Source organism: Puma concolor, chromosome C2, assembly GCF_028749965.1.
Source record: "Puma concolor isolate L17-30 chromosome C2, mPumCon1.1.hap2, whole genome shotgun sequence".
Classification (NCBI taxonomy): domain Eukaryota; kingdom Metazoa; phylum Chordata; class Mammalia; order Carnivora; family Felidae; genus Puma; species Puma concolor.
The window spans coordinates 59,817,988-59,962,166 of record NC_141675.1 but is presented as its reverse complement, the minus strand read 5'-3'; positions in this window follow the sequence as shown (position 1 = coordinate 59,962,166).

The window sequence follows — 144,179 nt, the reverse complement described above, 5'->3', positions numbered from 1 at the left end:
ATAAAATTATGAAAAAAGAAGAAGCTGAGAGAAAGAGAGATTAAAAAAATCCAGGAGTATGAGGGGAAAATTAGAGAACTAAGTGATGCACTAAAGAGAAATAATCTACGCCTAATTGGTATTCCAGAGGAGGAAGAGAGAGGGAAAGGTGCTGAAGGTGTACTTGAAGAAATCATAGCTAAGAACTTCCCGGATCTGGGGAAGGAAAAAGGCATTGAAATCCAAGAGGCACAGAGAACTCCCTTCACACGTAACTTGAATCGATCTTCTGCACGATATATCATAGTGAAACCGGCAAAATAAAGGATAAAGAGAAAATTCTGAAACCAGCTAGGGATAAACACGCTCTAACATATAAAGGGAGACCTATAAGACTCGTGAGCGATCTCTCTACTGAAACTTGGCAGGCCAGAAAGGAATGGCACGAGATCTTCCATGTGATGAACAGAAAAAATACGCAGCTGAGAATCCTTTATCCAGCAAGTCTGTCATTTAGAATAGAAGGAGAGATAAAGGTCTTCCCAACAAACAAACACTGAAGGAATTCGTCACCACTCAACCAGCCCTACAAGAGATCCTAAGGGGTATCCTGTGAGACAAAGTACCAGAGACATCACTACAAGCATGAAACCTACGGACATCACAATGACTCTAAACCCATATCTTTCTATAATAACACTGAATGTAAATGGACTAAATGTGCCAACCAGAAGACATAGGGTATCAGAATGGATAAAGAAACAAGACCCATCTATTTGCTGTCTACAAGAGACTCATTTTAGACCTGAGGACACCTTCAGATTGAAAGTGAGGGGATGGAGAACTATTTATCATGCCACTGGAAGTCAAAAGAAAGCTGGAATAGCCATACTTATATCAGACAAACTAGACTTTAAATTAAAGGCTGTAACAAGAGATGAAGAAGGGCATTATATAATAATTACAGGGTCTATCCATCAGGAAGAGCTAACAATTATAAATGTCTATGCGCCGAATACAGGAGCCCCCAAATATATAAAACAATTACTCACAAACATAAGCAACCTTACTGAAAAGAATGTGGTAATTGCAGGGGACTTTAACACCCCACTTACAGAAATGGATAGATCATCTAGACACACGGTCAATAAAGAAACAAGGGCCCTGAATGAGACATTGGATCAGATGGACTTGACAGATATATTTAGAACTCTGCATCCCAAAGCAACAGAAAATACTTTCTTCTCGAGTGCACATGGAACATTCTCCAAGATAGATCACATACTGGGTCACAAAATAGCCCTTCATAAGTATACAAGAATTGAAATCATACCATGCATACTTTCACACCACAATGCTATGAAGCTTGAAATCAACCACAGGAAAAGTCTGGAAAACATCCAAAAACATGGAGGTTAAAGAACACCCTACCAAAGAATGAATGGGTCAACCAGGCAATTAGAGAAGAACTTTAAAAATATATGGAAACAAACGAAAATGAAAATACAACAATCCAAACGCTTTGGGATGCAGCGAAGGCAGTCCTGAGAGGAAAATACATTGCAATCCAGGCCTATCTCAAGAAACAAGAAAAATCCCAAATACAAAATCTAACAGCACACCTAGAGGAAATAGAAGCAGAACAGCAAAGACAGCCTAAACCCAGCAGAAGAAGAGAAATAATAAAGATCAGAGCAGAAATAAACAATATAGAATCTAAAAAAACTGTAGAGCAGATCAACGAAACCAAGAGTTGGTTTTTTGAAAAAATAAACAAAATTGACAAACCTCTAGCCAGACTTCTCAAAAAGAAAAGGGAGATGACCCAAATAGATAAAATCATGAATGAAAATGGAATTATTACAACCAATCGCTCAGAGATACAAGCAATTATCAGGGAATACTATGAAAAATTATATGCCAACAAACTGGACAACCTGGAAGAAATGGACAAATTCCTAAACACCCACACCCTTCCAAAACTCAATCAGGAAGAAATAGAAAGCTTGAACAGACCCATAACCAGCGAAGAAACTGAATCAGTCATCAAAAATCTCCCAACAAATAAGAGTCCAGGACCAGATGCCTTCCCAGGGGAGTTCTACCAGACGTTTAAAGCAGAGATAACACCTATCCTTCTCAGGCTATTCCAAAAAACAGAAAGGGAAGGAAAACTTACAGACTCATTCTACGAACCCACTATTACTTTCATTCCTAAACCAGACAGAGACCCAGTAAAAAAAAGAGAACTACAGGCCAATATCCCTGATGAATACGGACGCAAAAATTCTCAATAAGATACTAGCAAATCGAATTCAACAGCATATAAAGAGAATTATTCACCATGATCAAGTGGGATTCATTCCTGGGATGCAGGGCTGGTTCAACATTCGCAAATCAATCAATGTGATACATCACATTAATAAAAGAAAAGATAAGAACGATATGATCCTGTCAATTGATGCAGAAAAGGCCTTTGACAAAATTCAGCAACGTTTCTTAATAAAAACCCTCGAGAAAGTCGGGATAGAAGGAACATACTTAAAGATCACAAAAGCCATTTATGAAAAGCCCACAGCTAACATCATCCTCAATGGGGAAAAACTGAGACCTTTTTCCCTGAGATCAGGAACACGACAGGGATGTCCACTCTCACCACCATTGTTTAACATAGTGTTGGAAGGTCTAGCATCAGCAGTCAGATAACAAAAGGAAATCAAAGGCATCAAAATTGGCAAAGATGAAGTTAAGCTTTCACTTTTTACAGATGACATGATATTATACATGGAAAATCCGATAGACTCCACCAGAAGTCTGCTAGAACTGATACATGAATTTAGCAAAGTTACAGGATACAAAATCAATGTACAGAAATCAGTTGCATTCTTATATACTAACAATGAAGCAACAGAAAGACAAATACAGACACTGATCCCATTCACAATTGCACCAAGAAGCATAAAATACCTGGGTATAAATCTAACCAAAGATGTAAAAGATCTGTATGCTGAAAAATATAGAAAACTTATGAAGGTAATTGAAGAAGATATAAAGAATTGGGAAAACATTCCATGCTCATGGATTGGAAGAATAAATATTGTCAAAATGTCAATACTACCCAAAACAATCTACACATTCAATGCAATCCCAATCAAAATTGCACCAGCATTCTTCTTGAAACTAGAACAAGCAATCCTAAAATCCATATGGAACCACAAAAGGCCCCAAATAGCCAAAGTAATTTTGAAGAAGACCAAAGCAGGAGGCATCAAAATCCCAGACTTCAGCCTCTACTACAAAGCTGTCATCAAGACAGCATGGTATTGGCACAAAAACAGACACATAGACCAATGGAATAGAATAGAAACCCCAGAACTAGACCCACAAACGTATGGCCAACTCATGTTTGACAAAGCAGGAAAGAACATCCAATAGACAAAAGACAGTGTCTTTAACAAATGGTGCTGGGAGAATTGGACAGCAACATGCAGAAGATTGAAACTAGACCACTTTCTCACACCATTCACAAAAATAAACTCAAAATGGATAAAGGACCTGAATGTGAGACAGGAAACCATCAAAACCTTAGAGGAGAAAGCAGGAAAAGACCTCTCTGACCTCAGCCGTAGCAATCTCTTACTCGACACATCCCCAAAGGCAAGGAATTAAAAGCAAAAATGAACTACTGGGACTTTTTGAAGATAAAAAGCTCCTGAACAGCAAAGGAAACAACCAACAAAACTAAAAGGCAACCAACGGAATGGGAAAAGATATTTGCAAATGACATATCGGACAAAGGGCTAGTATCCAAAATCTATAAAGAGCTCACCAAACTCCACACCTGAAAAACAAATAACCCAGTGAAGAAATGGGCAGAAAACATGAATAGACACTTCTCTAAAGAAGACATCCGGATGGCCAACAGGCACATAAAAAGATGCTCAACGTCGCTCCTCATCAGGGAAATACAAATCAAAACCACACTCAGATATCACCTCACACCAGTCAGAGTGGCCAAAATGAACAAATTAGGAGACTATAGATGCTGGAGAGGATGTGGAGAAACAGGAACCCTCTTGCACTGTTGGTGGGAATGCAAATTGGTGCATCCACTCTGGAAAACAGTGTGGAGGTTCCTCAAAAAATTAAAAATAGATCTACCCTATGACCCAGCAATAGCACTGCTAGGAATTTACCCAAGGGATACAGGAGTACTGATGCATAGGGGCACTTGTACCCCAATGTTCATAGCAGCACTCTCAACAATAGCCAAATTATGGAAAGAGCCTAAATGTCCATCAACTGATGAATGGATAAAGAAATTGTGGTTTATATACACAATGGAGTACTACATGGCAATGAGAAAGAACGAAATATGGCCCTTTGTAGCAACGTGGATGGAACTGGAGAGTGTGATGCTAAGTGAAATAAGCCATACAGAGAAAGACAGATACCATATGTTTTCACTCTTATGTGGATCCTGAGAAACTTAACAGAAACCCATAGGGGAGGGGAAGGAAAAAAAAAAGGAGGTTAGAGTGGGAGAGAGCCAAAGCATAAGACACTCTTAAAAACAGAAAAAACTGAGGGTTGATGGGGAGTGGGAGGGAGGAGATGGTGCGTGATGGTTATTGAGGAGGGCACCTTTTGGGATGAGCACTGGGTGTTGTATGGAAACCAATTTGAAAATAAACTTCATATATTGAAAAAAAATATTCACCACAACCAAGCAGAAGTTATCCCTGGGATGCAGGGCTGGTTCAATATCTGCAAAAACAATTAACGTGATTTGTCACATCAATAAAAGAAAAGACAATAACCATATGATCCTCTCAATAGATGCAGAGAAAGCATATGACAAAACACAGCATCCTTTCTTGATAAAAACCCTCAAGAAAGTAGGGATAGAAGGAGCATACTTCGAGATCATAAAAGCCATATATGAATGACCCAACGCTGTCATACCTCAATGGGGAAAAACTGAGAGCTTTCCCCCTAAAGTCAGGAACAAGACAGGCATGTCCACTCTCAACCACTGTTATTCAACATAGTATTGGGAGTCTTAGCCTCTGCAATCAGACAACACAAAGTAATAAAAGGCATCCAAATTCGCCAGAAGAAGGTCAAACTTTCACTCTCACAGATGACATGATACTCTATATGGAAAACCCAAAAGATTCCACCAAAAAACTGGTAGAACTGATCCATGAATACAACAAAAGTGTAGGATATAAAATCAATGCACAGAAATCGGTTGCATTCCTATACAGTTGCAACAATGAAGCGAATGAAAGAGAAATCAAGGAATTGATTCCCATTTACAGTTGCACAAAAACCATAAAATACCTAGAAATAAATCTAACCAAAGAGGTGAAAAATCTATACACTGAAAAGTATAGAAAGCTTATGAAAGAAATTGAAGAAGACACAAAACAATGGAAAAAGATTCCATGCTCCTGGATAGGAAGAACAAATATTGTTAAAATGTCGATACTACCCAAAGCAATCTACATATTCAATGAAATCCCTATCAAAGTAACACCAGCATTCTTCACAGAGCTAGAACAAATAATCCTAAAATTTGTATGGAACCAAAAAAACCCTGAATAGCCAAAGCGATCTTGAAAAAGAAAACCAAAGCAGGAGGCATCACAATCCCAGACTTCAAGCTATACTACAAAGCTGTAATTATCAAGACAGAGTGATACTGGCACAAGAACAGACACTCAGATAAATGGAACAGAAAGAGAACCCAGAAATGGACCCACAAACGTATGGCCAACTAATCTTGGACAAAGCAGGAATGAATATCCAATGAAATAAAGACAGTCTCTTCAGCAAGTGGTGCTGGGAAACATGCAGAAGAATGAAGCTGGACCACTTTCTTACACCATACAGAAAAATAAACTCAAAATGGATTAAAGACCTAAACATAAGACAGGAAGCCATCAAAATCCTTGAGGAGAAAGCAGGCAAAAACCTCTTTGATCTTGGCCGCAGCAACTTCTTACTCAACACGTCTCCGGAGATAAGGGAAACAAAAGCAAAATTGAACTACTGGGACCTTATCAAAATAAAAAGCTTCTGCACAGTGAAGGAAACAATCAACAAAACTAAAAGGCAACCTATAGAATGGGAGAAGATGCAAATGACATATCAGATAAAGGTTTAGTATCAAAAATCTATAAAGAACTTACCAAACTCAACACCCAAAAACAAATAATCCAGTGAAGAAATGGGCAAAAGACATGAATAGACACTTCTCCAAAGGGGACATCCAGATGGCCAACCGACACATGAAAAAATGCTAAACATCACTCATTATCAGGGAAATACAAATCAAAACCGCAATGAGATACCACCTCACACCTGTCAGAATGGCTAATATTAACAGTTCAGGCAACAATAGATGTTGGCTAGGATGCAGAGAAAGAGGATCTCTTATGCACTGTTGGTGGAAATGCAAGCTGGTGCAGTCTGGCAAACAGTATGGAGGTTCCTGAAAAAAGTAAAAATAGAACTACCCTATGACCCAGCAATTGCATTACTAGGCATTTATCCAAGGGGTACAGGTGTGCTGTTTTGAGGGGACACATGCACCCCCATGTTTATAGCAGCTCTATCAACAATAGCCAAAATATGGAAAAGAGCCCAAATGTCCATTGATAGATGAATGGATAAAGAAGATGTGGTATATATATACAATGAAGTATTACTCGGTGATCAAAAAGAATGAAATCTTGCCATTTGCAACTACGTGGATAGAACTGGAGGGTATTATGCTAAGTGAAATTAGTCAGTCAGAGAAAGACAAAAATCATATGACTTCACTCATATGAGGACCTTAAGAGACAAAACAGATGAACCTAAGGGAAGGGAAACAAAAATAATATAAAAACAGGGAGAAGAACAAAACAGAAGAGACTCTTAAATATGAAGAACAAGCAAAGGGTTACTGGAGGGGTTGTGGGAGGGGGGATGAGCTAAATGGGTAAGGGGCACTAAGGAATCTACTCCTGAAATCATTGCTGCACTATATGCCAAGTAATTTGGATGTAAATAAAAATAAAATAAAATAAAATAAAATAAAATAAAATAAAATAAAATAAAATAAAATAAAATAAAATAAAATTAATTAAAAGAAATACTATGACACCCTTACTTTACCAATTTAAGTCCTTATCTAAGACATTGTTATTCTACTTTTAGCCACATTCTACTTCATTTTTAATAGAGATAAGTAGGTCGTAAAAACTAGAACTTACCATTTTTATTTTATTTACTTGAGCTATAGGAAATGAGGTATTCAATATGTGTAAATAATATGTATTATATTTCCATACTTCAAATATGTAGCCAAATCTGTTCTTTCCTCCTCTGATCCATCCAGGAAATTCAAATCAACCTATTAATCTTTGAATATCTTTTGATTGCAAGCTATTAACATGTCAAAGCTATACCAGTGGACTTAAATTCAGTGAAAACCAGAAAGATCCACTCATTGTGATCAAATTGGTTGGTTGAAGTTTTATATCAATGGGAATCAGTGAAACTAAATTGAATCATAATTCCTCCTCTCCATGACCTCTGTCCTTGTCACCCATAAAAACTTTATATTTTAAATCTACATGGAAACTCTGAGGCAAAGTTCAGACAATAGAATTGTTCACATCACAGTCATTACAGTGACAGTTTTTCAGCTTCTGCCCACCTGCTCCCCCCCAAAAAAGTAAAAAAAAACAAACAGAGCACAGAGAAAATGCAATATTTCCGCATGACCCAAAGAAGACCCAGAAAGTCTTATAAAGGCAAAGCAATTTATCCTGCTGTCCTAATTATTCGGGAGCTATAAACACCAGTCAAGCTACTCTGTTGAGTTATAAAAGGTTGATATTAAGTTGTGAAAAACTGTTGCAGGGATATGATTTACAAAATGTTTTCTGAAGCTTTAGTTCAAAGAGTAAGTGAAAGGTTGAGGTGGCTATTTTCTCTTTTAACCTGAATATATTGATCTCTCTTAGCTCAGAAATCAGATTATGGAATTTAAGGCGGGAAAATCTCTATATAGAGTAAGAAATTAGCCCAAAATGTCTTCATAGAAGACTTTTTTCTTACACATAACAAATCTCAACAGTAAGATCTAATATACATCATAAGAATGAAGCATGGACAAAGTCTTAAGCAATGGCTCATAATCTTCATCATAACTTTAGACCAAAATTCATCTCCTCTAATACTTTGGAGTCTGTGATTGGTTTTGAACCCCTTGATGGCAATGCATTTATTTATAGAAAAACCTTACAGCTCACCTTTCAAGGATTGGACTCTTTTAAAAAGGTTTGTAACCAGAAGATTTGGGAATTATATAGTTCTGCACTTCAGGTCACCCTGATTCTGCAAAGTCCTAAAGTGTGATTTCTCATTATAATTTCATCTTTGAGGGCAAAATAACTGTAACACTGTGTCTTACTATCCATTGGGCATTTTATATTTGCAGATTTTCTGAATTGCTGAAAATGCTGGAGAAAAAATAAGTAAAAGGTTTCATTTCTATCTTTCCAACTATGTCTGTGGGTCATATTTTATTCCCTGTCATCTCTCATCTAATTAACTCTGCATAGTTTAGTACTCTTTTGGATTAGGAAAATATTTTGGTTGATTTTGCATAACTTTGAAACACTAAAAATACATATTCCTAAACATAGATCACCATTAAGCTTCATATTAATATAGTACTGAATTGAAGTTAACACTTTAGAGGATGTGAGTAGAATTCAAAATGATTTTTAAAAATGGTCTGAAAGTATCAAAATTAATCAATAGATTTAAAAAGTAAGATAGTACTAAAATTTCTGAATACATTGCCTTGTATAAAAGCTACAACACAAGCGTGTAATTGTTCTTGTACTAACAACTCCCAAAGGGGAAAGGAAAAATTAAGTGATTGCTGCGACACACTATTTCAGTTAAGTATCCATTATATCAGTTAAGAGGGAAAAAACAATATGGCATTCCATTGGAAGCCTTAAAAATTTATCTCTACTTTCTCTGTTTTCCCATCTCACCCCAAGAATATGACTGTGGGCTTCTTGTCATAGGTAGAATAATGGCCACCCAAAGATGTTCACATTCTAATCCATTGGATCAGTTGAGAATATGTTATATTATATTGCAAAGATCGATTAAACTGGAGATGGAATTAAAGCTTTTAATCAGATGACCTTAAAATTGGGAAGTTATCCTGGATAATCCAAGTGAACCAAATGTAATCATAAGGGTTGTAAAACGTGTAAAGGGAGGCCAGATAGAGTCAGAGGGTGATGTAACTGTGGAAAAATAATCAAGGATACAGATTTATTGGTTTTGGAATGGAGAAAGGGGGCTCAGGGTGAAGCAAGAAATGTGGGTAATCACTAGAAGCCGGAAAAAGCAAGGAAATGGACCTTCCCTAGATCCTCCAGAAAGGAACACAGCTCTGCTGACACCGAAAATGTAGCCAACTGAGCCCCATATTATATTTCTAATTTACAGGAGTATAATGTAACATAAATTTATTGTTTTAAAGTTACTAGGTTTGTAGTAATTTGTTTTCACAGCACTGGGAAATGAATACACTTCTCAAAGTGAAGTTTTGTTTCCTTTGCTTCTCTCCATGATAGTAGCTAGTCCGTTGGCTACCACATTCCACTGACACTAATGTTAGTAGATTCTTACTGTAAATACCACAATTACAGTTCCTTAAAGCAATAAATAGTTATTTAATACATATTTAGTCATTCAAGAAATTCTGTTACATTCTGGGGGACATCAGATATCTGATGTCTGGGGGACATCTGATATCAGTCAGACACAAATACTTCTATCAATGATAATCAACAGGAATAGGCTACCACGCCTATGGATTTGAACCTTCAGTATCTCACTTTTTGAATTTAAAAGTTAAAAAAAAATCTTAGAAAATTGCATAATTAGACTTTTGGCACATTATGATAAATACTGGCATATATCTAAGAATGGTCATTTAGAATTTCTGTGTAATGGAACATTATTGGTTTTGCCTTCTGTACTAGTTTGCAAAGACTGCTGTAACAAAGAATGGCCAACTGGATGGCTTAAACAACAGAAATTTATTGCCTCAAATTTAAAGTCATGGAAACCAGAAGTCCAAGATAAAGTTGTAAGCAGGATTGGTTCCTTTTGAGGATTATTAACGATAATCTGTTCCATGCCTCTCACCTAGCTTTTGGTGGTTTTCTAGGAATCCTTGGCATTCCTTGGCTTAGCTTGTAGAAGAATCAGCCTACTCTGTGAGTTTATCTTCACATGGCACTCTCCTTGTATGAGTATCTTCATGTCATAAGTTTCCCTTTTTAAAGGACTCCAATCATAATGTATTAATGCCCAACCTAATTCTCTCATCTTAACTTTATTCACATCTGCAATGATTCTATTGCCAAATAAGGACACATTCTCAGGACCTCAAAATATGAATTATGGAAGGGACAAAATTCAACCTGCAACACCTTTCCACAATCCATTCTTCCTAGTTCTAGCAACATTAGCTCTCTTTCTTTTTAGTAACCTGCTTAAGATGCTTGAATGTGAATGAATCTTTCCCACCTCTGCAGAAATGGACACATGAATTAAGTCAGGCCAATCATTGCTGTATCCCCGGTCACATTGATTGTTCTAGAGACTGGAATATGGCTAAGCTACCTTAGCTAATGAGCACCACCTCTTGAATTTTTGTTTCAGCTATGGGAAAGAGATACTCTCAGGTGGTGGATGTTAGAATGAAACATTCAAAGAGCTCTTGACCAGTTTTGTTATTTACCGTATGAATAGAGGTTGGCTATTAATGAAGCCAACACAGAAAATTGGAACACTGAGAGAGAAAGCATCCTGATACATTTAGGTACTTCCATCCATCTGTACCTGAAGGCTTCCTTTTGAACTCTTCATTTTATAAACAAATAACCCCCTTTGTATTTAAACAAGTATGATATGTATTTCTGATATCTAAGACTAAGATGTGCTCTGAGTATAATGATTTTTTGAATGAGTAGTCAGAGGGAAATCTCAGATGCATTGATAATTCCAAAGTGTCAATAACACAAAAACTTACTTTAGATGTTCAGCAGTGAAATCTCAATAATGTAATGAAATATATAAATATTATGTGAACCATTTTTATGTAAACATGAAGTAACAGCCAGTTTACTGGAAGGTTATCATAGCCAGATATGATGATAGACCCACAGAGTACCTGACAGGTCACACTGTTTCGTGTTTTCCAATCATTGTCTTTCCAACTGTTGAGTCTGTTGTACAACATTGTCCCCAAGCTCATCACTGGGTGCTTGCATGCAGATCCAATGAAGCAGTACGTATACAAAGGCAACAGATTTCCATAGATCTTTCTACAAGTTCCCTTTTGTAAATTCATTGCAGGGGCAAGAAGCAATGGCTGTCTCAGAATTCCTTGAGAGTCTTATTTGTCTATTCACACCAGTGTTTCAGTCAGGTAATTGTTGACTTTTTTCCTGTCCTCCTGCATTTCCTTCACCAGCTCTTCCCACATATGTGTTAGGTGCACCTGTCATAATACATCACCAGTACTCATCTTACTCAGAGTAACTCTGCTTTTCTGACTGAAAAATGACTGGTAAATGTACTAAAATTACTGTACATTGAGAAGCCATGTTAAATCTCAACCCTCACACTTTCCCTTATTCTCAATGCTTGGGGTATTTGCCTGTTCTTTTTCCTAATGCTCAGAGCACAGATATTTAATAGGGCAAATTTGTTTTATTTTTTATACTTTTAAATTTTTATTTATTTATTTTGAGGGAGAGAGAGTGTGTGAATTAGCAGGGGAGAGGCAGTGAGAGCAAGAGTGAGAGAGAATCCCAAGCAGGCTCAACAGAGCCCCACTTGAGGCTCAAACTCATGAACTGTGAGTTCATGACCAGAGCTGAAACCAAGAGCCAGATGCTTAACTGACTGAGCCACCCAGGTGCCCCACAAATTTGCTTTAGTTTACTTAATAACCTTATTTAAATATTAGTTACCTAAGGCCTATTTTCAGCCCCATGGGAACTGACAGTATCTTGATTATTCTTTTTTTCTTGGTATTTAATGCCAAAGGAAAATTAAGGGCAAGAATTTAGAATATAAACATAATGAGGGCATAGACCTTATTTGTTTTGTGTATTACATTATGCTCAATACCCACAACAGTATCTGGCATCTAGTAGAAGTTCCATAAATATTTTTAGAATGAACAAACCATATGAATTTGATTTTGCTAATTTTTAAATTATTTATTGAATTACATACATTTTAAAAATACCAACTGCTGCTACTCCTAGAAATAATAATAATTTTTTTTTCTTGGAAAAGCTCTACCTTATCACTTCAAACAAGAGATTCAAATGTGAACCATCATAATCTACATATCTGCCATAATTTTCTTATCAAAGTTTCATTTTGTGACTCAAATTGAGCTCCACTCAATTGGCGCTCAAATTGATTTGAGCATGCTCAACTGAACAAAAGTAACCAAAATAGTGTGTTATTTGGAATATTCCCATTTTTTTTTCCCTAAGGAAAAGGGAACCTTTCAGTGACAGACATTGAAAGCTTAGTTTAGGGTTTTGGAGGTCCCAGAGCCATATTTATTTCCATGTGAAGAAAATCTGTTGGCCATGAAATGAATAATGTCACTATACAGAGAAGCAGAGATTAGAGATCAAACTCTTCCTTGAGGTGTCCAAAACACTGTTTCCAGTTCTCTTTAAAGTCTGTCTGTATCCTTACATTTTCTATTTGAGATGATACACCATGGTAACTCAGTATCATTGCAGTACTTTCCATGTCCATGTATTTTGCTTGATTCGTCAACTCTAATTGGGATTTTTCATCTTGTGATTAAAGCAATTTGGACCATATTTGCTGCAGTGACAAGCAAATCACAACTCTCTCAGTGGCTTAAGGCAAGGCTGGAAGTCACTTCAAGGCACTTCCCTTTCAGGTAGTGATTCAAGTTTTCAGACCATTTCAATCTTATGACTCAATACCATCTTAATACATGATCCTGCTGTCACTCTGATAGCGGAAGTCACCGCACACAGAATTGACAAGAACTGGTAAGTAATTGAATTAAAAATGGTCCATATCACTTATACTCAAGGCTCATTGGATAAAATTAATCATATCGTCCCCAGCCTAACTACTTAGAGATACTCAGAAAAATAGATAAATGGAAAATTTGGTGATCCCTATTCTCTCTTAAACAAAAAGAAAGGGCTACTGTCTTGTTTATGTTATTATCTCTAGTAGCTTGTGAAATATTTAAACTTTACTAAATGTTGATGTTAATTAAATAATTTCACTGAAATATCTGCAATATAAGGAAAGAACTTCTCCTTCAAAAATTATAACACATTTTAAACATAACATATTTTAAAAATGTATTCCTTTTTATCTTACACTAAAACTTATATTTTTGTATATTCACACATATAAATACATATGTTTCATAGACCAGTGATTTCCTGTGAATAATGAGGGCAGGCAGTATGGAACTTCTTTAGAAAACATATATCCATTCACTCAGTGAAGGAGAAAAATATGGCCTGGCAGCCCACATTGTTGGTTTGATTGGCATTGCTTAGGAAGCCATTGTTAATGAAAACAGTATGTATTAGGATATAAAATAGCAGAGAAATGATAAAGAATACTCTATCAGGCTATATATAACTTTATTCCTATAAGAAAATAGAAGGGAAATGAGTGACAGATAAAATGAACATGTAAACTGAGTAAAATTTTTAAATATTTTACCATAGAAAACAGTAATATTAATATTCCTAAAATGCAAACTTTGAATGAATAATGCTACAACTTTTATGTAGTCATTAATTGAGTCTTATGCATTTATGGGATAGTGGAAATTTGTTTACTTCAAGAAATCAAACATACATTACCCTATTCAACGCAGAGAAGAAAAAACTATTCCCATGAGACTGTCACTTCCTGAGACCCTGTTCTCCTTCTTAAGTACCTATAAAATACAAATTTGAAAAATTGGTCATTGAAATGCTATATTTTTTTCAATAAAAATTTTATCACTCATTTCTCCATAGAATTTATTGGCATTTAATAAGTTTTAATATCTGTCAGAAAAATATATTTCTACATTATTGAAAGTTTGTTAAACTTTAATTGACAGGACTCTACTCTGTGAATGGATTCTTAATGTTACATATATATTTACATCTCACATCTCCCAAGTAAATTGAAAATAATTCATTTTCAAATCATTTTATACACAACAATTGACCACTTATATATTAGATAAATATTATTTCTTTTCCACAACTATTTATACAATCTGATAAGGAAACCCATTACATTATGTGACTTTATTATAACCATTAAAATGTATTTATATGTGCTCTTTTATATACACAAACATGAATAGATCCAGAGATGACTCTTTTTTTTTTTTTTTTTTTTTTATTTTTATTTTTATTTTTATTTTTATTTTATTTTTGGGACAGAGAGAGACAGAGCATGAACGGGGGAGGGGCAGAGAGAGAGGGAGACACAGAATCGGAAACAGGCTCCAGGCTCTGAGCCATCAGCCCAGAGCCCGACGCGGGGCTCGAACTCACGGACCGCGAGATCGTGACCTGGCTGAAGTCGGACGCTCAACCGACTGCGCCACCCAGGCGCCCCCAGAGATGACTCTTTTTAAACATAAAATTGTGATCATATATTGCTTACAAATAGACACACATTAAACACTTAATACAAGAGAAATGCTACTCATTGACATCTGCTTCAGGATAAAAAAGCAGAGAAAAGAATATTGAAGGGAAAAGCTCATTTCTTTCATCTGTTGGCGAGATTTAATGATTAAGCTGTTAATGCAATCCCATGGGCTAGTTAGGTCATATCTAATATTTGGGAAGAAGTAATAGCATTTCTGAGACTCCTGCTGTGAGCATCCTCAGGCTTGATGATATTTACTCATTTACATTTAAGATAATCCAATAGAAATTCCAATTTAATACGCAACCTTTGATATTCTACCATCTTGGTCCAGTGGGTTTATCATTATTTTTCATATTTGAATTCATCTATGCCTACATGTCTCTTGATAATGTGCTATCATTGAAACCTGTCTGCTTAAATGAGATAAGTTGGAGAGAACTGATATGCTAGCCTTCAAATCGAGCCTAGAGATGTGGAAAAATAAAGCTTTCAGTGACTCATATATTCCCTTAACTAAGAGAGATATCAAGCTCTTCTGAACTATCAGGAAATACAGTGAGTGATTTTCTGATCCATAATGCTTGCCTACAAATAATAGAGAACAGATCACATTGTTCAAATTCATCGTTTCAAAGCCTTAAAATTCCAGCTGAACGCAACTATAAGTGGGGGAAAAACAGGTGCTTTGTTCACAAAGTCGTCAGGATCTAAGACACTGATTTTTATCAGCATTCTTATCCTAAGGAATCTCCTTGAGGGAGAAAGAAAGAGAATGCAGAGCTTCATAGCAGAGCTATAAAGCAGAATCTGAAGTATATTTATGGTTATAATTTGCACAGATCACTTGGTGCTCTAACACCATGCTCTTGATCACAGCATAAATCACACTTTAATTTTAACCTTTGCAGTTCATCAATAGAATCAATATCAAAAATAATTCAGGACTGACACTATTGGTTTACAGGTAAGTTTAACAAGAATAGGGAGGCTTAGTGATATATTGGTTGCCTTGTCAACTAAGGCATAAAGATTCATGACTCTTAACCTATGTTTCCATCACAAACTTCGAGCTATAAATAATGTAAGCAGCTAATCAGGCATAGAAAAGATATATGACATCATTGAAAATCAGTTATTTGTACTGTTCAAGCTTTAAAAAATGTATCCTATGTAAGGTAATCTACTGACATAATTCACAAAGGAGTTATGTGCTGACTCACAACCATATTCAGTATTTATTTTAAAAGTTTTATTAGTTCCATAGGACGGCATTATTTCTTAAAACAGTAACAATCTTTTTAAAATGGAATACTTTAGCTTAAAGTTATATTATGATTTACACATAACATTAATTGCTAAGATTTAAAGTGAATTCCAAGGTAATGATTTGTAACTTCTTCTCTTTTTTCATACTTAGAAGTTAGTAAAATAATTTTCAACAGATAGCAAAATAAAATAGAAGCTAACTCAAACTTAAGAGATTGAAAATTATGCAAACAAGTGTGTTGAGGATATTTTCTCTGAGCATGAATTACTTTCCAAGGGCGGCAGTAACAAAGCAGCACAGACTGGGAGTCTCAAACAACAGAAATTAATTGTCTCAACAGTTCTGGAGCCTCAAAATCCTAGATTAAGATGTCTGCATGGTTTGTCCCCTCTGAGGGCTGTGAGGAACAACTTGTTGCCTATCCCTCCCCCAGCTTCTGGTAGCATTGCATTCTGTGGCTTGTAGGAGGCATCCATTTTGTGTCTTCACATTGTATTTCCTCTGTAGATGTCTATCTCTGTGTTCAAATTTCCCCTTATAATAAGGATAGCCATCATATTGGCTAGCTCCCAATGACCTCATATTAACTTTATTACCTCTGTAAAGACCTTATTTCCAAATAAGGTCACATTACGAGGTACTAGGTTTTAAGCCTCCAACATAGCTTTTGTGGGAGACACAATTTGAGCCATAACAGACCCCAGCAGACCACCACAGTCTTGAAATAGTGTGTTCCACGAAAACGTACCAAGTATGATTATAAGTTATAGTCTGTCTTAGGAGAGCAAGCAAGACAATAATTGTGGAACAAAGGGGGTATGATTCACATGGAAAGGAGAATGGGAGATTCCCCACATTTTATTTCAGTCCTTCAACAATAATCACCTATGGGAAGGTTGTGAGATTGCATCACTCAGTCACAATTATTAAAAGTTCACTGTAATATAATTTGTATAAGGCATACCTATCGATGCAATAATGAAAAAAAAAAATAGAAAGGAATGAAGAGAGAAGGAAACCATGTGAATCAGCCATAATAAGGTAGTTTATGCAGAAGAATCTATCAACTCTCAAAGTTCTGTGGCTGAAAAGACAAAAGTTTATATCTTGTTTCTACGACATATGAACAGTGGGTTGATGGAGGTTTATTTCCACTTGCACACACCTAAGGATCCAGGTTAACTAAAGGTCCACTCTCTTTTGTCTCTACTGAAGAAGCATGAGTTTCCTCATTTGTAACTGTAGGAGAATAGATCATAGAGAATCACACTCCAGCTTTCAAATGTTTTCAATGCTTTATTCCAAACATGACACATTTCTTTTCACATTTCTTTGGTTAAATAAAGATGTGTATTTATACCCAACTTATGGGAGAAATGAGAAGTATAACTATTCCATGTGTCTAGAAAAAGTATAATACACATATTGGTGTGAGTGCTAAGATTATCTACCATACCATGTTAACAAAAATTCTACTTTTGGGGTTAAAAGATACATATTGCAGGGCACCTGGGTGGCTCAGTTGGTTAAGCGTCCAAATTGGGCTCAGATCATGATCTCACAGTTCATGGGTTCAAGCCCCACATTGGGCTCTGTGCTGACAGCTCAGAGCCTGCAGCCTGCTTCAGATTCTGTGTCTCCATCTCTTTCTGTTCCTCCCCCACTTGTGCACATATTCTCTCTCTCTGTCTCTCAAAAATAAACATTAAAAAAAGATACTTATTGCATTTGTGATAGTAGTTTACCATAGTTTTCAAAATTATTTTTTCAATGATATGTTAATTTTTAGTCTTAGTGCTAGAAATGTATTCTTTTACATTAACACTTGCTTTATTCCCAATGTTCCTCTTTTAAAAAGAACACTCTTGAAGTCTGAACTATTGACAACTCAAAAATCTTTTGGAGACAAAAAGATTATATATTATTGTGAAAATCTGTACTAAGCCCTGATTAAATTTCAGGCATCATATTTCCCTGTATCCATAGCTGAAAATACTTGAATCTTATGTTAGCTTAAGTTCAGTTTTGTCCTTAAAGCCAAAACTTCTCTGAGACAGAGTTTCCTAAATAACTGTAATCCAACATTCAATTATTAGAATTGAGTCACATGATGCTCTTTCATTGTCCTCTTTGCATCCCGGAAATGGTGACTGGATTTCCTTATTATGAGTTATTTTCAACTGTGGATTACTTTCATATAAACAAAAGTTTAAGTACCATGTGGGAGACCTGAAAGCAAACAAATTGCTTCACTGAAAAAAGATATAGTGTATGTCATTTGTTATAATTGTGTATATTTGTGTATAATTGTGTATATTTGTGTATAATTGTGTATAATGCACTGTATTGCATACTAATTACTCTAAGGATAGAAAGGCTTATTCACGGCCTTTAAGGAGTTTAGAGTCTACGGGAGAGACTGTCTTGAAGAGTAAAATAATACCTGGCACTAAGAATAACGTAAGTTTTAGAGGACCTCAGGATACCTAATAACCAAATCTTGATTGTTGGAATAGTCAGGAAAGGGTTCTTACAGGAGGTGATTTGAACCTGGATCTTTTGTGAATACATACTAACATACATACATTTATTTATTTATTTATTTATTTATTTATTTATTTATTTATTTTTAATGTTTATTTATTTTTGAGAGAGAGAGAGAGCATGAGCAGGGGAGGGTCAGAGACACAGGGAGGCACAGAATTTGAAGCAGGCTCCAGACTCTGAGCTGTCAGCACAGAGCCTGACTTGGGGCTCTAACTATGAGCCGGGAGATATTGACTGAGCTGAAGTTGGATGCTTAACCGACTAAGCCACCCAGGTGCCCCCTTACTCATACTTTTAGAAGTACACGCTGTGTCCTTAATAACAATGTTGTTACATGGTATTTAAACTTTTGCTTACATGAATTTAATTTGCAAAATGATAAAATGGACATAATAATGATACACACACATGTGTGTGTATTAAACAAAATAATGCATGTTACATATTTAGTCCAGTGAAGGTTGTACCATGTTGGTAGTGACTTTTTTTTCCCCCAGTGTCACTTTCCTAGGCCTCAGCTCTAGCCTTATTGATTACAAGCTCCATCAGACTCTCCAGGTTAAGGTTTATCCTTATCTACTTTTATTCCCAATGAAGAACTAAATTTGCCTTAACTTTAAGTCTAATAGATAAAATGCTGTTACATTTTGGCCTGGCCATTATAAATTTCCTGGATGAAGGTTTTCCTATCTCTAGGTTCTCCCCACCTCATAGAAAATTCTCTATGGTCCTTTAATTTGAGCCTGACGACCTATGGCCTGCTTTAAGGAAAGTATCTCTTTCCATATCCTTTCATGTACAACTGGACTTATCTGACAAAAAATAAATTTGACGTTTTTCTGCATGACTGGAAATAGTTTTGGGGTTCTGTTCTCAGGTTTTCCTAATTATCACTGTCCACTGGAATTTTATGCAACCGAATGTTGTCACTTTCCAAGAAAGAGTCTACCAAAAGTTAACTTTAAAATTGCACCTAGGAGTCCTGGGTGGCTCAGTCGGTTGAGCGGCTGACCAGCTCAGGTCATGATCTCCCAGTCCATGGGTTTGAGCCCCGTGTGGGGCTCTGTGCTGACAGCTCAGAGCCTGGAGCCTGTTTCAGATTCTGTGTCTCCCTCTCTCTGACCCTCCCCTGTTCATGCTCTGTCTCTCCCTGTCTCAAAAATAAATAAAACGTTAAAAAAAAATTAAAATTGCACCTAGGACTCACCATTATTCTTTATCTTTGACTAGATGGAGAAGCATATGAGAAGTGCACTGGTGTTTGAAGTGACTTTGAAGAAAAGGTAAAGAGCATGTGATTAATGAAGTGTCTAGTATTTCATTCAGGAAAGGACTGGAAACAGAAACAGGTAAGGACTAATTTCCTGGAATATACTAGCTCATGGAGCACTCGAGTGTGTCTGAATCATTGTATTAATGATTAATTAATCATTGTATTAAATGAATGACTTGGCTGAATAATTCATATCTATTAATGAAAGACAGCTAATTTTGATATACTATTCATATGAACTTTAAAAGAATTGGAACCAACATACCGAGAACCTAACTAGATTACTTCCTAGACTAGGAGTTTTGAAATGAAGGAAAGGACTGTATAAGAAGATGCCTATGAGAATAGATACCTAACTTTCTCCACCCAGCAAGGAGAAACAACTATCAAATAAATATTTCCAGGACAACCCTCAGTTTCTTTTCCTGGGTAAATAAGAAAGACAGAATTGTTCATAAGTAAACATAGCATCATTTCAGGGAAGTAACTCAATAAAAAAAAAAAAAGGAAAAGACAAGAAAAAGAAAAGAAAACAAAAGAAGCTCTCCCCATGCTAGTTAAATTCATATTAATTCACTTTAGAAAGAGAGAAGCCTTTTACATCACAAAGAAAAATGAGTTTTAAAAGAAAACACCAGTTAAAGTTAGCTTTACCCTAATGTAACCTGACATTCAACCAACAAAACAAACGATCTGAGAGCAAAATACTTCCTGTTTGATGGACTCGTGATGGTGGAAAAGAAAGGAAATGGAATAACTTTTAATGGCATTGATTCTTTCATAGAGTACATAAAGCTCAGTAAAAGGTATAATGAGTCAAAGGATTTGGAACTTTAGGAAATTAGGTCATGTTAAATTATTTTGAGAGCATATCTCAGTAACTAAAAAAAAACTCAACAAGAAAAATAATAATAGTAAGATATGATATTCATATGAAATTCAAACTAAAAAATAATTCTATCTAATTTAATCCTCAAAGCATCACTAAAATGTGTGGTGTAATTATATTGACTATAAACATGGGAAAACTTATAATCTAAGACTACTGATGCTTCTATAAGGATTGATTCTACACCCTAGTTTGCTCAGAAAGGTAGTGGTTTATGCTTATTTTTGTGAAATTATACAATAGGTATAAAATACTTGGGAAATGGATGTTGGGCATCCCAACTGTAGAAAGATATATGAATGGCCTTGCCAAACTGGTTACCATTTTCTGTAATTCAAATGAGGGCATGGATCTAGGATTTATGATCTGAAATCTATAAAAATGATAGAGACTCTTTTAGAAATATACAACATTATGAAAACAAAATAAGTACAAAATAAGTAAATATAACATTTTCCCAAATCTAGAAAAATTATGTAATACATTTATTAATTTACTGTGTGATATACTTTTAATGACTCATTTTGGATGCTAATGTAATCAGCAATTCTGAACAAAACATGCAAATGAACATACAAAGTTAATCTCAAATTATAGCATATACCAGAATAATTCAAATACATTTTTAAATTGCTACTATGTTGTTCAGAGCTGCATAACTGTTTATTCAATTAATCTTATGCTACCTACATTTACTTGTTGACAAACACATGTAGGAGACTTCTCATTGGAGTACTTCTTTCTTCAAACCATAGTATCATACATGGTAGCATTTTGGCAGGTTGTTTGTCTGAAATAGACAGTCTTCATCACAAAGGATGCATTAGATGTACTAAGGCATGATCTGATGTGTTGAGATGAAAAATTCATGAAACTCAATGCACAGACAGGCTTGCTGTTTATAAACACCTTCTGTTTTTTTCTTTAAAACACAATTCTGATAAGCTTTATTTTTTTCTAAGTGTGTATGTACGTGTTTGTTTGTGACATTTATTGCTGCGTATTTTATATTAAGTGTATATTCCTATATTCCTCCCTGGAAAGAATTTCCATTATGACTAATGTCAATAAAAACTGAATCCTCCACTTACAGCTTTCCACATCTGAGGATTGGAAGAATTTTTCATAAATTAGTTTCTCGTTCCTTACTTGTCAAATCTCATTTCTCCACTCCTCACATTATACTGATGCTTGGCTCGGCAGGTCCTGCTCAGGAATGTGGCCTTTGGTGCTTCACTTTTATGACGTGACATCAGGTATGTCTGCATAGTACACAGCAGAGTTTCTATGATTTTATTCCTACACCATGAAAACACATAATAACTAAAATGTACACAAAAGGGACTCCAAATCATATGAATATAGCTCGGTACACCTTAACTAAATGTGCTTGCAATGAAAATTCTGCTAGTTTCCAGAAAAGCATGTAAGTTTTCTAACATCACCCAACAAGAGGAAAAAACTGGTAGAAGTGGGAATCAAAAAGAGAGTGATTCTAACATAGGGTGGTTAAAATACCCTACTTTTGCAACTTAAAAAAATTGTGAATACATCGCTAGAACTACTTCTAGGGCATACAAATTGAAGAAATTTGAAGTTTACGCTTCATTTGCGTCATGGGGTTTTGCCACTGAAATAAATCTGCAATTCTTATTTCATTCTATATGCTGATAGCATTTTTAAATCTTTTTATGTTACTTTCTTTTTTCAATGCTTCAAGTTTTTATTTAAATTCTAGATAATGTATAGTATAATATTGATTTCAGGGGTAGAATTTAGTGATTCATCACTGATATATAATACCCAGTGTTCACACTCTTTTGGAAGCAATGAATTAAAAAAAAAAAGAGTAAGTTTAATACTCAATTATGCACTAAATGTATTTTTCTTTACAAAAAAGAATGACCTATTCTGAAATATCAGTTGTACTGGGGTTGAGAAAACCTGATAAATCTAGAAACTGTAAGAGAATTGAGTAAAATTTGAGGACCATGATTTTTGAACCATCTAGTGAACATTCAAAAGAATCATACATAGATAACTTATTTCACAAATGTTACCCTATGAAAACATTTGTCAAAGACAAGTTTTCCAAATGGATAAAGGTAGTAGCTCTGAAAATACTTAACACTGAAATATTTACACATTCATATATAAAAATTAGAATTGATAACCCTGCCCACTTCTGTAGTAATTTCTTGAGTTTCATATGTTAGATTATCTCATTAGGAAATACACAGAATCTCAGAAGCATAGAGTATGAATATCTGTAGGGCTCAATTTCACTTATATCCAGAGGTTTCTCTCAAGGGAAATAGGGTACTTAAGCTGACATATTTTCCAAAGTAGCTTAGAGTCTGTCAAACAACTTTCTCTGTTTTATGACCACTCAGGAGTGTGCCTGGTTTACTCCTCCAAATTTAAGTTTCTGAAACAAGACAGGGTTTCTAAACTCTAGTTTAACTCATTTTACTGACTCAGCATTTCTGCATCTGCTGCTGTGGAAATAAATTTAAAAAGTTAATTCCACTTAATTACTGGCTGCTTTGTTTTCATGACTATGTAAGAAAGCATTTTTTATGATACATGTTTATTCTACTGAAGAGTCTCTCCACCATAAACTAGTTTTAAAATCTTCCTTACAATATACCATTAGCATTCCTCAAAATAACTGCTTCAAAGTACATTTTATATCATTTACATATATCTTTATTGACCCATTGAACCTGAAACATAGAATACAGTAGCCACTAATTACATATTACTTTTGAGCACTTGAAATGTAGATAGTACAAATTGAGATATGAAGAAAAGAATATGAAATATCTCAGTAATTTTTATATTCATTATCTTTTGAAATAATATTTTGCCTATAGTAATAAATAATTCAAGTTGATTTACCTGTTTTATTTTACTTTTTGAAAGTTACCACTGGGAAACCTAAAATTACCTATGTGAAAAAAATAATAAAATAAAATATCTATGTTATTTTAATATATTTCTACTGAATAGTGATGCACTAAACTATGAAGTCTACAAAGTAGGGCCTAATTGTCTCAATAATCTTTGTGTTTCTCATACCTAGCACAGTAATCATCTAATTAATTTATATGTTAAATGAATTACATAGAGAATAATACCGATAGTAAAAGAATATTGATATAAAATATGTCATTCTACAGTGAAACACAAGTAAAGTTCCATGGGTTTGTTGAAATATGTGAATACTAAAAATAAGAAACTGGAGTGTAGATTCTTGAAAAAATAGTTTTGGAATTGTAAGGATAAAAATGGCTTAAAAAGAGAATGCAACATGCACAGAAGGAAAAGAAAAGCATTACATTATATACTTTAAGATTCTTGGGATCAGACATTTTAGACCACATTCAGAACAAAAACAAATACTGCAACCCTTTAAAAATTAACTAAAAGTTACCTACTGTCTTGCAACCTTTTGACCATATTTACAATTTATAATATCAAGATGGGTAGCTTTCTATTTTTCGGATTATTTAACTGATAATATAGGTCATCTCTATTCCAAATGATGGCCTTGATGAGGGTCATGAAGTTTCTTAGCTAGTGGGTTATCTCTGTAGTCTACATCCACTCATTTGCAGCCAACTTCGAATCAAGAAATAGAGAAGAAAATAAGATTCCCCATTGTCTTCCTCCCCAGTCTCCTTGGCTTCAGCTCAGGCATTTCATTTGTGGGAATGGATCCCAGTTGCCTCAAGGTAAGGACTATCTGTGGGCAACACAATAAATTGAACCGTATTGGATAAAGTCAGCATGCCATTAGCTTGCTTACTGCCTACAGAAATTGCAAGTTTTACTGAAAAGGAGATTTACATTTTAATTTAGAGTCTCTTGGTCCCAGAGCACACACATACTTCCTGTCAGGAATCGTGGCTCTGCAAAGAGATATTAGGAAAAGCAGTAGATCACAAAAGACAAGAATGCTTAAAATTGTGGTTCAACTTGATGTTCCTTGAGGGAAACCTGATACAGCTAACTTAATCCATAAGTGGAGGCTTTTATTTTGTTTCTGTGTAGAGGGGTTTGAGAAAGGAGAACAAAATAAAATTGCAGTTTGTATTATATGTTATGTCTATCCTACATGTAATCGAAATTAGTCTTTAGGACAATCCTGTGATGAATATATTATTTTAGGAAAGGCCATTAAGAAGACTTGACAGCCAGTTGACTGCTGAGCTGGACCCTGGCAATCAGAGATTTGTGACCTGTCCCAGGAATATGCATTCCACTTGCTTTTCCCGTTCGCAGGAGCTTCCCAAGAATACAGCCTTAAAATAGTGATGTGTTCTTGGGGCGCCTGGGTGGCGCAGTCGGTTAAGCGTCCGACTTCAGCCAGGTCACTATCTCGCGGTCCGTGAGTTCAAGCCCCGCGTCAGGCTCTGGGCTGATGGCTTGGAGCCTGGAGCCTGTTTCCGATTCTGTGTCTCCCTCTCTTTCTGCCCCTCCCCCGTTCATGCTCTGTCTCTCTCTGTCCCAAAAATAAATAAAAAACGTTGAAAAAAAATTAAAAAAAAAATAGTGATGTGTTCTTAAGAACATCTGGAAGGCATTCATGACTTAACTCAGTTAAGTCCTCTATATAAAGTTTTAAGATTTGGTGGGAAGGTGTGGAGATCTTCTTTTTGCAGCCGTCCAAGACAAGCTTCCTGTGTTTAGTTCCCTTGCTTCTTAAACCTGCCACTTACCAATCTTGTTCAGCCTCTTTCGTTTCCCCCTGCCTTTGCCCTGATTTCAGATTTCACCCAGGAAGCTCCAAAGGAGGTTATAAATCAATGATAGTGTTATCCCTATTTTAGATAAAATAAATGAGATCAACTTCATGCCTTGATTACCCTCCTATCTAATCTGAAACTTATTTTTCCTTTTACATCCCCATTTCTTTTAATAATAGTTTGTCTTCAGGATAAAATAGGCAGTGTGTCCCAAAACTGAAGGAATGTATTTAACAGAATAAACACCTTTTTTCTACAGTCCTGTGCTTGATTTATTTCATCTTTCAACCAGAGCAAATTGGACTGGCTTTCAATGGAGACTCTCAGGGAAGGCTAACTGACCCATACATTTCTGCTGAATAACTTTTCCACTGAGGAGTTGGAGACAATGCTCCTATAACTCCAAACTCCTTAATAATATTATCATGCTTCATATATGGGGTTTATCTAGCACAAATATATCTACTTGGCCTGATTCCATTATTTAGTAACTTTGACAAAGACCAGCTTTTACTAATTCTATCTGAGTAGTTTTCATCTCCTCTTTAGGAATTTATTAACTAAGCCCCCAAATAGATCAAGTTAACCAAATGGAATAAATTTGGCTTAAAAACACAATCAAAATGTGATAAATACGAAAGGATTGAACAGTAAAATAAGGGAAATGCATACTGAATCAAAGAACTGCATCACTAAGTGATATTGGGAAAACAGCTTATCGCTGGTTTGGTGCTAGGAATGGCATTAGCCAAAATCATCAAACAATGCACCTCGAAGGTGTTTATTTAAAACTGTCACCAGATGTTAGAATACAATTCTAGATGGCCTTCAAGTTTAATTGCAACAGGCATTCATATTTCTAACTAAAGTTCTCTTTCTTTCTTAGTTGATATTAATCTTTTACTCTGATAGTGAGCAAGATACCCAACATTGATGAGTATCAGTTGTATTCTAAAATGGGAATAATAGTGACTTATGGGATTATTTGATAATTAATGTAAGAATGAACATGTAGAACCACAGTACTCTATCAGTAATTATTAGCTCTATTTCTCCATCAATATTAATTGTCATGTTTCCTCCAACCCTCAATTTGCAAGTGCTAATTTATATTCATTCTTCAATTTATACACAGGAGTACATGCATCTGTTTATAAGGTTGTTATAAGGTTTCTCTCCAACATGAAATATTTAGTATGTGCTAGCAAAGGGACATTTCTCAAAATATGAAGATCACACCTTCTTATTTACATATAATTCTGATTAATATTTACTATACCCAAGATAGAGTATCAACCCCCCCCCCCATCTTCAGTCATATTCAGTAAATCACTCACTCTCTTTATATGGAGAATTTGAGTTTCTACATGGAAAAATGATTAAAATATTAAAAATAATTGATAAAATTATATTAGATGTAAATATACCTATATGTATTGGATATTTGACAGTACAGCCATAGTATTTGGAAATGTGGTTCTGATTTCAGAAAGAAGACCTGGATCCAAATCCTTTATAATCTTTTTAGTAGCTATAGGATATTGACAAATTGCTATACATTTAAGCCTCAGTTTTCTGAACTATAAAATGGAGATAATTAACAACTATAATTTACAAATTGCTTATCATATGCAAATAACTCATTTAATCCGCACAACAGTCTTAATAGTACATATTATTACTTTCATGTTATTGATAACTAACACATAAAGTGGTAAATAAGATCACAAAGCTCATTATTGATTGGTAGAGCAGAAAATAGAGCATGTGCATCTGACTCTAAAGCCAATCCAATTAACTACTCTATTGATACCTATTGCATTAGCTTGGTTTGACTATAAAGTGAAATCATATATGTAAAGAAATTAGCATACTCTCTGGTACACAGTAAAAAACTGCAAGTACAATAATATAGATAACGGGGCACCTAGGTGGCTCAGTCAGTTAAGTGTCTGACTCTAGATTTCAGCTCAGGTCTCACAAACTGTGAGATCAAATCAGCACAGATTCTGCTTGGCATTCTCTCTCCATCTTTCTCTGCCTTTCCCCTGCTCGTTCTCTCTCCCTCTCTCTCTCAAAATAAATAGAGAAACATTAAAAAATAATAAGAGCAATAACGATTGTAGTTATTATCAATATAGGATTGTGTTAAGAGCAAAATAAATCAAAATAAGTACAATGCTACATGTTTGTCACATCGGGGACACATCACAACAAGGCAAAGATGAATTTAGAATGGCATTTTACTAGATTATGTACGAATCATCTCTGATTCTTTCTATTGAACTATATTGGGTTGCAAATTACAGACTATTTTGTAAGAATAATCACTCCTCTTCACACCCAGTCCTGAAAAATGCGCCTTATACTTTTCCCCATATTATAGTTACTTAAGCAAGATTAGTCACAAAATATTTAATTATATTTCCAAAGTCTGAGAATAATTTAAGAAACTGTAATATTCCCTTGTTTTTTTAGTGTCAATAATATTATCTTCATGTTAGAATTTTTCCTGCCAAACTAACATTGAAATATGCAATTTACCTGAAAAAGAATTCTCAGAATGACAATTAAGTTATCCTGCAGATGCAAGAAATCCCCTTCTTCATTAACACACCAAAGAGAACACATAATCAGCTTCTGAGTGAACAACTCCAATAATATTAAATAATTCCCTGGCTCATAATTCAGTGGAAGTACAATAGAACTATAATTCACATTTTAAAATCCCAAGTAGCCTTCTGCTTCTACATAAAAGTGTCATGTAAACCAGCATCATTGTTAATAAACGGCAAAGCCAGAGGTCCCTGACTGTGTGAGTGCTAGTCGGAGGCTCAGCCTCCCTGTATCATATTTCAAAATCAGTTCTTTTCATTTTTTCTTCTCTCAAGAAGCTTAACAATATAGAATGTGTGAAAATCATTCTCAGCTTCCACATGATGTTCTTTATTAATGTATTGTACACACACAATGGTTGGGCTCTGTTATCAAGCTGATGTCCAGGGACTAGCAAACTTCTGGTATACAGACATTCTCAAAAATATGGCAAGAAATTTTTTATTACTTTAAACCCCATGCACAGAATTTCTACATCATCTGTCTTTACCTAAACTACCATCAAACCCTGGAAAGTAACGACATAATGGAGGTTTGCTACAATGAATGTTATTTGTGCAATTCTCCACACTCTTCCAGTTTGCAAGAAACAGAATCATTCAGTTTATATCTAGAAATGCAGGTTAATAATATGGATACATTTGAATATGAGAATAGCAGAAAACTTGACCCTGTGGCTAAGTTTCACAGTCTGCAATATCATTATAACACACAGGAGTAGTTCTAGAATGTTGATAACAATTCTACTGATTAACTTCTGGAGAACAATAGTTCCCACAGAAGATTGAAATTTTTATTGAAAACAGTACTCAACCATTTCCCAACCTGCAAGACAATATGATTACCTAAATTTGGTTATTACCATCTTTTTGGGACAGTTTTATTTAACCAGACCATTTCTTAGGCTAAGGCTAATGGCAAGTGTACACATGGATGCATACAAACATATACACCCACATTGTATATATACATGTATTCACTGCCCAGTTTTGGTGAAAACTAGCTGTGACCTGATAATAAGGTCATTCTAGAACCTAGTTACATGTATGTAAATACAAAAAAACTACCACCTCTTGAGGATATTGTATAAACAGTTATTCTCAGAAAGAATGTGAAACCAAAGCACACAAATAAAACAAAATAGACCCTTTTTTTAGACCATTGTCAGTTTCTGAAACCTAACTCTAAAATACTTTTTAAAATCTGTAATGTTCTAATATGATGTATGTGTCCATTCCAGTTCATTATTTTGTCTGTTCATACACAGTAATTCTAGCAAATGAGAATTTTTAACTGTCTTTTGGTATAAAAATTAATGACCTCAAGGATTATCCCTCATTCATGAACAACAAGGCTGTTAAAGTATAAAAGTGCCTTGTCAAAAGTTATGGAAATGCAGAAACAGTCTTCTTGGTGGTATGAAAATGTTCGTTATTCCAATTCATATTTGTTTTCCTCCACTATGAATCTTGCAGTTTTTATTTCCTTCTGCTTACTCTTTCCCTTTTCAACGTTTATTTATTTTTGGGACAGAGAGAGACAGAGCATGAATTACTCTTTCCCTTTTCAATAAGCTAAGAAAATATAATTGAAAAAAGCTGTAGCACTAAGTCTGAAAAGGTCTTCTATTTTATAGGTTCTTATGAAAAAATAAATTGAAGATACTTTAAATTGCTTCATTTAAGGAAAAGAAATATTTGCTTTGTCACCCACCATAGTTTTTACAGATCATATTAAATAAAATTGTTCATTGATTCATTTTTATATTAAACACAATGAAATTACTCAGTTAATTAGAGGGAGAATTTAGATAATTACTGCTATATTGCATCTAAACTTTAGTAAAGAATGTGTCAGGTTTTATTTTGTAATTCAGGGAAAATGTTGTAGGTAAATGTATAACCAAAAATATGTTGTATTTTTCAAGGTATTATGTTTTTTCTTGAACAAGAACTGTAAATTATCCCTTATAAGTATATTTATATACATCAATTTATAAGAAATAAAAGTGATAGAAATTAATGGTCTGCAAAACATCATCTCTCTCAGTAACGGTGTGTAAATCATTTTAAGCTGATATGTCTCCTAAAAGACTGAGTTTTTCATTCAAGTTTTTCTTTGTTTAAAAGAGTCATCATCTCATTTTGAGTAATGTGGGGTTACCTGTTTTGACCCTGTGTCTCTTAGATCTTGTAGGTCTCATTTATTAGATATTTCTCACCTTTAGTTGGTGGCTAACCAGAAATGTAGAAAATAGAGTAAAAAACACCTCAGTTTAATTTTCTCTTGGACAATATTTGTATGCAAATTAGAGACCTATATGTTGGGTATATGGCTCATTGTTCACTATGTGTATAGTGATGCATATAGTGTGATAGTTCTCAAATGTTAGGAGATGGGGAAGAAAAGGTAGGGAATTTCTCTCCAGAATATCTATGTTTATGTCCTTATGCCCACAGTGTATCTCATAATGTCATAATCATAATAGAAGCTTGGGTCATGGGTATTTTGATGACACTTCCAAGGTGATTCAAAAATGCCGCCCACAGAACCTTTCTTGAGGACCACCAGCCTTGATTATGAATCGTATGATGAAACAATTATATAAGAACACTGTTAATAAACTCTGACAGACATTGGTAGTGGCCTAGTCAAAATCTCATCTCCTACTTGGAGAAAGTAGTATGCCTACTTACTTCCAAGGCTATGCGATTGGCATAGCCATGTCACAGAGTCTTGCAAATGCATTGTAAAAGAGTTGTGGGTATAAGCTTCAGGGAAAATCTTTGTGTTCCTGATAAAAAGGGGCAAATGCAACCAACACAGGATTACACTTTTGTTACTTTCTTTCTTTCTGATCTCTGAAATGCAGATAAGCTATCTGAAGGTGGAAAGCACCTTGTGATATACCTATGTATGGCAGAGGAGATAGAAGGAGCTATCAAGCCAACACCGAAGTTCCTACTTCCAGATTGCTTTTTAAGTAAGGAAACTAAGACTGTTGTTTGTTTAAGACCTCATCAGGTTTCTGTTACATGCACCTAAATACATTCCTGAGTAGTACATCAACAAAATATTTTTTGTTCTTTAAAGGATCACACCACAATTCTGCTTCATATCAAAATATGGGGAAAAAAATCTGTTCCTTCTATATCTCCCTACTTGTCCTATTTTTAATATCCATTCCTCAAACCAGCTACATTTGTCTTATTTTATTTCACTTAAGTCTTCCTTTGATATTTCTCTACAACTAATAATTTGTACAATATTTTTAGGGGGCCAACTAAAGTGCACAGTGGTATTTAAGTCCTGTCTACACCTAAAATTAATATGAAAGAGTCAAGTTAGCCTGGGAAATCCCAGATTTCTGAAAATCTTTCTTTGATTGAAGCAGAAAAGTATTTATCAATTATTTTTATTTGATTATCCTTGAATTCACTACCCATGATTTATCCATCATTTTAAATATAAATATATTTAATTATCCATGATCTAGCATTCTGGAAACACATGTATTTTGAGTATTTTTTGGTGGGGGAAGCAATATGCTGGATAACAGCTCCTCAAAGATGCTCACATTCTAATATCTGGAAACTGAATGAGTTGGCTCACTTATTAAAGGGGTGCTATACGTGTGATTAATTTAAGGATTTTGAGATAAGTAGGCTGGATTATCCAGGTGGCTCAGTGTACTTGTAAGGTCTTTGTAAGTGGGAAGGAGAAAGGAAATTGGAGTGGTGTGGCCAGGAGCCAAGGAATGCCAGCAACTTCTAGAAGCTAGAAGTAAGTAGTGGATTCTCTTGTAGAGCCCCCAGAAGGAATCAACTGTGCTGATACCTTGAGTTTAGCTCTTTAAGACTCAGTTTGGACTTCTGGCCTCCAGAACTGAAAGGTAATACTTTGTGTTGTTTAAGTCACTAAATTTATGGTGATTTGTTACAGCAGCTGTTGTAAACTAATATGGTGTGGGGTGGGGCAGGATGGAACACAGGAAGAACATTTTGTACCCCCAAACAGCGGATATTTTTCTATAGATGTAATTTTGTTCACAGGTGTTAATAGGTAACAAGAAAAACTATTTCCGAGCTATACAATATTTATTTACTTATCCATACATCCATTTATTTGTTCAAACAGTGTTTGTTTTAAAACTTGTCTCCCAAAGAAGTCACTGAAATAAATATGTTTGGAAGGCAAACTGGGAAAATCACTTTTGAGCCTTAATCTCATTTACCCATTTTTTCTTTTCTTTTTTTCTTAATGTTTATTTTTGAGAGACAGAGAGAGGGAGTAGGGGAGGGTCAGAGAGAGAGAGAGGGAGACAGAGAATCCCAAGCAGACTCTGCGCTGTCAACACAGAGCCTGATGCTGGGCTTGAAGCCGCATATCACGAGACCTGAGCCAAAATCAAGAGTCAGATGTTTAACCAACTGAACCCCTCATTTATCTTTTTTACATATTTATCAGACTTTTGTCTAAATTTCTAAAATATCAGTGTTACAATATAACACATTTGTTACACTATTCTAAGATTTTGTTTGACCATTGGCTACTTGCAATTGATTGATTAATATGAAGTGTGGCTATGAATCAACTGAGTCCATTTACTGGTACCTAACAAGAACCACTGTTATATACATAGAATTCTCAAGGCACATTGTTGTGATTTTATACTCTGATCAGAAAACTGAAAAGTTTTTCTGTAGGCAGATGACAGAAAAGTTGTATTTCTGCTGACTGGAGGAAAAGAAAAATTCTGAGAGAAGCCTAGAGCAGTAAAATGAGCACCACTTTCCTTTTCTCTCTGTTACCACATCCCAGCTATTGTTAAATTAGACTGTGGAGCACACCCCTTCCCTGGGTCCTTACACTCAGTGCCTGCCCTCCAACACTCTTAACTAAACAGCTGAGTTGACATACAGGCATTCACACAAATTCACTTAAAGAGTCAAGTCAATCAACACGTACATGATAAAAGTATGGAAGAGACAAGAAAGAACACCTAATAAAGAAATGACTGGAACTACTCAGGAAATACGGCTTAAGAAAAGGTGATTATAGGTAGATTTTAACGGAGATAATGACATAGATCAGCAAGTACTGATCAGAAAGGTAATTGGTTATTTGGTGTTAACCAGAAGTAGAAAAATCATACATAAAGATAGAGAGAACAAAAATACAAGTCTCAAAAAATTTACTGCTTAAGAACTTTGCTTGTTTATTCTTTAAAAAGTTAATTTTATTTTTTGCTGTTAATTTTAATATCACCTCAATATTTGGGGGGGTGGATAATTGAGACAACAGAGATTAATAGTAAAGAATGAAGACTCTGGAAGCAGATTGCCTGGATTTGTATCCTAGCTCTACCCCTAACTAGCTGTGTGTCCTTTGGCAATACCTTAATCTCTCTATGCCTCAATTTCCTCACCTATAATATAGGGATTCTAATAGTGTCTACCTCAAAAGATTGTTATGAAGATAACCTAAGTTAATATTTATAAAATACTTTAAATGTTACTGGCACAGTGACTACTATTTCTCAAATAAATTTGTCAAATTTTTTGAACAATGATTTGAATGGGAAAAATTACCTGACTTTTTTCTGATTAATATTGTATTGCTACTGGATTTATTAAGGTTTTCTCCAAATTAGATTTCTGTTTAAAAAGAGAAAATAAGAACCAATAAATGTATGTTATCCCTAAGCAAAATTCTAAATATCATTCATAACAAACTTTCATTATAAATTTAGCTAACCCGTAAAATTATTAAGGGTTGTTCTATGATCTGTTATTAGAAAGAACTGGAGATAATACACTATAATCATATCCAAAGCCAATCAATATCCATGGGTCCTTTCACTTAATGATGCATTTACATCAGTTTCTGATGCACACTTCTGTTCTGCAAACCCTGCCAGTGTAGATTTTACTTAAAGGAACAAAGAACTCACAGGTTTATGGAGAAGCAGCAGCTGAGCATATTATTGCCTGTGAATTTCTTGAACTTGGTAAAAGTTTGTGCTCATTAACTGGAATGTGCTCTTCTACTTTGACTTTAAAAAGTATGACAGGTGGGAAATCCAAACTATTTAATTTATACCACAGTTTGAGATGCTGAAATGAGAAGTGACATTTGGAGTAAGTTAGGTGTCATGACCCCTTTCGGGATACAACTTATGGTTCTGCGAATGAACATGTGAATAATATTAAACAAGCTAAAACTATGCCTACATCCATATGTCTTATCCAGAAAATGAGGAGCAGTGGATAAAACTAGCATATCCTAATTCTTTATCTAGCTTATGTATGTATCTCAAAGGAATACTGGCTGTACAGAAAAGTTGAATGAGCCAAAGTCAAATGAAGAAAAGCAATACGTTTGCCAAACTGAATAAAGCCAAGCATAATACATTAATACCAACTCTGTTTCAAATGTTTTGTCAAGAATACTATTGTTCAAGAATATATGTTTTGTAGGAAAAGCTTGCAAAGATATCAAAGTATAGTTACCTTAATAAGCAAATTGTGGAACAGGATGTAGAGATGACCCCATTTAGCTTAGATGAAAAGACCTATACGCTTTTATGTGAACAAATAGGATTTTCAAATGGATAAAATAGTTAAAACTTGCTAAGCCTATTAAAATGAAGGGACTGATGAATAAAAAAAAAAAAAAAAAAACTTTATACCTGGGGCCAGGGGAATGGGCATAGGCTTATGTGCTTCTTGGATTGGGTAGCGAATTGATAGGTGTTGATTTATATTAACATACTTTAAATATTGCAGAGCTGTTACAGTATTATTTTGCATTTTTAAAATATTCTATGCTGTAGGTAAAAGAATGAACTTTTACATCTGAAAATATGGAGTAGATGAACTTTTCCCTTTTTGTCCTACTAAGTAGAGTTAACTCTCTGGGCATTATACATAAAAGAGATAGCTTAAGACTCTGAAAGCTTAAAAAGAAGAAAGCATACCAGCTACGGACCTTGGGATCTGAGGAACAACACAATGGTTTGTCCCCTGGGTTTTCACTTTTCTTCATATATCCTGGCCTTGATATTAAGGAAACCAGCAACCTGGGAATTCCAATGAGCTAAGAAAGTCCCCCAAAAGACTGGTCTGTTTATCCAAAGGAAAAACAAGAGCAGGTTTGACAAGACACAAAACTTCTAGACAATAATCATTCTACTACAGGCAAACACCATCTCAGTAAAATCTATGCCCCCAGTTCTGTCAGCAAAGGTTGAGTAAAGAGCCTACACTTTATATCTTGCAAGATTGTAAAAGGCTTATCTCTCTTGCGCACGCGCGTGCACACACACACACACACACACACACACCACCTATGATGTCAGAGATGGACAAGTGTGGAGCTGGGACTCTTATCCCTGGTTTTTGGCAACAAACTTCTTCTACTTTAAGTGTCCATGGATACCATGTGGGCATCCTGGAGCTCCACTCTCAACTGGAAGTAACAGTACTTGCTGGGTGTTACCAGAAGAGGCCTATGGTGAGTCAGAGCTTTCCCCAAGGAGAGTAGCCCTCACCGTGTCAATGGAAATAGCAAAGGGAGCACTGAAAGGCACTCCTACCCTTCTCAGTCAAGATGATATCAACGGAAGCCAAGTTGAGACTCTCAATCAGCAGTAATGAGTTTAAGGAAGAAACTGGGACTTCAACCCTATCTATCAGTAATGGGATACATTTTGTGTACCAGAAAACTAAAATAACTGAAAATTTAAAAAAAAATCAACAAATGTGCTGAACTTCTGAAGGAAGAAGAATCTGTGAACATGAATAGTGCACAATAGAAATTATATAACATGAACAACTGAGAGAAAACAGAATGAAAAAATTATGAACAGAGCTTCAGGGAAAAGTGGTACTATAACAGAAGGTCTTATGTCATCATAGTTCAGAAAGAAATGAAAAAGATGGTGGGGTTATAAAATAAATATAAGGACATCATGATCAAACCTCAAATCATGAAATATACAAAATGACAGACTCATGAAGCTGATTGAACCACAAAACAGAATAATCTCAAAGAAATTTACATTAAGACCCATCATAATCTAAAACTAAAAACAGAAACAAGTATCTTGAAAGTGAAAGAGAAATGACATCTTATAGAGAGAAATAATTTATGTGTCAGTAAAATTTTCATCAAAAACATGGAGGCCAATGAGAAGTGACATATTTTTCCAGTCATGAAGGATAATTGTCAATCCCGAACCGTATAACCAGCAAAAATATATTTCAGGAGTGAAGGGAAAATCAAAACCTCAGATGAAAGGAAAACTGAATCTGTTGCTAGCAGACTGACCATCAAATACTTGCTAGAGGAAGTTCCCCAAACAAAGAAAATGATTTTTTAAAAAAAGAAAAGTTACAAGGTCAGGAAAACAGTACCATTTACAGAGTAGAAATACAGATAAGTATAGTAGATTTTCCTCCTCTTCTAGAGTTTTCTAAGTTATGTTTTCTTGTCAAAACAAAAATTATAATGTTGTATTATGTAATTGTAAATTATGAAAAGGAAATATTTAGGGCATTATAAAGAGGAAAGGTCAAAGAAGACAAAAAGACATAAGGTTTCTACACTTCACTCAAATTGATAAATGCACACAGGTAGATTGTTTCTGTTATGAGCATGTAATATACACATATAATAATTATTTAAAAACTTTTACAAAAGGATACACTAAAAACACACTATAGATAATTCAAAATGAAATTCTAAAAATGTCAATCCATAGAAAGGCAAGAAAAAAAAACAGAAGAAACAAAAAATGAGACTCTAAAAAAATCAGTTAAAAACATTGGCAAAGTAATTAAAAACTAAAAATGTAACTCAACTACATGCAGCAATAAAAAGAAACTATCAGTACACCAGTTTGGATGGACCTTAAGAGCATTATGCTGAGTGAAAAAAAAAAAAAAGCCAAAATCAAAAGGTTATAACATTCTAAAAGTGACAAAATTTTAGAGCTAGAGAATAGATGAGTGGTTGCAGAGGTTAGGGAAGCGGGTGTAATAAAATATTTCTGAATCTTGACTGTGGTGATGGTCATATACATCTATACATGTGATAAAATGCCATTGAACTACATATACACATTGTATCAGTGACAGTTTCCTGGTTTTTATATTATACTGCAGTTATATAAAACATCATAACTGGGGAGACTGAGCAAAGTTACATGGGACCCCTCTGTACTATCTTTGCAACAACTTCTGTGAATCTATCAGTGTCTCAAAAAAAAGTTGATAAAAAGAGAAAAGATTGTTTGAAAGCTACATAAGAAGTAGTAATAGAATGAAAAATGATAAATGTGTCAACAACATAAGAGCAGATACTGAGGGGCGCCTGGGTGGCTCAGTTGGTTAAACATCTGACTTGTTTTCAGTTCAGGTCATGATCTCAGGGTTGTCATGAGATTGACAAATCCATGTTGTGTTGCAAATGCTTGACTAATTCACATTAAAGTCTAATGTGAATGTGGCAGAGAATAAATGAATGTGTTCAAACTACTTAGCTTAATATTCACTATAGACTAATCTAGCATAACATTATAGAATATATAGTTAAATAAGTTACTAATTTTAAAGAGTACCTTTGATTTTTCTCTTAATCATTTCTTTCCCTTTTTAACATCTATACACTTGCCTTCCAAAGATCAGGAAAGTGCTTTTTTTAGTCGTGTGCTAAAAAGTGTGAAAACTCTGTGGCTATAAATTCAGCTATATTAGTTTTGAAAGTCATTTTAAGTGACTTTGGTGATGATAATGCCACACTAAGGAAGAAGCCTGAGTTGTTAGTCAACTTTGTGCAGTGTATTAAAATGTCACACTCCTAGGATGTAGACAATCAGATCAGAAAGAAAAAGTCTGCGTTGTTTACAATGATGTTCTTCGAGATCACTGTTTCAGGAAGTTACATCTGTGTGCTAAATAATGTATTTGTAAAGAGCTTCTTTAACCTCTACTCTAAAATGTTTTAATCTTTTCTCCATAACAAGGATGCAAAATATCACTTCACTGACATAAGTAGAGATTTCAGTAATGATACTAATATTATTTTTCTTTACATTTCCACCCTAAATCATGCAAAAGCAATCTCTATTTTACTTTGATGTTATTTTTGAGCATCATTGATTAAAGCCTGAAACCTTGAATTTGGATAGAGGTGAAACACAAAGATTGTGCATTTATTTGCTTTTTTTTCTTATACCAACAAAGTGTAACAGGAAAATAAAATCCTTTTTGCTCTATTTCTCCATTAGTGAAAAATCCTTAAACTATTTGCTATATTTTTTATTGTACCAAGTCATTAACACACAATTTTCTGAATCTTTTACACATGAATTGTTCAATAGTTTTAAAAGAAAAAATTGAAATAAAATAGTTTCTTTATTTTTCTAATTTTATATTCTCACATCTTTTCACTTCTAGTTAAATTTGTTAGTAGGCTTTATTTGAGATAAATTATTCCAGGTAACCTATAATCAGTATAATGACCACAGGAATTTTTCGTTAAACAAGTATAAATTGCTTTATGATTTTCGAGTTGCAAGATTTATGGCATGTATTCATTTAAATCAAACTTGGCTTTGAGATTTTACTTGAAAAAGTTAGTGTAAAGTCTCCAATATGTACCCTTTTGGTATATTTTTACCCATTCGCCTAGGTTTATGCAAGGACCCTGGGGCTTATCCCATAAAAAATAAAATGGAGGAGGAACGACTGGTGTGTAGTTACCATTAGTCACTGTTGAAACAGTTATTGTACAGGATCAGATAGACTTTTCCATAAGAAAGACTCTGTTGGTGGCATCCACTTCTCATACAGATTAGATTCACTGACCTTTACTATAGCCCATATAACAAAATAAAAAAGAATAATAACAAATGATGTTTAATTTAGTATTACTGGGATTTTGAATTAAAGACACCTACATACGTTTAACCATTTTTTTCCTTCCACGCAGTTGACTAATAATATAGATGAATGCTGCCGTAAACTCTTTGCTTACGTCATTCCTTAAAGTTCACAGCTATTTTGGAAGTTTGGAAGGAGTGTCAAATGACAAAAACTAATATTGGAATTAGAGTGGTCATTGTCTGTTTTTCCGCCTGTTGTCAAACATTTAACTTTGTTATATTTTCACATGCCTAGAATATACCAGGGGCAGGGTGGGAGAATCACAAATTGTGAAATTCAGGGCATGAACAAACAGGTGGAGTGCTCACTTCTGTTTCAAAATCAATTGGTCATCTTTACTTAGGTTTTCTTATTTGGGAATGTAGGCTTCTGCTGCATGTCCCATTTTTCATTGGCACAGCACTAAAGTAATATCAAAGTGATCTTACAGGATAATGAGAACCATCTTCTCTTGCCAATCTAATGGATTGTTTGTGAAATGTGTTCAATAAAGTCATCCTTGACTTCCCTCACTAATTCTAATGCTTATAACCAGCTTTATGGTGAGGAGATATTGTAGATGAAATATATGTAGCAAATAATGCCACTTTTTCACAGTTGAATGAAGTTCTTAAGTAACAGAATTGCATTTAAGGATTTGCCAAGGAGATACCATACTTGTGTCCTCTCGTCTATGAACAAAATATCTGATCAATAGATTACCAGTTATACATATTCATATATATGCACTTATGTACTACACATATAATTGAAAACATACTTGCCTCTTAAAAAATTTACTGTCTCTCTCAAGGTATCACTATTATTTCCCATAACCATTCTACCTCTTGCAATAAAGTCAATTTCTTGCTGCCTCTACTTCATTTACTATTACCTTACTTACGCCAGTAATGCCTGCTACCACTAGTTTGCCCATTGGGTGAGGTTAATGTAACATAATAAACATTCTTGGGAGATTCTGGCTTCAATTATTGTTATTGTCCACATATCGAAAGGATTTCTAGATAAGAAAAACCCATTAGTCAACTGACAAGAAAACAGATCTCATCAAAATTAAGATCTTGGGAAATAACCTGTGAGCAGTGTTAAACAGGCCATTCCCCTTGGGTATTGTAGGTTTCTCATTTTAACACACATGAAAATCAGGCATCTGTCATGACCACACTAATGAAACTTTGTTATCAAAGGTATACATGATTTCCTAGATGCCAAACTAAATGAACTCTGTAAGCCACTGCTTCCAATATCTACTTCCCTACAGTATTAACACCCCATTCAGTGCTCCTATTCTTTGACCTTTCTGTTAAACATTTCTATTTTCTAAGGGTTTCCTTTTCAGTCTCATTTCTGTCTTCTCTAATTGAAATTAAACCAATTATATCAATCTCCTGTCTTCAGCTTCCACTGATGCCCTCATTATAACTAAGTTTATTTATAAAGCCTTCTACTCTTCCTCTGACCTAGTTCTTATGTCTCCTCCTCTCATTTTTCTTTTCCTCTACTTTTCTCTTCCGTATTTCTATGTTAAAATTTCTAATTCTGTTTATTTCATACTCATGTGATTCAAACTGTCCTTGTTATACATGGTATGAATAACTTTTTATGATTTTACCTTGCTTACTTCATCCCATGTTTCTGCCCTTCCCTGTCCCTCTGCAAACACATGTTTTTAAGTTCTATTGACTTTGCATTATTGTATGTCCTCTAAATGCTGTATTAGATTAAAGTTTTGTCTTCTGTTCTTGTTTGTTCATTCATTCAAAAAACATTTTATAAGCACCAATTATATGTTGGGCATTTTTATTGTTGCTAAAGATACAGAAATAATTAAAATGAGGGAAAATACTCCCCTTAAAAGAGCATCCATTCCAGTGTTTGTCCATAAACAAAATGTATGCAATATTTTTATGGTAGAAGATATGAAATTCGACAAATAAAACAGGGAAGGGGAGCAAGACGGCTGAAGGGAGGGTTGCAATTTGTTTTTCAAAAAATTTTTAATGTTTATTTTTGAGAAAGAGACAGAGTGTGAGCAGGGAAGGGGCAGAGAGGGAGGGAGGCACAGAACCTGAAGCAGGCTCCAGGCTCTGAGCTGCCAGCACAGAGCCCGATGCTGGGCTTGGGCTCATGAACCACGGGATCATGACCTAAGCCAAAGTTGGATGCCCAACCGACTGAGCCACACAGGAGCCCCAGAAGGTTACAATTTAAATACAGTTATCAGGGAGAGTCTAATAGAGAAAGATGTGAGTAAAGGCATATGAGATATTATAAAGGCCATGTGGCTATCTATGTGAAGGAAGTTCAAGGTAGAAATAACAATGTGTTCCAGGGCCTTAATACAGTGTCGTGTTTGGTTTCTTCAAATAACAGCATGAGATCATGCATGGCTGGATGAGTAGAAGTAAGTGGAAGAATAGTAACAAAAGTAATTACCCAGATCCATATTGTGGGGTGGTAGGTTACTACCAAGACTCTGACTGATTCTTAATGAGATGTGGTACCATTATAAACATTTTATCAGAAGATTACACAATCTAAATAACATTAAAAATTTTTTTGTACCTACTTTTGTTAAAAATATGTTGAGATGGAACAAATGAACCAGAGAGACCAATTAAAAAGTTATTTCAATAATCCAAAAGAAGAATGATGAGCTGGAATTAAAGTGATACCATAAAAGATCAAAATCAGTCATTAATTTCTGGGTACATTTGACTACCTCTACTCCCACCCCACTTAAGTATTGTTCTCATCTTTTAGATCCCCTTAAATTGTAATGCCACAAAAGAAGCCTACCAGAAGTTTACACTTTATATCTGAGTCACTGATGTTTTTCACATAGTTTATTATAGCTACAGTTACTTCATATCCAAAGTACAATATGGAAAATCATATCACACAATGTCTTGGTTCATATTAGGTGTTCAACAAATATTAGTCTCTTTCCCATCACTGTCCATAATTAAAATAATCTTTACTTATCAAAGATTTTGAATTATATTTAATTTTAGAAATTGGGATTAATTGTAAATATAATATATCATATTAAATTTGAAGCCAGTCTCAAGCTTTCTAATCTCAAGAACACTTATGCTCTGAAAAATTGCCAAGGAATCCAAAGAGCTTTTGTCTATGTGGTATGTGGGTTATGTCAGTGGTGGCTGATAAGCCAGATATCCGAAAAAAGTCCCACTTTCTAACCTCTGTGATTTGTCTGGAGTAAATCTTTGTATCATCTCAGATTTCTAGATGCCAATAGTTTAAGAACTACCTCTTGGGGCGCCTGGGTGGCGCAGTCGGTTAAGCGTCCGACTTCAGCCAGGTCACGATCTCGCGGTCCGTGAGTTCGAGCCCCGCGTCAGGCTCGCGTCAGGCTCTGGGCTGATGGCTCAGAGCCTGGAGCCTGTTTCTGATTCTGTGTCTCCCTCTCTCTCTGCCCCTCCCCCGTTCATGCTCTGTCTCTCTCTGTCCCAAAAATAAATAAACGTTGAAAAAAAAAAAATAAAAAAAAAAAAAAGAACTACCTCTTAAAATTTTGGAATATTAAGCAATTGGCTCTCATGTGTCAGTATGAGCCAACTCCAGTACATCATCGGCTATATCTATTGATATTTATATATTAAAGATAAAGACTGTGTTTAATTTATTAATTTATATGAAAATAACAGTAATACATCTATCATAAGTTGGTAAAAATGACATTAAAAAAACTACAGTTTTGAAAGCAAAACATTTTTTAAGAGTGGCATTATTTTCCTTATTTGCAAACTTTTGAATGTCTGGCTTAAGAAGACATGAACAGACACTTTTCCAAAGAAGACATCCAGATGGCTTACGGACACATTAAAAGATGCTCAACATCACTCGTCATCAAGGAAATACAAATCAAAACCATGATGAGATATCACCTCACACCTGTCAAAATGATGAAATTAACAATACCAGAAACAAAAGGTGTTGGTGAAAGGGGAACACCATTGCACTATTGGTGGGAATGCAAACTGGTGCAGCCACTCAAGAACAGTATGGAGGTTCTGCAAAAAAAACAAAAAATAGAACTACCCTATGATCCAACAATTGCACTATTAGGTATTAACCCAAAGGATACAGAAATACAGATTTGAAAGGGTACATGCACTCCAGTGTTTATATCAGCATTATCAACAATAGTCAAATTATAGAAGCAACCCAGATGTCCATTGACTGAATGGATAAAGATGTGGTATCTATATACAATGGAATGTTACTCAGCCATCAAAAAGAATGAAATCTTGTCATTTGCAACAATGTGGATGGGGTTAGAACGTATTATGCTAAGCAAAAGAAGTCAAACAGAGAAAGACAAATACCACATGATTTTACTCATATGTGGAATTTAAGAAACAGAACAGATGAACAGATGGGAAAGGGGGAAAATAGAAGAGAGGGAAACAAACCACAAGAGACTGTTAACAATAGAAAACAAACTGAAGGTTGATGGAGGGAGGTGAGTGAGAATATGGGTTAGATGGGTGTTAATGAGTACACTTGTGATGAGCAATGGGTGTTGTATGTAAGTGATGAATAACTGAACTCTACCCCTGAAACCAATACTGCACTGCATGTTAACTAAAATTTATATTAAAAAAAAACATATTCAGACAAAACAAACAAACAAAATGTCTGGCTTAATAAAGGAAAATTATGTTTTCATAACTTCATTCAATCTATATAGCATGTGCTCTTTTGTTGTTGTTCTTGTTGTTGTTGATGATGCATATGAAGAAAATAACTCAGACATGTTACTTGAAATAGAAGTATTTTATTTTATTTTATTTTTTTTTAATTTTTTTTTTTCAACGTTTATTTATTTTTGGGACAGAGAGAGACAGAGCATGAACGGGGGAGGGGCAGAGAGAGAGGGAGACACAGAATTGGAAACAGGCTCCAGGCTCTGAGCCATCAGCCCAGAGCCCGACGCGGGGCTCGAACTCACGGACCGCGAGATCGTGACCTGGCTGAAGTCGGACGCTTAACCGACTGCGCCACCCAGGCGCCCCAGAAATAGAAGTATTTTAGATAATGGTGGATATTGTTTTTGATGCTGTACCCCAACTTGGCAACTGCTAGCTTCTTAAAACCTAGTTGCAATGTGGATTATGAGTAAACTTTTGTTGTTGTTGTTCAGTTGTTAGGTTACATTAAAATCCATCGGCCTATCCTGCATTTGGAATGACTCATTTAGTATATGATTTTGTAGCATTAATCACGAGTGATTTTGAAAATACTGTTCATTGAGTTATTCATATCTTCTAAATGCTGACATATTTTGCTATAGAATACCAAAAATACCATATGGTGGTATCACTAGCAAGCTCATTAAAAAGGCATTTACATATTAGACAGTTCTCAAACTCAAGGTGCTAGATACATAGAAAATTTTAATTTTCACTTGAAGGCTCAAAGTTTATCACTGGCAACAAATACTGCCAGGATTTTCGCTTGAAGTGACAAACTTTGTTTACTTTCAAAAACTTTTCAAATACCCAATTATGAATAATACAATTGGTCTGATAGCCATTCTTATGAATATTGTATTTCAACAGAATAACACAGCTAGTTTAGCATGCAACTCAAACAACTGCACAAAATACTTTCTGTCAAATCAATCATCCTACTTTAATATACAACAGAAGTACTTTATGTACATTTCCATTTCAAAATACATATACCCAATGGTCACAGTTTAACATCATTAATAAATGTACTGCTTCATCAATGCATTCTTAAGTGAAACTGATTTTCTTTTTTCTTAGTGTGTATGGTAAAGAAGTATGAATGACTACCAGTTTTGTGCCCTTGCCTTTATTTGGACTAAGAGACCAAAATGTTTGTCTGCTATTGCCTTTTCACCATCAATGAAAATATTAAAATACTGAAAAATAAAAATATCATTCAGTATGATAATGACAATGGTATTAACATGCTGATCCCCTCAAAGTACATTGATGACCCTGGGAGCTAAATGGGCCACAGTTTGAGACCCACTGTTCTAAGTGATAATCCCTATTACTCATTGAAGATGACTCATTTTATGACAATAAACACAGTACATTTCCTTCCATAAACTAAATGGTTTAATCCTCAGTTTTTATTAGGTAGATAGTATGCTTATTTTCTCAGTGAGGAAACTCAGGCACAAAATATAAGGTAAACTGCTTAGTAAAAAAGATATAGTGGTAGGTCCAGGATTTGAACTTACGAAGTTTGATTTAAAAGTCCCCTCTAAACCACTGTGTTATACCATCCCTCTAAATGTTTGTATGTCTGTTTCATAGTATTTCTTTGTAAATTAGGACCACATATTTCCTGCACCAACCTATTCAGTATATGCTGGTGAATTACTTTTGAAGAAGTGCCTGAGATACTCTATGTTCATAATCCTTCTATTACTTTAAATGCACTTACCAAAATCATATAACTAAAAAAAAATCTGAGTCTTCCCAAGAAAACAGGAAAAAGGAAAGTGTGAAGCTCTGGACTAGAAAGATAATCCCACTGGAAAAAATATTACACATATAGTTGAAAATCTTGCTGCTATTTTAGCATTTATGACTTACTCTATCATCAAATGCTTTACTGTATTCTTCAGAAGGACATGGATCTATAGTGTTTTGTTTTGTTTTGCCTGACCACCTCTCAAAGCTTCTGAGAATAAAATTTTAGGAAGAATGAAATGTTTTAAAGGTAGCCTTGTCTTTTCACACACTTCTATACCAGTTTCTATAAAGATATGCTATGTAACAAGCCCCAAAAGATGAAAAACTAAGTAGTTCACATCAAAATTTACCATTTAGGGTCTAATATTCAATATTAAATTTTAATTGCATCCGTTCTCTACCTGTTACCTTTTAATTTATATGTAATATCTGTTCCATTTCCATGTAGTATCAAAAAGGTTAATGAGTGTTATAAAAAGGTTTCTTTCTATGAAACCTCCCAAACTTGTAAGCAATTGAATTCAGGTAATCAGGTAAAGAGAAATATTTTAAGAGTGGAGATGATCAAGATGTGTCACAGCAATGAATATAATGTAATGTACACCATAGATACAATGCAAATATTTTTTAAGTTTTTTTTAAACATTTTTTTTAACATTTATTTATTTTTGAGACAGAGAGAGACAGAGCATGAATGGGGGAGGGTCAGAGAGAGGGAGGCACAGAATCTGAAACAGGCTCCAGGCTCTGAGCTGTCAGCACAGAGCCCGACGCGGGGCTCAAACTCACGGACCGCGAGATCATGACCTGAGCGAAGTCGACCGCTCAACGGACTGAGCCACCCAGGCGCCCCGATACAATGCAAATATTTACCAAAAAAAAAAAAAAAGACAATAAGGAAAGCAAAACGAAAGCATAGATACACAGTGGCAAAGGTATGAGAAGACAGCAGCTGTCATCAGTTTCATTAGCATTTCAATTATGCCCCATTATTTTAGGTAAAAGGTGGTAAGTTGTTCCCAATTATCCAACACATTTTACTTTATCCATTACCCTTGTATTTGCCTAAGGAAATTCATGTTCTGAGTTACTAAATTTTAGTTGAGAATTTAGTGTTGCTAAGTAAATTAGTGAAATGAAGACAAATAGAAAGCGATAAACCATAAATACTTGTATGCAGAAGCTGCCATTAGAGCTTGTTCAACTATGCTCACATTAACTTCATATTTTATAGCAGTGCATGTTGGTGTACAACTGAGTGGCAATGCTGGGATTTATTCACTTTGAATGGCATAAACAAAAAAGCAGAGATGTTTGAATAATAAGCAAGTCACCCTGAAATTAACTATCATATGCCAATTCTTCATGAGTTTAATTATCCATGCAGAAATCATTGTTTAAAACAGAAGATTTTGGAATCTGGAAGAACCTTGTGATTTATTTTTTACTATCCAAAGTTATTATATTTTGTGTATTAAATTACTCACAATAGGGGCACCTGGGTGGCTCAGTTGGTTAAGCATCTGACCCCCACTCAGGTCCTGATCTCACAGTTTGTTAGTTCAAGCCCCATGTCGGGCTCTGTGCTGACAGCTCAGAGCCTGGAGCCTGTTTCAGTTTCTGAGTCTCCCTCTCTCTCTCTGCCCCTCCTCGCTCATCCTCTGTCTGTCCTTCAAAAATAAATAAACAATAAAAAAATTTTAAAAATTACCCACAATAGGTTATACATCTCTAAATTAGTAGAAGAAAACATAAAAGTAAACAATGTTAGGCTAAAACAATAACGTGAGCCTACTTATTTGGGAGGCTATGGCACCTACCATAAATTAATAAGAAACTAGTTGTGCATGCTACCAAATGTCTTTACCTCAAGAAAAATTATCTCTATACTCTCTGATGCAGACATACATGCATTATTAAATCTAAAATGGAAAAGAATCAAAAGTTTACAAATATCATTTACCACTCTACAACAATCAATTTAGGTATTTCAGTTACATAAGAGGAGGAATAAAAGAAGACATGTAGGAAAAGAGGTTATGTTTTCAGCAAACTGTATCATCAACTATGAAAGAATTAGAATAAATAAAACCTCAGACAAATGGAGTAATAAAGCCCTGAGTGGCACATTCCACCCCTGCACTGGGGAACCGAACAGGAATGAACTTGAAAGCATGAGAGCAGAAGTGGCAGCCTTGAGAAAGCACAAATTTAGAGATTACAGAAGCAAGTTGAAAAAGACTATCTCTTGGAGGCTTACTCTTGACAAAAAAGGAGAGAAGAAGATGTGACGAAATTTGTGGATTCAACAGAAACAGTATCATCACACAAAAAGAACCTCCAATCCCTCCCCTCCTCTTCAATAAAGACATTATCTATTTAAGAAATTACACATCTCGGGGCGCCTGGGTGGCGCAGTCGGTTAAGCGTCCGACCTCAGCCAGGTCACGATCTCGCGGTCCGTGAGTTCGAGCCCCGCATCAGGCTCTGGGCTGATGGCTCAGAGCCTGGAGCCTGTTTCCGATTCTGTGTCTCCCTCTCTCTCTGCTCCTCCCCCATTCATGCTCTGTCTCTCTCTGTCCCAAAAATAAAAATAAAAACGTTGAAAAAAAAATTAAAAAAAAAGAAATTACACATCTCTATACCAACAGAAAAGTCTGCTAGGGGCGCCTGGGTTAAGCATCTGATTCTTGATTTTGGTTCAGGTGCATGATCTCATGGTTCATTAGTTAATGAACAAAAAGAAGAAGAAGAAGAGGAAGAAGAAGAAGAAGAAGAAGAAGAAGAAGAAGAAGAAGAAGAAGAGGAGGAGAAGGTGGAGAAAAAGAAGAAGGAGAAAGAGAAGGAGGAGGAGGAGGAGGAGGAGAAGGAGAAGGAGGAGAAGGAAAGGAGAAGATGGAGAAAAAGAAGAAGGAGAAAAAGAAGGAGGAGGAGGAGGAGAAGGAGAAGGAGGAGAAGGAGAAGGAGAAGATGGAGAAAAAGAAGACGGAGAAAAAGAAGGAGGAGGAGGAGGAGGAGGAGGAGGAGGAGGAGGAGGAGGAAGAGGAGAAGGAGGAGGAGAAGAAAGACAAGTCTGCTAAGAAGTAAAAACAACCTAGTAAACCACCCAAAATCATTACTGCTGTCTGCTTCAAAACACCTGCTCTTACTGATACAGGGAGATTTTTCAACATTTACAAAGATAGCAGGTAACTTCTAAAGGAAAAAATCTAGGGGCGCCTGGGTCGCTCAGTTGATTGAGTGACCAACTTTGGCTCAGGTCATGATCTCAGGGTTTGTGAGTTGGAGCTCCGCATTGGGTTCTGTGCTGACAGCTCAGAGTCTGGAGCCTGCTTCTGATTCTGTGTCTCCCTCTCTCTCTGCCCCTCCCCCACTCATGCTCTGTCTCTGTCTCAGAAATAAATAAACATAAATAAATAAATAAATAAATAAATAAATAAATAAATAAATAAATGAAAAAAATCTATTTTAGAGGCACCGGGGTGGCTCAATTGGTTAAGCCTCTGACTTGGGCTTAGGTCATGATTTCATGGTTCATGGGTTCAAGCCCTGCATCGGGGTCTGTGTGGACAGCTCAGAGCCTGGAGCCTGCTTCGGATTCTGTCTCTCTCTCTCTCTCTCTGCCCCTCCCCGGCTTATGCTCTGTCTCTGTCTTTCTCTCAAAAAATGAATAAACGTTAAAATAAAATAAGAAAAGGTAACAAAACTATTTTAAAAAGAAAGGAAAAATCAGAAGCAAATAAATTCTCCAACTGAAAATATTCCTCAAAAATGCCACCAAACTAAAGAAACTATAATACAATACTCTATGTAAACTAAATATTCTTACATAATTGGATATAGGCAAATACACAAGATCATAAAGCTACACAATAATAGGAAAAAACCATAAAGTATCCAAACAGAATGAAAGAAATGAAAGTTGACAGATCTCAGAAATAAAATTTTTAAAGATTAAGATGAATTTATCTAAAAACTGAAAATTAATTTAAAATTTCCTCTAATGAGGAGAGGAGGACAATGGCCAGGAGAAAAAACAAAAATGATGGAAACAGTCATAAAGATCTATCAATAAGTGGACCAAGACCCAACTATTGCATTATAGGAAGAAGAAGTAAAGGAAGAGGAGGGAGGGGGGCGAAGGTAAGGGAAGAGAAGGAGGAAAGTGAAACAATGAGCCATAATCCCAAAAAGCTTCAAGGAATAGAAGAAAATCTGCATCTCCATATGTAAAGACTTAGTCATTTGCATGGAAATAAAAATAAGCCAGTCAATTTTGAGTATATTCTAATAGAATCATTAAATTTTTAAGGCACAAAACCAAAAAAGATCCTTGCACTGACAATGAACAAAGGAAAATCATGAACGAAGGAATAAGTTTGACATGAAACTTCTTGATAGCAATAGAGAAATCATCAACAATGGAGCATCCTTTCAAAGAAAGTCAAGAATGTTTGAGTCAAGGGTTTTATTCCAGCTAAACTGTCTTTCAAGTATAATGGCTGCTGGAAAGTTTAAATGTGTAAGAATTTAGGGAATAGCGTAATAATTAGCTCTTTTTGAGAAATCTACTGGAATATAAACTTTATTCAATTAAGAAATGACCAAGGAAACTGGCACATAGACTGACTGTGAGTATTTATATACTTAATTGGATTATACCATGGATTAATACCATGATGGGTATGGGTGAGAGAGAGAATGACATGTGAGCATTATGTTCTCTAATAAAATAGAAAGTATATAGTTTAAACACGGGAGAAAAAGTAGAAAAATTCTAGTGAAGTAGCTGTATTGATTGCTGCATTGGGGATAGTAGGATTCAAAGCCGTTTTTTAAAGCTGGCAAAACAGCAATTAGAAATCTAGGTGGGTATTTAAGAGGGCACTTGTGTTGAGTACTGAGTATTAGATGTAAGTGATGAATCACTAAATTCTACTCCTGAAACCAATATTATACTATATGTTAACTAACTAGAATTTGAATAAACAATTGGAAAAAAAAAAAAAAAACCCTGGATGATGAAAGGACAAAGACATTACAAAAGATACTGATACAAAGATAACCACAGGAAAAAAAACAAAATCTTCCTTAAAAAACAAAGGAATTCAGGGAAGAACAAAGAAAACAAAATTCATAGAGAAATACAGTAAATAACAATATATACCTAGTAAATATAAGACAAAATAATGTGACAAATTTGAAACATTTAAACATATCAGTGCTATCATAAATGTAAAAAAAAATTGTGTGTATGTACACATATTCTTATTACAGTATGAAAGTGTATTAATATATATCACAAATGAAAGATCTTATAATATAAAACATTAATTGTGATTCTAAAATACCTAACATTGTTACACTGTACATGTTACATGTAAGGGTCAAAATGTGGTATAATATTTCCATCCTCTCTACAACAGGGACATAGAAATCTAATTAAACAGGGGGAGAAATAAAAACTCTGTTGTCTGAAAGCTGTCTTTTGGTATAAACAGAATCAGAATATTCTGTTTTTTTTCTACATTAATACCATTTATTTTTATAAAAGGAAAAAAATTAAGCAAAGTAACATATCTATCTACAGAAGTGAATACAGGATGCTACTTTAAATCCAGACTTGTGAAACTGGCAGGATATGTGTCAGGATGAGTACTGTGACTGCTTTAGAATAAATGGCACTCGCCTTTGTGTGGAGCAGGGTCCTGGGGTCTCTCCTAACAACTGCAGAAGTTTCCAAAGTAGACAGGTGGATAAACACATAGACCATACCTCTTATTATTTAAAAAGAATGTTCCCTAGCTATGAGTAGATAGTCATGTATGAGGGTACTCAGGGAGAATATATCCACTATATTCTCAGGTAACCCACAGAACAGAAAATAACACCCCCTTATCAAAGTTAGGTCAATAAAAACATTTTAAAAGACAATAAACATAAGAGACCAATGAGAAGAATCCATGTTGTTAAAAAAAATAGAACATGCTCAAGATACTAAAAAGCAAAATATATTAGAAAAATGTACCAATAGTACTTACAGAAGGGACCTAATCTTTTTTCCCAGTGTGTATCCACAGAGCTTAGTGTTTCCCTAGAAGCTCAATAAGTATGTATTAAAGAAACAGCAAGGTGGATTTATCACTCTTTACTTTGTTATACTAGTTCTGCTTTAATATATTTGGGCCAGTAAAATACTGCCTTAATTTACTGTAGCATATAAAACATTTTAGTATCTGGTAGATCATTTCCCTCCAATTATTTTTCTTTTAAAATTTTCCTTAGCTATCATTCTTCTAGATGATGTCAGAATAATTTTGTAAAGTTCCATTTTTTTATCAAAGTTTTAAATGGAATGAATTTAAATTTGTATGGAGTTTTATAGAAAATTAACGTCTTTACAATATTATGTCATCTAATTCAGGAACACAATATTCTATCAATTTCATAATGTCTTCTCATATGCGCTTAACTTGCTAGTCACCTATCAAGTGATAGAGGACACAAGAAAGGTCACACCCTTAGGACTTGGCTATGCAAGACATAAGAGGGAAACTATTTTTAAATGTTTCTTACCTGATGTTTCTAAAAATTTTTCCCCCTCCATATGAGTATTTCATAAATCTACTTATAATTGTATTTATATAGTCTTATTAATTTTATGAATTGTATCTTTTATTATTTAATTTTAAAATATTTGTCAAGGACATTTATAAAAAAAACTAATGATTTTAATAAAATATTTTTTTTTATTTTTTAAGCTTACATATTTATATTTGAGAGAGAGAGAGAGAGCGTGTGTGTGTGTGTGTGTGTGTGTGTGTGTGTGTGAGCGCAGAGGAGGGGCAGAGAGAGAGAGAAAAAAAATTCCAAGCATGCTCTGCACTCTCAGTGCAGACCTTAAATGGGGCTCAAACTCTGAGATCATGACCTGAGCCTAAATCAAGAGTTGGATGCTTAACCAACTGAGCCACCCAGACACCCCTATTTACTTTGAATTAAGGCATTTATCTGAAACACGTTCCTTAGGGAAAACACCATTAGCTAGTGTTATGTGACATGAGTATTAATATCAGTATTAATGTTGACTAGAATTGGATCAAAATCTCCTGCCTGCTACTAACTATATAACCTTTGGCAAATAAATTAACTGGGACATAGCAGGAGAAATAGTTGAAGGACCAACTTGACTACCTCTTAGTAAACCCAATAGGATGATAACAGCAACTTAGCTCCATTTAGATGTGTATGTAACACCTATTGTCAACAGCATATTAGGGTGAAATTCTTGAATAAGGAAAGAATACTCTCTTTAAATATTAAATTTAACTGTTTATAAACCATGCATTCCTTGATATACCTAGCTTCATCAAGTTCTATTATTCTTTTCTTAATCTATGTTGCTGGATTACATGTGATAACATTTTGATGAAGACTTTTCTGTAATCTTTCCTTTTTTGTGCTATACTTGTTAAATTTTTGTTAACAATTTATGCTTCTTTCATATAATATATATGAAATGTGTAGAGGAATTTCAAAGCTATATAATTATATACTTTAAAGCTTAAAAAAAGCCAGACAGTCCTCAAGTTTATATAAAGTACTCACATATCATCTGTATTTGGTACTTCCTTTTTAAATTTTTTTTAACATTTATTGTGGAGAGACAGAGTGTAAGCAGGGGAGGGGTAGAGAGAGAGGGAGACACAGAATCCGAAGCAGGTTCCAGACTGTGAGCTGTCAGCACAGAGCCCAATGTGGGGCTCCAACTCACAAACTGTGAGATCATGACCTGTGCCAAAGTCAGACGTTCAACCAAATGAGACACCAGGCGCCCCTGGTACCTCCATTTTAAAAGAAATATATTTGTGACTTTCATGGCTACACACTTGTCTAACTTGTTTAAGTCCATTTAATTTTAATATCTGAGTTCAAACATTGATCTGGGTTCCAGCAACGTAGTAATTCTTCATCTTCACCTCACATAGTTTCCCTTTCCTCCCTCCTATATTAACTGTTTGCCTTATGGTTATGGAGATGTTCATGAATATTAGTGACTCCAATCTTTGGCCATCATGATAAGGTTGCATATCCTCTCTCTTTTGATGTTAAATGAAGCCATGTTGTTTGTTTTCACCAGTAAAGTATGAATGAAATTGATGCATGGAATCCAGGCACAAGGTAAGAAAAGCCAACATGTGACTCTATGTTTCCAATCCTCTCTGTGTTCACCCTGCTGCGCCTTACTGATGATAATTTAGATAATTTTAAATGTTTCTTTCACTCTGGGTCCTTGCGTAAAAATAACATGGAAAAGAACCTCCTCCTGTTATAAAATAGATATGTAGTGTGAATAAGAAATAAATTCTGACTGATAAGTTTATGTAGTTCTGATTTAAGAGAGGAATAACATAAAAAAGGTAGCACTCCTTCCAGAATCCTAATCCTCGATTCCCAAAACATCATTGAAAATATAAATCTACAGTTTTTAAATATTCAGTTAAATATTCATTTATACATAACGAATAGTATACTGATAGCGTACTATCAGGAGATAGTACTCTGCTATCTGTTTTCTAATAGGAATTATGTCAAAATACTATGGAATTACATCAGAGGAGATGTCCATTGTATGCACATTACAATGTTAACAGGTCAATAATAACTTCCAAGGTGTATCTGAAGTAAATCTAAATGTCTAATATGTAATCAGGTAAAAGAGGTAAGGGAGAATTATTTCAAAGTGGGTTTGTGCAGTAGAGTAGTAATAACGGTTTTACCAAAGTAATTATGATAATTGGTTAACTATATTTGATGGATGGATAGATGGATAGATAGATGGATGGATAGATAGATAGAGAGATAGATGTCATTAGTATAATTTCTAAATATATATTAATATTTATATATTACATGAAGCTATAAAAGAACTAGATATAATACTTAAATATTTAGTTGAGTCAATCTTGCAAAAATCTTGGTGAGCATAAATGCTAAGAAAAAACATAAACGTAAATGGGAAAGACTTTTATACTTATAAGTTAACAGATTCTACATTCCTTAAAATAACACAAACAGAATTAAAAGTAAAATAACTAATTCAGAAAGTATATTTGTAATATATTATAGAGGATTAAAATCTATAAAATAGTGTATAAATTGCTTTTTTAAAACTGACAAAGGACATGAGTAGAAAATTTGCAAACTATATATACAAATATATATGTAGACATAGTTTAACTTTGCTAAAAATCAAAGAAATTAATTTTTTTTTAAATTTTTTTTTCAACGTTTATTTATTTTTGGGACAGAGAGAGACAGAGCATGAACGGGGGAGGAGCAGAGAGAGAGGGAGACACAGAATCGGAAACAGGCTCCAGGCTCTGAGCCATCAGCCCAGAGCCTGATGCGGGGCTCGAACTCACGGACCGCGAGATCGTGACCTGGCTGAAGTCGGACGCTTAACCGACTGCACCACCCAGGCGCCCCAGAAATTAATTTTTAAAGAGTAATTTGCCTGTGAATTTGACAAAGAGGAAAATATGTCATTTATGATGTTGAAGAAATGTGCCAAAATGGATATGTGGATCTTTTATGGGAGGGTATGTATGCAATCGTTTAGAGAGAAGTATTGTAGTTCATAACAAAAATCTGAAACATATCCATATTATTTCACTCAATGATACCACTCCTTAGGATTCTACCCTTAAATAATTTGAGGGTGTTCTCATAAATACCATTTTATTATTTTTATCTTGTCTTTTATTATCATCATCATTATTATTATTATTATTATTATTATTAATGGAATACATTTGGAAATAAATTACACATAAAAATAAGAGGTATCAAAATTAATTTTGAAATATTCTAACCACAAAATGTTCTATAGCAAAGAAATACCATACACTGTAATTAATTTCAAAAAACTGACAGATTTCCATGATGTAGAGCTTGGTGGAAAGTAAAAAAAAAAAAAAAAAAATAAGAATCTAAGCTGCCCATACTGTAGTTTGCTTATATTTTAAAAAATGGTGTAATGTATAGGATATATGCATAAATAAATTCCTATATATATCAATACAATTTTAGAATATTTTTGATAAAGTTTATGTATTTATTTTGAGAAAGAGGGAGTATGAGAGCCAGGTAGAGGCAGAGAGTGTGTGGGGGGGAGACAAAGGGAGGGAGGGGGGGAGAGGGGAGAGAGAGAGAGAGAGAGAGAGAGAGAGAGAGAGAGAGAGAGAGAGAATCCCAAGCAGGCTCCAAACTGTCACTGCAGAGCCCAACGCAGGGCTAGAAACCAGGAACCGCAAGATCATGACCTAAGCTGAAATCAAGAGTCTGATGCTTAATCCACTGAGCCACCCAGGTGTCCCAAAATTTTAGAATATTAAACAAGATTCTATTCTATTACCTTTCACACATTTTCTTAGAACATTGTGACTTTTATCTATGAAGTCAAAGGCACGTATTTCCTCGGGAGAAGAAATACTCAGAACTCAGACATCAAAGATCTGATTTCTTTGTGTTTTACATACGAAATGGACTCTTGAAACTCATGATGATTTTGAGAAATTTCCCCCAATTTTTTATTAAAAATCTCATACATATAGAAATGTTGAGGGACACCTGGGTGGCTCAGTCAGTTAAGCGTTCGACTTCAGCTCAGGTAATTATCTCATAGGTCATGGGTTTGAACCTGCTTCAGATTCTGTGTCTCCTTCTCTGTCTCTGCCCCTCCCCCACTTGCACTCTATCTCTCTCTCAAAAATGAATAAACATTAAAAAAATTTTTAAAAAGAAATGTTGAAAAGTTTATTGGGAACACCTGAATCTACTCCTAGATTTTTACCACTAGTATTTCAATATATTTGCTTTATCACATATTTATCCATTTATATGTAACTCTATTCATTTTGCTTCTGGATGCTTTTGCAGGTAATTTGCAAACACCAACATACTTTATTATAGATACTTCAGCATGTGTATCACTAAGAAAAAACGTTTTGAGTTTAAGGTCTAAGCTGTGGAAGATGCAGAGCCAGCTAAGCCATATCAGTACCATTGGTAAGAGAACAGATGGGAGACTATAGTACTTAACCCTCCTTGATTATGTAAATGTTAGGTAGGCAGATGAAGCAGATCCCTAAAGAGAGCAACAGAAGAAACATTGGTTTATTCTCAGTCCTTGTAAAGGTACCAAGCACTGATGCAGAAGAAAGCACGTGCAGTAGGAGCCCTGGATACAGGAAAGGATTTTAGGTCAAGCAGACTGCTTTGCTTTATTTCCTGTTGAAGCTTAGAGGAACTACAAACATCTGTACGAAGTTTGTTGTGCCAAGGTGATCACAGAGTCTTCTCTTTGCAGAGAAAAGTATGAGGGACCATCTGAATGTTTCTAGTAGGGTGAGTAACAAATGTAACAAGATAAGGAAAAGGAAGAGTTCATGGCTCAATGACCAAGGATGATGAGAAAACCAAGGATGGTTTTGGATCAGACACTCCTTCGCCACTGATGTATGGAATTCACATAGCTCTAATGTGCATGCCATCTTGGGAAGATAAGATAGTATGCAGAAATCTGGAATTGAATTCAATTAAACATGAAATGACTTAGAAAATACTGAATTGATCAAGTCCCTAAAGAACTGACTCATTTGTGTTTTCTATTATCAGTGGGGACATAAATGTTGAAAATGCAGAATAAGCCATAGAGAAAAAAGTGTATATGTATTTCATGCCTGAGGTTTCTTTTTTGTCAGAAAATATTCTGAATAAGACCAGATTCTTAGATACATTGTAAAAACGTATTCCATAAAAGTATAAAAAAATAAATATTAAGCTTGGGAATACATAGTTTTGCTCTTATTGATTCTTTATTTGTTGTTATTCTTATTGATTCTTTAGAAAAGAACCTCTTGGGGTCCAGCATATAGAAAATTGTTTATATTTGGGTATTTAGTTATGCAAAATTAAAGCCACTGTTGATTGAAGAGCAACAGGTGTTAAAATTCTTTGATAATAATAGTATCAGTGGAATGCTTTAAATTGTCGTTGTTTAGGGGCTCCTGGGTGGCTCAGTTTGAACATCTGACTTTGGCTCAGGTCATGGTTCCAGGGTTCGTGAGTTTGAGCCCCGCATCAGGCTCTGTGCTGACAGCTCAGAGCCTGGAGCCTGCTTCAGATTCTGTCTTCAACTCTCTCTGCACCTCCCCTGCTTACCATCTGTCTGTCTGTCTCTCTTTCAAAAATAAATATACATTAAAAAAAGAAACCTTTAAGTTGTCTTTGTTTAAAGTTTCTCTTTTATCCTCAAAGCCTTCAGGAACTTTGTTTCTTCAAGCGAAATAGTCTTGTGTTTGCTGTGTAATAAAGTATTAGGGGATAGTCCTGTATTCATGCTTGATATAAAAATCACAGGGGAGCAGCAGCTAGTTGAGTGGGCTAGATTAATGATTTAAGGAGGGAAGAATCGAGTGCATGGCAAGGACTAATTTGTAGAATATCTAAGCATAAGCATTCTTTGACATTTCTCAAGGTTAAAGGAATAAAATAATCTTCTATAGTCAAGCAGGGTGCAAGCCTGCATAATACAAATGTTTGTATCCAAAGAAAGAAACGTGGTATTATTTTTGGTTTCAGAATAATACAAGCTGTCTTCAAAAGATATTCTCCACAATAGCATTCTCAGATAATTTAATAGTGGGGGACACAGGTGATGTTTATTTCTTGTTTTTGTTTCTTTGTTTTCAGATGATCTACAGTTAAATTGTGCTAATTTGCCATCCTCCAACATTAAGGTAGAAGAATACCTTAAATAGTCTTTGGTAAGTTAATAACTTTACCTTTTTAATTATTTTGACCATAAGAGTTCCTGATAAGCATTATTTTAAGATAAAAAGATCCTATCAGTAAGGATTTGTAGTTATATGACTACAAATAACCTCAAACTCTTAGTAACTTATATCAAAAAATATTTATTTTTTTTACTCAATCAACATGTCTATCCATATTAGCCTCACCCAGCTCCACTGAATCTTTATTTCATTCCCCAACCTCTGAGTACATTCAAAGTCACTGTGAATGAGTGAAAAAAGACATGGGAAATCACACAATGGCTTTAAAGCTTCTGCCAAAAAGTGACATATAGCACTTATATTCACATTTCATTGGCCAAGCCAAGTCAATCCTGAGGTCTCTAGGGCAAGCATATATATATTTCTGATTCAGAGAAGGGCACAACAGGAATAAAATTTAATATTTAGGAAACATTAATAAAATCTATCTCAACATATATTATAATTTAACATATAATAAATATGTTAACTTCACACTTAGGTAATTTTGCATTCTGTTAATATATATCATGCATATCCTTTTTTTTTTCTAATTATGGAAATAGTTGTGAAATTTGGTTTCTGGTCAATTACCTCCATATCTTATTAAAGTGAACATATGCTGATTTTGCTCATCCAATAAGCATTCCATTTTCTACTAGTAAGAGTGCTTGAAATGTCTTTTAGGAATTACATCTTGCCCACTTAGGGTACATGTATTTTATTTACTATCTATAACTCTAAGTTTGGGATGTGTGACCCCACCTTGGGTCAAAGAGCACAACACTCCATAGTCACTGTGTGACACATGCCTGTCCAAACAGTGCAGTTTGATCACTCTGACCACATTGATTCATATCAGTTGAAACATTACCATTAAAATGTTTCAATCAGAATGGATCCTGGACATGTGTAAAAGCCTGTCAGAAGAAAATAAAGTAAAACAAAACAAAAATTCTCCCCCTCCTTTTTTTTTTTTTCTTTTTTCTTTTTTTTTGTTGTTGTTGTTGTTGTTGTTTTTGGACCTTGGGTCTTGGTCTACCAGCTAGCAGCCATTTTCGTCATGCTCATGTAAGTGAATTAAGTCAAAAGATATAGACATGGTGAGACCTGATGATATGTAGAATTTTGAAGAAAAAGCTGTATCTGAAGATGGAAAGAGGAAAAGGAGAAAGGAATAGGAAAATAGCAAGGACCTATTGTGGAATATGGAACCTATAAAATAAATTTGCTTTCCTTTTAATGTCGGAAGTAAGTTTTCTGGTTACCTGCAAACAAATGTCCCAACTGATTCAAATACTATTCCAAATAGCACATATGCTTACTAAGTGAGGTTTTACTGTTTCTGCAGCTGCTAATTTGCCATAATTGTCAAGCTCAGGCTTTTTTCATCTTGGAAAAGGCACAATAGACCTGGCTTCCATGAAATGAGACAAAAATTTTATTCATGTTGATGCTGGAGGTAGGACAACATAAATAGGCTTTCAAAGCTTTGTGAAGGGCCAACACCAATCTAATAGGATTCTAGAAGTCATGAGTAGAGAAAATTGAAGAGAATTATTATTTGAAGAGATAGCGCGTGTGGTTTTCCAAGTTAGGCTAAAGACATGAATCCTCAGATGTGAGAAACGCAGTGGATTCAAGCAAGAATAATTAAGTTTTAAATGGAAAACTCTATCAATAAGAACCTATATTTTAATCAGGAGGATATCACTTTTTCTTTCCATAGAATGTGATAATGAAGAATGATGACCTCATGTCTAGACTTAAGCTTTTAACTCTGCTTCCGCTCAAGGGGTTCTAATGTGTTTCAAAAGCAATCAATCATATGCCAAAAGCTGACTGAATAATTACCTGTGAGATTTTCTGAAAATTTTTAATCTTTTTTGATAAGAATACAATTTCCATAAAATCATCTCATCCAGGCATACATCAGGTTTTGGGTAGCTGCCTTCTGTTCAATAATCTATAAAACCTTGTTGAGAGGGCAGTCTTTTTATTGTGATTTTCAAAAAAATTAATCAAATATATATTCTTAATCTTTAAACTCACATGTTCTTAAAAATCAATTGGGGACATGGTCACATCCTAAATCCAGTGAAATAAGATGTTAAACCAGTTTTAACACCTAAAATGCAACCAAGATTAACTAAAGTTTTTAAACTAATGCATTGCCCACAAAGTATTTCCTCACAGTTGGTGCATAATTAAAAAAAATATTCAAAATAAATCTGAGGACTATTATATTATCAATGTGCCAGAAAACTAGTCAAAGCAGAATAGAATTCATATATAAAGTAAGTTTGCCTATAATGTAATGCAGTGTTACTCTGTGTAAACAAAATTAGTGGAAATCAACTTGGGAGTGAAGTAAACCTCTGCCTACTTCATAAGCATGTGGGAATGTTGAACATAGCTCACCATTAAGTGATATAGTGTATGATTTGCTGTTTTGATGATCTGGAGTAAAGGGAGGGATAGGAAAAAGGGAATGAAAGAAATAACAGGTCAAGGATTGTCATCCTGGCTTGAGAATTGTTAAAGCTAACCTTTAGTAAAATGTTTACGGATAATCTAAAATACTGAATTATAAAAGTAAGAGAGAGTTTGATCTGTGCCACCAGAGATACTGAGTTATAACTAGTAATACCGTATTTATAGTGAAAGACTGAGTACAGACTTAATCACACTTGTTAATGAATGGAATAAATGATAGACCTCACAAGTCCAAATTGATTTAACTTAGTTACTATCAAAGTGTGATAATAAAATTGGTGCAATAGTTGTATTATATCAGGAACCACAGACTAAGAATGGCTTATGTATGCCAGAATTTTAGCTATGTATTCTGCCGCTAAATCACACATTTAAAATTGGCGTCAGATCTTTGATGATAGATAAGAAGATATGCCATAGGTTTTTGCACTTCCTTATACTTAATTTCCACTTTACCACAGTTAGTGCTAAGAAAAAATGGTTCTAAGTAGTGTTAATAGGTAAGGTTTACAAATGTTATTCCCAAAGTAGAAAAATATTTCTTTTTCAAATGATTGCCACTGAAACGTAAGCCATATTTTATTACAGGGTATCTCAGTTCTTTTAATGACCTACTATTTGTTATGAATCTGCAAGATGAAAAATATAGAAGGAAAACACATATCAGCAATACTTTTACTTTGACCCTCAATTGTCAAACCCTCTGATAATATTGCTTAAAACTACCATCACTTAACTATGCCTTGAGCGCCCTAGTTTATATCAATAACTTATCCCTAAATCATTTTGTGAGTTTTATAGTAATGTGTACATTTTAGCCTCTTATTTATTAATCATTACTCAGTCCAGAATCATATAGCATAATCTCATTGAAAATACAAATACAATGTGAAAATATCACAAATAAATCACCGTAGTGATAATAAGATGATTATACAGAGTTTTTCTATTTCATCTTTCACAAATGTGTAACTTTACATATCACTGGAACAGAGCATATCACACTTAAATTTAAAGAATATGCAGAGTGATTATATGGTAGATTATGTTTTTGAATTGCTAAATCTTGGTGAGAGGGAGGGGGTGCATGAAACTATATTTGGACCTTTTTAAAAAAATTACTTTACTTACTAAATACTTTATCATGTCCAAGAAGTTATCTTCTATTTCTTCCTGGATCCAAGCTTTCTCATTGGTACAATGAAAGCTGCACTCAAGTATCAGTTCAGATTATTTGAGGAATAGTCAAGTGCATAGCAAGAATAATCAAAGGAGGCAAAGCAAAACAGGACAGAGGCTCTGGATTTCACAACCCAAGAGTTAGATACCTAATGCCCTTTTACTTGATCCTAAAAGGGCAGTTAACCTTTCATGCAGCCGTGTAAATTCTGATATCATGCCATTATATTCTCTGTATGAATATTTATCAAAAAATTTAAAGAAAATGTAGGGTTCTGAACTCATCATTTTAAGGTAAACTGCAAATACATCTTCAGTATTCTTTGAACATGAACAAAATCAGCAAATGATTACAACTGGCACTTGTAATAAGCACTAGTTATGGTTGATGTATGAGATAATTACAATGCTTTGCTGGAAAATCTAATAAATCCCAGAATTGTTATTTTCTAAAATCTATTTTTATGGAAATTAGAACCCAAATATTCCATTTATTATAGCAAGAGAACTAAACAAGTTTTTCTGACAGACTCAATCAAAAACTGCGTCAACTCATAAAAAGTAATTGTTTTTGAACACTGGGAAAAATACTTCATTTTCTAAAAGTGAATGGTTTAATATTAAAATGTAGTAAACTTTATAATTTTCAAAAAAAATGAATTTAATAAGTTTCAGACACCGTTGTGCCCTAGAACTGAGGGAAATAGTAAATATAACAACAATTTAAAATATATTTGACAAATTTTCAAAACATGATTCACTTACAGTATAATGTTTCTTGAAATACAATCTTATATTCAAGTCAGATGGCTTATTGTTTTTTTCCCCCAACATATCTAAATGCTTTGTGATTTTTTTCTAATTCCCTTTTACTGTTACTGAGTGGGTTATTCAAGCCTCTATAAAAGTTATTCAAGGTAAGATATTTTAGAAGTTTTCAGTGCCACATTAAGTCAATCTTTTTGTCTCAACCAAGTTGACAACCATGTAGCTACTTTATCATTAACTCAATTGAGCCATTTTTTTCTCAGAATCACAATATTAGCTCAAATGAGGCCAAATTTTTAAGTTAAATAACAAAAACTATATGCAAATAATATAGGTAAATGAAAATGTATTTATATGTCAAGCAAGTTGGGATTTTTTAGCTACACTGGATCTTGAAACAGTTTTAATAAATGTTAAATGTGTTTAAATTTTAAGTAATACATGGATTAAAACAAAAAAAAGGAGAAGCTTTCATTTTTTGTCTATTTGTTGAAGCATAGCTGACATACAACATTATATTAGCTTCAGTGTACAACCGAATGATCTATGTATATATTGCAACATTATTCTTCTTAAACTCTTTTAATTATAACAATGAATTTTATAAATCCCTAAAATATTATCTTCTATCACTCCATAATAAGTGTTTAAGATAATGCCATGTCTTTTCATGAGTTAATAGCTCATTTGTTTTTAGCATTGACTAGTATTCCATTGTCTGGATGTGCCACAGATTATTTATTCAGTCACTTACTGAAGACATCTTGGTTACTTCCAATTTTTGGTTGTAAACATCCATGTGCAGATTTTTGTGTGGGCATATGTTCAACTCCTTTGTGTAAATATGAACTTGTGCCTTTGCTTGGTCATATGGTTATAGTATGTTTTGTTTTTTAAGAAACCACCAACCTATCTTCCAAAGTGGCTATATCATTTTGCATTCCCATTAGCAACGAATGAGAGTTTCTATTGTTCCACATCCTCTCCAGCATTTGGTGTGGTGTCAGTGTCCTAGATTTTGGGCATGCTAATAAATTTGTACTGGTATCTAAGCATTGTTTTAATTATCATTTCCCTGTTGACATATGATATGGAGCATCTTTTCATCTGCTTATTTTCAATCTATGTTTTTTCCTGTGATAAGGTGTGCCTGTAATGTCTTTGTCTCATTTTTTAATCAGGTTGTTTTCTTATTGAGTTTAAGATGTTTTTGTATATTTTATTTTGTTTTATTTTATTTTTATTTTAATGTTTATTTATTTATTTTGAGAAAGAGAGAGGAAACATGAGCAGGGGGTGCAGAGAGAGAGAGAGAGAGAGAGAGGGACAGAGAGAAAAAATCCCAACAAGGCTCCCCAGTACCAGTGAAGAGCCTGATGCTGGGCTTGAGCTCATGACCCATGAGATCATGACCTGATCCGAAATCAAGAGTCAGACACTTAACCAACTGAGCCACTCGTGTGCCCCAAGAGTTCTTTGTATATTTTAAATAACAGTCCCGCATTAGATGTATTTTTTTAACTGAGATATAATTGACATATAACATTGTATACATTTAAGGTGTACAATATGTTAATTTGATACATTTATATATTGCAGCATGATTACAGCTGTAGCATTAGACAACACCTCTGTCACATTACAGAATGATCATGTCTTTTTTTGTGGTGAAAACAATTAGTATTTAGTCTCTTAGCAAATTTGGAGTTTAAAATACAGTATTGCTGATGATAATCCCTCGGTTGTGCATTACATCTCCACAACTTATTTATGCACTAGTTATAAGTTTTGACCTTTTAACATTTCCTCAATATCTCCACCCTGCCAAGCCCATCATTCTACTATCTGTTTCCATGAGTTCAGCTTTTTCAGATCCCACATATAAGTGGTGTCATGCAGTATGTCTTTCTCTGTCTACTACTCTCACTTAGCATAATGCCCTCAATGTCCATCCATATTGTTGCAAAATAGCAACAATTTCCTCTTTTACTTTATCATAGCTGACTAATATTCTTTTGTGTGTGTGTGTGTGCGTGCGTGCGTGCGTGTGTGTGTTTGGATCACATATTCTTTATCCATTCATCCACTGAAGGACACTTAATTCCCATTCTTGGCTATTTTATATGATACTGCAAAAAACATGAGGGTGCAGATGTCTTTTTGATATATTGTTTTAATTTCCTTTGGATGTATACCCAGATGTGGGACTATTGGATCATGTGGTAGTTGTATTTTTAATTGTTTGAGGAACCTTTATACTGTTTTCCATAGCAGTGGAACCAATTTACATTCTGACCAATAGTTCACAAGAGTTCCCCTTTTTCCACATCTTCACCAACACTTAGCTCTTGTCTCTTTGATGGTAGCCATTCTAACAGGTGTGAAATGATATATCCCTTTTGTTTAGATTTGCATTTTCCGGGGCGCCTGGGTGGCGCAGTCGGTTAAGCGTCCGACTTCACCCAGGTCACGATCTTGCGGTCCGTGAGTTCGAGCCCCGCGTCGGGCTCTGGGCTGATGGCTCAGAGCCTGGAGCCTGTTTCCGATTCTGTGTCTCCCTCTCTCTCTGCCCCTCCCCCGTTCATGCTCTGTCTCTCTCTGTCCCAAAAATAAATAAACGTTGAAAAAAAAAAATTAAAAAAAAAAAAAAAGATTTGCATTTTCCTTATGATTAGTGATATTGAGCATCTTTTCATGTACTTATTGGTCATTTGGGTGTCTTCTTTGGCAAAATATCTATTCAGTTCCTCAGCCTGTGTTTTAATTGGAATCTTTCAATTTTTTTATTGAGTTGTATGAGTTTTTTATTTCTGTGTGTGTATAATATATTTTAAAATATTTTCTCCCATTACGTAGTTTGCCTTTCCATTTTTCTTTGCTGTGCAGAAGCTCTTTAGTCTGATATAGTTCCATTTATTGATTTTTCCTTTTGTCGCATGTGCTTAAGGTGCCATATTAAAAAAAAAAAAAAAACAAAGACAAAAAAAAAAAAAAAAAAAACAAACATTGCCAAGACCACTGTCAAGCATCTCATCTCTTTTCCCTCTAAAAGTGTTATGGTATCAGGTCTTATGCTTAAGTTTTTGGTCCATTTCAAGTTAATTTTTGTGGGTGGTGTGAAGTAAGGCTCCAACTTCATTTTTCTGCACATGATTATTCAATTTTCCCAACATTTGTTGACAAGACTGTCCTTTCCCCATTGAGTGTTCTTGATAACTTTGACAAATATTAGTTGACCATACATGTGGGGAGTTATTTCTGGGCTCTCTATTCTCTCCCATTGGTCTATGTGTCTTTTCATGCCATTGCAATACTTTTAAAATTAATGTAGCCTTGTAGTATAGTTTGAAATAGGAAGGGTGGTGCCCCAGCTTTGTTTATTCTCAGGATTGGTTTGGCTATATGGGGTCTTTTGTAGCTCCATACAATTTTTAGAATTTCTTTATCTCTGTGAGAAAGAAACTATAGACTAATATTCTTGATGAATTTGGATGCAAAATTTCTCAAAAAATTAGCAGTTAATTCAACAATAAATTAATAAAATCATACAACGTGAGCAAGTGGGATTTATCACTGGGAGACAAGGGTGGTTCAACATATGTAAATCAATAAATGTAGTATACCACATTAATAGAATGAAAGATAAAAATCATATGATCATCTCAATAGATGCATAAAAAGTATTTGAGAAGATATAACATTTAACACTTTTTCTGACAAAAACTCAACAAATTGGGTATAGAAGGAACATACCTCAACATAATAAAGGCCATATATGACAAACACACAGCTCACATCATTCACAACAGTGAAAGTTTGAAAGCTTTTCCTCTAAGATCAGGAACAAGACAAGTTACCCACTCTCACCACTCTGATGAAGCATTGTGCTGAAAGTCCTAGCTAGAGCAATTAGGCAAGACAAAGAAATAAAAACATCCAAATTGGAAAGAAAGAAGTAACATTGTCATTATTTGCAAATGATATGTTCCAATGTATAGAAAATCCTAAAAACTCAACCAAGAAATTATTGGAACTAATCAATGAATTCAGTAAAGCTGCAAGATATAACATCAACATAGAGAAATCAGTTGCATTTCTATACACAATAATAAAATATCTGAAAAATAAATGAAGAAAACTATCCCATTTTCAGTGGTATCAAAATAATAAATTACTTGGGAATAAATCAAACCAAAGAATTGAAAGATCCTTGCAATGAAAACTATATGACTTTAATGAAAGGAATTGAAGAAGACACAAACAAATGGAAAATTATCCCATGTTTATGGACTGTAAAAATGACTATTGTTAAAATGCCCATACTATCCAAAGTCATGCAATGATTTAATGCATGCATTGATTTAACTGATTTAATTTAATCCCTATCAAATTTCCAAAGGTATTTTTCACAGATGTATCTCATATAAATATTTTCTCCTACTCTGTGGCTTGTCTTCTAATTCTCTGAATATTGTCACAGAGCAGAAGTTTTTACTTTTAATGAAGTCCAGCTTAATAATTATTTCTGTCATGGATTGTGTCTTTAGTGTTGTATTGAAAATTTTGTTGCCATATTCAAGGTCATCTAGATTTTCTTTTGTTATTTTCTAGGCTTTTACCATTTACATTTTACATTTAGGCCTGTGGTCCACTTTGAGTTCAGTTTTCAGTTTTGTGAGGAGTATAAGACCTTTATCCAGATTTTTTTTTTTTTTTTGCACATAAATATCCAATTGCCCCAGTACCATTTGTTGAAATCATTTTTATTTTAAATTACCTTTATTGTGCTGGAAATTCTTTCTCCTAGAAACTTACATAATGGATGTAATATCAAAACAAACTAACAAAAAATCTGAGGTGATAACCAGAGATTTTTTGCATTAGTTTATTATTCTCCCATGTTCTTTAAATTATTTATATTTCCAAGGGAGTAATTTACTCTGTTTATTTTGCTTTATTCCTCTTCCTGTTGCAAGCTTTACTCAGATGACTTGTGATTCTTGGTTTTCTTATTGTAATTTAATATGAAATTAGTACAGTTCATTATAACTCAACATCTGATATATTTTTTAATAAATTAGAGAAGCAATTATTTGGCATACTGCCCATAAATAAGTAAATTGGAAGATCTGTGCCCTTAATAATACCCACATTACCTGTACATTTTTTTTTCCTCAGAGAGTTTATTCTACTTCTGTAGAAATGAACCTCAGTGAATGGGCACCATCTCATGATGCTGTTATGTGCGTATGATTGTAGTGACTGAGGTGATGCTCCATTTGTAGATCTTTAATTGCTATTTCAGAAGTATTTCATTCCTGCCACACTTTTAACCTTAGTTTTTTTAATATCTAGGCTTCTTAAGATTCTTCAGGGCAAATGATCTGCTTTTGACATAGATTTTGACCTCCTTACCAATGCTTCAAAGTTTACTCATCATGGTCTTCCATGTGCCTTTCATCTTACAAAATGGCTTTTGAAATATTTCATTCTATAATGGGCTTTTCAGTTCTTCTCATTCTTGAAACCTTTGTTAAAAGATTTATTTCTTTGAGAGAGAGAGAAAGAGAGAGTGGGAGGAGCAGAGAGAGAGGGAGAGAGAATCCCAAGCAGGCTCCACACTGTCAGCACAGAGCCCAGATGCGGGGCTTGGACTCATGAACCCTGAGATCGTGACCTGAGCTGAAACCAAGAGTCAGACGCTTAACCAACTGAGCAGCCCAGGTGCTCCCATTCTTGCAACTTTTTATGATGTTTTCATCATTTTAATGTTATGTTTGTAAGGGAATGTGGATGAACACATGTCCATCATCCTAAACAAGAACACCATATGGTATTTATATCTTAGTTATCTTTTAGATACCACTGTTACTGCTTATTTTCATGTCTACATTTAGTTTATTAGTTGCCTAATTTCATTCAGTCACACTTTAAATTCAGTAAATCCCTAATAGAATTCCTTTTATCCAAGTAGGTTCTTTGTTTTTAGTCACAATGTATGTATGTGAAGCTACTCAATTTTAATCCTCTGCTTACCTCAATCTCTCTCTCATAAATATTTTTGTATCTTATTTATTCTCTCTCTTTAGTTTTGAATCTACAATCTCTTCATTAGAAACATATCTACAAATGCAGTAAATTGATCAATGGCACGGTTATCCTCTCATACAAAGGTAAAAAACAATTAAATATAAATGATTATGATGTAAATCACCAAATTACTGAGCCATCTTCATAAATACTCATAGATGTTGTGATGATAGAAATTGAATAGTTGTATAATCAGTGGGGGGATGTCAGGATCATAGAAATTATAATAAGTCTTCTGGTTTGTTTAGACTTCAATGTGCAGTGTTTTCATATTTATTCAATTTCACGTACTTAATACTCTAAGGTTTAGTTTTTTAAAAAAGATATATTTTCCCCTAGAATGTTAATTAGTTGTTAAAAACTTCAAGTAGTTTTCAAAAACAATTCTCTTTTCTATTACTTACCAACTAAGACAGAAGAGGATCACAATGACAGATGTTTCATACTCCAGTGAGCACTCAACAAGAGTTTGAGTCTTTTAGTCCCATATTGATGGTTATTTATCCATTAACACTCTACTATAAGAGAATGTTAATGCTCTTGGCCATTTTAACTCAAACTTCAATATTTTATTTTACTGAATTTCTCAATTCAATTTACAAAGTTTAATTCCTCAGTTTCTCATAATGTGGTTTCAACGTTTTTACTGATGCTGCCCCCCAGATCACTCCTGTCTTTATATTCACTTGAATATCATCTCAGAGAAGCCTTCCTAGTTGTCTATATGAAAAAAAATGTTCTCACTACTCTAAATATATGTTATTTTTTCTTATAGTAATTATTGCTGTGTGACATTATAGTATATATATTTTCCCTCCCTCCCTCTCACACTGAAAAGAAATGGTTTAACTCTGAGATTAGTTTTATAATAGTGCTTAAGTCAAAAAAAATCATATATTGTATGACTCTAATTTAAGAATATGTTACAGTGAAGTGTGTGGAGAGGTGTGGGATGTAATCAGTTCAATTTGTTTGAATTTTTGTGTTTACTTGTGCAAAAATTTGACATGATTATAGCCATTTTAAAATGCAGCCTATATGGTCACAGCAGAAAGACTGTCTTACCTGACTTGTTTGACTCAGGTCAAAACCTTTGGACTTAGCAAAACAGCAATTGTTTTGAGCAATTGCTTGAGAAATCAATGGGAAACCAGATATCCTGATAATAAGATTGATGGTTGTGGACTTTCTGAAGACAGAATCAGTAGTTAATGAATGTAAAATCGTTGTTGTTAACATCCATAGAAAAATTTGTTATTTCCTTCAACCCATGTAATTGCTCCCTTCTTTTGCCCCATAAAATACCAATGGTTTCACCCTACAAGCAAGACACTACTTTGGTATATGCCTGGATTTGTTCTCCTTGGATTATAATTTTTTGATTCCAAATAAACACTCCATTGTCTCTCATTACACTTCTTACTTTCAGGTTGACACTTGTATAGAAGGAAATAATAGCACACAGTTGCATCTACTATACTTAATTTGCTTGGATAATAGTTACAGATAAACAGATATACTAAATATAATTACTTATACTTTTTCATATAGTTCATATTTCAGTATACCAACACTGATGTGTTTTATTAACACTTGTGTGAACATTAACATCTTTCTAAAGTCAGTGCATTTTCAACAAGTTTTATATAGTAATTTCTAAGGTAGGTATAGTTAACATCTAATAAATGTTCTGCTAATACATGAATTAAAACATTAATTACATCCAATATAACAAACACAGATCAAATATTGATTGATTTTACTACCTGCTTAAATAAAGCATGAGAAAGGACATTTTTTAAGAGCTTCCACTTTTTCATGGAACTACTTCAGGTAGAAATGGATAGATTATGTATACTAAAAAGGGTTGATAGACTATTCATTCTATAAATATGTGCCAGGCAGTATATTTCATCCGGTGATGTTGTGTTGAAAAGGAAAGGTCATTTCCTTATGTACCCATTAGCTTACCAGGGAAGGAAAGTCCCTGTACAAATAATTTCATGATGGTTGATCATTTCTTATAAAAAGTACAAGGTAAAACTAAAATAAGATCGTAAAAAACATTAATCTAAAGCCAAGTAGTACTCAAAAAATGATTACAAAATAGTCAAAAGCAAGTGTAGATAACACTCCAACAGAATAAAAGAGTATACATGTAAAGGGAAAATGTATAAAGTATATGAAGACTAAAAAGAAGTCCAATATGATTAGTGAATGAGGCTGAGTCTATCCAAATGAAAAAATATATAAATTTGTATCATGAAATGTCTTTCAGGATATATTAATTATTTTGGAATTTTTTATTCAGGTGAAAATAGAAAGCATTGAAAGGTTTTGGTCAGAGTAGTGACATGGCAAGATAGATTTCTTCACATTTATGTAAAATTTAAAAATCATTAATTTTCTTCAAAGTAAATTATGGACAAGTATGATAAATTTAATTTATTGGTCCTGATTCTTTACTTCTCTAAATAAGAATTACATGTACCCACACTTGCCAAAATCTCATAGTGAAGTGTATTTTCCAGTCTCTTGACTTAGACCTGGATCATTTATCTTGTTTGGGATGATGGAATGTTAGTGGGCATTATATTTGTAGAGGTTTTCTCTGTGCTTGTATGATTGGCATTGCTCTCTTGAGCCTCTGCCATCTCAATAAGAAGGACACCATGGGTAGCAACTGGCTGCAATTTGCCCTCAGGAATAAAACGTGTATCCCAGAGCCCAGGGTAAAGTGGCACTAGCTGAACTACAGCTATGTTAGCAAGAAATAAGTGCTTATTGTGTTTATGTCACTGATTTTGCAGGTATTTGTATACAGTATTATTGAAGTAACGAAGTGATATAACATGGTGAAAAAAAAAGTTCTACTTGGACGAACTTAAAGTTAAAATAGAGATCCCGCCCCCCACAGTCCCAGATTCACTCTTCTGTTCCCAATGAGGCTCCTAGGATAGCTCCAAGTAACGTGTTTATGACTCTTTCATTATTTTGTCAACTCTAGATATTATTATTAATTCAGCAGTAAGATAGATATAAGTTTATCTTGAATAACTTATACTCTCTCCATATTTTTCATAGTTATATTGTCTTGTTATTTTTAACTTTTTTGACACTTTATAATATATTGCAATTTCCATATTTTATTAGCTTCAGACACTATCTCTTACTCCCTTATCTATGATATATGGTTATTAGCATTTTAGATTTCCCTTCCCACTTTTACTTCATGGTTTTAGTTAACTATATTATTGTTTTCAGATTGATAATATTAACTATATATGCATTCAGTTCTGAAGACTGTTCCTACCATAAAGGTAGGGATGTCTGGGAATGAATGTTCAATTCACTTGGACTCAATCTAGGTATTCATGAATATGCTGAGTTTAGTTTGTATTAATTATCTGACATTTAAGCAGACAGGTTGAGAATCTGCAAAACAGTCAGGATGGGCCAGGCAGATAGAAAAGGAAAACCTGAAAATGGCAAACCAGAGGTTTTCAAAGTATTTGAATGGTAATATTGTAATGTGAGGTCCCTTAATAGGTTTCAAGAACCATGGTACTTTGTACCTTCAACTGAGAGTATGCACATTGTCTGGCTTTGTGTAATTGCTTCTATACATATAGATGTTCATATCCTTTTGACTCTCATATTTTAATAAAAATACTTTCATAGACATCAATAACTTTGTTCTTTAAGTTCCTGTCATTGCTCTGTAACTGAATGCTTGCACAGTAATCATAATTAAATACATAATGATGTTTTCCTGTAGATTCTTTATAAAAATCAAAATAATTATATGATTTTTATGATGTAAATACTGCACCCAAACCCAAGGCCATTATTCTGATTCAAAGCAAAAGAGAATGTGCAATGTTATCTGGATTAGCCTCTTTTATGTTCTGCCAATTGTGCAAAATCATGGCACATTCTATTTTTTTTTTCCTATTTGGCCATGATGCTTTTGTACATCTTTTAGTCTTATTTCTAAGTCATTTTATTTGTAAATTATATTGTTACTCATTTTTATTGCTGTTCGCAAAAGATTGTCTTGGTCATAGCCTCAAGTTTATCAACATCATTAGTCTTATTCTCTGAATCAAAAGATCCATATTCTCACTGGAGTGTTCTTCCTTTTGGATACCTCTTGCTTTCTACTCCAATCTGGATCAGATATTAAAAAAGACTTCTTTCAGAATTCTACTTAATCTTGCCATTGCATTTTCCTACACTATAATACTGCATTAGATCTACTGTTTTCTAGATCTCATATTTCCCTTTTTCTTGATTGCGTCTTCCATTTGATCCTTTCTTTATGAATTTCCAACTATTTGTATAGATAATCATAACTTTGAGAGATAATTTATATTTTAGAATTCTAGACAGAAAATAATTTCTATATGAGAAGGCCCATGTCAGTCTGAATCTTATTGTTTTATAGTAAATCCTTTTTTTCTTTGTTAACTTCATTTTTTTATCTTTTAAAAACTTTTAGAATTGTCTTCTTTATCCTTCAACTTTTGCAATTCCACCATAGTTTTATTTTTGTTAATTCACCCTACTCAATGAATTGTTTTAATTTTAAAATTTGTTTCTTTCTTAAAAAAAATGTTTATTTATCTTGAGAGAGAGATAGCATGCAGGCAGGGGAGGGACAGAGAAAGAGGGAGAGAGAATCCCAAGCAGTGCAGAGCTTATTATATTCGGGGCTCGATCTTACCAACTGTGAGATCATTTAATGAGCGGAAGTCAAGAGTCTGGCACTTAACCAGGCCACCTAACGGCCTCCTGAAATTTTTTTCCTTCTTTAGGTCAAAAGGACTTGTTTTTAACCGTTTCATTAATAACCTCCCTTTCTCAAATTAATTGTTTCATTTTTCTTTGTTGAACTAATGGGAAATTTCTCTGTAACACTTATTTTTCTCTTAAGTTTACCATTTCTTTCCTCGTTTGCTATATTCTAGACTTGTGAAGTCATTCTTCTAACCATTCTACCCAGTGTTTTATACTAAATACAAAATTACTCTGGGGCACCTGGATGGCTCAGTCAGTTGAGTGTTCAACCCTTGATTTCAGCTTAGGTCATGACCCCAGGGCCATGGGATTAGTTGAGCCCCATGCTGGACTCTGCACTGAGCATGGAGCCTGCTTAAGATTCTCTGTCTCGTTCTCTCTGCCACTCCCCTACTCATGCTCGCTCTGTCTGTCTAAATACACACACACACACACACACACACATATTATAATTTTTAAATACATAAATATTACTAATGTCAGATAGATCTGTCAGATAGATAATTTTAAAAAATTATGTTGGGATACTACTTCCTTTTGAAAAATTCTCAATTATTTCCCTGTTCATGTTGGTGTTTTCTTTTTAATGGATATTCCATGTATCTGTTCATGCTTATTTCATCATTTATTCTTGAAATGGAAAGAATAAGCTGGTTGGGATACTGGAAAGCAGGAGTTCCCTTTGCTATTATATTTCCCAATGGTTTTTGAATGGGTAAATAGCTAGAAGTTTAATACCCATTTATAGTATTTTCCCCAGTAGGTTTTTCCTTATGACCTATGGGAATGTGGCCAAGGAACAAACTGTACTCTCTAGAATGTAAAAACAGGGAGAACTTTACTCTGTAATACTCACACTAAAGTCCTTGCATCCCTGAAGTAGTTTGTTCAGTTTCCTCAGAGACTTGCCTAGAGATGAAGGAAGGTGGTAGTGCTGAGGGAGGAATGGGGTAAAATAAAGATAAGGTTGATTCTGTACAGATCTTCAATTAATCACCCAATCTGCTGCCTTACTTTCAACTGTCTTTGTATCTCCTGACCCCATGCTTCTCCAGGATTATGAACAGACAGACTCCCAACTTTTGCCCTAACAAGTCCATCTTCTTTTTAGTTGTATGCCTTCAGTAAACATTGTTGATTGTTTGGACCATACTCTTCTTGAGTGTCACTTGCTTGATTTTTCTATTTGAACTATTAACAAATCACTTCTCTTTGGAATTCCAATACACAGATCAGTTTTTCCAGACTCCATTCTATTTACTTTTGCAATAGATATGGTAGCAAATGGTTATAAAATGGTATGATTACCCATTCTAGTTTGAAGTCAGTAGGAGTGGAGAAAAATGGGCAGATTCAAAAGGTATTAAAGTATAAAATAAAAAAAAAAGAATGTAAACGTAAACACATAGGATTGTTTTTCTAGGTAATAAAATTAAATGAATGGAACTATCATTTAACAACCTACAGAACATGATGAGTAGATTTGAGAGAGATATCGTAAATCATTTTTGACCTTTTGTAGTTTGAATCCCTTGCAAGATATACATGAGGATGCAAATATAGATAGTTTTACTTGTATGATGAGAATTTAGGACCTATGTATAGTGATTATAGTAAAATAAGGAATGTGTCATCTAGGAATAAAATATAGAAGGAGAAGAAAAGGTGGCTCAAGACAGGGATGGTATTGATAAAGTTCATCATCCATCATGTAATAGCCTACACAGAACCTAAGAACTCGGTAAAGGAGAATATTGGAGTATCAAAAGAAGAGGAAAAATAAAGCAAAATGTGTTTAGGGAGTTGCAGAAAGAATTCTAAGAAGCCTAAGAGTCTTAAGATCCATATCCTGGCCAACAAAGAAAAGCATAGGCGATTTACTTAATCTATGAACATTGTTGGTCCCTACTATATTCTAGGCTTTGAATGCTAGACCCTGATAATACAGTGGAAAGAGAATAGTCCATGGTCTCAAAAACTTTAAAATGTGGCATGAAAAATGGCCATTGTGCAATTAAATGAAAGTGTGATACATACCAAAATGGACAAAAATAGTATGCTATTTATACAATGTATGAATGAGCATCGTTTGGGGTTCATATAAGCTATTTAAGAAAAAGTAATGCTTACGTTGTGACTAAAAGGTGAATGATACATATTAGTCTAACAAAATTGGAATTTTAACAATACAATAGTGTAGAGAAGTGGAAGATAAAAAGGAAAGTGGATGTGACCCCACAGAGAAAATCAGTTTTAGTGTGTCTATAGTTTATTAAATAAATGAAAAATGCATATTTCAAATGTCCTAGCAATCTGCATGCATAGGTGAACCTGTTTTTAATATGCTAAGGAGAAGAACAGAGCTGGAGAGGTATCGGACCAGTTTCTATAAAACTTATTGATTTGGGAACACATGCACTTATGCGCTGCATGAAGAGAATCAGATGGATCACAGTCTGAAGCTTTTCGGTAGTTTAAAATTATTCATGGATCACAATTTTGAAGATTTGATCATTAGATTTAAACTCTTACACTTTGGCACAGTATACAAATTTAAAACCCTGACAGTAAATAAAGGAGTGATTTGTTTTTCAACTTTCCACTCCAATTTTAATGATAATTTTATTATTCTTGCAGAAACACAGAGAATATTCAAATAACTCTGAAAAAGTCTCATTTTCTGTAAATTGAGGAATATGTATCATCTTAGATAGGTCATGTTCTTAATAACAGCTCTTTAAATTAAGTATCTAACCTATACAATTTCTTAAGTGATCTCCATAGTTTTCTTGACCTTTTAGTAGACAAAATTTGGGGGGAAAAGATCATCTTGGTAAGTTCTTAAAAGTCAAAAGGAAGTCTAAAGGCTATTTTTTAAGAATTGGAAAAGGCCAAAACACTTAAAATCTTACAACATTGTGCTTTTTTTTTTTTTCACACACAGAAATTATGTTCAAATGGCAGTTCAGAATGAAGTCATTTTAAATTTGTCACTATGTGGCAAGTTGCTTTCTTAAATTCTTAAATAACTGCTTCTCTGTTAGTATGCTAGAGATTTGAAAGAAATAATTTATTTCCGAGTCACCTAGCATATAGCTGACCACAAAGGGGTTAAATATTTTATGTATATAAAATACACATTATAAACTATGTCACATTAATCACTTATATAAATGTATGCAATATATACACACATATATGTATATGTGCACACATATATGTATACATTCTCATACACACATACACACACATTCAGAATACTAGCAAATAGCTTCAGATATTTTTGCTATGGCAATTTGAATACCCAATTTAAAATTTTAAGAAAAGTTTTAAAAACTTAAGAGAAATTTCATATTTTATATTACAAAAAATAACATTATAAACAAAAATGAATTTTAACGAGAAGCCAAAAGGCTTTCTTTTGATACTTCTATAGGTCTTTTAAAGTTAAAAAAACTCGATTAGATTAGAACTTCAAGTCGCTTTCACCAAAGACTAGGATTTAATGGAGATACCATAGGGACTGCTTTAAAGGAGTGAAGGAAAAAAATAATAAATAAAAGAAAGATCAGGAGTTCTGAACATTTGTTTCTACTTTATCCAAAATAAATAAGCTTCTTTTTATTAACATAATATACTGAGGTCCTGAGTTTCTTTTTTATCAAAAAGAAGCAGCAGCAAACAAATTCATGGACAAAAAAGGAAAAAAGAAAACAAAATGACATATCTATTCCAAATGTAGTCTAACATCACTACAAAATAAAAGCAAAAGCAAAAATTCCAAGAGGGTGGGACTTGAGCACCCAGAATCTTCTTGGTTATTTCACCTCTACACCTATTGCTCTATGTATTTTGATTTCCTTTTTAAGGGCAGAAAAGATGAGATGGAGGCAGGAAAGGTACATACATATGAGTACTTTTCTCTTATTAATCTTTTTAATCTGAGGGATAGAATAACCACCCGGTCAAATACCTTTGAGTTGTCCTACCTTGGTGAGGTAAATGGCTATTGATCTGATGGAAGAACAATAACTTCAATGAGGGACTCTTTCACACCTCAACCAACTGATATCTAAGACCATTTAAAACTCTGAAGTTCTGAAGGATGGGTTATCTAGATTTAGTTCAAACATTTACAAAGTTTTAAATGTAAGGGATTTAAAATGTGCAAAAGCAATAGGCATATTTACAATGAGATTAATTCAAATTGGAATTTGCTTGAGAGAATTGTAAATTAAATATTAGGACAACATAGAAGTGAGTTTTCTTCTATCTAGGAAAACGAAGATGAGAGAGAACATCATGGAGCAATCTTTTTTAAAGGCCAGTAAGTGTCCTTGACTTTTGCCCTGAAGAGACATTATCTTTATTATGATGCACCATAAACAAACATGCTCTTTGATCTGGAAGGACATACTGGGTCTATATTCCAAGGCTGTTTGTTATACAAACATCCTTGAAAAGATAGTCTGGAACCAAGTTAGTCAGTATCTGTTCACAAGATGGGCAGAAATGTGAGGGACTGACAAGAGAGAATCGAGAATCATCTCCCAACAGAGGCATTGAAGCTACTGTAATAAGCCAGAGGAGAGATGCCTGGAATGAGGAAGCAACCATGGGAATTAAAGAAGAGGTGTAAAGCCCAAAACACCATATAAGTGGGTTAAAAGAACTGAATAGAGATAGTTTGGAAAAGGAAAAAGATGAATGTCTAAGGATTGGGATATGGAGAATGGATACATATACTTAATAGCAAAAATAATTACACTTGGGTAGATGCCATATATATATATATATATATATATATATATATATATATATAGTTTTATATATATATATATATATAGTTTTTTTTAATTTTATTCAGGTAGAGTACATGCAACCTTTGTTATTATAACCAATGTATTTTATTTTTACTTTTTTAAGCAATCTCTATATACAACATGGGGCTTGAACTCATGACCCCGAGATGAAGAGTCACATGCTCTACCAACTGAGCCAGCAAGGTGCTCCAAGTGGAGATGCTATCTTGATAATTAGTTGACAAATAAAAAATGGCCCAGAAATTCACAGATAAATGATTCACAAAAATATTGTGTTTATAATCATTATTGGTTAAAATTTAAAGTTTTCTCTTGGAAACCAGATGCAGAAAATACTGTAACTGTGTACAGAATATTATCTCTGTTATTGCATCTTATATGTAGTAATTCATTTGCTTGAGAATCAGTACCTTTGATGCTAAGTATATTTCAGTTGTTAGAAAAAAAGATGTTTAAAAAAATTTTTTTAATGTTTATTAATTTTTGAGAGAAAGACCGAGTGCAAGTGGTGGTGGGGGGAGGGAGTGCGGTGCAGAGAGAGAGAGAGAGAGATACAGAATCTGAAGCAGCAGGCTCCATGCTCCAAGCTGTCAGCACAGAGCCCCATGTGGGACTCAAATTCATGAACTGCGAGATCATGACCTGAGGTGAAGTATGACGCTTAACCCACTTAGCCACCCAGGCACCCCCCAAAAAAGATCTTTTCAGAGCTAAATGATAGTCAAGTGCATTTAAATAATAAATAACATGTAATTTAGTATACATTCTAAGATATCTGGAAATAATGGTGAAAACTAATCACAATTATAAATATATTTCACTATGAGAAACTTACAGTTTTTATTTACTTGTTATATATAGTGATAGATACATGATTTATTTTAGCTGCTGCAGTTGACAATTTAGTTATCAACAAGCGAATGAAATCCATTATTTTGTATATTAGTAATCTGAACTGTAAAAGCATGCTGAAGTTAACATAAAACTTTATTTGTACTTACAGAAACCCCAAACTGTGTGTCAAAGAAAAAAGGTCGATACTAAGAGTGAAAATTTGGAGTGTGGTTTTGGACTGATAATTAAAATCAGTTTGAAAATATGCAATAGCAAATAAAACTTACCTATACTTTTTAAAGAATATTTACATGGCAAGTGCTTTATAGAGTAAGTCCCAGAACAAGCAGTGCTACAATAATTTTCACCTTTCCATGAAAGGTGGAGTAGTTGTAGCTCTACCTTGTAACTCAAAGTGATATTGAAATATTTTACTTTAAATTATCAATTGTTCCTCAATTTTTCCTTAATTTTGTGATGTGCTACATTTTATTTTTCCCAATTCATAATCAATAGCATTATTCCAAAATTCAGGCAAAATAACTGACATGAAAATACTGTAATGGAGCTTTATCACACAAAATTCACTGAATAGGATCAAATGAACTTTCATCACCTTTAAGATGAAAGAAGCTGCCTGGTGGTACAGAGAGCTGTGCTCTATAAAATCAAGATTTCTGATGTCATGTCCAGTTTTATTACTTTTTGCTTTTGTATCTTTATCCCCTTTCCTACAGTCCGTTAGAAAATTTCATTTAGAGGGGTAGAGAGAACATTAGGGCAGGAAAAGAGTTAAAAGAAGGAAGAACAAGAGGCAAGAAAGAAAACAAACCACTCTGTGCTGGTTTGCAAAAAGCTGCAGGCAACCTTAGAGCTGCCAGAGAGAGAATGAATGGGTAGGCTATGCCCTTCCCTCCTACCTTAGGACATGAAAATTCAAAATCCCAATCCTAAATAAACCTCAGAATTAAAAAAACAAAAACAAAAACAAAAAAACAGTGAAAGTTGGGGTGCCTGGGTGGTTCAGTCGGTTAAGCATCTGACTTCCGCTCAGGTCACGATCTTGTGGTCCATGAATTCCAGCCCCATGTTGGACTCTGTGCTGACAGCGCAGAGCCTGGAGCCTGCTTGGGGAATCTGTGATTGATTCCCTCTCTCTCTGCCCCTCTGCTCTTGCTCTGTCTGTCTCTCAAAAAATAAATAACTGTCAAAAACAATTTTTTTACAGTTATGATGAAACAAAGCTTCAGATGAAAAAACCTTAATGAGTATGATTGCCTAAGGATTACCACAACTATTTGCATTTTAGACCAATTCTCTGAATCAAATGATCAGAAAAGACATTTAAAACAAAGAAACAAAGGTCTGAATGAGTCCATTGATAGTGTGTGACCAAAAAGGCCTTAAGTCATTAAAAAGGAATGAAAAAAAAAATCTTTTTTAAGGGACAAGGATAATCCTAGTGGATAATTTACTTAAAGCAAGTTTGCAAAAATACTTTTCTGTTTCGTTTCACTGTGCAGACACAGCCTCTGAGAAAGCTGAGCTTCTTTACTTCTTAAACTTTGTGGCTAGGGGCACCTGGGTGGCTCCTTTGGCTGAGCATCTGACTTTGGCTCAGGTCATGATCTCACAGTTGGTGAGTCTGAGCCCTGAGTTGAGCTCTGTGTTGATAGCTCAGAGCCTGGAACCTGCTTCAGATTCTGTGTCTCCCTCTCTCTCTGCCCTTCCCCCACTTGTACTTTGTCTCTCAAAGATAAATAAAAATATTTAAAAAAAAATTCATGGCCAGAAGAGTTAGAAGAGGCATTGTTCCTGTACCTCCGTCCTTAAAGATATCTACTTATCACTCGTATCCTCCAAAGGCAAACTGTTTCTAAAAAATCTTCAGAATGCCCAACACGGCCTGTGCACCACTCCCCACTCCACAGTTAAACAAGAAGTATAAAGAGAAAAGTGTCTGTTGGGTTATTTTGTTCCTTAGGAGTTAGTGCTATTCTTTTTTAAGCAAACTGGTGAATATTATTAAGAAATAAGTAGTTTCCATTCCTAAAATTGAAATTCCCAAAGCCCCTTTCCTTCTGATCACATACTGAAAGTAATTAAAGATTAAAGTTTAAAAATAAACTTTAAAAATAAACTTTAAAAATATTTTCCAAAAAAAAGGCAATTCTTTTATAGCTATTTCTTCTGATCTTAGACTGTACTAATAATCAGAACTGAGTAATGTAACTGCCAATAATAAATGCATAAAGAAGAATTTTCAACCGATGAACCGAAAGAGAAAAAAAGTGTAACTATAGCCAATTTTTGTGACACTTCCTTGGAACACCATCCTTACATTGGTCAAACAAATATATTAAGTATTAAATGTCAAATTTACTGTATTACAAATTAAAAGGAGGAAGTATGCATATAAATCTTATAAAGGGAATATATTTTTGACAATGGTTGGTAAAACTAGTATTTCTGAAGTAAGAAGTGTTTCTTGAAGTTTAATAATAACTTTCAAAGCACAGCACTAAGTTCCTGGAAGGTAAGTAGAATCACTTGAAAATTTTTGTTTAAAGGATATTTTTGTTTTCTTTTGTAAGGAGATACATCCACATTGTCAGTGTCAACACTGAGGAAGAAATGGAGAAGCCAACTGTTCAACTGATCAGAGTATTCAATCCACTAATCAAAGCGAGTGATACATTTAGGGGAGAGGATCTTCCTATTATAAATACCCTATATGCATTTTTGAAGGTGCTTAAATAATTTTATTTGAAGGATATATATATGAACATAAATTTTAGCCTATATGACTTGATGTGTGCCATATAAGTGCACACTGGAGATAACATATTCCCTATTATTTTTATATTTCTTTTCACCTTAATAAAAATATTTTCAGATGAAAAATAGAAAAGCAGATTCAGATGAAAAAGTGTTCTATTGAAAAAAGAAATACATTAAAAATAATTCAATAATTCGCATAATTTATTTAATTTTGGTTTTTATACTTAACAAGTTTAAAATGCATTTTTGTCTTCCTTAAGAATGAAGCTACTTAATATATTCACCTTTAGTGTATGATTATTGTTAATCCAGTTGGTAAATTACTCATATCTATCCTCCATCTGTAATTCTGGCTTTCAACTGATCCAGCAGGTGATTATAAAGGGGTAACTGTCAAAAATGTAAATTAGAAAATAATTACTGTTTCCAGGATATTTAAATTAGTCAACTATAGGATTAAGTGTTCTACTTTTTTGCTAGTTTTTGTTAGTTTATTTTATAATACAGTTCTGGGATAGATCAGTTATGTCCTGCAGTACCACTAAATTGGCCAAAGACCAATAACATCAAAATAAATTTAGAAATAACAAACTTAGCCATTGATAATTTCTGTGTGATTACATTATTGACATCTGATTTAAAACTATTTCCTAGAGAGGTAAGGGGAAAATAGACTTTATAAGTTTAAGGTTAAGCTTCAGGGACGATGTCAAATTTAACTATATATCTTGCTTGGGATTAGTAATGAAGATGATTTGGAAATTGTCTAAGAACAGAAAGCATGGTAGGAGTGTAAGAGAGCAGATACAGTCTATGTAATATCCTAGAATATTGGAGCATATAGAGAAAGATGATTGTTATAGTTTAGGCTTCTATAACAAAATACCATAGACTAGTTGATTTAAACAACAAGAAAAACCCACACTTATTTATCACAATTCTTGATGCAATTCTAAGGAATTCTAAGATTAAAGTGTTCACAGAATCAGTTTCTCATAAGAGTCCTCTTCTTGATTTGCAAATGGCTACATGCTTGCTATACTCTCTCATGATGGTGGTACTCTCTCCTGTACTCTCTCATGAGGGGGGAAGGGGACAAAGAGACAAACAAAAAGCTATCTCCTGTCTCTCTTTTCATAAGGTATTAATCCCATCATGAAGATCCCACCCTCATCACCTAATCTGATTACCTCTCAAAGGCACTATCTCCAAGTACCATCACACTTTTGGGGTGAAGGCCTAAACATATACTTGGAGGGAGGGGCACATTTAGTCCTTAGCAATGACCAATAAATTCCAATTGATGAAGGAACAAGGTGATTCAAGAATTTTTTACAAGCACTGATGGATAATATTCTATTTTTATTAGTTCCTTTTACTTCAGTATATATTCTGACTGCTAACACAATGTTATAGTAAATCCTGTTCCCTATGAATACCTCATAAGTCCCCCACCACCATGATCACCCAGTTGTAATGAAAAAAAGATGACATCTGAGTTTGTGCAGAGTAATGAAAAAATACCAGGGTGAGATAAACTCCATATCATAATAACATTCCATTAGAGCCAAGGATTGAAATCTTGGATGTTCAAGTAAAAATTATCATGAGTTTTCCTGAAAATTCCAGAAATTGTGGAGTGACTTTAAACTTCCTACAAGCAATTGGATAAAAAACTTAAATTTAGCTAAATCTCAGACTATCAGGCTAATATTTGGCTCACAGTATTTAGTTTATATTGATGTCTCCTTGTCGTTAAATTTTATAATATAAACTATTTTATAGTAACTTATAAACTGACTTATAGTAACCAACTTTTTAAAATCATTCTTAATACTTTTAAGATATAAAAAATTCTATTACTTATTGAGGACAACACTATGCTTTGGGCACTTTTTTTTGCTTTTTTTTTTTTTTTTTTTTTTTAACAATTAGTCCAACATAGTAAAGAGCTTTTAATCCTTAACATAAATTCTTAGTTACTTAAATCTATTTAGGTACACTTAATTTTTTTTTTATTATTTACTTATTTTTGAGAGAGGAACAGAAAGAGCAAGCAAGGGAGGGGCAGAGAGAGAGGGAGGCACAGAATCCGAAGCAGGCTTCAGTCTCTGGGCTGATAGCTTAGAGCCCAAACTCAGGGCTCAAACTCACAACCCAGAGGTCATGATCTGAGCTGAAGTCACTCAACCAAATGAACCACCCAGGCACCCCTATTTAGGAACATTTTCGATGGGAGATTTGAGGCAAGCTATAATGTGGTAGAGATAAGAAATATTTATGAGCATTTGGGTGCAAAAATCTAAATTTTGTAGGCAGATAGGGAGATGGTACTTGTAGAAATCTGGAAAGCTACCTAGATATATCCTCAGAGACATATTACCTCCTTGAATTCATTATAGTCTCAATTTTGATCCCAGACTTGTAGTTTTATAAATTCTTGTTGGAGTCTCAGAGAGTCTTTGAGAATGTAGATTCATATTAGCAAAGCCCACAAGCGACTGACAGACCTATACCATATAGTATACTGCATATTTTTATTTTTTTTAATGTTTATTTTATTTTTGAGAGAGAGAGAGAAATAGCGTGAGCGGGGAAGGGCTCATATATATATATATATATATATATATATATATATATATATATACTGTATATTTTTAAGTTAAATTATGAATACAGGACCTAAGAAATTAGTTCTTTGACTATGCTTGAGTATAATGTTTTCTGAATAGGTTACTTTATGTGAAAGGAAATTGTCAAAAAGTTTCTTAATGAGAAAGAACTTAGAATAAAAATATTAATTACTTGATTTAATTGTATATGACAATAAGATGTATCCATCTGTAAAATACAGGTAATCATCAGATCTATCTGATAGATTCTCTATTCCTCAAAAATGATTAGAAGATATTTTTGCACTAAGACTCCTTTTGCTGCTTTGTGCTTGGAACAGAATAGCACTGTCAAATATACAGATGGGAGAAGTAAAAAACAAAACAAAATGGGGTGGGGGCAGGCAGGGGTTTGTATGCAGCAGTCTCTTCCAGGGTTACAGAGTGGACCTATATCCATGGGCATAGATGAAACAAAGAACTATACTGTCAAGACTTAGTAGATCAGCAGTGAAAAGGCATGAATTAGACCTCCCAGATCTACCTTAATTCTCAATGTAGCATGGAAGTAATGCATATGTTTCCCCAGGCTCCATAAAATTAAAGACAATGAAGCTGAGCTCCAGCACCATGCAGGAGAGTCTCTATGGCAAAGAAAAGGAAACAGACTGCAGCGGCTTTATGGGGGCTGAGCTGCCCCATAGATCAAGTAGAGAATATGGCTGAAAGGCAATGTGTCTACAGCACTGTGAGGCAACATCAAAGCAGCACAGACATATTACAGAAGGACAGACACTGAGCCCTAAATAAGCCAAATAAACAAAACATGGGTTCAACACTTGATATTTCAGTGGCAGATGCCAACAAACTATATAAAAACCTGAGCAAGGCACTAATGTGGAAGTCAGAAGGCAAAGAAGAAAACAATTGATCCTCTGTCTGTGGATTCCAGGTATCCCCACTCCTTCCACTGCAATTTCATGCATGTGCTGAGTCTGCCAAATATCTTTTTAGGGAACAAGAGAATATTCCAGAAGAATGGATTTTTATCTAAGTGAGTACCTAAAATAGACTATTTAAATGAGTAAAGATTGACACATTACAGTATTTTATCTAATATAAGAAACCATAATTTGCAAGATGCAATCTAATTTTAGAGATCTTAATTTGTAAAAAAAAAAAAAAAAAAAAAAAAGACTTTTAAGATTGAAGAAAAGACTATTAATAAATGTGCTTAAAATTGTCTGTCACCCTTTACCCTATCCTGCAGGGTATTATTTTTGGCTCTCTTGACTGGAATAAATCAAATTTAAATGAGACCTCTCAATGCTTAGAATAACGATCCATAAGCTTACCTGTCTGTTCGACCAGGAATTATTTCAGCAGTCTAAACAATTAACCTGAATTAAGTATTTTCATAGTTATTTTCTTATTCCAGTTTTATTTTCTGAAATGCCCTGCTTCCCCTACCTCATATGTATCAGAAGTCAAAGACTACAGTGAAATTCTATTATGCAGTTTGTTCTAACTGCATGGAAAAGTGGCTCTTTCAACACTACTGAGGGTTTGGATATATCCATTAAGTGCACTTTAATTAACACCAGAGCATTTGCTAAGATAGTTATTTGGATTTATGATATAATTATCAATATGAGTCTAGAATTGAAATGTGTGTCAGGGAACATTTAGTAGCTTCTTTGTGAAGCTTTCCCTTTGAGATATATACTAATAATGGGAAGTTTTTCTGGGTTTATGTAGTTGGACTGCTAACTCAGATCATTTCCAATTAATCCCTATTTTCCACAGTTATCTTTCTGTTATCTAAGTTTTAAACTCATTGATGCATTCTCCTTTTATATTTGTGATACCCAGGAGTATACCTGATACTTGGAGGGCATTCTAGATTGTTTGCTCATTATGGAGACCCTTTGTACTCTATTTTTCAAATATTTAGAAATTGAGTTCCTCCTTTTATTATATTCTTAGGTTTACTATACATTTAAATCTATGATTTTCATGTATGGTTTATATTGTCCACTAGGAAGACACTTTAAAGATTTGTAGAAGTGTTTTTGTTTGTCAGAATGGTTGTGAGCTCCTCTTTTATTCAATAACTGGGGAATAAAGATGATAAAAGTCTTGGTAGGTATCCAAACTGCTTACACAGATAAACACTATGCCACAGGACTTTCAAATGACCTATAAAACATTGTGTGGGTGATAAACCTATGTATAATTTGTCCTAGCATAAGACTTACTCTGTTTCATATGTGAACGGAAAATATTTTCACATAATTTCAAAGACACTTATTAATGAAATTTCCATTTATTCATAGTATTTGTCAATTATTTCCCCAATGATGCTGCATTAGAACTCAGCCACAAATTCCATCGCACATAAATATTTCTATTAATTTCGGGGGTGCCTGAGTGGCTCAGTCGGTTAAGCACCCGACTTCAGTTCAGGTCATGATCTCACCGTTCCTGAGTTTGAGCCCCACATTGGGCTCTGTGCTGACCACTCAGAGCCTGGATCCTGCTTTGGATTCTGTGTCTCTTCCTCTCTGTTCCTCTCCTGCTTGTGCTCTCTCTCTCTCTCTCTCTCTCTCTCTCTCTCTCTCTCTCAAAAATAAATAGAGACTAAAATATATATATTTCTATTAATTTATTACTTTTGTGTTAACTATTGAATAGCCCAGGTTTTGGATGACTTAGGGTAGACTTGTCTACAATCAGAAAATTGCAGTCAGGGCTGCTCCAACATCTTTCCTCCTTGGGCCAGAGACAATCTGAAACATATTCTTTTTGTTCAAATACAGGAGCATAAAGTATATAGCTCAAATGAATGAGCACAATTCAAATCTGTGTTCATATGGCATCTGCTAACATTAGTTCACCAAAGCAAGTCATATGACCAAACCAAAAAATCAAAGAGTGAGGATATACACACACTCATCATGAGTTCAAAGCAAGACATGTGACTATGTACAGCACTAATGCTGTGGGAAAGTACATGTCTTCCATGGAAGTTTGGTGGGAGGACAGAGTAAATGTTTTCTGGAAAATAATCTAAAACAATAGGCATTATATTGATTTTTTTTAAATTTGAGTGCAATATATAAATATAATAACATACAGTGTTATATTACTGTCAGGTGTACAATATAATGATTCAACAATTCTGTACTTTACTCAGTATTCATCATGGTTAAGTGTACTCTGAATCTCCGGCACATATTTCATCTATTTATTTCTTTTAATTAGATAGAGAATTAGATCATACTATCTGTGACCTTAATTGAAGATGGTAGGGTGTTTAAAAAAAACTGTTGAGGTTCCTGGGTGGCTCAGTCAGTTGAGCATCCCACTCTTGATTTCAGCTCAAGTCATGACCCTAGAGTCGTGGGATTGAGCCCTGCCTTGGGCTTCATGCTTAGCGTGGATCTTACTTGAGATGTTCTCTCTTTCTCGCTCTCTCTCCCTCTGCCCCTCTCCCCTGCTCATACTATCTCTGTCAAAACATAAAAATAAAAATAAGAAATGTTCTCACATCAAGTGCACATACATATTCAAGGCAGATTATTCATATTCAATGTGACCCATATCATGGGTTATAAAATAAACCTTTAAATTTTGAAATAATTGAAATCATATGAACTAGATTCTTTCACCATTTAGTATTCAGAAAAATGACCCTCCAATATATCCACATCCTAATCTCCTAAACCTTTTAATATGTTATCCTACACATCAAAAGGGACTGCTGATGTGACTAAGTTAAGGATTTTGAGATGGGAAGATTATTTTGGATTACCTGGATAGGCCCAAAAATCATTATAAGATAAGACAATCGAAGTCAGAGAAAGATGTGTCTACAGAGGTAGATGTCAGTGTGGTGCCATTGCTGCAGGATGGCCACAAGTTGTTGAATGTGAGCAGCCTCTAAAAGCTGGAAATAGCAAGGAAACAGAATCCTGGGAAACTTCAGAAGGAACATAGTTTTACCAAAATCTTAATTTTAACTCAGTAAGACTGATTTTGGGCTTTTGAATTGCAGAACTATACAATAATAGCTTAGGGATGCCTGGGTGGCTCAGTCAGTTAAGCATCCCACTCAGGTCATGATCTCACAGTTCATGAGTTCAAGTCCTGCATATGGCTATGAGATGATGGTGTAGAGCCTGCTTGGGATTCTGTGTCTCCCTCTCTCTCTCTGTCCTTTCTGCATTTAGTGTCTCTGTCTCTGTCTCTGTCTCTCTCTCTCTCTCAAAATATATAAATAAACTTTAAAAATATAACTTCTTATTGTTCTAAGCCACTAAATTTGTGCTATTTATCACAGTGACATAGGAAACTAATACACATCATTACCTGATTTTAAGAGTTACCTTTAAGGTAGGAAAATAAGTAAGTGTGGTATTCACAAAGGCAAAGAGAAATCGATCAATGGAACAGAAGGTCCAAAAAGAGACCCAGACAAAGGGCCATTTGACTTTTGAGAAGTGCAAAATAAATTTAAAAAAGAATAATCTTCTGAACAAGTGGTATAGGAATAATTTGTTATTATCATATACAAAAAAGAGAAAAAGCAAAAAGAACCTTGACCTAACTGTGATATCTCATACAAAAATTAATTTAAAATGCATAATAAAATAAAATAAAATAAAATTAAATTAAATTAAATTAAATTAATAAAATAAAATGCATCCTGCATATAATTGTATAAGAAAACAAAAAAGTTACAAAATTCTTAGGAGACCAATGTAGGAGGAAATCTTCATGACATGGATTAGGGAAACAGTTCATATACATGACACCCAAAGCACAATGCATAAAAGAAAAATGTATCAATTAAACTTTAACAAAGTTACAAATTTTTGCCACATGAAAGAGAAGAAAAAACCAGGGTTCAGACTGAGGAAAATATCTGCAATTCACATCTAAAGAAAGATTTATATAAATAATATGTAAAGAACTGTTAAAATTCAGCCTGAAGAAAACAGGCAACCCAATTAAACATAGGCAAAAATCTAAAAATACACTTTACCAAACAGGAATCAAAGATAAAAATAAGTACACAAAAGTAGGTTCAGAGGCATTAGCTATTAGATAAGTACAAATGAAAACCATAAGGACACCACTACATAAATATTAGAATGGCTAAATACAAACAAGCAAACAAAACCCAAAACACAACAACAAAATTATCATCCCAACTGCTGGTGAAGATGTAGAACAATTACAACTCTTATACATTGATGGTAAGAATGCAAAATTTATATGTACATGAAACGTTTACACAGATGTTCATATCTATACATAATACCCCAAACCAGAAGGTATCCAAATGCTTTCCGAAGGGTGAATGGATTAACAATGGTGGCACATCCATGCAATGGAATACTACTAAAAACATAAAAGTTACAGACTATTTTTACAACTAGTACTTTGGATGACTCTCAAAGGCATTATGTGAATGAAATAAGCTGGTTTCAAAAAGTACTGTTTGATTTCATACATTTCTTGACATTTTTTAAAGACAAAGCTCCAGTGATGGATAATTGATCAACAGTTACCAGGAGTTAAGTATGGTGATGGCTCTGACTGTAAAGGAGAATATTAGAGAATTTGGGGGGAATGATAGAACTCTTCTGTATTATTTGTTGTGACATTTACACAAATCTATATGTATTAAATATCATAGAGGTTGTGGCAAGCAGTCTCTAAGATGGTCCCCAATTATCTCAGCTTCCAGGGATTCACACTCTGTGTAATACCCTTTCCTTGAATGGAGACTGGCCTAGTAAGTTGCTTCTAAATAATAGAATACAGCAAAAGTGTGAAATGTCACTTTCATGATTGAGTTATATAAGATTAGGAGTTTGTATTGATAGCATATTCTCTCCCTTGCTGACTTGAAGCCAGTTAACATATTGGTGAGGCCAGTTAACAATAAATTAGGATAGTCTTTGGGGAATAGCCAGCTAGGAATTGAGGCCCATAGTGCAATAGACCTGCAGGAACTGAAATTCTGCCAAACCACGTGAGTTTAAAAGTGGATCCTTCCCCAAGTGAGTGTTTCTCTCTCTCTCTCTAATATACACATATTTATGTATATATAAAGTGTTATTTTTTTTCTTGTAACAGTTTTTTATTTAGTCTGTTAGTATAGTTTCCTCACTATATCTTGCTTACTATTTGCATGGAATATCTTTTTTTCAATCTTTCACTCTCAGCCTATTTGGTTCTGATCGAAACTGAGTCTCTTATAGAAAGCATATAGTTATCTTTTGTTTTTCTAGCTCATTCTGCAAATCTTTGCCTTTTGATTGAAGAGTTTAAACCACTTACATTTAAAGTAATTGCTGATGAGGAAGGACTTATGTCTGCCATTTTTCTATTTATTTATTTCTGTATTCCTTAATTACTTACATCTCTCATTCCCTCTATTACTGCCTTCTTCTGTGTTTAGTTGATTTTTTTTTTTTTAATTTTTTTTTCAACGTTTATTTATTTTTGGGACAGAGAGAGACAGAGCATGAATGGGGGAGGGGTAGAGAGAGAGGGAGACATAGAATCGGAAATAGGCTCCAGGCTCTGAGCCATCAGCCCAGAGCCTGATGCGGGGCTCGAACTCACAGACCGCGAGATCGTGACCTGGCTGAAGCCAGACGCTTAACCGACTGCGCCACCCAGGCGCCCCTAGTTGATTTTTATAGTGAAATATTTTGATTGCTATTTCATTTCCATTCATGTATATTCTTTAGATGTTTTCTTTATCATTGCTATGGTGACTACATTTAACATACTAAATTTATAACAATCTAATTTGGTATATACAAACTTAATTGCAATCACATATAAAAACTGTGCTCCTCTATAGCATCCATCTTTATCTTACTGTCAAAAAGTACACTTCTTATATTTTGTACCTGAATAGCATAGAATGTTAATTGTATTTTATGAATTTTCTTTTTAAATCATGTAGGAAATAAAATTTCAGTTACAAGGAAAAATTATAATAATACTGGCTTTTACATTTGACCATATATTTACCATTACCAGAAATCTTTATTTCTTCATATAGATTCACGTTACTGTCTAGTGTTCTTTCATTTCAACTTAGAAAGATTCCTTTCAGAGTTCTTGTCTGGTGGTAATAAACTACTTCAGCTTCTGCTTATCTGGGAATGTCAATAATTTCTCCCTAACTTATAAAGGACAGTTTTCCCAGATACAAAATTGTTTACCTTTATTTTCTTTCAGTGCTTTAAATGTGTCACATCACAGCCTCTTGCCTTCCAGAGTTTCTGATGAGAAATTGGCTATTAATTTTATTGTGCATTATGAGTTGCTTCTCTCCTGCTTCTTCCACTCTCCTCTCTTTGTAATTCCTTTTGACACTTTGATTGTAATTGGTCTAGGTAAAGACCTCTTTGAATTTATCGCACTTAGAGTTCATTGATCTTCTTAGACTTGTAAATTTATGTCCTTCACCTGATGTGAGACATATTTCTTCAAATATTTTCCCTCTTTTCCTATTTTCTTTCTGGGGCTTTCATACTATACATGTTGGTCTGATTATTGGTGCCCCATTGGTTCCTTAGGTTCTGTTTACTTTTCTTCCTTCATTTTTTTTTTCTTTCTGTTTCTCCAACTTAGAGAATTCAATTGTCCTATCTTCAAATTCACTGATTCTTTCTTCTGCCTGCTCAAATCTGTTGTTGAACTCATTTACTAATTTTTTTCATCTCAGTTATTGCATTCTTTACCTCTAGAATTTCTGTTCAGTTTCTTTTTATAATTTCTATGTCTTTATTGATATTTTCATTTTGTGTATACATTGTTTTCCTGATTTTCTTTTTTTTCTTTCCTTTTCTCTCACATTGTTTTCCTAATTTTCTTTTTTTTCTTTCCTTTTCTTTCTCTCTCTCTCTCTCTCTTTTTTTTTTTTTTTTTTTGTCCTTAGTCATTTGAACATAATTAAGAGAGTTGTTTTAAAGTTGCTCCCCCCCCCCCAGTAGGTTTCATGTCTGGGCTTCTTCATGGATGATTTCTATCAATCTCTTTTGTTCCCCAATTCTTTGTATGGCTTGTCATTTTTTGTTGTTGAAAACTGAACGTTTGTGTATAATATGGTAGCACTAGAAATAAAATTCTCTCTTTCTCATGATTTAGCTTATATAAAATATTGGAAGGCTAAGGTGGTCCATTTGTTTAGTGATTTTTCCAAACTGTTTTTTTTTTTTTTTTGCAAAGACCATATTCTTCGTCATTTGTTGTCAGTGAAGTCTAGGTTTATGTTTAGCTAAGTGCTTTCACAGATATGTCTTTGACAGGAAAGAGCTTGAAAGCAAAAAAAAGAAAAAGAAAAAGAAAAAGAAAACAAAATTACCAGTGACAAAAAATTACAGAAAGTGACAAAACAAAATCAAACAACACAATAAAACAACAACAACAACAACAAAAACAAACTCATATCTCAGTCTGTGTAGATTACCTTTTTTTCTGGGGTATTTCTTCACCACTTATCCAGGTTCACATTGAGCCTTGGGCTCAGCACAGGTGAAAGCTTAATCTTCTCATGTCTTTTCTGAGTACGAATATTGCCCTGGGCAAGCATGTGGCTTTCTAAATTTCCCTATATACTCAGGTGTTTTTGAACATCCTAATTTTTCCAAGAATCTGCCCTGACTTTTCTTCCCAGATCTTAACTGTTCGAGTGTAAATCTTAATTTTAAACATTATGTAGGTTGTAAGTGAGAGGCTTACTCAAGCCTCTCACTTCTGGCTTGAGTTACAAGTTAGGCAAAACAAAGTTGGGTACCTTGCATTAGTCCTTCAGGTAGTTCTCAGACAGGTTAGCATAAGCATGTATAGTTATTTCTAAATAAAATATATTTACTCCAGCACCAGGAATCAGGGGTTGACACTGGGGACACAGTATGCAGCCAATTCAAGGCTGTTGTCATACTGGGAGTGGGATGGGCCAAGTACAAATGGAAATACCCACAACTTTCCTACTGTTTTCAAATTGTTTTTTTCTTGATTGAGTGTTTCACTGGTTGTTGTAAATCTCTATCTTCCAGAATTCTCACAAAGTTGTTTCTGACAGTTTGTGCCTCTTTAAAAAAAAAATATTTTTGTGAGAAATGAGAGTTTTGAGCTGCTTACTCTATCAGTTTTCTGATGTTATTGTCCAAGATATTTATCTATTATATTGTTTAGGGCAAAATACCAGCCTCATACACAACAATTCCTTTACTTGGGGTTGCTACTTTGGCAATTTTGTTACTATACAGTGAAGCTAACAACTTCTGGCATTTAATACTATCTTACTCTTCCTTATGCAAGCATCACAATTCTTCACACCTCCTGACATGTCACATAAAATAATAACGGTTTTAAAAATATTTTTTCAAGTTTTTGTTTTTTATTTCAAGAGAGAGACAAGGAAAATAAGAGAGGTGAAGAGAGAGGGAGAGAATCCCAAGAAGGCTCCACACTGTCAGCCTGAAGCCCAATTCAGACCTTGAAATCATGACCCATGAGATTATGAATGACCTAAGTCAAAACCAACAGTCAGACGCTGAACTGATTGAGCCACCCAGGTACCCTTAAAATAATGAATTTTTTAAAAAATGGTGCAAATACCATTTTAAAATTTATAAACATGTTATGAACTTTTAATACATCTATTATGGTTGCTATAGCATTTGTGATTAGGTTTTACTCAGAAATGACTGACAAACACATACCTATTTTTTAATGCTTAATACCTCTAATGTAATGAATATAGAAGATAATTTTGAATATGTGATTTAAAAATTTTTGAGAAAACTGAATATGTAGATCAGCTGTATCTTTTTTTTAAAGGAAACATCATTGTTCACAACATAGTAATGATTTTTACTTAATTTGGATATTTCTACACATCTATCCTACTGAAGATAAGTTTTATTTTTAATCGTATTTTTGAACCAAACAAAAAAGAAAGGAAATGTGGTGAGTTCTTTGACGGAAAAGCACTCAGTTCTTTACTGCATCAGTCTAAAAGTATCAAAGGGGCAGGTGTTGGAGCATGATTTCAATAGGAAAAATAAAAATAGAGCCTAAGCCTTTGTGACAGATGTCAAGCATGCTGACAACTGTTAAAAGAAAAATCATTTTCCTGATCCTGTGCAAGGAGACAGCTTGTAAGATTAAAGATGTATCTCTTTATCTATGTTTTTGGCAGATCATTTCCACTGAATAGGACATGAAAGGTACTTCAGATGGAGAAAAGGACACTAGGAATTTTTATCATCTGAGCCACACAAAGGGTATAATGAAAAGTCAGAAAGTAAAGAAATATAAAAAATTTAAAAAAAAAACCTAATCTGACCAAAATTTTCTATGAAGTTTTAAGCCCCTTATATTATAATGATAAATTCATCCTGGCTTAAAAATTCATAAAATACCCCAAGAGTAAAGATGTAAATCACCAAATAATGAATGGCATATAGTAAATGTTTAATAAATAATTGCTAAATTACTACCTAAACAGATGAATTTGATAATCTAACAATATTTGTTTATAGCTCATGGCTCACCTTTGTCTGTTTTGTCATCCAAAACATAGTGATTGGTGGGAATTCTATTAAGTTCTAAATATGTACATTTAGTTAATTTAGTTATGCAAATAATTTTGTATTTATTCAGCAACAAAAATTTATATTAGACTAATATAAAGTTGGCAATGTCTTCTAACTCTGAATTGGACTCTCCTCCCTCTCCTATTTTCCTACATTTTTCTTTCCATTTATACAACTTTTGTATGCCCTAAAAAATACAAAATTAATACAATATTAGGTATCAGTTTGTTTAGTATGACTTTTCAATTTTAACAGTACATCTTAGCAGTGTTTTTATAGTAGTACTCTTAGAGCTACACACATTTACATAGTATTCCATAGTATGAATTAATTAGAGCTTGTTTATCTATATCCCTACTGGTTGGCATTAAGTATTTACTCAGTTTTTGTGGTGGTGCAAATCTGCTATATTAGACATCCTTATATATTTCTCCTTGCAGTTGTTGGCTGTTACCCTAACATAATAACTGACATGTAGAAATATTGGGCAACAACAAATACGTATTTTAAACTTACCTCATTGTGTATGCATTTTGCCATGTATTTCATTTTTATTATTATTACTATTATTAACATGAAAACTTATCAGCTCTCTTGACATCCCATGTCTATTAAAAATGGACATGTTTTCAGATAAGAAGGTAGAGCATCAATAAACATTGATTCCCAACCTCTCTTCTCCCATGTTCTCTTACATAAATTCTGTAGCTCAGAAAGAAGTATCTACTAACTATACCTTGAATGATCTTTTGTAACTTTGTCTCCTGTGTAGTATTTTCCCTCTTCTCCACTCAAATGCATCATATATTTTGTTAGGATCATTTTGAGGTTTCTAGCTTATCTGAAGCTATCTCAGTCCTATAAAAAAACATGGTCTTTTATCCTGAGATTTCTCTCTTCCAAGTGTGTAAATCTTGACTTCCTAAATATTAGGCATAGTGCTATATTTATAATCAATATATTTTGACTTATTATACTTTAGTAAATATGTACTAAGCCAAAGATATCTTTGAAAATGAGTGAATTTAGCTGGATTAATTTTTATTAGTTTTACTGATAAATGAACCTGAAACTATTTAAAGATAGTTCAAGTTCATTTGATATTTTGGCAAGTCTATATTGAAAACATTTGAGAATATAGAAATTAATTATTTTCATAAATAACTTACAGAAAAAGATATTATTCAATTGTATCACCATGAAGGTGAATAAATATTTTCAATGTTCAACTTCTTCCGCAACTTAAATCCATCACTTCCTGTCTAAATGCCAGGGAGGACTTACGAAAGCCAGCTACTACTGTATATGTTCTATATTTGAAAAATACTAAATATTTCCACCATTGCAGTTCCCAATCTTTTATCCTTTCAAGGTTGAGACTGTTCCCTATGCTGATCTTAAACCTTTCAGAATCATCATATACTATGTACAACAAACCAAACCATCATAAACTCAATGGAAGTTAGCTTTTGTGAATCATACACTGCTTTTCTCAAAGTCAGCTATCATGTTTGCTTTGGGATTTAGCTATAGTGACCACTAATAGGCTTAAACTTGTTGTAACTGAAATGGAACTCCTCAGTACACAGTTACTTCCCCTAATTATCCATTTTTTTTTTTGATATATTAAGCACAGAATACAATAACCAGAGACAATAACAATAGAGAATTATGCTGATGTAGATATATTGGAAAAGTTGTGATTAAAAAGTCACATTAATAAAGTAGTTCTTTTGTGTTTGTTTAACCGTTTTTTTGTGGGCACAGACGTTTATTTATTCATTGGCAATGGACATATTCATCTGTACTCTCTTACCACACGGGAAGAACAGATTATATGTTAATTGAAGAACCTCATTATACTGGATTCTACACCTTCTATGTTATCTGTTTTTTAGAAAACAGAGTTTTTATTCATGCACTGAGTCTCTAGTACCCTTATGACTTTGTAAGTTATACAATACCCAACAATGTCTTATAATCTTTAGGTATGTGGTAAAGGCTAAATTGTTTCCCACCCCTCCCCAAATTTATATGTTTAAGTTGTAACCCTTAGTACCTCAGAATGTGACTATATTTTGAGATAGGGTCTTTTAAGAGTAAATTACAAGGGCCCTAATCCAATATGCCTGGTGTCCTCATTAGAAGAAATTAGGACACAGGCACAAACAGACGAAAGACATGTGAGGACACAAGAAGGCAGCCATCTACAAGTCAAAGAACGAGGTGTCAGTCTTGATGTCAGACTTCTATCCGCCAGAATTATAAGAAAACAAACATTCACATCAGAGTACAAAAATGCTATAAATTCTCACCTTAAAAAAACCTGCCCTTGACCCTAATATTTCTCCACATATTGCTCCTAAATATACACAAAGAGCTTTCCACACAAAAACTTCCACTTATTTATCTCCCACTATTTCTTGAACCCATTATCATCAGGATTTTTTTTTTTAAGGTACGAAGCCCAACTTGGGGCTTGAACTCACAGCCCTGAGATCAAAACCAGAGCTGAGATCAAGAGTCGGATGCTTAACTAAATGAGCCACCCATGTGCCCTTATCATCAGGATTTTATGCCCATTAAAGAAACAACTCAGTTTTGTATTGAATATCTGCATTTATTCCCTAAACAAGCACTTATTCAGCATTCATTACTTGCAAAGAAACATTATGGACAATGAGGATAAGGCAGTAAAATAAATAGATCAAGTATCTGTCCTCCATGAGATGGATAATACATTTTTATTGTTATGAACAGAAATCATACAGCAGAAAAAATAAGGGCTATAAAATCTGCTACCTCCAGTGTATTGTGTGACCCCTAGCATGGGCATCACTTGGAATCACTTGAGAAATGCAGAATATGAATCCTCACACCATGTCTACAGAAACAGAACTTGCATTTTGTCAAGATCCCCAGGTGATTGAAAAACACATAAATGTTTAAGAAGCGCTGGAAAACTAACAGAAGACACCCACTGGGAAAATATGTAATAGACCTCTTTAATAACTTAAAGGTCAGTATTTATCAATTATTTTAATCCATGATTGTTTCTATGCTATCTTGGCTTAGTGTTATTTCTGTGGTTTGCATTATAAATGCCTCAAGTAGTTAAAGATTTCTTTCAGCTGCAAGAAACACAAAACTCAGCACCACAGATGCAAAAGTTATGCTGTTCTTTTATTTCCTCAACAACATCACTGATACTTCTCTGATTATCTTAAATATTCAGTAATGTTGCAAGGTGTTTTTCACCTTTAAGCTAGAAAAGGGAGAAGGGTCATACCAGGCATGGGTTTCTTTTAACCAAAAAAGTAGAAGCTTCCCCCAAAGTTTATCTGTTATTTGTTATGTACTAAAACAGTAATTTTGCCACCACTATACACAAGGGTGGCCAGGAAAGTGAGTATATGTGGCTCTCTAGGTAATATAGAGGAGAGTAGTAAGAAACATGATTAGAAATGTCTTTAGAAAAGCAGCAGTGTCTGCCACAATATCATAGGTGGATTCAGTGTGTTTTTAAGGTTTAGATAATAACAATAGGTATCTTCCACTACAACTACCACCAACATACCTGATATCTCCACACTTTTTTCAAAATTGTCACTGTAGATTTTAAGTAGATAATCTCAGAAACTACTCAATATCTCCTAATGGATCTAGTGGTTTAGGTAATTCCTGCGAATTATTATCACATGCTAGTGGCACAAATTCCACAGAAACAATATGTTCTGCACGTTTAAAGTCACCTAAAAAGGAAAGGTATTTGTGGTGGACAGACTCCCCTTTCCTGTTTTTGAAGAAGGTTGCTGACATGTTTTGAGGTAGCTTAGGAAAAGATCTACATGGCAAAGGACTGAGAAAAGCCTCCAGCTGATAGCCAGCAAGCAACTGAAGCCCTCAGTCTGAGACTGCAAAGCTAACACTTGGATTATGGCCCTGCAGGAGACCCGGCCAGACCCACGGAAACAATGAGATAGTAAATGTGCATTGTTTTAAGCTGTGTGTTTGTGCTAATGTTTTATTACGCGGCAATAGATAACTAATACACACTTGTTGAATGCTTTAAAATTACACTTTGATGTATCTTCCTTGTCTATAAATAACAACCGTGAAGACTTTTTTAATGAAAATATATTTATTTTGTCAATTATTTTGAAAATAGAATCACTCTATTACCAAAATATGTCAACACTCACCCATAACTTTTCTGCTGTGGATAGAACCTTGTTACTGTCTCTAGAAGTGATTGTTTTACAAAGGAATTCACAAATTGGAACACTGCATATGGGTGTTTGTGTGCATTTGGAAGGTTTTTTCCAAACAAAGAGGCTTTCAAAAGCATGTCAGATGGCTCCTTATTTGGATATGTATCATATTAGTGATATGCATTTTAATTCAAATCTAAAATTAATAGAAATTTGGAAATGTGGAATATATGCCTAATAATTAAAAGAGTAAGTTAAAAGAATTGTAAATATATATCATGCCACATGGTCTAGAGTAAGTGAACATTTGGTAGATGATTTCCCCCCAATAGTTGTTTCATTAAATTTGTGTTTACAGCTGATGATTCTATTTTTTAATGTTCTATTAGTACTTTCAATTAGTAAGCCATTATAGTGAACCTGTCAATTTTATTTTTGTTCCACACAGAAAAGAGTTCATTCTCCTGTATCAACAATCAAAACATCTAAATTGCAAAGCTAAGTCTAATGTTTTTTAAAGTCACCTATTCTGATTAATTAAGTCCTTAGCATTATCACTGTTTACATTTACTCAGCAGAAAGCAGAGAGGAAATCTCAAAACAAAGAACTTTTGTGGCCTCAGGGAAGTGTGAACCATAAAGACAATGAAAATAAAAATAAACAAAATGATGCTCAGATTGTTACATTGTATCTATTTTAAAAGTGGCTATTGTGAGAAGAAACAAACTAACATTTTTGCATATGGACTGTAATGTAGGAAATTGAATACATCTACGAGTTTTTCATGACCTCATGATTTTCTTTAAATTATTTTATGGCCAGAATTCACTATGCACACTCATGATGAATATCAATGAAATACATTTTTGAGCAATGAATAAGTAGGTTTAGTTTATTAACCATTTAGTGTCATCTCTTATATTTATTTATTTATTTATTTATTTAAACATTTATTGTCAAAATGGCTAACATACAGTGTGTACGGTGTGCTCTTGCTTTTGGGGATAGATTCCCGTGGTTCATCGCTTACATACAACACCCAGTGCTCATCCCAACAAGTGCCCTCCTCAATGCCCATCACCCATTCCCGTCTCCCCCACCCCCACCCCATCCACCCTCAGCTTGTTCGCTGTATTTAAGAGTCTCTTATGGTTTGCCACCCTCCCTCCCTGTTTATTTATATCAAGAAGTTAGCTAGTTCTCACTAAAACTTAAAATGCAATCCTTCCATTGACATTATCTACATTTACAATTGTGGCATCAACACTTCTCATAAATAATACTCAAACCAGTAAGATTCTAAATAAGCACTTTCATCATAAATCTGAATTCACAAGTTATTAAATTGGTACTTTAGCTAATTATTTCTTTAGGTATCTAATTTAGCTTCTCCAAAAAGCTTACAGGCTTATGTATCATTCTATAATTAACATATAACCTTTTCCTTATGAATTTGGAAATTCATACTTTTTAAATGTGTCTTTATTTATTTTGAGAGGGAGAGAGAATGAGAGTGAGCAAGTGGCATAGAGGCAGAGTGAGAGAGGGAGTGAGAGAGTTCCAAGCAGGCTCTACTCTGTCAGCCCAGAGCCTGAGGACAGTCTCGATTTCACAAACTGTGAGATCATGACCTGAGCCAAGATCAAGTTGTACAATCAACTTACTGATTTCAGTCTGCTTTTTATCATTGTCATGTGTTACCAATTGTAAACAATGTTGATGATAAAGTCTTCTTCTCCCATATGGTAGATCACTTCTATAGCCCCTGACTTGGTAAGTCACTGAAGAAGATATCATTAAGGATTCTTGCATAGTTCATTTATGGAAACTTTCCAGAAGAAAAGTGTAAACTTTTCAATAAGGACAAACATGCATAATATAAAATCATGAATAGTTTTAGTTAGGAAACTGTAACAAGATAAGATTTTAAAAAATGAAATAAATAGGAGTGAGTAATCAATGAGCAGCAATTTTGGAATGTAATTATTTGAAATTTAATGAAAGAAAAGATGCAACTTTTATACAGCATATGCAATTTAATGGCTTGAGAATATTGTTACTATATGAATATTAAGCCTGATGTACTTGCTTGTAGTTTCATGGGTTACTTACTTATTTTTAACTATTGTTTTTTTTTAATGTTCATTTATTTTTGAGAGAAAAAGAGAGAGAGAGAGAGAGAGACAGAGAGACAGAGAGAAAACAGTGGAGGATGGGCAGAGAGAGAGAGTGAGACCCAATATCTGAAGCAGGCTGCAGGCTCTGAGCTGTCAGCACAGAGTCTGACATGGAGCTTGAACCCACAAAGTGTGAGATCAATGACCTGAGCCAAGGTCGGAAGCTTAATCAACTGAGCCAATCAGGTGCCCCTAACTATTGGTTTTTACCCAGTGGTTAGTGGGTGTTGTTGTTGTTGTTGTTGTTGTTGTTGTTGTTTTTGTCTCAACTTGAAAAAATATTTCACTAAAAAATAGCACATATCAAAGTATAAATATGAAGCATTACTAATACTATACAACACTAGCTTTAGAATCTATTGAGTAGCTATTGGTTTTTTTTTAAATATCAATTTATTATCTTCCTGTATATGTTTTACCAGTTTTAACTATGATTATTTTTATCTTTCATATGTACACCCATAGCACTGACTCATTTCCAACCTCATCCAAAGTTCTATTACGTTTCTACATTACATACCTATCTTGTCACTTGGCCATAAACACACTGAGAATGTGTTTGTATTCTTCTTGAGGACTGGAATAGTGTAGTGCATATTGTTGAATAAATATTTACTGAATGATTGTAAAAATTAGTAACACATGCTCATAGTAAAAGCAGTAAAAGTAGAAAATAAAGAAAATAAAAAAAATAAAAATGAAGAAACTGAAAATCACAAAACCTCTCACTACACAGAAATACCTTCTTTATGCATGTCACTATGTATCATTCAGACTTGATATCTTTATACATATGTTATAAAAGGACTCAGGATATGTATACTATTTTATAAACTTTAAAAATTTTAACATATTATTCCATGGGGAATAAAATTCTACAACAATCACATTTAATGACCACCAGTTATTGCATTATAAATATGAACTTTACACATTAAACTCATTTCAAGAAATAGATTTTTGCTCTTATAAACAATACATGTTCTACAATAAGTATATTTGTCAGTGATTTATTATATTATTTATTTTCATTTTTTACTATAAATTCCTATAGGTGGACTTTTCATAGCAAGGGTATATATGGGGCCATTTTATATATGAAATTTTATGGTCACCTCACACATATAGGCACCTAATACTCATGACATTTTCAAGGCACTGGAAAAATACTTGAGTCACAAAAGAGTAAGGAGTTAGTTAAAAAATATTTAAGTAAAGCAACAAAATCAAAATTAATAATTGAAAGGTAACACTGTTACTTTATTGGTGATTGCATTTAATTTGTTAAAATATCACCTAGTAGACACATTTTGTTGCTTAAAATTTCTTATGAAGTAAGAAATTTTATGTAGGCATAATTGTCCTATGAAAATCAGAGACAAACATATAATTACACTCCACATAGGCAAGCTATTTTATAAGCACCATTTAAAATTATAGCAAAAATATAATTAAAATAAACAGATATATTTTAATTTATTTGATATATTATTGAATATATTTGATGTAGAGTGGGATCTTGAAAACTAAGATTGATTATGGTCTGCAAAGTTTTTACAGTAGCCCAGGGTATGCAGATTTTTAACACTGTGATATATATTGCTTTCAGAAGGTTGTATCAATTTGTAAATATTTAAAAAAAAAAATTGTTGACACACACAAATCAATGGGATGAATTTCAGGACTGCATTTTATCCAGATTTCTCTGAACTTTCCTGATGAAAACTCTGAAATTCACCTACATGCCAAGAAGCAATATCTTTTTAAGATAATATACTGTTGATAATGAAACAACATATTCTTTTTCAGAAGGATGATGATAGCTATCTAATAAAATATTAACACCTCATCTCACTGATTTATTTAAATGGGATTAAAAAACACCATGTGCAACTTCAAATAGCAAAGGGAATAAAAATGCAAGAGGATGGAGAGAAACTTTAACTTGTCTCCACTCCAAGTTTTAAAGAGTATAATGTATTTGATTCAGTATTATACTATTATAATAGTGATTAGCATAAGATAATTATTAATTAATAATTAATTAACTGGTTAACCCATAATTAACTGGTTAATTTATCTGACTGATCAATTATTTTCTTTCCTCTTCTATCAATGGTAGATCTGAGGAGATCTGGAAGACAGTTGGTGCCAGCACCCTAATTCTGGAGTAGAAATGTCAAACCCGTATCCAGGAGGAAGGTAGTGGAGTGAATGAGAGAGGAGAACCTACCCAAAGTGCAAAACAACTCACCTCCAACATGTGAGGTGAGGGCTCGGGTAAAGAAAATTGCCAGTTTACTTGAAATCAACCAATGACTTTGTTTAATACTTTGAGTGAGATATAAATAGTTTTCTCTGGTGCTGGCAATTTCTTCAATATCCACTGAAAGTACTCCGCTCAGCACATTCCAGCTACCCTGTATGTTTCTTGCATCTTTGTCTTCATTACTGTATCCCTCATCTTTCCTACATAATGAATACTTTCCAATTACTTATTCCATGGATCACTGCCTAATAAAACCCTTAATATTTCTATATTCATTACTTTATTCCACTGCATCCAATACATATTTCAGTCAAAGCATCTAAGTCAGGGTTTCTCACCCTTAAAGCTATTGACAATTTAGACCAGATAAATCTTGTTTTGGACACTGTAATATTTAGCAGCATCTCTGGCCCCTACTAACTAGCATGCTAGTAGCATCCCACCAAGTTCCTGCAACCAAAATTTTTCCAGACTTTGTTCAATATTCCCAAGAGGCAAAATAATATTGAATTTAAATAACTGATCTAGGATTATTTTTCCTATTGCACTTATTTTTCCTATTGCAAGTATGCCCTGAGGCATATCATTCCCTCATATCGTACCCTATCATTGAGAGCAAACATCACCATGAGCACATCTGACTTGATTCTATATCACCCATGCCTATCCCAGGACCAAACTCCTAGAAAACACTTGAGAGAAGAAAGTGTATATAATGTCAAATGAATTTATCTTTAAATTGTATTGGCTATTGAAGGTGTCTAGTTAAATTCTTCCCCAGGAATTTCCCTGCCCGAAGGACACCCAAAATTATCCACTTTCCATGGGAACAGCCTGCATCCCATGACTGGTTGATGTCCTTGTCCAAAGGCCTAGCCACTGGGACTCATTTCAGGACACGTCTCAGAGGGCATCTCAGCCTCTGAACTCTTCCTACGGTTGGCTGGCACCTCCGTCACAGCTGAGTCACAGTTCACCCTCTCTCTGCATAAGTCTGTGTTCCTATACCCTTACAGATGTTATTCTCAAGTGCATTCCCTGCTAAACCTCCTGCACACATGTACAGGGAACCCAGCCTACAAAGGTAGCTCCTTTCATTGAAAGCTTACAGGGTCAGCTACTGTTTGCCCTCCTGAGTATGAAGGTGATTACTGAAAGAAAACATTAGCAGCTAAGCCACTGATTGTCATATCAATAGAGATATAAAATACTCTTCTTAGAAAAAAATAATTGTACTGAATTAGGGTATTAGAATTTTCAGTATAAGGGAGAAATTATTAATTATTAGAAAGATGTAAACATTTTCCCCCTATTCACACAGTTATGTCAAAGTAGTTAACTGCTTTAGAGTACAATATTTATTATATTAGCATGAGTTGCTTTTTTTCCAGTTGAATAATAATAAGTACATCTTAGTCTAAGATGACAATGAAGAAGAAAGAAGGAAAGAAAGAAAGAAAGAAAGAAAGAAAGAAAGAAAGAAAGAAAAAGGAAAAGGGAAGAGAAGGGAGAGGAAGGGAAGGGAAGGGAAAAAGAAAACAAAAAGATAAAGGGAAAAAAGTGCACCAGCCAAAATTTCTGAGTTTGGCCAAAATCCAACACAATAAGATATTTAAAGAAATAAAACTAATTCACAAATATTAATATCCATACTACACAGTCTGGTTATATCTTAATCATCATCACAAGTTGGTTTCAATGCTGTTTCTAACATAAAATCTCACTCCTGTGTTGCCTTCATTTCTTTTTCTAATTTTTGAATCATTTTTGGCAGTTTTGACATTTATATTTTCACAATGCTTATTTTTAATTTTTAAAATATATATTCTACAATGAAAAAAGTTAATATCCCATCAATGTTAAGCAATAAAATTAACATTAAAAATGCCACAGCGATTGCAAACCAGAAAAAGAGTACGGAGTTGGGAATCATCAAATCCAGTGGAAATTTGTTGTTGAATATTTCAGTGATGAGCTATTGCATGAATTCCTATTTCCTATTGTTCAAAGAGTACTCACACTCACAAAGCTAAATACAACAAAACGTGGGTAAAGGACAACCGACATAAGAAAATACATATATTTTTTATGATTTCATCATTTAACTAATTTTGCTCCTATAACACTTATACACTGTATTGCAGCAAGAAACTGGCTCATTTAAAAAAAAATTTTTCATTTACTTTTGACAGAGAGAGAGAGAGAGAGAGAGAGAGCATGAGCGGGGGAGGGCAGAAAGAGAGGGAGACACAGAATCTGAAGCAGGCTCCAGGCTCTGAGCTGTCAGCACAGAGCCCAACATGGGACTCGAACTCCCAGACAGCGAGATCATGACCTGAGCCAAAGGCGGACGCTTAACCGATTGAGCAACCCAGACACCCTGAAACTGGCTTATCTTTAGACATAATGATCTTTACTGAATTCTATTTTATCACCTGCTATGAAGATAGTAAAAAAGGAGAAAAAAAATTCATCCAAATTTTGGTGGTAACATCCATGTGTAGTGTTTACACTGTACTTATACAGACAAGTTTATTTCTCTTTAAATTTTAGTCTCAATGAGTCTCTCTCCATTGGGGAGGAGAATGACAGAATTAAATATATTTAGGCTTCTTGAAGAGAGATGAGTTTCTTTAGGTCTTTCTCCCAACTCCAGAGAGTAATTGTACTAATGCTTATTTTGATCCTCTAACCCTTCCCCATATACGCCCACACCCACCCACTCTGTCTCTTACACAGACACACTCTGACAGGACTACATTTGCAGCTGGGTGTAGTCCTATATTTTCAGGACCACATTACATTTCATTAAATAAGAAATGTCCAAATAGACTCAAATTCTTTGTTCTCCAGTAGACCATAGATTTCTCCTTGCCTCTCTCTCTCTGACACATTCTTTCCCTACTTTTCTCACACATACACACCACCTTTGATTTTCCGCACTCTCACTTGCTCTCACACTCCCTTCTCAGCTTCTTTCTTGCTTGCACACTGCCTCCTACTGGCGCTCTTTCTCTCACAGCTTTGGTGCTTCTCCACTGTGCCCTCTGGAATCTGCCTTATAGCCCCTTCTCCTCTGTCTGTCCTCCTACACATCCTTTCCTACTCACAGGCCGCACTCTTGTAATCACCTTCCTCTCTGATACCCTCTCCTTCCGCACTGCCTGCTAAGTCCTTCTGAACCTCCTTCACTTTCACTCTTGTGCTCTCAGATCCTCTCCTTAAGTCTTGCCTTCACTCCCACACCCTCTGCTGTCTCCTCTCTCCCCTTCTCTCTCTCCCTCTCCTTCCTCCTCTTCCTCCCTGCCTCTTCCTTACTCCCATCCCCACTCTTCTGAGGCAAAAGAAGGGATGATCAGAACCTACTCCTCCTGTAAAAACCCTTCAGCTTTTTTTGTTTTCCCTGAGAGACATATTTCATTTCTGCCAGCAAGCTGCAGGACAGAAAACACAATCACGCTAATGATGAAGTAATAGTAGTATATACTATTTGTCTTGTTTTGTTTGTTTTGGGTGAATAAAGTTCTTGTGACCCACACTAATTTACGTATTATATACACTATATAATATATATTATTATATTAATACATTATTATTATATGTTATATAATATGATATATATAATTAATATAGAAAATATAACATAATATATAATATATTACTATATTATATTAAATATATATACTAATTATTCTGGGAAAAGTAAATAATGCAAAACGTTTGAATCTCCATCATCTTATTATCATGATTTTTATATACATTTAACAAAAGCAGATCACCTTCAACGTCACAAGATTACGGTTGATAGAAAGAAAAAGAATACTTATGTAATTGTTGATCTATCAAATGGCAGTGAAGAAAACCAAAACATCATTTCCATTAACATAGAGAAGAAAGTAATTTAGTTTTAATATTTCATGGACTCATTACTTGTTTTAGTTGGTTAGCTGATGTTGGCATATTGGCTAATGGTATAGTTTCATCTATACTAAATCCACCAGCTTTTCTGATAGAATTAGTCAATTACATCCCAAGAAGTGGAATTTTACATATTTTGGGATTCTTCACATTATTTTAGATAAATTTGTATATAGGAAAGCTATTTTTTGCTTGCTCTCCTATTGTAATGACAAATTTGTGTTTTCTTAAAGATTGTCTATAGAACAAAAGCGTTTCATTAGAATGTTTGTTTATAATCCATTATACCTAAAAACAAAAATAGGAGTCTTTACAGGTGGTTATCCAGGAGGAAAAAAGCCAAATAACTTTGCAGGAGGTCAGTGGTAGTAGTCCAAATGTTAACTACAGGCAACAGGGACTACTTATCTATGATAATTTTCATTTTATATCTCTCATACGTATGCTGCAAGTCCGATTTATTTTTTCCTAAATGTTCAAAATAAAGAATGACAGTGGTGCCTGAGTGGCTGTCGGTTAAGTGTCTGACTTCGGCTCAGATCATGACCTCACTGTCCATGAGTTCGAGCCTGCTTCGGGCTCTGTGCTGACAGCTTGGAGCCTGGAGCCTGCTTCAGATTCTGTGTATCCCTCTCTTTCTGCTCTCCCCCCTCTTGCACTTTAAATAAAAAAAGAATGACAACATTTTTTCAAGGAAGTCAAAATGCATCTCCTTTATTCTATCTGGTTTAGAATTAATTCCTCATGGCATACCTTTTATAAAGTAGTATCTTTTATAAAGTAGTTTGTCTATGAATAAACAAAACACAAAATCAGACCTATAAATACAGAGAACTGACATTTGCCAGAGGAAAGGGGTGGGGGGGAACTAGACAAAATGGGTGAAGGGGAAGGGGAGATACAGGTTTCTACTCATGGAATTAATAAGTTATGGAAATAAAAGTTAAACAATAGGGAAGATAGTCAATGATATTGCAATAGCCTTTGTATGGTGACAGATGGTAGCTACCCCTGTGGTGAACATGGCATAAAGTGTGGAGATGTTGAATTACTATTTTGTATACCTGAAACTAAGGTAACATTGTGTGTCAACTACACTTAAATTAAAAAAAAATAAGATTTAAAAAGTTTTGTTGATAGTAATCAAGTAATTTTGGTAATTTTATTTATTTATAGTTTTTTTTGTTTGTTTGTTTTTATTTATTTTTAAAAAAATTTTTTTTTCAACATTTATTTATTTTTGGGACAGAGAGAGACAGAGCATGAATGGGGGAGGGGCAGAGAGAGAGGGAGACACAGAATTGGAAACAGGCTCCAGGCTCTGAGCCATCAGCCCAGAGCCTGACGCGGGGCTCGAACTCACAGACCGCGAGATCGTGAGCTGGCTGAAGTCGGACACTTAACCGACTGCGCCACCCAGGCGCCCCTGTTTGTTTGTTTTTAAAGTTTATTTATTTATTTTGAAAGAGAGAGAGAGCAGAGTGCTTTCAAGCAGCTGCTCAGGGGAGGGGGAAGGGCAGAGATAGAGAAGGAGCAAGAGAGAATCCCAGGCAGGCTCTACACTGTCAGCATGGAGCCTAATGTGTGGCTGAAGCTCACAAACCTTGATATCATGACCAGAGCCAAAGTCAGATGCTTAACCAACTGAGCCACCCAGGTTCCCCTTCAGCCATTTTAAAACATGCTTCAGAAAGATCTAGTTAATGAATAAATTTTAAAGAAGAATTAATACTAGAACAATTGATTGACTTGTTCAATGGCTTAGTTCTTCATCCAGTTGCATTCATTTGTTTCCTTTCTGTATCTAGGGGTGGTAAACCAAGAAGATGTGTTTGAATTAGACAGCACATATATTTTAAAAGCTTGGAAATCTTCACAATTAGGTGGTTACCATTATACCCAGTGAAATCTCTCCTGTGCTAAAATAGTTCCAAATGACTTTTTGATTCCAAAATTGATCATTGTGATAATACTGTGTTAAAAACACCCAAAATGTATTTATTTGTGTCTATTATGTTGAAAAAAGAAACATGAGAGATATTTCCTAATCAAAGGGCTTGCTTTGCTGAGCCTTATAACCTATGTTGGATATAAAATGAAGATATTGTACTTTATTAGAGAAGTGGTTTATGATAGCAATTCTAGATTTTTTTAAAAATACATCAAAGATAGTCACAAATTCAGCTATCCATGTGTAACAACTTTCTATATTACTTTGGCTGATGTTCTGAGATATATCATAGTTACTGCAACAAGGGTGTAGTTTAGATTACAGAGTCATGTCTGAATGAATTCCTCAACAGTTAATGTCTAAAAAGCACCATATTTGAACATAGTGGACTCTTTCTAAACCTGTGCATCCCAAGATGTAAAGATCTCTCTCTTTCTTTCTCTCTGTCTTTCTCATTCTCTAAGTGATAAAGAAATCCTGATGAGAAAAATGGTGTAGATCTGGATTAAGATGGAAATTTTAGCAAAGTAGCTGGCATATTCTTCCAGAAACATCGATGTTATATGCAGAATTTGTAAACAACTGATTTTATTCTTTTTTCTAATCTTGGTCAGCCTAATCAAAGATAGAACGCTCAGAGTGACTCCTAGATGACAGCTTTATTATTTACCACATTCCTAAATAATCAAAATTCAGTATTTCCAAACCATTTATGAATTTGTCATTTAATTTTGAATGCTTTTTATAAATCATATTTTGCCTTTGTTTTTTCTGAAAACGTTCCATATATTAGTTTCCCTATTTATAGGTATAGGAGTCATATCAGCTGGTCTGTGGTAACCCAGAGCTTATTTCTGGTGATGCCTGAAGTCGTGGTGCTGATCTTAACAAAAGTTGATTGAAATGAACTAACCAACAATGATAATACTCCTGTACCTACTAAGGTCTGAGACAGGTCACAGAGCAGACTGAACTAGATTGTTAATGATGTTTACAGAAAATACACACATTCATGGGTTTTGCACGATTTTCATTATGGTCTCTTGGTTTCTGTCATTGAGAATGGTCATGCAGCCTGAAGTTGGCTATATTACCAGAGGAGTCTAAAAAGGCATCATGCATGTGTCTTGGTGACTGGAAGACAGAGCACATTCTGTGTGATTGAGAACAGGCCCTGGTAACTTAATGGGAAATCTGAGATTTCTTAGCTATTTGTCTGTACTCTATTTCTCTTGCTGTACCACATTCTTTTTCTTCTTTTTTAAAAAGTTTTTGAGTGTAGTTGACTCACAATGTTGCATTAGTTTCAGGTGTACAACATAGCAATTCAGTATCTCTATATGCTATGCTATGCTATGCTCACCACAAGTGTAGCTACCATCTGTCACCATACGATGCTGTTACAACATTACTGACTATATTCCATATTGCCTATGCTATACCTGTTATTCTCATGACTTATTCATTCTATAACTGTATCTCCCACTCTCCTTCACCTGTTTTGCCCATACCTCCAACTCCTGTCCCTCTGGCAACCATTAGTTTGTTCCTGATGTTTATAGGTCTTTTTCTTTACAAAATCCCTACATGAGTATACTCTGTGGAACTCATGAGTTTTTTTCAATTATCTGACTGTGATAGTGGCCCCTTATATTTAAGTAGAATTTGCAGGATAATTAACTATATGTTTTCAAGTTATTCTTCTGCCTATTAACTCTTTTTCTGAACTGTGCTGATGTTTATAAATCACATTGTTTTTTTGTGTGATGAGTCCCTCAGAAATGTCTGAGGGCAAAACCTATTAAAGAAAATTTTTTTGTTTTGCAGAGGATTTTGGCATCTATTGTAGTTGCCACCTTTATATCAAGAGGTTTCAAGAAAGAATTGGAAGATTTGTAAGGATCCTATTATAAAATAGCTGACAGATGAGGCTGGTGTCTTTGTTATAGGACATCTAAATCCTCATCACAAGTATTTTGATATTGCTGGTTATGGTAAAGATAATGCATTTCTGTCCTGTGTGTCTTATGAGATTCTGGAAGAACATAATAAATACATCAGCAGATGGTTTGCTGCATCCCAGATCAAACATCCCATAATCACAGTTTTCTCCCAATTATGTGTTACCTTGGTTCAGGTAACATGTTTATTAGCTAGAGCTACTGCTGCCTTTCAGAGACATGAATGAGTCTGCTTATTTACAGTCGCCCTCTGAAGCTTACAGCTTGTGGCTTTTATAAGAACACATGCCTGTTTTACATGTTATAAGCTTGTGACATAATGCAGTGATGTCTGAGGAAGAATACTATGGGCTTAAGAAATGCTCTCAACAGGCTGCTGGTACTAGAAAACTCCAAGTTCGTGGCCCTCTGGATGAAGGCATATTCTCTTTTAAGAAAAATATTTATTTTAAGAAAATTTAAGCTAAAACAATGATGTCTTCAAGTTCATAGCTATACTGCCTTCATAAACTCTGAATGCTTTAACTTTCTCTTTTTTGTTAATGGGATCTACGTAGCACCTGGTGTATTTCTGGGACGTGTCATGTTTTGTTCAACGTCAATGCTGGGTACCCGATGATTGGGTAGGTATGGCAGGGTTTAATATCTCTCTGGCAAAAAGATATACAACCAGAACAGCCTGTTCCTAGGACAGCAGAAAATGACACTTGTTCCAGCATGTGTGGATAACCATGCCTTTGGCTGAAACTACAAAATAAAAATCATTTTAATACCATTATTACAATATTCCTGTGCCCATGAACTACTCTGTACAATTCACTCATAAATTAAACAAGGTCAGTTTGAGAGCTAACGCACATCTCAGAAATGGTCAAAAAATACAGAAACATTAGAGAAGCATAGTTAATTTTGGCTACAAAGATTCGATGTGAATTAAAGCAAAACACTGTTCTCTTACATTTGTGAAACAAGGTACCATCACTAGCTGCCGGGAGTTGTACTAAAAGGTGGAGGTCAAAACTGCCTTATGCCCCTTGAGGCTGAGTATTACTCTCCAGACAAAAGAAAGAATGCCTTTTGTTCCCACTAATTGTCAACCAAACCAATTTATTTTTCTTTTTCAAACATCAACAGGTCAGTATTCGTTTTCTCTATAAAATAGATTTTCTGAATAACGTTACTAGTTGCTTGTTTCAGAGTATATATAAGCTGATTAATATGTTGATGATTGATGATTTTTTTTAAACATTTATTTATTTTTGAGACAGAGAGAGACAGAGCATGAACGGGGGAGGGTCAGAGAGAGAGGGAGACACAGAATCTGAAACAGGCTCCAGGCTCTGAGCTGTCAGCACAGAGCCTGACGCAGGGCTCGAACTCACAAACCTCGAGATCATGACCTGAGCTGAAGTCGGCTGCTTAACCGACTGAGCCACCCAGGTGCCCCATGATGATTGATGAGTTTAATACTGTGTCTGCCTCGTTAAAGATGTGTCTATTCCTATCTTTTAAGATATCAATGATGATTAAAACTCCAATTTTATAATTTCACAAAAAAGTTGATGAGAAATTTACTTTCCTTTAAATCTTTGGATTTATCAGTTACCTAAAGCATCTCTCTTTTACTGTTTATCTTACCCAGATGTAAATACAAGGATGTCTTTTATTTCTTTTTAAATTTGAGTGTCACAATATTCTTGTTTTCTTGTAATATCTGTAATTTTGTTTTATTTTTTCCCTTCAACTGCAAGCTCCTTTTTAACTAATATTGTTAACCAAAAGATCTAGTGAAGTTGCAAACTCATTCAATCATTTTCAGTACTCTCTCAAGAGCCATGTAGCTAAGTAGAAAAATCCAGGACCTTCCTTGCTCTGATTAGTGTTAGTGATCATGTGATATAAAATATTTCATGGATCTGAATACTGACTAACTTTCCTATCTTATTGCTGGGCACTCTTTGACCCAGTCATATTGTATGTGCCTAATTCTTTAAAAACCACTAAGACCTTTTTTGGGCTATTTTAATTTTTGAAAATTATACACCCTTGAATACTTAGAAAATTTTATTACTCTTTTAAGTTCTTGGCAAATAAAAGCAAATTTTTGAGGCTCTCAGGATAATCATAAGGTACGTTTTCTGCATTTCCATAGCACATTAATCATGATTCTGGAAAATTATAGCTGATGCTAATACTAAAATAATAGCTAAAGTGTATTGAATACTTACTATTTGTTAAGCACAAAAGCATTATCTTTTTAAATTTTAAATACATTATTGAATAGGTAATATTACTAAATGGGTAAGTGGTGGTGCTACTGTTTTAATCAAGGTTTATCTGATTTTTAAGAACCTGATACACTATCCCTATGTAATAATTCCTATTATGATTAGTTTGAAAAATTTATTGTCTTGATTCCCTCAATAGAATGAAATAAACTCAAATCCTAGCACAGAAGCCTATCTATTATGGTTGACTACTAATTTCTAGACTATTGCCTGGCAGATACCTTACACTTAATAATTAATAAATGAATGCAAGAATAAAATAATTGATTTCAGCACTGCCAGAAAATTGAGTATTTCATTTGTAAGAGTTCATTTCAAAAGGGGTTATTCATGGAAGCTTTAATTGTAACACTGAAGCCTACACATTACCTCATGTTCTTTCCTAGATATAAAATTCTACATTAATATACAAAATGAGAGGTATTATCTTAGGTAATCAATTTTTGACCACAAAGGATTTTTTAAATTGCTATTGAAACAATGAGTTATTTCAGTCACTAAACTGGAAGATTAGACAGACAAAGAAGCAGGGAAGCTGGATAGTATATGTTTTGTGATATAAAATTGAGGTCTTAACCATTTATGGTCATTGACACTTTTTAAGGGAAAAAAACAAAAACAGTTTCAAAAGCTTATGTATATTCCAATTTGTGAAATTCCCTTCTCAACTAAATTTATCCTGAACTTTCAAATCTTCAAATGGAATTTCTTCCTGTGCTCAGCTGTCGAGAAATTTGCAGTATGGCATTATACAGCTGTCAAATTCCACCCACGGGACCTGATTTGGCAGTTTACACAAGCAAAACTTCTACTGACACTAGGGACAGTTACCATTTTTAGCATTTGTTGGGAATGAAGAAAAAGAATTGCTTCATTTGGAAAAAGCTTCTTAGAAATTATACATAAAAAGAGAAAGTATAAAAAGAATCAATTAAGCTTTTCAAAATACATTTTTAAAAATCAAAACCCAGCACATATTTGTTTTAATTGTAAAAATTCATGAGCATAATAAAGATGTTTTCCTATTATATCTTATTGTCCAGGCAAAAGTGAATACTAAATTTCTTATTACATGCTTTAAATGTCTAAGACATAGAGAATGAATTGGCAAAATTAAGAATCAAACAAATAAGACAACAGAAAGTGAGTGAACTCAATGAATTAACTGTGAGTCTTGATACAAAACACAAACCAAAGCAATAACTTTTTAAATACATTCAGGAGGAAGAGTTAAAGAAATGGAAGGTTATAAAGCTATTGCAAGATTTTAAAAGGGAAATAAATGGTCAGTCAGCACCCTTGTAAGGAAGTCTCTACTCAAATGTATCACCACTATCTTTACATTTGAAATAACCTAAATCAGGATTAGGAGACTAAATGTTGGCAATTGGGAAAATAACTTTTTAAGATGAAGTCTTCCCAGGTAAAGTCTCAATTCTGAAAGCAAAGCGGGGTGACTTTGTCACACAACAGTAGGGTTACAATGTTGGCCTGAGAAGAATTAGTTGATGGAAAGTCAGGAGTGTAGAATTCTTCTCCTCACTTCTTCTGTCTTGCGGGAGTAGTAGATCTGGCCCAAAACTGCAACTGAGCACATCATACATATCTGAAAGTACTGAACAATATATTGGGCAGGTTTCCCAGAGTGAAGATGGACTGGCCAGCATGGCACATTCTTCCCTTTCATCGCATAATGTTAGGGAGGGGCAGACTCCCTGTTTGCTCTTTGCCAGCACCCTATTCATCGAGACCTTCAGTGTGGACTTGTCACCAACATCCATAGGTCCAGTGGGCAGTCTTTTCTCACAATGAGATATGCTTAAACTGTCTATAGCAATTAATAATCATGTCCTTGAAATTTGAACATAAATCCAAGAACTGTCAGACATTTAAGGACAATCAGCACAAAAATCAGACTCAGGAATAAACACATAAAACTATGTTGGAACGCATAGTCCCTGCTTTGCCAATCCCCTTTACAGTGGATGAACTGCACTTACACGTTCCCAAGTCCCAACCCCTCTAGTCCTGACCAGGATCCCAACTCTTTAATGTACTCAGAGATTTTGCTCTTGAAAGTATCTCCTTTCACTAATGAATCCTTAATCCACCCCCCCCCCCACACACACACACACACTTACATTATTACCCTATACAAACATACTATATTTTCTTGATTTTATTGAAAAACAAAACAGAGACCTCCTGGACGTTTTATCCCTGCATCTTCTGGGCAAGTACTAAGTTCCAGTGTAGAACCAAACTCCACAAAAGGCTTGCTTGCTTCCTGTTTCCTGGCCATTCAGTCCAATCAGACTTTCCAATCAACACTTATCCAAGGTCACCAGTTAGTTCTGCATTACCAGACCCTAAAGCCAATTAGGACTTGGAGACTGGGAACTGTCTAGCCAAGCAGTGGGCACTAAGCATATGCCCATAGAGAGTAGAAGCAAGTGGTTACCTGATCACGCCCTGTTCAATATGGCACTGTCTGCAAAGTTTCCCTGTGGTTGCAGGGGCAGCTGAAACTCTTACTTTCTCCAAGAGAACTTATCCCTCTGTCAATCACTGTAGCTAAAGCACAAAAGGAGAGATGTCACTTCTGGGAGGAAGAAACTTCTTTGACACCTACACCTTAGTGTGTTTACTATTTAACAGACAGAAATATATCTGCATTCGAGTAGATCATATATGACAACAACAATGTCATCCACAAAGATGTGATCACCAAAACGCAGCAGATGCTTTTCAGAAAATGTCTGAGATTGCTGCTCTGGAAAAGGATATGATTATTTTGTAGAAGAGTAGGTTTTCAGCCCACAAAGCAGAAAATGAGAAAAATAAAACTTGAATGATATTCACTAAAACAGCAAGTAATGTATGAAGTGATCAAAGTCCGAATAGATGAAAAATTAAACTTCAATCTAGGGGAAGAACAGCATTAAAAAGTATTATATTCACAGAATAAAGAGAAGCTATGTAAAATGAGGGCAAAAAAGGTAAGTTTGCACATCCAGCAAGATGGGGCTCTCACCTGGATGCCAAGGAGGAATGCATTGAGGGTGCTGGCCTTGGAGCCTTGTAGGAATCAAACAGACTTTATAATATTAGATATTTATCAGCGTCTGTGTTTACACCCACAACAGCTCTGGGATTGCATTGGCTAAGGATATAATAACTTTTCTATTTAAAGAATGTTTGCTTTCTTTTTACTAAAAAATAAAACATTGTCTTCCCGCCCCCTCTCCCCACTGCTTCCACTACCAAATTTTAACTTTGCTTTTGATTTTGTGCATATTGTTTACTTGGTGCAAATTATACTTGTATAACCAATGTAAAGATGCCATGAACTTCATAACACTCCCTTTATCTTCTCTGTTGGGTTGACTTTTTATGCGGAATGTTGCTCAATAATGTGCACTCTGCTGGACCATGAACTTTGCCTCACCTGTGGTGTACAGTAATAGTAAATATCATATAATATCTACAATTTAAAATAATTTGTGTGTATAGGATTTGGATGCTCCATTTAAAAGGCAAATGTGTGCCAGCCAGAAAAACAAAATTAAGAATCATGTTGATGAAATATTACAATGTAATGGAGAATTTTTTATTCATTTTAAAACACAAGATTTATTTCTCTACCTTGCCCATAGTTTTAGAGCAATATTTATTATCCATTGTGGAATTATCCGCTAGAAAATTTGTTAATCCTGCAAGATAGCTAAATAGAATATCAAAACTCTGGCTAAGCTACTCTACCTTACAAGGATTCAGATAATTTTAAACATCAGGCAACAGCACAGGGGAGGCAGGGGCGCCTGGGTGGCTCAGTTGGTTAAGCGTGACTTTGGCTCAGGCCACGATCTCATAGCTCATGAGTTCAAGCCCTCTTGGGGCTCTGTGCTGACAGCTCAGAGCCTGGAACCTGCTTTGGATTCTGTGGCTCCCTTTCTCTGCCCCTCCCCTACTCACAATCTGTCTCTCTCTCTCTCTCAAAAATAAAATAAAAACACCACAATTGAAAAAAAAATAGCACTTGGGAGACAAAAGACAAAACATCTTCAGAATTTTCAGATAACAACTTTGGTCCTAAGACATGGGGAAATAAGCCATAGTTTGATATTCAAAATATATTTTTTTCTAGCACAAATGAAAACATCTTTGTCAAACACCTCAAACCATGTATCAAATAGCAAATATATTTGTATGTCCATTTCATCCAATAGCCATCCAGTTAATTCCTACTGAGGGCTCTTCTGTTACCCAACATTTCTCTTTCCCTAACTGCTAACCTCCTGATCAGTTCAAGCTGCCTGAACACGTTCTAGAGCCTTACTGCTTAATTAACAAGCACCACCTATTTGGATGTATGGTCCTTTATAAGAATCACTAGTTTTGATTTTTGTGCTACTTTCATTATGTCACACTGGTTTCTAGCTTAACACCTAGTAAAAGTGCAATCTGAATGTATTCATTTTTTTCCCATCAACTTGTGTTGAGAAATCACAAGTTCAAGAAGACTTGAGTCAAACCAGAAATGTTGCTGAAATATATATCTGAATCCCTTAAAACCAGACCCCTGATAATCAGGAGGTATAGTTTCTGTTACATAACAGTTAGATAGAACGAGTTTCCTTCTAGGTAATCACTTGGGTACCTCTTAACACCCCTTTACCTGATTTTGATGATAAATAGACAAGTTAGGCAGTCATGGCCTGAGAATATCACAACGCTCAATGGCAAACACCTCTCAGGGAAGAGTGTTTGAGGTTATTGCACCAAATACACCACACATACCCAGAGGTGCTGGCTGAGAATAAGGGGAATCTAAAATGGATACTAAAGATAGAGGAAGGGAAAGTCTAGTACTAACTGTGGTCTCAAGACCAGCTGGAATGACAGATGTTGTAGTTTGTCCCACTAAACTCCCACTCATAAATTTCCCCCCTGGGGAAATCAAAAGCCCATTGGAATCCTATAGTTCTTCTTCTAGAAATTTTTATTAAAAAAAATATGTCTAAGCAGGGCCCAGGGGGACTGCCATTGATGCTGTAATCCTTTCTCTAGATTTTCTCTCAGTAATTACCTGGAATTATTCCTGCCAGATACTAGGATACTCCAGGTTGACTGCCCTTGGCCGTTAGACTTTTCCATGAATTTTCCTCAGCTGAAGAGAGAAATCTAAATCTTGGTCATACTCTGTTCCTAGGCAAAGGTTATATCCAATGACTGTTTGATGTGGACAGCACAGAAAAGTATACTATCAGAACTAAATGTAAATTTTTCTCTTTTTAATTTAGTGCATTAGTAACCTACAAAGATAGACAGGAGTTTGGAATTTGAAGTTGGAAACTTTAACCTATCTTCCCTTCCCCCAAATTCAATATCTGTGACTCTACAGAATCCTTATAAAATAACCTGAGAAAATATGATAAAAATATGCAACGTGATGATAAATAACATTTTATTTTATTTAACAAATGTTTATTTATTTACTTTGAGAGAGAGAGAGAATCCCAAGCAGGCTCCGACTGTCAATGCGGAGCCCAACTTGGGGCTCGATCTCACAACCTGAGCTGAAATCAAGAGTCATATGCCAAACTGGCTGAACCATCCAGATCGCCCCAATGATAAATAATGTTTTTAAAACATGAGTAAATTTTAACTCTAGAAGGTACTAGGGAACTTGCCCCTCTTCTCTTACAAGATTATTTTACTATATCTAACTCCAATAGAAAGAAACTGTAAACAGAAGTCAGTCATTTATAACTGTTTTTGCTATCATTCATGTAATAGGAGCATTCAATAAATAGGCACTTTGCTTTACGTAGGACTATGCTGGATTAAAACAAAATGGAGATTTGCTTTTAAATCTCACAGCTCTAGAAGTAGCATCAAAGTGTATCTGGAAGAACGGCTGGGAAAAAAATGCAGTTGAGCAAGCAAAGTGCAGGGAGAGCAAGGCGTCATCTCATATATACTCACCTGCCAACTAATGAGGGTGGAATTGCTCAGCCTGCCTTTCCTGGGTTAAAAGACAAAGAAATTGAGCTCCCAGTTAGGTGGAAGGCCACCCCACAGGAAGCCTGAAGCTGACAAGTACAATGTTACTTGAATGTAATGCAAAAGTAAAAAGTCAATCTATATATGAAACAATCCATTGATTAACCAACTTTTCTTCTTGAGTAAAAAATTTCAAGAAGTTGTATAAGGATGGTGTTTACAACGACCAATGATTCTGAACATTCCCCCTTATTTTAGTAAAATGTGGTCTAACCTCAACAGAAAGCAAAGTAACATGCAAAGAGAAGGCAAAGTGAAGAACAATTCAACAACATAAGCGTTAACTAGGGTCATAAGTAAGTTGTTGATATTAAAAGCAAACAAACGCAATGATAGAAAAGAGCAGAAAACGATGATTTGCCACATTACACTCCCTACTTTCTAGAAGGATATGAAATGTACTCCTGTGAAAAATTCACCATTCTTATACAAAGAAGATATAATGAGTTGTGCCCTCCCTCTCCCCCAACATTTTTGTAAATGTCATCAGTAGAAAGACACAGTGTATTTTTCCTCTGGTCCACAAAATACAAGATCCAATGAAACCCTGTGAAAGAGAAAGTAGGAAAAATGGAGGCAACAAAGACTTTTGGCAAGAAAGGAAAGCTGTAATGTAGAGCTGAGACAGTCATAATCACAGGCTGTTAGAGCTGGAATGGTTTTTAGAGATAAACTTGTCCAAAGCACTAAATGTTTTTGTTAGCTCTAAGGAGCTGAAGTGATTTTCAAGGTTGCACAATTACTAAATTAAAGAAAGAGAATCTGAGTCCTTATCTCTTGATTCCTGACCCCATGCCCTGATCTCACATGACTTAAGGTCCAAATTGTTCCACTTGTTCTGCAGGGTTTATAGAAGAGTGGAAAACATGTCTAACGCCCATGCATAAGACACTGTCCAGTGAGTCCTGACAGATTAGGCACATTATCCATTTCAATCTGATATTCTCTGTGTTTGCAATAGAGTTGCATAAAACGGCCACACACATATTCTAAGGGCCAATCTGAAGAGTTTTTACAGGTAGTGGAGGCACCTAAGTATAGCCCAGTTGGTTAAGCATTTGGCTCGTGATTTCAGCTCTCCCGGTTTGTGAGATAGGAGCCCTGTATGGGGCTCTGCGCCTGGGATTCTCAACCTCTCTCTGCGTCTCCCCTGACTTCTCTCTTTCTCTCAAAATAAATAAATAAACATTAAAAAAGAGTTTTCTTACAGGTAAGGCCATTAATATGTTTATTCTTAAATGGAATTTAAAGAGTAACAGTAATCTGTCAGCATATGCACAATGTATTGGGAACTTCTTAATCTTCCCAAATACCCATTCTCTCTTCCTGCCTCTCTTTCCTTCACCTTGATTTTTAGCAGGGCACATTGCCTTCCTTCAAGCTGGTGATGCATCTTCCAGCCCTAGCAGTTACATGTAACCATATGATTAAATTCAATCCAATCAAACTGAACAAAAGCAAAGTGTACAACTTCTAACTCACATCTTTAAAAACACAGTTATTTGCCTCACTCTCTCCTTCCCCTTTTGTTCTTTGAAAAAATGGATGCCACAGGAACATCCCATTTGATTGAGGAGATGAGACATATATTAAGAATGGCAGGGGCGCCTGGGTGGCTCGGTTGTTTAAGCATCAGACTTTGGCTCAGGTCATGATCAGGTTTGTGGGTTTGAGCCCCAGGTCGAACTCTGTGCTGACAGCTTGGAGCCTGGAGGCTGCTTCGGATTCTGTCTCCCTTTCTCTCTGCCCCTTCCCCACTCGCACTTTGTCTCTGTCTCTCTCAAAAATAGATAAACATTAAAAAAAAAAGAACGGCTGATACTCTTTTAAGCTTAGACCACTAAGGATAATAGGGAAGTGTATTAGGAGAATTTTTTAAGTTCCCTTGTCAACAATGAAGGTGTATAAATTCAACATTTAATTTTAAACATAGATACACATACTTTTAGTACCTAAGTGTTATATGTGACTTTTTTTTTTCTTTTAAAATGTCTTTAAAAAGGATATAAGTCACAGATTTGTAGAAAAAGGTAATTCTGTGAATGTGTGAGGAATTCCAGTGGAAAAGTCAGGGACACTTCACTGACAAGAACAAATCTAAATGCTTTGAGGAGTGACCTCAGCAGTGAAATTAGAAGTGCCCCAGAGATGTTGGGCACTAAGGGATACCTTAGTTCAGGAACTCAGCAAATGCCCTTAGTTCAGGAACTCAGCAAATGTCCTCATTAAAAATCCATTTCTTTAGTCCATGGAACTCAAATAAAGATGTTGATGCTTCAAAAGACTCAAAAGATCCAAAATAATCATTCATTTGGGATCATTCAAGCAAACACAGTCAAAGGTATTTTGCAGTTTTCCCTTGTTTCACCTGTGGGAATATTGCTTCTAAGTTTAGATAATGATGTTGTCACATGGAGAACTTAGAATGGCATCAATAAAAATCTGCTAACATTTATTTTTAGAAGGAACGGGAATGATTTATAAGTTTCTTCCTACTTTTGAGTCATGTCATGAATCACTGTGTATGCCAGATCTGTTCTGTTTCACTTCATGCCTCCTTCTTCCATAATCACGCCCACAGACAGCAGCTGAGTAGAAGATGTGAATCCATATCTCTATATTAAATTATAGTCAAACATATTTTATAAAATTTTGCATGCCAGATTATCTAGATGAGATCAGTGACTTTTCATAGTATAAATTATGAGGAATTATTAATATCTGGAATAGTAGCATAGACTGATTTTAAAATGTGCTGATGAATGTTTATTAAAATATATGGAACAGATAGCATAACTGAGATATACTATTAAAAAACAAAAACAAAGGGAGAGAGAGAGAGAGTCTCTGAGTTAGGGCAGTGGATTGATTTTGATAAAGTCATTGCACCACTAAGTTCTTTTTTAAAAATGAAAAGGATGTGTAGCACCTGGGTGGCTCAGTCGGTTAAGCATCCGACTTCGGCTCAGGTCATGATCTCATGGTCCGTGAATTCGAGCCCCACGTCGGCCTCTGTGCTGACAGCTCAGAGCCTGGAGCCCGTTTCAGAGTCTGTGTCTCCCTCTCTCTCTGCCCCTCCCCTGTTCATGCTCTGTCCCTCTCTGTCTCAAAAATGAATAAACGTTAAAAAAAATTTAAAAAAAAATGAAAAGGATGGCAGTGGTTGAATTTTCTTTTCTACTTTTCTTTTTTTTACTGCAGTGATACTGAAAATATGTGCTTACTAAAATATAAAATTTATCTGTGAAAACTTGTAGAATGTTTAGAATTCTTACAGAATTATCAGTAGCAATATTGTAGAATTTTTGTTACAGTTAAATGAATTAAATTATGCACATATTTTACCTGTGCATGGACTACTGTACATTTTATTCTCAACTGTATGTAACAGTTACTCTTATTAATGGAATTATTATCACATGACACTATTCAATTTGAACAATTCCAAAGAAAACGTTATACATATTCTCTAATGTCTGGAAAACTTCTCTTTAATTTGCCTAAACCCTTTTCCTACTTGTTTAAGGCTTATGATTAGGGGTTCTGTGAAGTATAAAGGTCTATCTAAGCTGTTTCTTCAACAGTAATGGATTCCCCATCTCATATTTAAGAGGAGAGTTGGTGCATAAAATTGACTTATTTTTCTCCTGTTTATTCTCTTTGCTCCTTCAGAACCATTGTGTACTTAGTCTTTGCCTTCCTCTGCTTTCATCATTTTCTGGGAGGCCACTCTCTGAGGGCTGTATCAGCAGTGTTCCCTTGCCATTTATCTTTCGGCTGAAATTAATCAAAGGGAAACACTACCAAGACACTAGAGAAAGGGAGAAGAGAGAGGTCATGCTATTTATTCCTCAACTCTGCCCATTCCAGAATATCCTTTTTTGGAATATTTGAATTATCTTGTATTTGGTCATACCTTCCGTGGTATTAAACCAGTTCAAGAGACATAAATATCCTTAAGGGGCAGGCCATAGTACTTTGAGAATGCACTCTCCAATGCAAACACTAAATGTACACTCTATTTCTTCCGTTTAGTCTAAGCTACCCTCAAATGGAGCATTGGCTATATATCAGGGTGACTCTTTACTCTGGAAAGGAAAATACTCAAAACTTTTGCCTCTGAAAATACTCAAAACTTCCTGTTTCTTGTAGAACCAAAATGCCACTATAGTCTTCTAGTTAAAAGTGTGGTTAATGGAATTCACATGTTACAAAATGGTTTTGTGGAAATGTAGAAGTAAATTATAGTTATTTTCTCATTACAAAATGTATAGTGATGATATGTACTTATTAACTGAGAGAAATCTCACAAGAATAGTCAAGGCTAATTTTGTAGGCAAGGTCAAGTAGAATTGCCTCCCATCTCTCACCAAAATAATAACCAAAAACATTACTATACATTTGAGAAAATTACAGATGTTAGTGCTATTACCAAAAATCTGAATGATGCCAGGGTAATAATTCCCATCATATCCCTATTTAATTTGCTTATTTGATCAGTGCAAAAATCAGATGGGTCTTGGATAATAACTGTGGGTTATTGTAAACTTATTCAGGTGGTGACATTAATCACAGCTGTGATTCCAGAAGTGGTATAATAATTCTAGGAAAACAACACATCCTCTGTTTTTATGTATTTAACTAGCAAAGGTTTTCAGTTCAATTCAAGAACTGAGGAGACAAATCTTCCAACTGTTAAACTTTTAGAATCTTGATTACAAGGAGACAAATGGAGACAAGGAGGACTATACTCAGGCCTTCAGGCATTCTCTGGCTGCCTGTTATTATTCTTGTCCCATTAGAGCATACCAAGTAAAAATTCCCAATACATCACGACGCTGAATGAGTATAAAAAACATGGAGTTCTGGTAGAAGGGCTGTGGGAATATCATCTTAGACTTGAAGACAAAGGACAGAAGTGAAGATTCTAACACTAATTATTTAGTATCTACTGCTTTTCCCTACTACCTTATATGAAATCTTCTGGTGATTATTGAAATAAAACTTCCCTGCAAAGATGCAGAGTCTAATGAGATTTTTATATTTCCTCTGGTTTGTTGACCTGATTTTTTTTCTGTCTAAACAAAGGACAAGCACAGATTTTTATCTTTCAAATCCATAGTCCCCTACTCTCTGACCTGTTCTTTGCCTTGGGAAGTTCTCTATAAACTTTATCATTCAGAATCGTTTTTCCCTCTGACATATGGTTGGCCTTGACTAATGGGAGGCACAAGAATAAGATAGGGAGGAAGGAGGTGGAGGCAGTTTTATGTCCCCACCTACATCCTTCCGTATGATTTGTTGCACTACCAAAGTCCATGTCTACCATTAAGTAGCTCCTCTCTCATTGATACAGTTCATTCTTGCCAGTGTTACCATCTAGGCTGAAGTACAATGAGAGGGACTATTGTTAAAAGTATTTGGATATTTCTGACCTTAAATGCTTCAGTATTGTTGGTTCTCTTAACCTTGACTACAACAGATCAACCTTGACTGCCAGGTCTCTGACTGATACATTATTTGGGTAAGCAGAAATCAGCACTTCATTTAGAGACTACAGACTGTAATATTCAAGGAATTTTTGAGAAGTGTCAGATAAGATAGTGTATAAAACATGGTATAGAGATTGTATGTTTGAAGAGATACTAAAAAGTGTATGAAATGGCTGTCATTCTCAAATCTAAGAAAATGTGAGAAATGAATATGAAGCTAATATAAAACTTGTCAATATTATCGCCAGTGTAATTCTAATTACTCAAAAAAAAACCTCTACAGAGAAATTTTAGGATATATTTTATGAAATAAATTAGTAAATAGAAAAAAAATAGTAACAGAAAAGCCTAATTTCTAATAGGTTATAAAGGCTTCATCTGAATTTTAACAAATTTAGTTTATGCACTATTAATCCAGTGTCTTTAAAACCTATAAATTTACCAGGGCACCTGGGTGGTTCAGCTGGTTGAGCGTCTGACTTCGGCTGAGGTCATGATCTCACAGTTTGTGAGTTCAAGCCCCTCATAGGGCTCTGTGCAGACAGCTCAGAGACTGGAGCCTGCCTTGGATTCTGTGTCCCCTTCTCTCTCCACCCCATCCCTGCTTGTGCTCTGTCTCTCTCTGTCTTTCAAAAATGAATAAACATAAAAAATTAAAAAAAACTATAAATTTACCATAAAACTCTGATAATGCTATGCATATCTCTATGACAACCTCACAAACTGGAAAATAAAACAAACACATCATTTCCCCCTTTACCCTCATCAAGGGTACTAATTATATCATTTTATTTTTATTTTTCTGTTACATAAGGATAGCTAAAATAATATGGCAATTTCCCCTTTTCTCAGTCTAGAGAATAATTATGTTGAAACGTTCATGTGTGTGTAACCACTTGAGGGAGCCACTCCAAAATGCTACTTCCTGGGCTTCACCCAGGAGATTCTGATATAATTGATCCTGATATGTGGCCAAAACAAAATCTGCCTTATTAAAATCATGTGACTTTAGACCACAAAAGTCCTATACAAGTAAGTATAAGAGTTCTGTCTCATTTGACACTAATATATACTTAGCTTATTAATCACCTGCACATAGTAAAAGTGGTTATTATAAATAAGTCTTATTGTTGCTCCAGCCGTTAAGCAATAATAAAAAATGACAAGTCCTATAAAGATAGCAAATCAAATGTCTAGAAAATAAAATAAAACAAAAATAGTCATAAAATTCTGAGTGGGTAAAAAGAAGATATAAAGGAGGTGAGAAGAAAAAATTGAGAAGACATTTAGTACCTACAAATGTTAAGAATTGGTGATCTTCTCTCCTTGAATTATATCCTAAGTGTACATGCAAGAAAAAACCACATTCATAGAGCTATAACCCAGACTGTTCCCTTAGTTTCCACAATTTACTACCTGGAGAAGCAAGATTACTATACTTAAAATATTTCAGTATACAGAAATTTCCACCCATAATCTTCCCTTGAAAATATTTATTTTGCTGTTCTACAGATGAGTAACAACTTGTTGTTTTGTCAACATTTTAACTTAGAAGCTATAAAAAGTAGTTACAATAAAAGCAATAACACTACTATTGCATCATTACAATATGATCCCTTCACTGTTTAAAAGATATTTTCATGTATGCTATTCCCCTTGAGACTAATATACACTTGGCATATCAATAATTTATCTGTACATAGTAAAAATTATTATTATAAATAAGTCTTATTGGTGTGCCAATAGTTAAGCAATAATAAAAAAATAACAAGATAAACTAACAAAAAGCTCTAGGGGAGACAACAGATCAGTATTTAATCATTCACCTTTCCTTCCTAATTTTGTGAAAGGGATATATACCATGTCTATGTACAAATAGATCTATATCATTGAATTTTTACAATGGGTTTGAAAGAAGAAGGTTGTCACCTGCAGCATAGTGGTAACAAAATGACTAATGAAATTATCCTGAAAAATGTTGTATACTTCTACAGAGCTGTTTATATTTCCAATGTTGTCAGAGGCCCTACAGTCTCTAGCTTGCTTTTGTAGATTTTGTGCACTCATCAGCTGTCAGGATGAGGGAGAAATCAATCTTTTCAAAGAGTTTAATCATATAGTCACTTGATTTCCTGACATAGAATATGGAAGAGACAAGCCTAACTGCTTAGCTTGGACAACAGTTGGCAGAGATGTAATGCAAAACACAAATTCCTATCTCTGAACATAGAGATCTCTGAACATAGAAGAGAACATAGAAGATAGAGGAAAGAGTGGATGCAGGGAGGTAAATAAAGAAAATATTTTTTTGAGGAGTAGACTCTATATAATTTGGAAGAACAAGTAGAAATTAAAGATGAAACAATGAGGATATACCTTCTGGAAGGAAGTAAATTGTATGAAAAACACTGACCCAGGTACAAAATAAAAGAGATACAAGAAACGTTTTTAAAGAATGACAGTATTATAAACAGTTACCAGGAGATTATATACAATAGATTATTTTTAATTCTCTTTCTGATTATCTCAACTAAGGAGAAAATAAAGAACATAATCTGCTTATGAATTGCAGAGACGATATAGCCTCATTTAAAGTGAATGCTTATTATGTATTTATATCTCTATGACAAACTTCCCCAAAACTTAGTCTTCAACATAGAAGATATTATTTCTCATTATTCTGTGGGTCAAGAATGAATGCAGCATTCTGCTCTACATGATTTGTCTTGGCCATGCATAAGGCTGAATTCAACATGGAACTTGCCTGGAGCTGAGTGCCCAGGAAGGCTTCATGCATTTGACTAGCAGTTGATGCTGGCTATGAGACTTGATTCCCTGGTCTTTCTTTAGCCAGTAGAAGCTACCAGACCTCATATAAGCTAGTCGTAGAATAGAAACAGTGTTACTTCAAGTTAAATCCAGACTGAAGAAAATAAGAAATGAAATCCATCTCTGGAACACAGATCATGTAAGCACAGGGAAGAGAGGAATTTTTAGCAGGTAACTTTGGAGAATATCTATCATAGCACACTTGAAATTTTGTGCTATAGATCTACTGCATGTTTTTTTACATAAAGTTTGAAATAATGCAAATCCAAAATTTATTAGAAAATCCATCTGTAATTGTATAAACTAAAAATGGGCTGATCAAATAATTGGAAGTTGCGTATATACACTATTGCCATATGAGAAGAGTCAACGTCAGCTGGAAAACATAAAATAGTAACCAAACTATGTAAATTTTTAGTTTGAAATAGGTTGTTGTTTACATGAATCAGAATTTCTACCATGATTTTAGCAAACATTTTTCTTATTTTAATATTCTTCCTTATAATTTAGATATGATGATACACTGAAAAAATCAAATGAGCAGCATGATATGAGAGAATATTTGTGACAAAATAGCTAATTTTAATAAAATCAAAAAGTTTAAAAAGCTAACAAAAATAATCTGCAGGGGCACCTGGGTGGCTCAGTTGGTTAAGTTTCTGTCTGACTCTTGATTTTGGCTCAGGTCATGATCTCATGTTTGGTGAGATCAAGTCCCTCATCAGGTTCTGTGCTGAAAGCCTGGAGCCTGCTTGGGGTTCTCTCTCCTCTCCCTGTCTCTCTGCCTCTCCCGCACTCACGCTCTCTCTCTCTCTCTCTCTCTCTCTCAAAAATAAACATTAAAAATTTTTTAAAAAGAACAATCTGCAATTATTTAAGATTTATGAATTCTAAGAATTCCATTTGCCCACCTCCCTGCACATATTTTAGTTATTCCTGTGGGAAATTTTGAGTTGAAATAAAAACTAACCTATGTTCCTATCATACAAGTGAACACCCTGAACAGTAAGAAAAATTTGGATCCTCAACCTGGTCCACCAATATCAGTTACAAGATTATTCCATTTTCAAATTTTCGTCAGATTGTCTCATTATGCAATAAAGTTGAGAAAGTAAGAAATAAAACCCATGTAAAGAGTGTAAGCCTCAGGAATAAATAAGCAAATAAACCAATAATAAATAAATTTTACTTCTTGGTCAGTCAGTGCACTGGGAAAAATGAGTTACCAATTTGGAAACAGTTTTATGATAGAAGATTGACTCCAGTAGTCATCTACACCTTGTGTGTTCAGGTGATACACTGAGTGAGACCTGACCAGAAATAACTTTTCACTCCTGAATTGTCTTATTCTAAAAATAAGAACCCTATACCAGTCAAAGCATGATCTAAGAGAATTCCCTAATGTTATATCTATTACCATATCTATTCTGCTTCCGATTGTAAAATCAACCTACCTTGGAACTAAAAGTAAGAGATCTGTGAGGGAATAGAAGGAGTAACATGCCTTTTTGTCCATTATACACAAGTCAATATTTCTGTTTTCTTTATGAAAAAAATATATATGTATATACATAAATATATATATTTTTGGAATGAGCAACTTGATTAGTATACTTGAAACAGTTTATACAGTAGAAAAATAAAGAATATTATCTCAGGTTATACTAAGGAATTTAGATTTTAGCTTGATGGTAGTAGGGATTCATTGAACACTGTAAGAAGAAAAGTGACAAGATTTAGAGGGTAACTCTTGTAGCAGTGTGAAAAAATAAGTACAATGTATTCTGGATAAAAATCTATGCAAAATTTAAGGGGAAATAGAAAGGATTAGATGAAGGTGTTAACAGAGGATATAAAGAAGGAATGAAACTGATAAAAATATGGTAGAATAAAAAAGGAATCAATAATTTATTGAAATAGAAAGAATGAGAGGAAAGTTGAGTTTGTTAGATGTGGATGAAAGCAGCATTAATCAAGATTCATAAAACAGGAAGAATACTAGTCTTGGGGAAAATGAGCCCAAATTTGGATGTAATGAAATGTTGAAAGGAAAATGAGATGTCTTGTTAATATCCTTAGCAACAACAACAAAATTACTGTTTTCTTTTAAATAAAATAACAATAAAATTCAAGATTTTGATAATTGCACAATTTCTTTAATGTTTGTTGTGGCAAAAGCAATTTATTCACTTAATAACACCTAGTGATTACACACTGTGTGTTTTCATTGATTTATGTCTCCATCATTATAAGGTTGGCATGATTTTACTTGATTATAAGAAATTACTGAGATTTTCAGCCTTATTTGTTTCTACAAATCTGGAAAAATACGTTGGTAATTCTAAGAGATTTTTTTTTCTGAATATAAAACTAGGAATCTTATTTCTTCTACAAACTAATAACTCCTACTGAAAAAATAAATTTACTAACAAATTTTATTCTGTAAGTATTCGACTGAATATGATCTCACTGATTTTGTTTCAAATAACCTTACTAGTATATAAAATGCATAATTATCCTAGCTAGTCAAGAAAAATCTCACAGACTGCCATAAAAAATAAGTGATAAAAATAAGCAACGCAATAAAATTACCCAACATGGAAATGAGGAGGAAAAATAATAGGTTTCTGATAAATAGCCAAAAATAGTCATGTATATTTTGCAACCTATCTTTTAGTAACTCTTCAATCAAAGACATACGTAAAATGTTCCTTGATTTTCTCAAGATAAAAATTATATTATTATAGTAATATTCTTATAATTAAGGGATAATGCAAATTTATATATTTCTCATTATACCCATTTTATGCTTTCTACATGAGAACGTAACTTAATTGAAGTTTGCACTTTAGGGCTCATGGGTACATGACAATTCATTTGTAGTTGTGAGCCATCATTCTGTATGAATCACATTTTGGTAAATACTACTAAATTTAAATATCTATAAATAATCACATGAATTATTTGCAACAGCAAATCTTCAGATTATATCTTTAGAACTTCAAAAGCATCTGTTCTCCGGTGTGCATTACTTTCAACATTTGTTTGATGTACAATTATTTTTCAAAGATTTAAGATGGTCTTTGGAGATACTGTTCAAAAAAGGGTTTAATATTGTTTTAAGGACTGTAGGCTGCTGCTGTAAACAACAGTGTACAAGGGACCAATTGTTGCTTTCCCCAGAGATGAATGTGTTAACAAGAAAATGATGTTTTATGTGAGTTCCTGGGGTAGGAATTATATACAAAAAACTACTCAGAAAGAGTGATGAAGTTGTACAGGACAGGTTGCTCAGCACAGGTGTGCTGAGACAGTAGAAAAAAGAGAGGTGAGATTTAGTTCCATGCAGGGTAAAGAGATGCAAAAGCTCAGAGGTAAGTGGAAATATGATGTATTCAAGGAATGACGAATTCAGCTTAGCTAGGCTTAGAGTATTAAAGGGAGTCAAATATGAAAGCAAAGGAGTGAATTAGATATGGAAGAAATTAGGAATCAGATTTTGGAAAACCTTGTAAAATAGTAAATGGGGTGTATTTTTGTCATAAGGGCAATAGAAGGTCCTTCAAAAGTTTTAAGCAGGGGAAAATATTTTCTAATTTGCATAACAGTAAGATAACTCTGACTACAGTGTGGAAGACAATTGACCACAATTAAAAGAATTGCAGATAGAAGGTCTTGTTTGTAGACCCTTAGTGGACAGAAAAAAGAAGACAGTGGCAGAAGTGGTATAAATAAAGGAATTAAAGAGAAATGAAAATAAGTAAAAATAAAACAGGATCAATGAATAGTTGTGAGGTTTAAAACTGGAAGTTTTATTCTGGATTTCTGCTTGTAGCAATACAATAGGAGTATTTCTTTCATAAAGGATAGTTTCCAATAAGTTACAAATTACAACAGGGTCACCTGAATAGGTCAGTCAGTTAAGCATTTAACTCTTGATTTCAGCTCAGGTCATGATCTCACAGTTCATGGGATTGAGCCCTGCCTCAGGCTTAGTGCTGGTGTGAAGCCTGCTTAAGATTCTCTCTCTCCCTCTTCCTCTGCTCCTCCCCCACTTGTGCTTTCTCTCTCTCTCTCTCTCTCTCTCACTAAAAAAAAAAAAAACTGTTTGAAAAATTACAAAAAACTCACCCTTGAGCCCTATCCTCACCCTAGAAAGAGACAACTCTCAAGAAAACCAACCTATCAAGTTTTCTCTCATATTGGAACAGATAATACTTCAGTGAAAAATATGTACTCTAATCACTGGTTATTACGAGGAAAACCTAATAAGAAACAAAACAGGCCAAAAAAGAGTGGGATAATACATTAAAAATGCTCAAATAAAAAACCTATCAATCAAGAATCCTGTGACTAGAAAAGCTACCTTTAAAAAATGAAAGCAAAATAAAAACTTTCCTAGGTGAATAAACACTGAGAGAATTATTTGGTCACAAAATTGCCTTACATGAAATACTAAAGGAAGTTTATAGGCAGAAAGCAAGTGGACCTATTATATTATTTATATTCTGATAGGATTATTGATTACTGATTATTGGGGATTATTGATTACGTTATCTAAATTCATGAAATTTTACACTTAGTATTTATACTTTTCAATGTATACAGATGTACTGCAAAAATAGTAATTCAAACAACCAAATTATATGATAGGTATATTTTAAGATCGCTATGAAAATTGAATACTTAATTACATATAAAATATTTGGCAGACTAACCAAAACATAGTAAACAAGATATACTTTACATAAAAAGGAAAGATTTGATTATTTTATTTATATTTTCAAACTTTGAGATTGAACTTAGAATTAAGCGAAAAAGAATTATTTTCTAATAAAATCACAAATGAGAGAGAAAGAACAACAAACACCACAGAAATATAAACAATAATAAGAGAACATTATGAAAAGCTAAATGTGAACAAATTGAACAATCTGGAAGAAATGGATAAATTTCTACAAAATATAGACTACCAAAGAAATAGAAAACTTAACAGACCTATAATTGGCAAGAAATTTAATCAGTAATAAAAAATCCCCCAATAAAAAAAGTCCAGGGCCAGATGGCCTCACAGGTGAATTCTACCAAATACTCAAAGAAGCTATTCTTCTTTAAATTCTTCTCAAACTATCCCAAAAAGAAAAAAAGGAAAAAAATTCTAGATTCAATCCATAAGGCCAGCATGACCCTGATACCAAAACCAGATAAAGATTCCACTAAAAAAGACAACGACAGGAAAATATCCTAGATGAATATGGTTAACAAAAATTCTTAATATAATACAGTAAAAGCTTGGTTTGTGAGAATAATGTACTAGCAAGCCAAATCCAAGATTACATTAAAAGAACCATTCACCATGATCAAGTGGGATTTATTCCTGGGTTGCACGGGTGCAAGTCAATCAACGTGATACACCACATTAATAAAAGAAAATATAAAAACCATATGAGCACTTCAATAGATGCAGAAAAAGCATCTGACAAAGCACATCTATTCATGATAAAAACCCTCAACAAAGTGGGTTTAGAGGGAACATTCATCAACATCATACAGGCCTTTTATGAAAAACCCACAGGTAACATCATACTCAACAGAGAAAAACCGAGAGCTTTTTTTCTATGGTCAAGAGCAAGACAGGGATGTCCACTCTCACCACTGTTATTCAACATAGTACTGGAAGTCCTATCATAGCAATCAGACAACAAAAAGAAATAAAAGTCACCAAATCAGTAAAGAAGAAGTAAAACTTTCACTATTTGCAGATGACATGATACTCTATATAGGAAACCCAAAAGACTTCACCAAAAAATTCCCAGAATGGATACATGAAGTCAGTGAAGTTGAAGGATACAAAATCAACCTACAGAAATATGTGGCATTTCTATACACCAATAATGAAGCAACAGAGAGAGAAATTAAGGAATCAATCACATTTACAATTGCGCCAAAAACAAAAGATACCTAAGAATAAACCTAACCAGAGGGGAAAGACTTGTATTCTGAACACTATGAAACACTGATGAAAGAATTCAAAGAGGACACAAATGGAAAGACATTCCATGCTCATGAATCAGAAGAACACATATTGTTAAAATGTCTATACCACTCAAAGCAATCTACACATTGAATGCAATTCTTATCAACATACCACCAGCATTTTTCTCAGAACTAGAACAAACAATCCTAAAATTTGTATGGAACAACAAAAGACCCCAAATAGTCAAAGCAACCTTGAAAAAGAAAAGTTAGAGGCATCATAATTCTGGACTTCAAGTTATATTATAAAGCCATAGTGATCAAGATAGTGTGGTACTGGCACAAAAATAGACACATAGAAGAATTGAACAGACTAGAAAACCCAGAAACCCATAACCCATAACTGTATGGTCAATTAATATTTGACAAAGCAGGAAAGAATATCCAATGGTTGGGGGGAAGTCTCTTCAACAAATGGTGTTGGGAAAATGACAGCAACATGTGAAAGAATGAAACTTGACCACTTTCTTACACCACACACAAAACTATATAAAAATGGATTAAAGACCTAAATATGAAACATGAAACCATCAAAATCCTAGAGAAGAACAGGCAGTAACCTATTTGACATAGGCCACAGCGACTTCTTACTATATATAGTCTCCTGAGGCAAGGGACACACAAGCAAAAATAAACCATTAAGACTATATAAAGATAAAAAGCTTGTGCACAGTGAAGGAAATAATCAACAAAATTAAAAGGCCACCCGTGGAATGGGATATTTGCAAAGATATTTGCAAACGACATATCTAATAAAGGGTTAGTATCCAAAATCTACCAAGAACTTATCAAATTCAACACCAAAAAATGAATATCCAACTAAAAACTGGGCAAAAGATGGGACGCCTGGGTGACTCAGTTGGTTAAGCATCTGACTTTTGATTTCCACTTAGGTCATGATCTCACACTTGGTGATTTTGAGCCCTGCATCTGGCTTTGTGCTGACAGCATTGAGCCTGCTTGGGGTTTAGTCTCTCGCTTTCTGCCTCTCTCCTGGTCATGTTCTTGCTCTCTCTCTCTCTCTCTCAAAAATAAATAAACTTAAAAAAAAATTGAAAAAAAGACATTAACAGGCATTTTTCCAAAGAAGACATACACATGGCCAACAGACACATGAAAAGATGTGCAACATCACTCATCATCAGAGAAATACAAATCAAAACTACAAGGAGATATCACTCACACCTGTCAGAATGGCTGAAGTTGACAACATAAGAAACAGCAGGCGTTGGCAAGGATGTGGAGAAAGGCAAACCCTCTTATAGTGCTGGTGGAAGTGCAAACTGGTGCAGCCACTCTGGAAAATAGTATGGAGATTCCTCAAAAAGTTAAAAATAGAACTACCCTATGATCCAGGAACTGCAGTACTAGGTATTTACACAATGAATACAAAAATGTTAATTCAAAGGGATAAATGCATTCCAACAGTTATAGCAGCCTTATCAGCAATACTCAAATTATGAAAAGAGCCCAAATATTCTGATGATGGATAAAGAAGACTGATGAATGGATAAAGAAGAAATGGTGTGTGTGTGTGTGTGTGTGTAATGGAATATTACTCAACCAAAAAGAAGAACGAAATCTTGCCATTTGCAATTATGTGGATGGAACTAGAAAAGATTTTGCTAAGCAAAATAAATCAGCCAGAGAAAGACAAATACCATATGTTTTCACTCATGTGGAATTAAAAGAAACAAAACAAACCAGCAGAAAGAGAAACCAAAGAGATAGATAGGCAAACCAAGAAATAGACTCTTAACTGTAGAGAACAAACTGATGGTTATCAGAGGGTAGGTGTGTTGAGGGATGAATTAAATGGGTGATGGGGGGATTAAGGAGGGCATTTGTGTTGAGCACTGGGTGTTGTATGGAAATATTGAATCACTAAACTACACCTGAAACTAATAGTATACCGTATGTTAACTAACTGGAATTTAAATAAAAACTTTAAAAAATAATTATTTTCCCTGAAGGACAAATAAGTTGGCAGAAAAACTGCAAAAATGTAAAAACATTTAAAAAATCAGTTCAAATATATAAACAGCGTAATTTTCTTACGCTATATTTATTCTCTATTCCTCTTTGTAGTCCATTTCCTAATCAACACTAGTCATTGTAGAAATGCTAAATGCATTATTAATATGTCATTATTCCCAAATAAGTTTATTTTACAACAAAGTAATCATATGAGTCCCAATTTTAAACCATCTTAAGGAATTGAAACTCTGTAAACACTGTTTAACCAGTTCTAAAAATGGTCTTTTTTTTTGTAGAATTGATGTCATCAACACTGTTTTAAAAAATAAAATAAATTTTCATATCTACATTTCAGAATATCCTTGTTGAAAGCAATTACATGTCTAAATTTTACAAGAAATACTATTTATACATGTATAGATGCCTTATAACAGTAACATATAGTAAAGGGATTATATTCTGTCACTATTATTAGATATTTACTTTGAATTTTACAGACACTAGACTATGAAGAAAAGATTAGCTGCAAACTACAAATATGGAACAAATATATAGGATCTTTCACGGCAAAAAGCAGTATCATGATAAAATTATTTTGTGAAGGTATAAGATAAGTATATTAAACCCTACTCTGCCTAAAAGCAAGCCAACTCGCAGTGCCTGCATGGCTCAGTTAAGTTTTAGATTTTTGATTTTGGCTCAGATCATGATCCCAGGGACATGATATTTAATCCTGTGTCAGACTCTGTGCTGACTGTGGAACCTCCTTAAGATTCTCTCTCCATCTGCCCCTTCCCTACTCATGCTCTCTCTCTAAAAAATAAATAAAATCAACTAACAACAACAGCAAAAAAAGCCAACTCAGTCACTTGAAAGTCACCTTTATTTTAAACCTTACAAACTGTCATCTTTTTAGACTATAGTGAAAAATATATCTTCAGTGTTTGGCCATATCATCCTTTATGGACAAAACTGAAGGGGCTACTAAGAAGTGAATATGCCTATTGAAAAGTCTTCACAAAAAAACTCTTATATACTTGTATTATTAGAGAGATCAGAAGCAATGCTCTTGTATGAAGTGGCATTTTATTACTACTTCTAATAAAAATAATAAAATTGAAGGAAAAGACTTTAAAAAGATCTAATTCATATAAAATGATAGGGCACCCAGAACAACAAAATTTTCTGGATTTGATACAGTGTTTTGAATTTCATTAGTACCATTCACACAAACTCAATATCTACAGATTCTAAATAAGAAAAAGAAATACTGTTGTCAGTAACAATCAGCCATTTACAATCCCTTCAAAACAGAGTCCACGACAGGTGGAAAATTACCAATGAATTTTCAGATCTTGAACATCTGTTCAATGCTAAAGGTTTAAAAATTAACTGAAGTGATGAAAAAATATTTCTAAACTCTCAGATAAAAATAATTTTTCAAAGATTCTTTTATTTCTTTCACAAACCCTAAAAACATTCAGTGTTCAGATTAAGAGTTATCAGGGCAATAGTAAGTATTTAAGACAACTTATCTGCATAAGATATCAACTCACAATTAATTAGAAATTTGCCAAAGTCATTCTTCCTATAAATGGACTAAAAAAATGATTACAGAAATCACTTCAGTAGCTTGAGAGACAAGTTTGAGAAATTGAAACATTAATCCGCATGAATTACCAATGTCTCTTCAATTGACACCTCAAACCTAATGTTGTTTCTGCTTTACTTGTGTTGCAGCATTACTTATGCCCTACGTCTGTCTCACTCTTGAGAGGGCTATTGGATGGTCTACAGGAGACTAATCTCTTCAAATATTCTTTTGCAGGTAACAGCTGTTCTGGCAATGCAAAAAACAGCTGTGAAAAGCATGAACAATTGTCATCATGCTGGGGTAATGAGAGTTTACAGCAATGTTCTAGAGAGTTACCAGCTGCGTCTTTGGGTGTCATAAGCTTCTCAAGTTTTCTGATATCTCTTCATCACCAGCCATTTTCTTATCATTTGATCTCATTTATAAGATGGGTTTTACTATGAATTCCTCTGAATTATAAGAGTTTTTAAAAATTGTCTTACATAGAATTGCAAAGAGGCAGAACAGGCTATATTTTTCTGGCGTTTCTCCCTTCTCGGGATAAGATCTCTAAATATTATAATCAACGAGACATTTTCAAATGCAAAATGCTGAACAGGAGTTTGTCCTATGACATAAACACATATACACACACAAGAACTTTTTGTTTAGTATGCGTTTCTCATAAACTCTCACACATTCAAAGGCAATATTAGACAGTGGTAACTTCTTGCACATCTTTCAACCCCACATTTACTTTTCACTCTATTTAGTTACTGGAAACTTATCATCTTTTATGTACAAATTTACATATTTATATACACTTATGTTGCACTTGCAATAATTTGAACTAAAGGTTATCTATGTTTCTTTAATGCTTCTATTGTTTGAATTCTTTTCAACCCCCATAGAAATATGTCATCATCTTGTATTCATTTCATGTTGACTGAGTCACAATACTATGTCCTGTATTAGGCATTTAGATTGTGTATGTCTTTCACTGTATTAGTAATCAACATAAATAACCATCACATAGCATGACTTCCCAAGGTGAGAGGCGTAAGTAGAGAGTCACATTGTGGTTCAATTACAGTCTCCTTTGGGGTCCTTTGCAGTAGTTACAGGTAAAGTACATTATAGTAATAAAACTTAATGACATAAGGAACAGATAATTTTTCAATAGAAAAGGACACTCTGTTCTTTGCAGCAAAAATATATATAGGTACAGTTTGGGGTACCCAAAGATATATAGGAATCAAGTAGCCATTTGGGTATCTCATTTTGATATTCCAGGAAAATTCTTCATTCAGTTCCTGATACTCAACATAATTTTCAGTCAAATTCTAGAGTATCAGTGCAGGATTAGATTGAAAATCTACGGGCAATGGAAGGAAGGAAGTAGGAGCGTGAGAGTTCTGTGATTTGTTTGGCAAATTAATCACCATTAGTTGAATTTTTCTGTTGTAATAAGAAAGTATTCCAACTTGATGATTTTGAAGTTTGTCACTCAGTAACTTAGTGTGTGTGCACACCAGGAACTCAGAACATATGTCAGATGAGAAAGGTAGACAAGTACAGTGTTTGACATCACAGAAGAAGCTTATTAAATAGATGCATGAGTTCAATAAAAACATCAATTGTCAGTATTTGTGCACAAGTCGAATCTTCTATTTGGTAAGTGCATGTACAAATTTGATAGGTGTATCAAACATATAAAATTAAAATGATTTAAATGAATTTGCTGTATATTGTAGTTAGTGATTCAAGGTATAATTCATTTGTGTCTATTGTTGAAATTTAGTTTTTACATGCATTAATGTAATTGCAATATCAGTTTAGCTTTAGCACAAAATAGTAAAAATAATGAATTATTTGCATTATCAAACATCTATCAAAGTAAAGCATTTTCAACTTTTTGTTAGAAGTATCATCATTCCCAGTTTACAGATGAGGCTATACGTTTATTAGCTTGTTATCACAGAATAATACTCAGAAGCCTGTGTTTATAAACCCTTAGCATTTTAAAAAGGAAAAAAAATAATTCAAACAAGGAAGGTTTTCTCCCAGGCATTTGTCATTATATCCTTCCAGTTCTTATATCATTATCCTTCATCATTCACTGAAGAACATTATTTTACATGTTAAATTGAGTGATGCACTGAAATGACAAAGTTTTAATCTTCACTAAAATTTTAAAAGACGTACAGCTAGCTATATTTGGCTGGAGAAATTGCCACTGATTCATTTATAGATTTTTTTTTTTCCCCAACTGCAGTAAAGTTGCAGCCTTTCTTACAAGCCTATCATACATTATAAAAGAACAGTGCTTCAATTAATTCAATTTCCAGTAGAAGGATCTGAAAATAAAATTACTTACTTGAGCAGGATGTGGTTTAGTCAGTTAAGGGAAAAATGACCTTTTAAAATTCAAAAATAAAAATATTCTTTCTATTTAAGATAAAAAGTCTAATGATGGCATGTATAGTAAAATGTTACATCCATTTAGAAGTCAACATATTAAGTGTCATAAGCATGGAAATTGGAATGCACTGGTTCCAGTGGCAATGGTGCATTAGTAAGTAGACAAAATAAGTCATCTCCATATTCATAATTGACAAAGAAAAAAGAATACATTTCTCTATTCCTCTAATTTGAATACCATATACCTTCACCCCACAGGTGCTCACAAATCCCATTCATGTAATATAGTCTATCTTTTTTAAGCACTGAAGAAGAATTTTCACTTTCCAACTTAGGTGTAGGGCTTGCCTTCTACATATTTAAAACCAATTCAGAGAAATACGTTTTTATGTGAGTTTGTCATAACACAAAGAAGTATCACAGAGCTCAGGGAATGAGACACTAATGTCAGCCAGAGGAGGCTGGAAAAAACAAATCAGTGGACATAAACCTTTTATTGGCAGCTGATGGCCAAGTATGAGCATTAATATAATGATCAAAAGGATAAAAACATTTCAGCATAGGCAATAATACAAAAAATGATTTTGAGTTCAGAATGAGCATGAGATAAGGGTAAATGGGGACTGTTGCCTGAGAGGTGAGGAACATATACTTGAGAACAGCAGAAATTGACACAGGAGCATCCCAACTTTGAACATAACAGATAAATCCATTATTTCCTTTGTGATGATTTAATACATTATAAAACAGCATGCACATCTTATCAGTTAAACACTATAAAAAGTTTTTGATGTCTGATTTGATTGCATACTAAAGTGATGTGCCAAGAAAGGCAGCATCAATTTAGTTGAAAAAGCTCTAAATTATCTCCTAGAATCTTAGGTAGTATAGTGAATTTCTCCATTGCCAATTCTAAGGAGCACACTTGTAACTGAGCTGCTTTATAAGAGGGAGAAAAGGGCTTTTTGTTTTTGTTTTCTTTTCTTTTCCAGTACGTGAAGCATAATGATCCCTTCCAATAGAAGACAGAAGAATGTGTTATGGAAAGTTGACTGACATGATGATGAGGCTTAGGTAAATGTACCATTAACAACAGAAATATAAGCAGGAGAAAAAAAATCTCATGGTGAAAAAGATATTTTCCTCATTTTTCTTACTTTCTAAATGCTTTTAATGTATTATAATTTCTTTATCAACCATTCCTACATATAATGGATTTGAAAAAACAAATATGAATGATATAACATATATTTAATTATAAGCTAAAATTGTGATGGGAAGAATTTTAATCCAATTTAAAATTATGGAGGGTTAAGCCCTCCATTTTACAGAAAAATAATATAAATAATATATAAAATATATATGATCATATAAATATAATAGAATGTTTTACATATGATATACTCATATATAAGAATATAATTGAGCAATTATTTTATGTTATTATATAAAATAAAATGTACTGTATGATTGTTAGATAGTCTATTTCTAGTTAAGGGTAAAACTATTTTCCAAAAATTATCATAATTAAATTTGAAGGGACTAATTTTTTAGTTTAACAAATGAACATTAGCCTCTTTAAAAACAATGAATTCTGATCATCATTTAGCCTGACTTTAAGCCATGCTCCACATTATAAGAAATTTTAAGGCTTGAAAAACTGCAAAACATTTATTTCATGTGAAATATGTTATATTGTGTCAACAGTAACTAAAAAATAATTACTATCAGAAATTCTTATTCTAAATTTTAAATTACCTATCTTCTGAAAGTAAAGCATATATTGAACCACAGACAGAAATATATTGCCAAATCTATTCTTTAATAAATGATGCTTTATTGGCATGCTCCCATCTTTTATATTTATAATCAGTCTAGTGAAACATTGAGAAAGTTATTTTTAACGTTATTTGAAGTTGTTATTTACTGTATAAAATTACTAAGGCTTCCTCACACATTGCCAAGGAACTACATTAACTTGGAGGAAAAGTTTCCAAAACAATTTTATTATTGTTTGGATATTGGAAGTCTTTTTTTTTTTTTTTTTTAACGTTTATTTATTATTTTTGGGACAGAGAGAGACAGAGCATGAACGGGGGAGGGGCAGAGAGAGAGGGAGACACCGAATCGGAAACAGGCTCCAGGCTCGGAGCCATCAGCCCAGAGCTTGACGCGGGGCTCGAACTCCCGGACCGCGAGATCGTGACCTGGCTGAAGTCGGACGCTTAACCGACTGCGCCACCCAGGCGCCCCTGGAAGTCTTTTTTGTTGTTTTTTTTCCCCTTCAGAAGATTACAAAGGCACTAGAATTTTAAAAATTCTATGAGGATTGCATGAAAAATCTAGTGTCCAAAGGAAATTGAAAAGCTCCACTCAAGTAAAAAGATAAATGTTCCATTAATAGATATTATGCCACCTTTGAGTAAACAAAATTAAAATTTTGGAGAAAATAAGACACAAGAGCAATTATTTACAAATAGTAGGAAATGGTTTCAAAGACCCAGAAATGAATAATCACATTTACAGTAAATTAGAGTTATTCAATAAAAATAAAATTCATATGTCGAGGGATATATAACTTAAGCAAAGAATTGTATTTATAGATAGATGGGAAATGTAATATTGTCTGTGAAATGGTTTTACAGAATTCTATTTTGCTAAAAGAAAAATAATATTCAGTAATCAAATGTGCTTTATTTTAGTTATGATGACTTTTTCTCTGCAATGAAATCACAGAAATTTGGAATTCTTTCTCATAATAATGATATATTTATTGATTTATTGCTTTTTAAATGAAATTAGTTCCCAACATTTCTTCACATTTAAAAAGAAACAATGAAATTTGAGTGGAATTATTTTTATATCTACTTTGATATTGAAAATATATCTACAAAGCATAAGAGACTCTTAAAAACTGAGAACAAACTGAGGGTTGATGGGGGGTGGGAGGGAGGGGAGGGTGGGTGATGGGTATTGAGGAGGGCACCTTTTGGGATGAGCACTGGGTGTTGTATGGAAACCAATTTGACAATAAATTTCATATATTGAAAAAAAAGAAAATATATCTAAAAAATCTGTTTGAAATAAAGCTTATTGCATAAATTTGTTTTCCTATTATTTTTAGGAAAGCTCAGCTTGTTTTATTTACAATGTATTACATACTGTCTTTTCTTTTTAAATTCTGCTTAAGCTACTCAAATTTACTAAACACACAAAAAAGCAGGTTTATCTTATCTGGTCATCTTTCTGAACTCTCTAACCCTAATTTTTGACATAGATTCTGTAAGATAGTTAAGGCTGATCATATGCCCATTCACTTACAGTAAGTTTTTTCAATCTTAATTCTTCTCATCTGTTTTACCTAGAACATTGGGTATAATACTGAATAGAAGGAGGGATGGCTGGAAAACTTACACTTCTATTTAATAAGGAAAGTTTCTAAATTGATTCTTTTTATTTTTATTATTTTGAGAGAGAGAGATGAGAGAGAGAGAGAGAGAGAGAGAGAGAGTGTGTATGAGAGAGAGAGTAGAGGAGGGACAAAGAGAGAGAGAGGGAGAGAAAGAATCCCAAGCAGGCTCCACACTGTCAGCACAGAGCTTATCACAGGGCTTATCTC